This window comes from Neltuma alba, unplaced genomic scaffold (assembly GCF_004799145.2).
Source record: "Neltuma alba isolate B1F8T4 unplaced genomic scaffold, ASM479914v2 tig00013358_pilon, whole genome shotgun sequence".
Taxonomy (NCBI): Eukaryota; Viridiplantae; Streptophyta; class Magnoliopsida; order Fabales; family Fabaceae; genus Neltuma; species Neltuma alba.
The window spans coordinates 47-144,225 of record NW_021637623.1 but is presented as its reverse complement, the minus strand read 5'-3'; the positions used below and the strand labels follow the sequence as shown (position 1 = coordinate 144,225).

The window sequence follows — 144,179 nt, the reverse complement described above, 5'->3', positions numbered from 1 at the left end:
ATAACCAAATATTCTTTAAACAAGACCTCAAATGTTGGGTGGTGAGAACCTATTTAAATCCGTCGTCTCTAAATTTGATTTGTTGATATAAATACCAAGTAGCTAAGTGAAAAAGTAAAATTAATAATGATCCGTATGTTATAACCCAAATGACATTAAACATTTGTAAGACTTTGTTAGGCATAAAATTGTTGTAGTAGTAGTAACAGTAAATAATAAATATGTGAATTATTACCAAAAAAAAACATTGCTGAAAGAAAAGAAAGAGTTATGACAAAAAAGAATATCAAAATTATCGTCTACTACCCTGCTTGGTAGGATTTGCAGCACATAGGCCGCTTCGATTTAATTTAAACCTTTGGCATTATCAAAAAGATTAAATATAATGAGATGTGTTTTTTAAAATAATGTGATTTTCTTGGTTTTGTCGATAGGATACTAGGTAGGTGAATTGTTCAACAACCAATTAGATTGGGGGGGATAAAAAAAGGACAAGGAATAAAAAAAACAACCTGCACTATTCTGTTCAAGACAACGGGATTTACAATGAAAGTGGCTTTGTAATTTAAGGCGTCAATTGTTAATTATATGATTATGCATAATAAAAATATTAATTACGAATGATCCATCTAGTGAAGGTAGCTTACGATTATTAATCTTAATACGTTTTATGTGTCGTGAAAAATCTCAAAGGACAACGATGGAAAGAGATGGAAAGAGACCTATATTTAATATTATTACTACTGCCTTCGTCTCATTTACAAGACAAATAGAGGTTTTTTTTTATATTTAAAAATCAAATCATATATTTTTTTTACCTTCACTTATTATTTGTAGACTTTATACTCTTGAGATGAAGTGCATATTAAAACATATGTAAAGTTAAAGAGTTATTAAATCTGAAGATAGAATTATTAAAAGATTATTAAGGTTTTCTGATTCTGCTAAAACATGTTAAGGGCTTAAGGCTATATAAATATATATATATATATTATAATGGAACTATTAAAGCCATATTGGATAGAAAAAAAAGTGAGGAAAAAATAGGAATGATGTATTAGGAAGGAAAATTTCAAAATAATAAAAAAAATGAGTACTATTATACCACTCTATTTCTTATTATAGGTCACTTGTATCCCAAAAGTTTGTTTTAAAAATAAAGTCACTTGTAATATTTAATGATACTTTTCCAATTTTACCCCTATTAATTTAATAAAAAATTAATTAATCTCTCTCTCCATCTCTCTCACAACTTTTATTTCCTATGCAATCCATCCCTTTCTTCTCTCTATCTCTCTCACAACTTTTAATAAGGATAAATATGAAAAAAAACAGTTAATTTAATGTATTTTTTAGTTTGTGAGTTTGGAATACAAGTGATTTATAATAAAAAATGGAGTCGTATACTACTAGATTGTTTAGACTGTTTAGACGAGACCATAAATTTTAATTAAATGAAAACAAGGTTAATTAAGCGTTTGGCTAAGAAAATCACGCGCACACACACATATATTTATTATATAGAGATTGCGGGACCCTTAGCTAGTTGTAAGCAATTAATATGTTGACATTTATTACAGGTGTAGAATTCCAAATTCAATATCTGTTTCTTCATTCTAAAGGAATTCCATTGACTTGTTCAAATTCGAATTCAATTTCCGTTCGTCAGCTCCAAAAAACAAAATACAATTTCGTTTCCTTCCCATACTGCCCATGAATTTTCATTTCTGTATAATATATGACTACTATTGTTCACATATATTTGACCATGACATGGCTCAGCAGCTGGGGTCAATTATTCCAACATTCTTTTTTATATTTATCCATAAGATTTAAGTTTTTAGACTTATTTGAGAAATCAAACTTTTTCATTCCACCCAATTACCTATAACATATTCTTTTAGTTTGAACAAATTTAGATAAAATCATTTATTTTTATCAAAATCTTGTTGTTGAGTTATGTGAAAAGTTTTTTTTTCAATATAAAAAAATCCCGCTTCGATCTCTCTTTTTTCATTAGGATAATGTTAATTGAAAATTTTTCTTAAACAATACCACTCTCTGTCCCTATATATATAAAAGTTATTTACAGGAAAAAAACTTGTTTCTAAATATAAGTTACTTGTAAATAATTAATAACTTTTTTTTTTAACTTTACCCCTATTAAATACAACAAAAAAATGTACAACATAATTTTTTTCTCAATACATTTTCTTCCACAGCCGGCAAATATAAAAAATTCTATCAATTTAATGTTTTTTTGGCCAAAATTTAATGCATTTTTTATATATGGGATAATAGTGTACAAGTGATTTACATAAAAAACGTAGTGTATAAATTAATTTTCACATGTTGAAAAGGTCAGATTCTAGAAAGGCTCAATGCGATAATTCCGAAGAATACGACTTATCGTGTGCCAAAACACTGAATTTATTTGTTATTTTTTCGCATGCGTGGCGTACGAGAAGGGAAAAAACAATATGTGGTCTGTATTCGATTTTAAAAATACAAGTGTCAAAGATCATGCACATTCTTTACTATTAAAAAAAAGAAATCAGAACATAATATTTATTCTACAAAATAATAGATTAATTACTCAACAATCAATTTCTCTGTGTGTGTATATAAAAAATTTTCCATGTTATCTATTTTTTTGCTGAAGATGTTTATCCAATTAATCTACATCAATAATTTATTAACCCAGCGTCATGACATAATAAAATTGGACATAAAATTAATAGGATTACCTCTCCTCTTTAATATAAGAGCTTGTTTCACAGTTTCTAAATATAAGATCTCAATTTACTTTGTCTTTTATATTTATCTATTTTTTCCAGTACAATTCTTATAATACTTGAACATATTAAATGTTTCATAATTAATATATATGATTAGTAAGGGTATTTTAAGAAAAATAACACTTATTTTTTAATAAATAACTAAGTTAATTAATTTTCTTAATCAACTCAAATTATTCAATTAATGCTTATATTAAAGATCGAAAGTACTAATAAACAATGAATTTTATTTTAAGAAAATTATAAAAATAAAGTATAAGAGTAAATAACTAAGCAACTCCTTTAGTGATATTTATAAGTTATTCATAGCATGTTTTAAACTTAAGAAAAATATTAAATTTTATTTCAAATTTAACAATTTTCAACTGTACCCTTATATATAGATATTAAAAAAATCTGCACAATAGTAAATAAAGAATAAAATAATACATTTATGTAAAAAAAATTTAATGGTGCAACTTATAAATAAGATTTTAAAAAAATTCTTTCTTTATTTTATAAATAGTAATAGAGGAAAAATTTATAATAATTAATAAATTTAATTAAGTTAGTTATTTATAATAAATATGTGCTGATTTATTTAAAATATTGTGTTTTAATCATATTTATTAGAAGCCTTCAAACTTCTTTCACTGATCAAAACCCCATTTCAATATATGCAATCAAGGGAAACTAATTCTCAATTGATGAGATAAAGTGAATTGAATATTATGGTTAGAATTAAAACGAACTTCTTAACTAACTTGTTCAGTTGTACTTAGCATACGAAAGGGTATACATGTAATTGAGCCCAAAAAAAAAAGTTGGTTATAGATTTACAACAGGGCAACCAAACACGGCCTAAAGCTAACGGTCAAATATGCGTAGGTTTTGAGTTGCAGCTAGAAGCTTCGTAGACGCAGTCCAAAATTTGACATTGAAAACAACAACCGAGTCAATGAGTCGTTTGTTTTAGAGAGATATAATTTAATTAATTTAATTCAATTCAATCAGACCGTGAAATTAATTTTGGATTATATTGTTTCCCCACTCCCACTTTGTCGCCTTTCATTTTTTTCCTTTTAATCTCAATTAATCTTTGATTATATCATCAGTCACTGACTTATATAATATAATTATTGCTATCCAAAAAGTGATTTGACCTTAAAAAACACGATCATGACCATTTGGCTCATTCAATAATCATCAGCCATAAATTAACTAATCAGAATTACTCCTGTATATCGTCTCTGTGTCCAAGGTTAATTTGATTGGTTTAATTTTTTTTCTTTGAAATAAAAAGGTGAAATTTTGAGATTTATATTTGAACGATCATTGAAATGTTTTGAATATATGACTATTTACTGTGATATCTTTGGTAACGGTCAAAAGTGTTGATTTAAGAAGATAAAAATAAAGAAAATAATGCCCAAGATATGGGGGCATATCAGATAAACACCTTGATAATTCATATATAACATGGTAATCCAATTAGATTGATATTTTCATTTTAATTATTATAGTATTGCTGAAATCAATAATAATATTTTGAATATAACATATATATATTAATTATCAATTTATCATCACTCAGTAATCCAGAGGTAAACTCTTCCCCCACCTAAAAAAAAAAAAAAAAAGAAGAAAAAAGAAAAATAGGGGTAAACCAATATTTATTATCATTATTTTACTATCACTTATACCAACTTGTTAATAAAATAATATTCTTATTTCTCTCTTCAAGGGAATAACCTGGGCAGTTGTTTGCTTTAACTTCAACGTGAATACATTTAAAATATTAATGACCAAATCTTTAATTTGATTTGTGATTCTTAACAATTAAGTATTTGAATGAACAAAATTATATTAGGTTTTTGAGGTAATTATAACTTCACGGTCAAAATTAGTAGTACAAAATAAACAGGCCTGGATTATTTAAATGGATAATTTTGAAAATCCCAACTTCTTATAAATTTTTAATTCATTTTTCAACAAACCCTAATGTTTAATTGGGTATACGTAGAATTATTTCTTGTTTATTTCATTAAATTTATCATTAATTAGGTGATCTTCAAAAGATCACTTTGAAGATCTCATAAATAATTGAAATCTATTCCCAGATCGATAAGAAACACATGCAAGGAAACAAATTAAAAAAAAATTGTGTTTTTTTTCTCATTTGGTATTACTACAAATAAAAGAAAAAATTGTCATGTTTTATAGTGACGTTTTAAGAGGTAACAATTTGAAATCTAGAAATTAATTATAATTTTTAACGATCATTACTAGACACAAAAAACTTTTCAAACTTTGAATATCTCCTGCAATTTTCCCCATAAAATAACGGTTTATACAATAATTTTTTGGTGAAACAGAGTGACATCAGTAGACCAACGTTATACGAAAGTTTATAAGATAATTAAAGTATGATGCATAGGTTGATTTTTAATCATGTTTTATTGTATGATTAATTAATAATTGTAATTAGGTAACAAGGATTAAATTATACTTACATCTGTTTCGAGTCTTCTGGCAACCTTAATGGGTTAGTTAATTATAATATTTAGGTTAAGAATCTCAAGTTTTGTTTTTTAGGGTTTGCAGGTGAACGAACAAGCATCATTAACCTAACTTTTTATGTGCTAAAGTCCAAAGTAATTTTATTCATTAAACAAAGTAATTAAATCTGACGCGTAACTTTACACTTTGGCCACTTGCTCATTAATTAATTACATATATATACGCGAATAAAAAAACTATTGATGTATACCAACAAAGTTTGATAATAAAATATAATTATATTATCTTAATACGCAAATCAAACTTAATAATTAAGTTTGGTTATTTGGATTTTGGATTGAATATAATTATTGTAAAAAAAAAAACTAGCTAGAATACGTACGTACGCGTTTCTTGCTTATAAATTGTAATATACGAACAAAATAATAATTAATTTGTAGAAATGCATAGCCAAACTAATATAACATATAATTGTCATCGTAATATTTAGATTAATTGTACAATGTAAGGATGAGTTCATTCATTTGGATATATAATGAGCATCGATCCCAAAAAAAAATCCAAATTTTACCGAGCTTTTTTTTTCAAGAATATTATGTGAAAGTGTTTTTTTTAATCTTGTCAAAATTTGAGTTTGTTTTCAAGAAATACACTCAATTATTACAGACAAAAGTTTCCAACTATTACTCCTTCCGGTTCTAAATAAATGGCCTTAATTTGCTTTTTTATTGCTCTTATTAATTTCACAATTTTCTTCGCACTCTCTTTCTCCCATTATTCAATACTCTCATGAAAAAAGAGAAAATGTCAGGGAGAGTTACGCTAATGTTTATGTAATAATAACAACAAATAACTAATTTTTTTAATTTTCATGAAGCTGTTAATTAAATCTTATATCTAAGACAAGAGGAGTACTAATTTTCTCTTTAATTAGATCATCATCTGATTAATATATGGGCACAACATACCCAAAAAGGCATCTTAAATGAAATGAACCAATGGTATATGTTTTGATTATATATATATATATATATATATATAATATGAGACCCAGAAGGATTATTACATGCACTAGCTAGCTTCACACTTGAAAGAAAAAAGTGTATTAACTTATAATGAAGAGCATTAGGTGGAACAGCTTAAAAGGATTACATAAGCACGCACCCATAGAGCAAGATATGAGAGCTCCTTTTTTATTGGGTGATAATTTGCATGTGAGGTATGTGTATATATAGTATATATATATATAGCCTTCTTCAAACAAGTCATTATGGAGGGATTGAAGTATATAATTATATTACATCTGGTCCTCAATATAAGAGTTTGTTTTATTTTAATCATAAATATAAGATCTCAATCCACCCTGTCTCTCATATTTGTCTATTTTTTTAAAGTAGTCCTTATAATATACTTCCTCCGGTTCTTAATATAAGATCTCATTTGATTTTTATTTTGGTCCTAAATATAAGAACCCAATCTAATTTGTCTCTCATATTTATCTATTTTTTTAAAGTAGTCCTTATAACATACTACCTCCAGTTTTTATATAAAAACCTCGTTTGACTTTTATTTTGGTCCTAAATATAAGAACTCAATCTACTTTGTCTCTTATATTTATTCATTTGTTCCAAGAATCCTTCTAATAATGATAGTTTTAGCCAATACACTTAATTAGTAAAGATATTTTAGGAAATACAACACCTATTTATAACAAATAACTAACTTAACTTATTTTTTTAATCTACTCAAATTAGTCAACTGACTCTTATATTTAGGACCGGAGATAGTGTAATGATAGTTTTAGTCAATACTCTTGATTAGCAATGATATTTTAGAAAATACAACACCTATTTATTACAAATAACTAACTTAACTAATTTTTTTAATCTAATCAAATTAGTCAACTAGTTTTTATTTTAAGCACCAGTGGTTATATATATACATATGTGCACTCATATTATATGATATAATTAATCACAACTTGAGATATTGCTTAATGGGGGGGGGGGACATTGGGACAATGCTAATATCAATCAAAATGAGAAATTAACGTTAGTGTTTCAGATTTGTCGTCTTTTCTTTGACTATCATCTGTGGAATCTCATAAATACTCCATTCTATCCTCTTTTCATAAGGTTCTATCAATTACTTTATTATAATTAAGAAAATTAGTCCCAATTATTTTTTATATTACAGTATTTTTAACCTTTCAAATCATCACCTTTAATCAAACTAAAGCTGCTCTTTGTTAAAAAATACCATATTAAAGCTGTTATTTAAGTTAAAAGTGAAAGAGCCAGGGCAATTTTAATTAAATGTTAGATCTTATACTAAGAATCAATAGATAGGGTCTTATATATAAATAAAACCTGATGAAAGTAATAATTAATTGTATTGGTAATTATTCAAAATGTTATACCTGATTTAATCCACGCTTCATCACCCAACTGGTTATGGATTGGCCGATCAAGTCTTAACAAATACTCGTAGTTTATTTTTGGTATATCCTTAAATATTTCACCTTAATTTTTTTGGTTAATTAAACATTTTAACGCACTACATAACCACTGTTATATTGATTAGCATTGATGGCTGTGTGCGTGGGTGTGTCATGTATGGAATAAGGTCAGAGTAGTGATTTTTTGCTCATATGAGTTAATATTATTTTCAGTTTTTGAAATTTAAATTCATTTTAGTCTTGATTCCTAAAATTTAATCTCATTTTCATATGCATAGAGATATTAGGTTCTTGGAATAGGTTTTTGGTCTTTGAAACAGGGTTTTAAAAACCAAAATCACTGATTTCAAACTTTAAGGATCAAAATCAAAATCAAATTAAATTTTAAAAATTAAAAATGATATTAACCATATATTTTAATTATATATATATATATATATAACTTCCTTCAATTTATTATAAGCATATAATAATAAAACAACAATAACTTTATATAAATTAATGAAGTTAGTTAAGATTAGTTATCTTTTATAAAATATCAAAAATTCTTTCAATAAAAGTTATTGGTTAGAGGAGTTTGATTAATTAGTTAGGAAGTTCTATAATTAGTTAATAGATTATTAAGGAGGGGAGTGAGCAAAGCATTTGGCAAATTTGCAAAGATAGCTACGGACTTTTCCTTAAAAATGTTCGTGAGTATTAAAATATACCTCCCTTTATCATAACATGAGCAACTTTCAAAGCATTAAAAAAGACAAGATTCTTTTAAAAAAATCCCAATAAAATCTAAACTGCCTAACCATTTCCTTTGTTACTGGAGGAAGTGTGTGGGTATTAGTCAGCTAAAAAAAATAAAATAAAATAAAATTTTTGATGGTGGAACGCAGCTTAAAAGGAGAAAGAGATAGGGATGAAAGGCTCATTGACTTGGAAGATTAATGGAAATTTATGAGCTCTTTAAAGGTAGTGGTTATGGTGGTCACTACGAAAGAGACACAAACGCACAAAACACACACACCAGTATGAAACCAAACATTCTTAATTGGCTCTCTCATCATTCCTCGTAGGACTCACTTTAAGCCCTACATCAGGTCATCATCAAAACACAAAAATTTTAATATATTATTATTTTATTTTTATAAAAAGACTTAATACCATTTTTTAATTCATGACATTAAATCTAACTTCATTTTGATTTTAGCCTTTGAAATTTAAAATTAATAATTTTGATCCCTGAAACCTGGTTTCGATCACTAAAAATACTATTCAATTCAGAAATTAAAGATGATATTATTCTTTTGGAAATTATTTCAACTAAACCAATTGTGCTGAAGTTTTTTTTTTAAAAAAACTTGTTCAATGTGAAAACTTATGCATATAAATATATAAATATATATATATAAAAGAATAATGATGGAGAATTTGACCAACTGGTGGAGCGATTAATTGAATTCATACATGTATGGGTCCATCTTTTTGTCAATATGGGAGCTAACAGTCAATTATATATTCTCAAATAATGTTGACCTAACCCTCCAACCCTATCTTACCCTCAACTTTTGTTTCTCTTTTGCTACTTATTGTGATTTTTTCTCTCCTCAAATCATTATTCTATATTTCACCTCATTGCTTGGTCTTCTTACTCCCATCATCCACACAATACTTTAAAATATCTCCTCTTGAAAACCACATATATTTGAAATTAAATGTTTTTTTTAATTATTATACAATAATTAACATGCGTATACCCATTTACTAACTCTTACCCACTATGGGTCCATTATATTACATGCCAATATAATAAGTTTAGGCTATAATCCTCTAAGTTCACATCAAATTTAGTTTACGAGTTCCTTGAGTTTTATTTTTAGTCACTTAATCTTAATATTCTCAGTCTCATTTAATGTAAAATGCTGGCTTAATATATTCACATGATCGATGACTCTGCAGTTAATTGCTGATAATGCATACTTAGATTATATATATATATATATATATATATATATATATTAAAGAAGATAACATCATTCAATTGCAGAGTCATCCTATAAATTCATTGAACTAACATTGTACTCCCTCCGTCCCTTTTTATAAGTAACTACTACTAGTCCACTCTTATCTTTAAATATAAGCAAAATTTGCAAGTTGTCTTAAATTTTTATGACAAATTTTCTATTTTACCCCATTAATTACTTATTTTAATATTTAATATATTTATTGTCTTGTGTTCCAAATCATCATCTCTCTCCATCACACATTCTCTCTCTTTTATAATTCTCTTTATTATACTAATTTTCTTATACTGATCTCCCCTCATAAATAAGGGTATTTTGAAGAAAGAACTTCTAATTTTTACCTATTTATTGTCTTTAACTAACTTTTTTTCCGCGTAATGAAGTCCTATATTGCTTATAATAAGGTACGGACGGAGTAATAAAAAAATAGTACTCAAACTTATTCGAATCTCATAAGATTAATTCAAGAAAAATCAATAAAAAAATGCGAAATAAAATCACAAAATTTGTCAAGAATCATAAAGGTTCGATCTGGTTTAAGAAACATTGGTTGGTTGCAGATTTAATTAGAACAAAGTACAAAGCAGGCTTTAGTGAATAAAGTAATATATACTGTATAGGAGAGAGGAGGGAGCGTGGATTTAGATTTATGAAAGGTCGTGAAGAAGATGAAGTTGCATTTGCATCCATTTGGCACATCCTCCTCTTTACTCTTTAATTTAATTTAATTTAATTAATACTGACACTCACATGTGGTAAGATTCACCCTTTTCTTTTATATTATTTCATTAATTAATTTAATTAATTTGCTCTTATATGTATGAAGACCAGTAACGGCCAATATTAAGGAATATTAATCCTAGGGTTTCTCATATACACAGATATGGACGTAATTAATGCGTCGTTTCTGCAAATAATTAACTTTTGAATATGGCATTATGGTGTTGATTAGTGCGTGTGTCCTCCGCCTTTTATTATAATATCTAATTTTTGAATAGGTTTATCTTTTTTATAAGATCTTTTTAGAGTTTGTCTGTATATTTAATACATTATTATCTATTTTACCCATAGTTTAATGTATTTAATGCATTCTTTTTATTTATTTATCTCACTATTACTCTTTGACATCTATCCATTTACATATAAAGGTGTATTTGGAAAAAAAATTACATTTGCTACATATTAATTACTTTTAACTAATTTTAACTTTTTTCTTAAACCATATAATTTAGTTAAAATGATCTTGTAATAAAGGACGGAGTAGTATATTTTTTTTAATTAATAATTTAACTACGTAGGCTATTAAATTTGAATACTAATCCAGCACTCCAGTGACATATGGAGAGAGTGGATTTTGTTGAAAGCCTTAACCCTGGTTAATTAATTAATGAGAATATTGAAATCAAAACATTTGAGAGATACTTTTTTTTGTTTTGTTTTAAGTAAATTCTAATATGCCACCTCGTTTTTAAATATCTAATAACCATACTTAAAATAAAAGATGTGAAGAAGCAAAAAAATGATAATGTTGCTGGGAAAATTGACAAAACTAGAAATATTATAGATGAGAAAGATCTGATGTGTATTATATACCGATTCAGGTGCTTCTGACCAATAAAATTTTTAAATAAAGGTTTTTTTTACCAATATTTTCCATTTATATCTAAAGATGCAAAAAATTATTTTCTTTCTTTTTCCTATTTTTATTTGACTTCATTCTGCATTCTTCTAACGTATATTTGGACGGTAGATTTGATACTTTTCCAGAGCTGTTTTAGAATGAGAATCTTGAAATCTAACAAATTTCATCTAGATTCATGGAATTAACTTGACATGACATTTTCTCTCTGGTTTTTTTTGAACATGAATATTATTTATCCACATTCCAACTTGGATCTGCTTTTTTTTCTTCCTACGCAAAATTGTTTATAATTTTTTGTGGCTGGCACTTGGAAATATCCCTAGCTATTTGAATAGTTATTGGGCCAATGTTTTATTATTTTATTTTGGTGGCGGCTTGACAGATAAACACAAGTATATTTTATTATTTTATGAGCCTCAAAAGATGATATGCACTTGAATTCAAATCAGAATTGAAAACCCTAAAATCTATAAATAATAATAAAAAAGAAGAAATCAAAATCTGAATTTGGATCTGGGAACAATGAAGCGAAGGTGAGATGAGAAAAGTTGATAAGTCTGTCTTTATTCCAAAAGTTGGATTTGATAGAAAATAATACAGAAAATCAAATCAAAACACTGTATTTATATATAAAGGGTTTCAAAATCCTTGGTTGGCCCAATGATTCCTTTTCATTCTTTTATTAGGCTTTTGTGGTTTAATTTATTTAATCCCAATGTCAATCCCTCCCTCCCAATTATATCAGTTGGAATATTCAAAGCCGGCCCGTGGGATTATTATGGGATTGTTATTTTTCTTAGAAAGCTAATTTGATCATTCATTATATTTTTTTTGTAATTTAATCCATTGGATTCGGTTGTTTACTTGAAAGGTAAAAATTGTTCATGAACAAGATTTTGCTATCATTAGAAATTAATTTATAAATTTACGAAAGATTTATTAAATTATCATCAAGAAAAACTTAATTTCTACTTGAAAACTGAAAATTAAAAAGTTAATTAAATATTCTATAGAATTCTTAATGAATTTTTTTCCTAATCTTCTTTTTAATGCAGGTTTGATTGTCATAAATTTACTATTTAATCCTTGTTAGATGAAATGAGATATAGTAGTTTTTATTACTAGCTACTATTATTTTTGTTTATTAAGACAGAATTTAATTAGAATAATTAATAATGAATGACTTTTCTCCAATTTTCCTAGCATTAAATAAGAGAGAAAAAGGGATTTGAGATTGTTGGATAATTGGAACCATGCATAAATTAACGACAAGGACGTGGAAGAATAATTAGGTGAAAGTAGATAAGGAAGTAAAGTACCTTTTTGCCCTTTATGAGAGTGAACAACCTTCTCCTTGGATCTTTATCCACTTCAAATGCCCAAAAAAAAAAAACAGAATAAGTATTTATCTTCTATGGAATAATTTGGGTACATACGAATTTTAACTCTATCTGTTTTAATGTTTCTGAAATAAGAAGGAATAAATTAACGAATGAGTGAGCTATGGAATATATTTTACATATATTTTCCTCATTTTTAATTTATGTCAAATAACTTTTTAATTTGGAGAATTCAGGTTCAAGCATATATCCATTGATGATTATTTTTATTTATTGTTTGGTTGATATATTGATCTTTAAATGTGGGTGTTGATACTAGATCCCCCAACAAAGAAAATTCCTCTTGGGCTTAGAAAGGAATGGATCATAAGAAAGTAATTAAAAGTTGGAAAACCCATCATAAATTTGTGGTCTTTAAAATTGGTTCATTAAACATAAGGAAAAAAATATATTCCATCTATCCTACAAACTAGATTAATACTTTTAATTTTATTTATAAGAATCAATAAAAACCTTAAATCTCATTAACTATTTTATATCTTAAAATTTAATAATTTCTTAATTCTATCCTTAGTTATATACACTTTAAAAAGCACAATAATAATAAAAATTTTACATTAATGAAAAAATTGATGTGTGACTTATAAATTGAAAAAACTTATTTCTTTAATTTATAAATAAGATCTTAACTTTGTTTTTTTTTTTTCTTTAATTTATAAATTAAAAAATTGCTTTTGTTTGCTAGGCGTGAAGTAATGGGTCACCTAACATTAAATCCTGTGGGTTCCATGATCAGACTTTGGGTTAAGATTCATGGGCTTAGGTTAGATGTACAGTGTTAAGCTTAAGCGTGGTCATGACGCCTATTGTTTGGACAGGATTAGAATTTCCTCTTTGTTTTTTTTTTAACAAAAAAGGTTCAACGTATTTTGACTATAAAATTTAATATTTATAACTGAGAAAACTATTAAACTAATTGAAAAATTACAAAAAATTGATTAAAATTTAGATGAAAGAATTAACTGAAAAAACGATCCTCAATCTATTTAACTAAATTTGGTTTAATTGCTGTCAACTTAGTTCACAATTACCATTGCTGACTGTCTGTGGAACTCCAACTTCATTTAACACAGATTATATTTGACACATCAATTAGGGCCTATATCGCTGCAAGTTTAGATTTTTGGAACAAATCTGCATAAAAAAGACTTCCAGAGTACCTCACACTTTTAAGTAAAAATTTTCAGGACAAACTTATACCTTAACTCTTGAAAATATTTTTCATAATAAAATTTTAGATTGATCTATATTTCTCCCGTGAAAATAAATACCATAAATATAAATATTGTCAAAAAATATTTTTTTTAAATTACAGTTTCATAAAAGAGTTGTATTATAATTTTTTTTAATTATTATAACATTTTCTAGCTTCAGAGAAAATGTGTATATTTTTTATCATAAAAATATATGTAATTTAAGTATCTCATTAGATGAAAGTGTAGTTTATTCTAAATCACATCACTAATCATGATCATAAATACATGAATATAACCAGATATATTAGTGAGGGATCAACTTAAAATTGTCTAATGTGCTTCCATATTAAATTTTGGGGTAGTAATCTGTTCAGATGTCACCAGATGGACCTACACGGCTATACCTTTCTACTAAAACCACTCACTTTCCAGCTCAACGAAGATTCTACTGTTTGGAACACTTGCTTTGTCTGTTCAACTGATCCATTTACTATTTGATGGAGATGGGGCTAATATGTAGTAATAGGCATTTAGAAGCAGGAGCCCAGATTCTCTAAAGTTGTAGCAAAGAGGAAAAAGGAAAGGAGTGGGTCCCATTCCACCCCTACCTGCATGTTTGAGTCTTGTGCAAGTGGAGCTCAGCTAGCCTGTCTTGATTTCATATCCTGAGATACTTCAAGGGATTTGAAGTTGAAAATCTATGCATAAAAGGTGAAAGAAGCCACAGCCATGGTTGCAATAGGAACAGAGATGTTGTCATCAATAACCTCTGAAATAGGAAGGGATTCCACCACTGTTGCCACCAAAGAAACCAAAGCTACATTCTGCACTGTGCGTCCCCAATCCAACTGCATATATCCCAACACTGAATAGTAGTACAGCATCCTACACATACATAGATGCACCAGTATGTCAAAATCTACCTCAGAATTGAAATATTCTTGCATTCATTTTTAGCACCTATTGATTGTACAAAGAACCTGAGCCTATGTAAACTTACCAAAATGAGTATGTTAGTAAAACCCAGATGTGAAATCACCAAAATGCCATAACATTCTAGCGAGTTTTTATTAGCTCTTTGCAAAGCCAATTAGAATATTATCCATAAAAACATCTTAGGCAACAAAAGTAGAAGGATAAAGTCCATTATCAAAGGGCATGTCAAAAGTGATTATTACTAAAAATGTGTATGATAAAAGACAATCAGACAGAATCTAATCTGTCAACATATTTTTAAGGTGTTTTTTTTTCCCATGTATAGCTGAGATTTTTAAGGTATAACGTTTCTTGGTTAAAAATTTTAACTTCACAGACATTTTTTATCTTTTATATTCACTTTTGTATCCTCACAAAAAAGACCTATTTAGACTGACTGGATCCTCTTCAATCGTCTGCACCACCGGAGAGGATCTATATAGACATTTGACATGATTATATATACATACATGTATACATATCTTTATCCAGTCCACTGAAGAAGTTCGCCCATTATGTGCATCTAAAACGTCTACCAACAGAATATCTTCCATGTTGCACATGTTTGTCCATTTCATTAGTTGATACAGCTAGCTAGCTATACGAGGGAGAGAGAATTGAGTACAGGTCTTAAAAAGAGAATTGACTACAGGTCAGTGAAGAAGTGGTTAAAGATGGAAACTTGGACTTACCCAATTGAAATGAATGATCCAAAAGCAAGCATGGATATGCTACCAGCCAGACTCTTGTTCTTGTTGTAAGGAATCTTCACAGATCCAAATCTTCTGCCAATAATATCAGCTATACCTGAAAATCATCCAGTTATAACGCCCATTAGAAACAGAGAGAAAAGAAAAGCAAGAGCCAATTTAGGATTTAAGGGACAATTCTATAAATAGTTTGACCTCACAAAAAGACTTAAGCATTTGACGCTCAAGACTCATGCCTTAATTCATTGATCAAATTACAAAAAGGGTAATTACATCCAAGGACCATAACTTTGTGAAGCATGTACAATGAACAGGTCTTATAAAACTCAAATGAATTAGAAAGATCACAGGACCTGAATCTGTCATAAATGGAGAAAAATACTCCCAACTATTTTTTCCCCAAAAAATTACCACCTAGACTCTGGAATCACAGAGCATTTTTAAAATCATGACTACCATGATTTAAATTTCTTACTATCTTGCTTTCTAACTCTGGTATAGTTTGCATGCACAAGTTATAGCCTATGAAAGTTGCAACCTAGACTTTCATTTGCCACCTAGACTTATCAAAGCAAGAGAGGACTTCTAAAATTATTACAACATAAGCAAGTAAAGACCCACAATTTGGGTTCACCCAAGTGGCACTACAAAGTCATGGAGATGGGTTGATAAAAAATAGGTGTACGAACAATGATTAATAGTAAAGGCTTTTGGTCTAATATGTAAACACTCTCGAAAAGTTTGAAATTAGCACTTGAATACAGGTACGAATCCCACTTCTGCAGTTCATGTCCGATGACAAACTCAAGGGGAGGGAATGATGATTAAAGAGTTGCATATTGGCTAATAACCATACTTATGGGTTTTAGGTTTCTTATGACGAGCATTTTTGTCCACTTATGGTCAAAGAGGTCCTTCATATCTAATTTTCTGCCAAAGGTAAGGATGGAAATATAATGTGAGATGATCGTGCTTTATCAAAAAAATAATGCGAGATGTGCGTCTTCTGATGAAAAGGGTAAAACATGAGAGGTTGAGCTCCGAAAAAAATGAAAAAAGAGCAGGATTATCACCATCTCCTCCGCACATCATTGCCAAGGAGACAACCCCGACAGGGGAATTTCGCCAAAAGATAAGAGAACATAACATCAGCATCAAAACATAATACAGGGGACCCCTCAGCAATTCCCTGCAGGCATATAAATAATCAAGAGTTCAATTCCAGTTCAATACTTTAATCAACATTACATCACGGCTGAATAATACGCAATGACAAATAACGGTTCAGAAAATTACCGTGGCTGTCCTTCTCTGGTCACGGACTTAATCAATCCTTCATCAGACGTCAATGACAGACCATTCACCACAAGCCTGAAGCAATTCACCAGAGGAACAAAGGCAGCAAAGTAGCGAGCCCCTATAGAGTTGCTATCTTTGGATTTAGCCATTCAAACAAACCAGTCTTTGCAGAGTCAAAATCTCAAAACCACATTCCAGTGAAAATGAAAATGTATGAAGCACCAAGAAGCAGTTCGATCAGAAGCCATACATACATTATATCTGACACTTCAAATGGTACCCCCTACCCACATTTCAAAGTTGAGAAAGCATTGCGAGTGAAAAGTGCTTATAAATGAGGAATTTTCTAACAGAGAGATGTCGGATACCTGAAAATCGGCCAGGAAGCTACAAAGAGCAATCCAGAGAGCATATGAACCAGTTTTCTGCTCAGGTTCTGACATCAATTAGAATCAATACTAAAGGTCAATAAATAAGCCACCGACACCGAGTCAAGAGAACAGTGCAATAAAAATGCCCCATGCCCCAGCCAGTTATAAAATCCCTATAGCGTTTAGAACCGAAACCGGGGGGGGGGGGGGAATCGAGAAGTGATTTATCAAGATTCATCTCATGCATGCAAGTCAGGTTGAGAGCCAGACTGCCAGATACCTGTTGAAGAACCTCCCGCCGCGTCAAGTCATTAAAAGCGAACACGAGAGCGTATCCTCCGACGAGAACCGCCACCGTAGCTCCGGCATCATGAAGCAGATCCTCTGCGACGGCGCCGAGACCACGCGGAATAAATCTAACAACAGCTGGTTCCGTAGCAGAACCCAGAAAGCCGACACGCCCTGCCTGCGGCAAACTGAGGCAACGGTTCCATCGGAGGGGAGGAACCAGACAGGTGGTAGAAGTAGATTCACGGCGGCGGCCGCTGGAGAATGCGAGGAACCGAGGAAATGAGGAGATAGACAGGAGGGACATTACAACGTAAGGAAGAGGACAAGGAGGTGTTCTGTTTTGTTCTGTTACAATGACGATATGTGGGTATGAATTATGAAATGCACGAAAAGAAATCAAAGAATTAGAGGCTGTTAAGCCAAGAAAAAGCAATCATCATCAACCAATATTACAAAAGTAAAGTTTTATCGGATTAGCATGGCCCCTGCGCGTGGATGACAAAAGTGAAAAACCTAAACTTTGGAGCTTGTTATGTCTACACCATTGTAGTAGCTTTGGGATTCTAAAACTGGGAGCAGTAACGGAGGGGAGAGAGAAGGAGAAATGATCTGATAGCCGTCAGCCGAATTGGGGAGAATTTCAGGAAGTCGCAGTGCGTCAATGAGGGTTTTATGGGTTTTCCCTCTGAAATTTCACTGTGATAGCATTCGGGCGCCAACAAGTTTCGGTACTCTGACATTTAAAGGCCACACAACTATGCTTGGATACGGAAAGAGACAGTACCTGAATGGTAAGTACATAACTGCGGATATCAAATCATACAAGTACCTCTCCTGGGTTGATCCTAAAAGTAGAAGCTAAATTTGGTAAAAAATAAGAAAAATTACAGTCAAGTCTTACTTATAAAAAAAAATAATTACTAAAAAGTCTCAATAACAATGTCAACAGTTTATAATGACAAATCTTATAGTAAAAATGACAATCTCTAAAATTTATTTTTTAATTGTTTTTCTTGTTTAGAACTTCATTGTAATTCTCCCTAAAAAATAAGGTAAAAAAATTACAATAAAATCTCAAAAAAAATTTAATTACTTTAAATTATTTACTTAAGCAATGATAAGTTTTAATGTGAAAAATAATAACAGGTTTAGATTGATAGTTTATTATTAGAACTTTTTTATAATTAAATTTTTTATTTAGAATCTCTTGATAATTCTCCCAAAAAGATGTCACTCTCAGTAAAAATTTTATTAATAAAATAAAAAATTAAAATATTAATGATTAATGTTTTTAGCCAAAAAAAATAATATTGTTGTGATTTTTAATTTTTAAAGCAAAATTTTCTAGTTTTTTAGATGAAAATTTTCAGAACAAATTTATGCATCAACTTATTTTTATAACACAAATTCCTTTTATATTGAAAATTGTTTAGATGGTTTTTACATTAAAAAAAAAAGTTAAATCATATAGGGATAATGCTAGTAATAGCATTGAAAAGACTGTGGACTCTAGGCGTTCAGAACGTCGTTGGGCTAAGTTATGCTTTATTTGTTAATATTTTGGGATAAAGTGATAGCTGAGGCCCAGAAAAAAATAGACTCAGAAAAAAACAAAATTAAAAAGCCATTTCTTTTTTTGTTAAGATTTCAAGGATGAAACATAGTGCCAACACACACGTACAAAGTTCAAAACCATTTTTTGTACAAAAAAGGAAATATTTATAATGTAAACACTTCTTCTAAGATTCAAATATTAAATTTGGACGTATATATTCGAAAAGAAATAATCTGTTATCTTATTAATTGTGTCACACCCTATAAAATCTTGTTCCTCTCCTTTTCTTCAAAACCATCACAACTATTGCCAAAGATTGAATAAACTGCATTCAACATTTTGTTTAAAAAATTCCAAATAAACCAAAACTTTTAAAGAGAGTATTAATGCATGTTGCGCATAATGGTTGTCCAAAAAAAATTTCTTAATCATTTTTTTTAATTTTTATGATTGTATGAATTGAGTTATAACACGACTAGGTGATTAACGTTTGTCATAAGGTTTTTAATAAATATATATAGTATATAATTTTTAAAGGTAAATATTGGTATATCCTATGTATTGTTTGAAAAAGACAATGTTATACATTCCAATTGAATAATTTTATTTCGAACAGTTAAAAAACCGTACATAAAGTTTGTATTTTTTGTGTGTATATGTACATATATCTTAGGAAATAGTTTATATGTGTGTTTATTTGAGTATATACGCAAGTAACACACACACACACACACTGCACTCATCCAGCATAGATATAGATTTATGTTTTCCATACCACATATGTGCATATATCTAGTTAATTAATATTGGATTCAATAATCAATAGTCATATTTTAATTCCTAATTCTAGGCTATATATATATACTTAATTATATCCGACTACCTTCGATTCTTAATATAAGAACTTGTTTGACTTTTAATTTAAATTCTAAATATAAGACCTTAATCATTTTGCTTTTCATATTTATTCATTTTTTTTCAAAGTAGTCCTTGTAGTAGTTGCATATGTTAAATATTCTATCAAATGGTAGTTCTAGTCAATACACTTGATTAGCAAAAGTATTTTAAAAAAGACCACTTATTTGTTACAAATAACTAACTTAATAAATTTTTTTAATTTACTCAAATTAGTCAACTATTTCTTATATTAAAGACATAAAATAGTAATTAAATGCAATCTGGTTACTTTATATATATTGCTTTCACATGTACACTATGGTATGTAGTGGTTTAAAATTAATAAATAACGGTATTTGGATTAGCTCATTTTAAATGATTTTGCACTTCATAGAGTAAGCGTGTGCGCTCACACACATATATATTTGAAGAGCTTTTGTCGCCAGCTCCATAAAAGGAGATTTTCCAAACAAGCATCTCTCAAACTCTGATAAATAAGAAACCACTCTTATAACCTTTTAGCTATCATGGTGATATTTATAAGAATTCCAAATAGGCGTAATATATGACTTGGTGGGTCAAATTATAAGAGTTTATTAGTGTTAGAAATATTAAATATAAAGAAAAATAATGCCTATAGGGTCGGATTCATATTCATATCCGAGTTATTCTTCCAAAACTCTACAAGTTGATTTATTGATGCTTACATAGAGTTTAGACTACTAGAGTCTAAACCTGAATGGCACAGCAGAACACCACATGATAAAATATTATAGAGAAAGGAGAGAGTAGGAAAACTCAACTATTGTGGTGAGTTGAATTGATGGATGGAGGCATCTATTTATAGCTTTGGTCAAGGATATTTTGGGAAGACAAAATATCCACTTAGTCTACCAGTTCAAATTTGAATTCGAAAGTTCAAATATCTCTTAATTGATAAGATTGTGAATTTGAATTTAAATCCAGAATCAACTTTAATTAATTCTAAATATACACTCCTCCTATACTTAATATAGGACCTAATTGTTAAGTTAGTTTTGATCCTAAATATAAGACCTATTTTTTATATTTATTAATTTTTCTTAAAGTATTCCTGTGGTATGGGGATATTCTCTCAATCATAATCAAGTAAGTGAGGAGTGGGGGGATATTAAGAAAGATAATTATGGTGTTTTAGAAAAAACATGTCATATTTCTTATAACTAACTAACTTATTTAACTTTTTTAATCTAATCAAATTAGTCAAATAAGTTTTATATTAAGGATCAGAGGAGTACATCTCTAGTATATATTTAATCTGTACAATATAAATTAATTTAACTTATATCATAACTGATTGGATTTGACTCAAAATGTTTGACCAAGTCAAAATGTCATAATCTTGCTTGCATATTTGATTGGAATATTATCTTAATATCCAATCAAGTAATCTAGCCCGTCAAGAGCGGATCCAAGCCCAAAAATCCAATAATTGGAATCTCTATTACTCACTTTCTTGGTGCATTTGTTTGATGAATGGAAAGGCAATTCCTCTAGGACAAGAACCAATTTGTCTCCATGTATATCTCAACCAATATATTTAAAACCGAACCGGATCGGCCAGTTTAGGCTTGAAACTGGTGAATCAGCCACTTGTCTGGCCCGGTTCATCCCTAAAACCAAAAACACTTCAAACTAGTGTGACTCAACTTGACTCGGAATAACTCGCGATCAATCTGAGTAACTCGTTGGGTTAGGCGAGTCACCGGTTTATTTTTCAAACTTGACATAATCCTGACAAAAATGATCCAGACATCGACTCTACTCACCATTCACCTAAGTTTCTCTTCCACATTGAACTTCTCTTCCCTTCCCACTCATTAGATCATCACGATTGATGCTTCAATGAGAGCCGACGAGATCTATACCAGGAGAAGCCATGAACAGTGCTCTGAAACTTCATAACTCAACCCTTGCAACTTGTGTAATGGTAAAAGGCAAGGAGGAAGGGGGAGGTTTGGAATTGGAAATATAAACTAACACCTAAAGGACAACTCTGAGCCACGTTGAAGAAAGTGAAAAAAAAAACCAGTGACAACTAACAAGTCATAATGCATATCCCACCCGAGAGAGATAAAGAGGATCGAAAGGTGGCACTACTACAAAAAAAACATTTAACAACAGTTAAAATGAGCTTTTTACAGCGGCTTTGAGAGTGACGTCCATGCCAATGTAGAGGATTTCACGGCAGTTTAAAAACCGCCGTAGTAAATGACTTTTCACAGCAGTTATATAAATAACCGCTATGAATTTTTTTTTTTTGATTTTACGTTTCACCCTGTTGATTAGGGAACAGGAGAACAAAGCCTCAAAAAAAGGGGTTTGAAAATCAATTCATCAATAATCTCTTAACAGTAGAAAGTATTCTGATGGAGCAAGCGTAGATTTTTTCTCGCCATAATAGCACCATTTAGCTTCAGCTTCAACCACCAGATCGAAGCCACTGAGATTTAATAAAGATAAAATCAAAGACTCAGATCTAGTAAAATCAAATACTCATATTTAATAAAAATCAGATCTCTTCAGACTTAGATTAAACATCATATTTTTAACCAAAAAAATAATCATATCAAACCACAAAAACTATGAAATTCACAGAAAGAATGGAGGTGAAAAACTCACAAATAAGAATTAAGAGGATGAGGCGATGGCAACGGCAACAGCGACAGTGACAGCGGCGGTGATGGAAGAACATGGTGGAGATGATAGAAGCAAATGATAAACACCGACAAAGATAGGAGGAGGGAGAAAATCAAGTGAAGACAGTAATAGGGGACTATGAGTTCTAACTCTGAAAAGTGAAAACTATAGCGTGAAGGATTTTAAAATTCTGATAGACTTTTTACGGCGGTTATTTAAAAAACCGCTGTTAAAAGTATGCTTATAATTACAGAAATACCATCGTCATATTTGTTACAGTGTTTTTTTTCTGATAACCGCCATAAATTAGTATCGTAAAAGCTCTTTTTTGTAGTAGTGTGGGGAAAAAAATAAAATGACGAAGAATTTAGGGATCACGTGGTGAAGGAAAGTGAGTAGTGTTTGGGTAGGAACAAAAAAAAAATGATTTTATGGTATACGAAGTAAATATGTGGAAGAGTTTGTCTCGATTTGCAAAAAATGCTTATGAGAAGTGCTTTTGGAGTTACCCAAACACCTCTTAGGAAATAAGAAAAGAAATATAATGGGAGATGTATTTTTATTCATAAACACTTCATTTAAGAATTAAATATGATTTCTTATAAGTAAAATATAAATATTCTTAGACATTTTAATTAATTTATGTTATTTTATTTATTTCCGGTTTGACTTATTGACCCTTCACCCACTACTTCAACCGGTTCAATGACCGGTCCGACTTTTAGTACCTTGATCTCAACATAAAGCATTTGATAATGAACCCTTCTTTGCTTACCACTCGGTTTTGGGGCATCTCTTTCCTCACTGAGAGTTGCCCTTCCCTCCACACTCTCACTCTTCTCTTGGCCTCTGCTGCACCAATCTTTCAAGTCAGTCTCTCTCTCTCTCTAAACACACACACAATATTAGGTATATATGTGCATGAGTATGTATATGATCGTGTGTATGATGGATATATAGGATACGATGACGAAGGACCATTATTATCGAGTATAGATGCAAGAAGATTCTGGGTAGATCAAACGAATTATTACAAGTGTTTGATATGAGAATAAGCGTGGAGGTTGTGGAGATATCGATGAAGGGCTTTAAAGGGAGTCCCAGTGAATATGTGATGCTTCATTATGTGGTTAGATCTGGCAGAGTTTTGAAGAAGATGAACATCCATAATCTTTTCACACAATAGGACAATTCCACCAGAATCCAAACTCATGATTCCATGGTTCAATATTTGCTCACTATTCCCAAGGCTTCTCCAGACCTGGACATTGCCATAATTTATTAATTGCCTGCTACTCTATGATGGGTGGCTATCTTCTGTTTGTGATGACCGTATGCATATGTTCTGTTGTTGTTATGAATAATCTGTATGCAGAAACTTCTGCCGCCCTGCAACATTTTTCATTCTTTCCTCAGATCAATCTTGGCTCTGAGTTCAAATTGGTGATTAAATCCGCAAATAGATAAGTAATATTGGTTTTCTTGAGAAGAAACACACAGGCGGGCAGGCGCGCACCCAATCTCAGTATTAATTAATTAATTAATTATAATAAATGTGTTTTGGTTTTCCTAATTCAATTACTCTATTTAATCATGTGCAATTAATAGGAATAGTTTGGGTAAAAAATTATAAATTTTGAGAAACAGAATTGATTGATGTCTTATATTTAGAATTAAAAATAAATCCCTTGTCTAGCTCACATATACCAATATAGCTGTATAATTCTTTCCAAGCGATTGATGGGTTCTTTTTAATTTGCTGCAGGCAACAATGTGCAATCTAGTGACGCCATAAATGAAAGATGTCTTCCTAGAATATTTGAACTTGGTCCCATAATTAGGAGAGGAGGTTATATATGAGAGCCAAGTGAACTATCACAGGATGGAATCAAATAAACCATACACCAAGAGTTAGATAACTAATTTGGATATATTAATAAAATTAGTTAAGTTGGTTATTCATACCAAATACGTGGTGACTTCTCTAAATTACCCTCTTTAATCATGTCTATTAGAACTATCTTTTATGAGGATCTTTTACAACCAGTAGGAATATTTTGGAAAAAAAAACTATAAATTTGAAAGATATAGTAAATTGAGATCTTATATTTGAGATCAAATCCAATCCTCAACTAGCTCTGATCTTATATTAAGGCATGTAGGTAGTATACTAGTAAACTCCTCAGTAGGGGGTGTCCAATTTCATTAGACTTTGGGTACACGCAGATAATTCTAATTAACTCTTTAGCTAGCTTACGATTACGGATTGGCTCTGATATTTTGTGGTTCTTTGATCATATACCACCTTACTAATAATTGAGGTGGGTAAATGATGAGAGATCTAGTTTAGTTGCTTGTTCTAATTGTTACATATTTGTAACCTGTCTTTTTGAATGGAAGCATATATACAGCTTCCTTTTAAAAACTTAGAGGGTGACAAAAAGCAAGCAATATCTAATGCCCTCAACTATTCCTAGCTTCGTGTGGATCCTTTTCTATTTTTAATTTTTTTTGCCCCATGTACGAGAAGAATCATCCTAGCTAGTAATGTAAATTGATCATTCTAATTATATATTGTCTTTTGCAATGACGTTAACAAAAATTGAATGCAAAATCTTAGAAGTATTGGATTGTGCTTTGTTACGATCAATACTTATTCATAATGGGCAATTATTTGTTTGGATTAAGGAGAAACAATGCAACTCTGGAATATTTGCTCCAGATTCTATGAGGCTTGACGATATCTATGAAACTAATTATCTGTCTCCTAAAAATAAAATTTTTTAAGTACTTCATAATTTTTTGAATAAAAAAGTTGCAACTTGGAATCCATTCTGAATTATTTAGTTGGATTGATTGCCTTATTAAATTTTGTCAATTTATCAATGTGATCCCTCGGATACATATAATAGAGGTGGTAATGCAGGCTGGCGGTACGGATACGGGCCAGCCCGCGATGGTGCGGGCCCAAAACAGTGCGGGTTGAAGTAGCCTGCACTTTGAAATACTAGCCCAAGCCCGTCGGCCCGCCAGCCCGCCTCAATATTCCTTTTTTAAAAAATAAAAACTGTTATTATTAATATAGGTTGAACTTAATTTGAAATGTTAAAATTAGACTTCGAATCTTAAATTTGAGTAGTGAGTTATAATAAAATAAAATGAAGATTAATTTATAATTTAAGAAGATGTTTTTCAAAACTAATATATTTTTTATAAATAATTAATTTAACTAGTTTTCTTATTCAAAGTAATTTAGTTTTCTTATCCAAATTAATTAATTAGATATTTTATGTATAAATGTACAAGTATTGCATGTTTATTTAATTTTATAAAGCTTTTATAGTGACGCAACAAATAAATAAAAAATAAAAGATGGACGATGATCTTCGTATAACTACACACAGAATCACAAATATATAAAGTGTTTAATTACTTATGCAATGATATGAAAGAAGCAATGTCTAATTGTTCATGTGGAATTTGAGGGTCAAAATATTTTCACTATATTAAGAATTATATGAAATTTTTTTTTTAAAAAAAAGGGGGGCCAGCCCGGGGCGAAGCGGGTTCAAAACGATGCGGGCTGGCATATTGCCAACCCAAGCCAGCCTTCTTTGACGGACTGGCGGGCTGGGCCCTCTTACATATATACTTCTCCTGTTCTAAATATAAGACCTCTTTTGTAGTGTAAATTACACTATAAAAGATGTCTTATATATTTAAGACAAGAGGAATATTATCTTATATTAAGAAGTGGAAGTAGTATGATATATTGTTTGCTTCTTAGTCATCAACCCAACTTTCCGATTTGAAAGGGGCATCAAAAGAGTTTTCAAAAGAAATTAAGTAATATATTTAACCAAGTTACAGGCATCAACATCAGCATATTTGTTAAAAAAAAAAAAACAAGTCACCCAAATTTATAATTGAGACCACTTTAATTCCTAATATTTTATGTCCGGCCAAAAAGTCAACGAGCACCGATGCAAATAATATGTGGAAACTTATCTTGGACTGAGAGGGACAAAATAAAGGAAAAAAAGAAAGAAAACTAAAAATAAAATTAGAAGGGAAAAAATACAAGGGATGTTACAAGTTATTTATTCTAAAATTTTAAAAGCAAAAGAATGATAATTTCATAGCATTGGCGGCAAAGCCTCGCCTGCGCTGGGCGGAGAATCTGGAGCGAATATTCCAGAGTTGTACTGTTTCCCTCCTATGTAATTGTAACCCAATGATTGATTAATTAATAATGGAATAATAGCTGTTTTAATTTATCTAATATATAAAAAAAAAATCATGTTGGTTTATGGGTCCCATTAATAGTTATGTCAGGCTTTTCTTGTTAAGCACTGACCATTTCCGTAAGAGAATTGCTCTAGTTGGTCTGGTCCTGTATATCTGCAGGAAACAGCATCTTTGATCACTTATTAAATTTTTTTCACTCTTATTATTGAAAATATAATTTATGAATGAAATTAATTATCAAAAGCCACTGTTTGGTTGTCATTGTAGAAGGAAATTTATATTCATAATATAGAAGTATTTATTGATTTCAAATAATTTTAACTGTGATAAATTATTTATTTGTCTCTTATAAAAAGAATTGAAAAAGTAATCTTTTAAATATTTTCTCTATTTTATACCAGTACTGGTCATAAAAACTCTAATTCATAGTATATATGTGTCATTTTTGCAAAAATTAAGCAAGTATCAAATACTTAGTCTTTTGTTTTTGTCTCTTATTAATGCATCCATTAGTAATCAAATGATATTTATGTTAAAATATTTTTTTGATACAAGCATTTATTTAAAAATATTAGGAACCTTAAATTTTAGAAAAGTATATTTAATTTATTTGAAAAAATATAAATTATTTAATGAGTTCCTTAATTCCTTAATTTATACTCGTTCGGTTCGTTATTTAGGTACTAATTGTTGAGTTTGAATTTTGGTCTTAAATATAAGATATATTTATCATATTTATCAATTTTTTTTAAATTACTTCTATAGATACTCTATCAATTATAATCAAGCAGAACAGGGAGGGAGGATATTAAAAAAGATGATTATAGTATTTTAGAAAAAACATGTCATATTTTTTATAATTAACTAACTTACCTAACTTTTTAATCTAATCAAATTAGTTAAATAGCTCTTATATTAAGGATCAGAGGAATACTTTGTAAAACATGTTATGACACAGAGTTAATATCCTTTTTTGTCCATGAATAATTCTCTAGATTTATTTATTGAGAAAAAGAGAGAAAAATTGTTTTTTCTCCTAATTTTTAATCTTATGAAATTATTACATAAATATATAATTTTACTTATAATTTATTCTTCAGTAAACCTTTTTTTTTTTTGACTTCTTGTTAAAGCAGGCACAATTTCTTGCTTTAAAAATAGGATTATGAAAATACATTTTATTCCTATCATTCTCAATATAAGACCTAATTAACTAATTTGTATAGATTAAAGATATTAGTTAAATTAATTAATATTATTTTTAAAAAAACACAATAATTATTTTTCTTAATTTTCTCCCCTCATACTAAATTATTATTGAGAGAATGTTAATAGAATTAATTTGAGAAAAAATTGATAAACATATAAAATAGTTCTTTTCATCAATATTAACTTTCAAATTAGACTATACTTTTGACGTCAATTAAGATTCAAAATTTATTGCTAATACGAACCGAACTTCCTCTGAAATTGAAAAGATAGCCCCTGTTCAGCACGCGGGCATATTCCGTATTCTAAATTTCCAATAAACAGTTGGAGCCACATTTTGCGAAAAAAGAATTATACGTTTGACTTTTACAAATTTCTGGGATTTTCCGCTTCGGATATTTCTTTGATTCTTTCCGCCTAGTGCCTCCAAAAATCCGTCATTTTCAGCAAGTCTCGGGACTCTATTTCCCATAAACCATTCTGCAAGAGCTGCGATCTTCAGTTGCTTTCAAATCCCGATACCTCGCCCATGGAGAACGGTGGTGATGGGTCGCTGCAGGGTCCGGTTACTTGCGGGGCATGGATTCGGCGACCCGAAAAGCGTAATCTTGTTGTGTTGGGAAGGTCGAGGCGAGGAAATTCTTGCCCTTCTCTGCTCGAGATTTTCTCCTTCGATCCCAATACCACTTCGTTATCTTCCTCGCCCCTGGTAATTCTCACTGTATGCTTACGCTCTTGCTTTTGGTCACCTCTGTTTTTGGAGCTCCACTCACGGGAGTTAATGCTTGGAAAATAAGAACTCATGAGCAAACGGACTAATTCCTGTTTAGGATAATTTAATTTTTTTTACATAAGCCTTACATACGGTTCAGGGAACAGATAATCAATTTAGTCAAATAGAAAGACGTGGGAAAAAATTAATGACCCTTTTTGAAGCTTGGCTTTTTTTTTTTAAAGTGCATACCGTTTTGTTTTTTCCCGATACGTCGAAGGGATTTGGCGAAGTTACATGCCATGAAGAAAATATATCGATTGCAACTATTGTCAGCAACACGTGCCTTGGTCTCTGAATGGTTACGTGATTTGCCGATGCTTTGTTTTCAAGACTTGTCTGATTAATATTATATTTTCCAGACCACTTTTGTGTTAGAGGAAGAGGAAGGTGATCCTGTTGCTATAGCTGTGCACCCTAGTGGAGATGATATCGCGTGCTCTTTGAGCAAGGGTAGCTGCAAGTGAGCCTCTATCTATATGAACTTTGTATTTGATACTTCGATCAGCTATTTAAATTTCCCTTTGAAGAGTGCGCCTGTTGGTTATATAGTCATTTGTCTTATTGTCTCATTCTTTTATCTGAATTTGGTTTGGTGCTGGGTATTAACCAAGTATTTTCATTATGTCCATAGATTTTTCTTTCTGTGGGATTTGCGAATTGAAAGTTACTTTCACTCCTACTTTATTTCATTTGAAGGTTCAAAGGAATACTTTCTCTTCCTTTATCAATTGAAAAATCTCAAAGACAATTTGAGAAGCTTCTCGTGAGGGTGCCTTAGTGTGAGCCCTTTATTTAATGGGGACGGTGTCTAAGATCTTCATCAGAAACTACTGTAATGAAGCATTGGCTAACTTATTACAGTTGCGAGATTGGCTTTAAAAGTTTCTTTTTTGGCAGCTTCTTGTTAGTCTTTCCTGGGAGCTACTGGTTGACAGAATAGTTATTGAATTTTAAATTTGACTTTCTAATATTTTGCCCCAGATTGTTGATGCATCTTCCCTTTTGATATGAAACATATATATTGAAGTTCATTTTCGTGGGCTTGCAGAATTTTTGAGTTGTCTGGTCGTGAAACAAGCATTAAGCTATTGGCCAAAGAACTTCCCTCCCTTCATGATGTTGGTCCTCAGAGATGCATTGCTTTTAGTGTTGATGGATCTAGATTTGCTTCTGGTGGAGAGGTAAGCATCAAGTCAACATGCAACAATTGCTTTTATCAGCTGTGAATTTGTGGCACCTCCTTGCTTGCTTGCTTTCTTTCTCTCTGTTTTCGTTTTGAGCAGCATGGTACTGTGTGTTTGACTTGTATACTTAACAATACAGAATGGGCACCTCAGAATTTGGGAGTGGCCTACCATGCGAGTAATTTTGGACGAACCAAGGGCACACAAGTCTGTTCGAGATATGGATTTCAGGTAGGATGGAACCAAGTCTTTTTGGATCCAACTGCTTGGTTGAACAGGAATTGTAAAAGATTTGAAACTTCGCAGACATGGATACTAAATCTTTATACTTTGTTTTCTGTAATACTGCAGTCTAGACTCGGAATTTCTGGTCTCAACATCTACTGATGGTTCAGCTAGGATCTGGAAGGTTGAAGATGGTGTTCCTTTGACAACTTTATCTCGCAATGCGGTATAATGCATTTGAGTTTTTAATTTAAGAAAGCGGAGCAAAATTGGCGCATTTTTTTGTATAAATTATGTGGGCATGGGTTTTTCCCCTTTTGTAGGATGAAAAGATTGAATTGTGTCGATTTTCTAAAGATGGAACCAAACCGTTTCTGTTTTGCACTCTTCAAAAAGGTATATCAATATGAATATTCTGCAGTATAGTATTTTCACTATATGTTTAGAACATTGTTTGAGGAATAAATTATTACCTTTATAGACACCCATGTATCTTTTAACAGGTGATAAAGCTGTTGTTGGAGTTTGGGATATAAGTACATGGAACAAAATTGGGTATAAGAGGCTGCTCCGAAAGGTTGCTTCAATAATGTCAATGAGCCTTGATGGGAAATATCTTGCTTTGTAAGAATCTGCTCATGGCTTTTAGATTGTTAACCTGAGATCAATTCTATGGAGGACTGTCTGTATGATTTTGGCCTTGTTGCCATAAGTGTCATTGATAATGAGAAAGAAGACAGAAGTACTACTCTTCTGATCTAGAACATAGAAATTCGTTTAGGTTTATTATAAACTGATTCATTCTTTTTCAGTCTCTCTAGAAGTCTTTGTATGCACAAGTGACCTCAATCATGGCTAGAAATATGGAATCATTTTCTTTTTATTAATTGCTAAGTTCTTTAGTTTGTATTTTCTTTTCCTAGAACTTCTTTTTGATACCATGCCTTATCTCTTATGCCTCTCAAACTCAATTAGTTTTTCTATTGTGGTTCTACATTTGTATTCCCGACCTTCATGCTAAAATGCTACGTGTCCTTTACTTACAGTTGGGATATTTGTTAATTTCCTTTCAATTTGACCTGTATGAGTTTCAGCATTTTGGTTATAGTGAAACAGTAAAGATAATGAAGATTTGGATTGTCCTATGTCGTTAGAAATATTATGGTCTCAACAGACAATCAGCTCTAGGTTGATCAGCCCACGTTTGTCTACAGAAGTGGATGGCAGAACCCTGGTGGTCTAGAGGGAGTAGCAATTGCTATAATGGGTCTGTCAAGGAATTGCATAACAAGTTAAAATTTTCGAATTCTGGTTTCTTTTTGCCAACGAGTAACTTGCTTACAGCAGTGAATACAGTCTTTCTATCTCTTTTCTGGGTGGTATTGGTTGAGAAAATTGGTTGTAGAAGGATAAAAAAAATTTTGGCTTTGAAAACTCTTAAAGGAATTATAAGCATGCTAAATTGACTGGGTTTCTTCGTCTATTTCTGGCAGATTTATTCGTCTCTTTATGTACTTACCTTCTTACATGTATATTCTTCTTCTTCTTTAAATATTTTAATAAAAGATAATGAAGTAACCCCACCACTTTATCATTTATTGCAATTGCCCCTGATCTGGACTGCAATGTTTGAGTTTATAAAATGTTATTTAATTTGCAAGTCGTATGCATATCATGTTTCTCTTTGTCGTTGATATCTTCAACATTTTTTGAATTCATTGCTATTTATTTTCAGGGGAAGCAAAGACGGAGATTTAAGTGTAGTTGAAGTTAAAAAAATGGAGATTATGCATTATATTAAGAGAGTACATCTGGGGACAAACATTGCAACACTTGAGTTCTGTCCCACTGAGAGGTAATGTCTCCCTGGATTAGATTAGTTGCTTTAGCTTCAAACCTTACTTATTTGTCCTAATTAACACTAACACAATGTTCAGGGTTCTGGGTATTGTTCCGATATTGTAAAGTGTGTGAAAGGAATATATATAGATGCCTAGTAGATAGTGGAAACCTTATTTTATGAAAACAATCCATTAACAAAAAGGTCCTGTACGCAGGCGTTATGTGGGGGATTAATAGTTAATTGGGAATGGGTTAAGGATGTTAGCTAGTTAGAGGAATCTCCTATCGGTGATTTGGTTGGGAGTTTTGGTGATGTAATAGGAGTCTAATGAGTGAATCATACCCTTTTTACTTTTTACTATGTACCTACCTGCCAACAGGGAAACCTCAAAAAGAAACCAAAAAAAAAAAAAAAAAAGGACAAGAGAGGTTACATAAAGATGAATGTGATTTGTAACAGCAAATTCCTTAGCTTCATATCGACCACGATTTCTAACTTGTCAAGAGAGGTTGCAATTATATTATGCCCAAAAGTAAATTTGTAAGACTTGATAGAAGCCTAGTGTAAGGCTGTAAGCCTAGCCTATCACAACAAATTTAGATCTACACATTACCTTCTCTCTAGGTTCTTGACTACTCACCTGGCTCTGGTGGTATATCTGTAGGGTATTGCTTACAACCTCTGTAGAATGGGGAGCACTGGTCACTAAACCAAATGTTCCGGCAGACTGGAAAGGTTTTACTCTCCCTCCCTCTCTCCTGTGCGCGCGTGTATTTACGTAAATCCAACTACTGCATCTCTTTAAACTGCTTCATCCAACCACATCTTCATGAAATTTTCATGTTAAACATGCAGAGTGGCAGATCTACGTGCTGCTTCTAGGGTTGTTTTTAGCATCAGCCGTCTTGTTTTACATATTTTTTGAGAACTCTGATTCCTTCTGGAACTTTCCGCTCGGAAAAGATCAGCCAGCGAGACCGAGGTTTAAACCATTCCTGGGAGAGCACCAGTCTTCTGATGATCAAAATGGTTTTGGTCCTTTTGGACCAGTAGATATGTGAGGATGCTCTTTCATTTATTCATTCATCAATGCCTTTTAAAGGAGCATCCATTGCTGTATAATGGCCTCAGCATTCATCCTCATATAGGACCTGTAGATTTAGGCAGTTTAGCCAGTCACACGTCATTACTTGATAGTTTATAATTCAAGTGAACTTCATTCTTAATTATGTTTTCTTTTAGTATTGGCGTTTCTTAATTACTTTGTTCAGTCAGTACTACAGTCAGAGGTTATTCTGATTAGCTAGTTTCACTTTCATTGTATTTTGTACTCTTGTTGGCCTTTCTGGAAGTGGGTTTATCTGTTGGGAGACATTGATCTTCTGTGCTGTATATGCTAAATAGTTCCTGAAATAACTTCAATGTCTGGGTCCCCAGCAGAAGTATTTTCAACTTAAAATCTATTTGACGCTTTTATCGAAGATCAGATGGGTAATTGTTCTGTAGTATGCTGTTTTGCCTCATTTCCTCTTATTCCCTTTTTATTTTTGTCAACGCCTCGTTTAATATTTGCATATTTTGAGGCCCTAGTTGGAATCACACGTGGAATCATCTATAAATACATTTCACGCAAACCTAGCTAACCCTTGTATATTTATCTCATATTTTATAAATTATGATTAAAAAACTATTTATAAGTCACTTCAAATAAGTCCTAAACTTAATGGTTTTTTATTCAAGATTCCTGCTAAACCATATATATCGTGAATTATTAGTCTTTTTTGATTCAACATACGATCTGACTTCTGCGAGACGAGATCTAACAATGAGATTCACAAGCTTATTTTCCGAGGTACTTTTTTTTTTTTTTTTTTTTGGGAACCTGAACTAAGGTAATATTTTGGATGCTATAAAACAAAGATAGATGAATTAAAAAAAAAGAAGATGAAATATAAAATAGCCTAAACACCCTTGCTCGAAGTTATAGCAGGGAAAAGGAAAGCTTACTCCCTCCTTGAAAACCCAAGGGGTCTAACGTGACGCCTAGGGTCCATGCTCCATGCAATGCACATGAGCACATCTGATTTATTACGCTATTCGGTCATTTTATAATATTTGGCCCTGCAAATACATGGGTTTTCTGTTGTTTTTTGTTTTTGTTTTGGGGGGGGGGTTTGTACGTGTTTTTGTCCACGATCCCGCCGGCAAAACAACCCCCCTCCCCAAAAAAAATATTTTTTTATTAGCCATGTGAGATACTCACTTAACTGAAGTGGCTGCGCTGATATTGTGTTTTTTAATCACTGAACCTTGCTTTTTGACTATTTCCTTAGTCACTACTTAAATCTAGTTTGACCACTTGATCCCCACGCTCATCTTATTTACCATGATTTATTGGGTCTCGAGCTCAATCTCCTTTTATCAACTCCTTATTGGTCCACAGGCTTGTAGAGTCCCAATAATTATATATTTATTAAATTATTTTTCTTGAATCATTGTTGATTTACTCAAATTATTTTAATCAAGTATACATATGAAATTAGCAAAACACTAGAAAAAGAAATATAATATGCTATATTTTCTTTACCCTATTTATAACTTACTTTTACTATATTTATTAGAGTTAATAAAATTATTAAACTTTATTAATTCTTCTTTAGAATTTAACTTATTAATTTTTTTCCCGGTAACATATCAATTTTATGCATATTTAATATATGTACTTTTGTACTTCTTCCGTCCCTTATTATAATATCCTTTTAACTAAATTACGCGGTTTAAAAAAACAGTTAAAATTAATTTAAAGCAATTAATATGTGGCAAATGTAATTTTTTTTCCAAATGTACCCCTATATATAAATGGGTAAATGTAAAAGAGTAATAGTGAAATAAATAAAAAAAGAGAATGTACTAAATATATTAAATTAGGGGTAAAATAGGTAATATTGCATTAAATGCTTAGACAAACTCAAAGAGGATCTTTTAAAAAGGGATAAACCTATTCAAAAATTGGATTTTATAATAAAAAACAGAGTAATATAACCAGGAAAAAATGCATATACATGGAGGAACCACTTCAGTTTCTAATTATAAATGAGTTCTTACGATCAGAGTTACTCCTCCGGTCCTAATTATAAGACCCAATTGACTTATTTGAGGAGATTAAGGAAGTAAGTTAAGTTGGTTATTTATAATAAATAAGTGTTGTCATTCCTAAAATATCCTTGCTAATTAAGTATATTGGCTAAAACTATCATTATTAGAAGGATTATCTTGGAAAAAAATGCATAAATATAAGAGACAAAATGGATTGGGTTTTATAATTAGGACCAAATAAAAAGTCAAATTAGATCTTATACTCCTCCGGTCCTAATTATAAGACCCAATTGACTTATTTGAGGAGATTAAGGAAGTAAGTTAAGTTGGTTATTTATAATAAATAAGTATTGTTATTCCTAAAATATCCTTGCTAATTAAGTATATTGGCTAAAACTATCATTATTAGAAGGATTATCTTGGAAAAAAATGCATAAATATAAGAGAGAAAATGGATTGGGTCTTATAATTAGGACCAAATAAAAAGTCAAATTGGGTCTTATAATAAAGACCGGAGGAGTAATAAAGACCGGAGGAGTAATATATATGCATATGTGTGTGTGTACTTTTGTGAAAAGCATTTAAAAACCATATATAAACTCTTTCCCTTGATGAGCATACACACTTCACGGTACGTGGCATATTTGAAGAAGAATCTTTTGAAAGGCCCTCCCCTTTCCTCCTCCCCCGTCCCTGTCACAATCAGGCCAGAGCTTATTTCAGAAAAATATCTCCCCGAATAGAAGGTTTTACTTCAGAGACTCAGACCAAAAGAATAAAGAAACGCCTGAGGTGGAGGGCGCAAACACAAGCCTTGTCCACTTATCCTCTCCGCTGACATTTGTTCAGCGAATTTTCCATTTCTGGATCATGAACTGTCTTCGGCATCTTCCTTTGTGCGTCTTTCTCGATTTTGTCATGGAGATCATTTTTAGCATAGTATACAGCTATAAATATTGAATTTGACCCGTGATTTCCCGTTTGGTTCCGCTTTCCAATTTCAGATCCTCGGGTTTGCCTTTCCAGTGCTTTACAAGTCACCAAAGGAAGCCTCTTTGCTCTGTCAATTCACTGGTATGTAGTTAACTATGTGTCAGTGACTGTGTATTTCAGAATGCATCGTCTCTCCTTTTGGGTATGCAATATTCACCATTTTTGAGGGTTGGCTCAGGGAATGTCCAATACTCGTGATCCAAATCGAAGCATAGCAGTGAAGGTACGTCGGAATATTGTTTTTTTCGGTGTTAAATTTTCGTTTCATTTCCCTTTCTATTGGGTTCTTGTGTACCTTCTTGACAATTATATTTCAAACTTCATAGCATATTCATTCTTCCCCTTTTATTTTGAGATCATTATCTTATTGCTCTGCGTTAGCATCAATTTTCCTCGTATTCAATCACTGTATGCTCATGTGTGTAATTGATGTAAAGACTTTTTGAATAAGGTTCAGTGGTTCGGCAGCATTATGATAACGCAGTTTCGGCTTACTATGAACCAATAATAAGACGGCGTACAAATGGTCATGGTATATTTTGAAATCTGCCAACTAATAAATTGAAGGTGGTACTTAAAAGTTAATAGCTGTTGTACATTTTGTCATTTTGGTGCAAGCAATGGAAGTAGTATAGGTGTAAATAAAATAGTCAAATAGCTTAACAGAAGTAATCAAAACGTGCACGGAATAACAGCATTTCTAACTTCTGGGCCTTGTTATGCTCAATTTTACTGAGTTGAGTTTGATATTTTTGAGATGTTTTTGTAAATGAAATTATCTGTTATCTGCTAGTTGCTATCTGCTTCATATTTTTTTGTCTTTCCCGGAAAATGTGATTGAAGTTTCACTTTGCAGTCTGCTTCTGGTTCCACGTCCAGTGCAGGGACAAATAGTGCCAGTGTGAAGGAAGAGGAAAAATCTGAGACATATAGTCATAATATGACTGAAGCGATGGGTGCTGGTAGGCTTAATCCTTTGTGATTCTAGTTTGATCGGGAAAAATGTTGTGTGACAAGTTGGGGAAGAAGAGATTTCCTTTGCTTGCTCGAAACTTCATATTTGATTACAAATTTGTTGAGTATATTGTAGTGAAGGATTTCAAATAATTGGAACAAATCTTCGCCATGTTTGTTACAATTTATGATCAGTTCCAGCAGCCTATAAAATCTTCTTATTCATCTATTAGTTTGGGTTAATTGAAGGATGTTAAGACGATGCTCAAGGTCATCCTATTCTTGCATTCTTTGAATTTGTGTTTTTAGATCTTTGATAACTTGGTCCTTTGCAGTTTTGACTTATAGACACGAACTGGGAATGAACTACAACTTCATTCGTCCAGACTTAATTGTAGGATCATGCCTGCAGGTGATTTTTGTCTCAGTGATGGAAAATTGCTGCAATTACGTCCATCTAGTTTGGTCTTCTGACTTTTGGTTTGTCTATGAATTGCTAGACTCCTGAAGATGTTGACAAGCTTCGCGCAATAGGAGTGAAAACTATATTTTGCTTGCAACAGGACCCAGACCTAGAGTATCCTAAATGACTTGTTGAAAGTTCTTTGAGTTTAGGATTATTTGAATATACAATTTCAACCTTTGTGATAGCTACCACTCATCTGATCCAGCAAAATTGTTTCTCTAACGCTACTTCAGATACTTTGGAGTTGATATCAAGGCTATTCAAGAATATGCTGGGTCTTTCAGTGACATTCAACACGTACGGGCTGAGATAAGGTTTGTTATGGAAAAATAATGATATATTTTTATCAACCAGCAAGTCATGATGAATTTAAATAAGTTAGACTGAAAATAGTGGTATTGAGGTCATGTTGGCTGGTCCAAAAAAAAAAAAAAAAAGAGGTCATGTTGAATGTCATGATTTCCTTTTTACCAGAAAAGAAAACCGTTTTCAGAATGATTTCTGCGCAAAAAAATTGTCACTTCATTATTTTTGAAAAATGAAAACTACTGTTACTTGTTATGACAAATTGCAACTCATGAAGAAACTGAAATTTAAGGAATCAATTTGGAGCAAATTACCACTTCATTCCATGGTCTTTGTGCATTAGTGCTCCAGTTGCCAGTGAGCTAATCACTGTTATCTATGTTAAACTTGTCCACATTTGTTCTGTTTCTTAAGTTTTGGCTTCACTCATATCCTACCTTACCATTCTACTGCAAAATGAATTTACTTTATTTGGGAACTATTTTGGATGAAATTTATCTGTATCATATTATTTTATGTTTTCAAATGGTCATAGAAATGGTTGATGATCTTGTTTACAAAATTGAGGAATTTTGGTTATAAGATTCTGGTTTGCCATCTGCTATTTAGGATCACCATCCAACGGTGATCTAGTTCATTCAGGTAACTTCTGCATGCTTGTATGTGAGATATAGTAATTCAAACATGAAGATAACAAATGTTAATTGGTTTGTTATTTATAAACCTGTATATTGTGAATAAATTTTGAGATGCGATGCTTTCATTCATGGTTAATCTGAACGCCGCATTTATATTTGCCTTCAGATAGAGTAGTTTTATGGCTGTATATCTTACACCTAAATATTTCTTAAATTTCATAGACAAAACCAAAACAATGTCCATGGAATTGATTGTTTTATATGTGCGATTTGCTGTTTTGAATATGTAGGATATGAATGCACCAAAAAGATGGAGTTTGGATAATTTTAGGATTTTCATGGTAGACTAGTTGTCATGCACCTTGCGTCATGGGTTCCCTGATTTGCTATTGTCTATGAGTAAAACTTAGTGTTCCTTTCCATACATGTTTATTATGCATTTTGTGCGTTGATTTGCATTTCAGTTTGTTCTTGTATATGTTATCTAAATAGTGATATCTACTGCATTATTCATGTGCTTCTCTCAACATATCATGGATTTCTTTCCATCATATGATCGTCCAGCTTTATGCTGCAGGGACTTTGATGCATTTGACTTAAGGATGAGGCTTCCAACTGTAGTTAGCAAATTGTACAAGGCCATAAATCGCAATGGGGGCATGACATATATACATTGCACTGCTGGACTTGGAAGAGCTCCGGGTGCTGCGGTATGTCCCTGGGTTTAATTTCTGAATTTTAATTCACTCATGTATTTATCCGAACCCATGTTTTTGGAAATGCAGTTGTGAATTGTTAATTTGACTTGTGCTTCACATGTGAACTATTAGGTTTATTGTGGTTGGTTGGCGCCTATTTTGTCTTGAGTAGAAGAATTACATGACATTTGGCTTTGAAACTTATTTCCCTCTTCTCTAGTCATTGCCGATTATGTGCATCATGCTTCAATTAATTTTTTAACCCAGAGACACCCTGCACACTTTGTAGAGTGTTCAAATGTTGAGGCATTGAAGAGTAAGCAAGTTCTTTGCACTGGTGAGAGTTCTTTGTACAGTGAGTGTAGATGATTCTTGTACAGTTAGGAATATCTAGAGGGCACAGGCTTATATTTTTATTTCTTTCAGATACTTAGTCTGGAAAACTTGATTTTGTGGTATGTTTATTTGTCCTCTTGCTTTCAAATGATATATTGATAGTCCTCCCAACTGTCATTTACTAACAATTGTTCTTGTATTTTCAGTTGGCTTATATGTTTTGGATTCAGGGTTATAGACTCAATGAGGCTTATAGACTGCTTCTGGTAACTTTACTGAATCGTTTTTATTTTTTCATGCTTTAAGTAGGTGTATGAGGTTCTTGGTGTAGGATATCTTGCATGGGTCTGACCTTCCAGTATTTTTGATACTTTGGATCAAGCTAAAGTTTTTTTTTTTTATCTCTCTTTTTTCTTCTTTGGGCTTTTGTTCTAAGCTTATAAAGCATCAAGAAGTCTCTGGATATGATTGTTTCCATTTAGGGCATGTTAAGCCTATTTATCCTATTACATTCCTTAAATCAAGGTACATTTAGAAGTGAATTTATAGAAATCGTAATTTCCTAGCATGATGATCATGTAGTGATTCATGGGGTTAGATGAAACACAACTAGGTTGAAATACAACATATGTCTAACTTGTAGATGGCTGAGTTAGGGAGCTTGGCAGTTCAATCAGCTGTACATCAATTTTCTCTCATATGTTTGATTGCCATCTTAGATAATGATATATTTCCCGGCGTTTCTAATTTCTTAGCTCTAATAATGGTTAATTCTTTTGATTCAGTTTTAGTGAATTTGGTTAAAAGAGGAAAAACTGACAACAGCATATAAATTTATCTTTGAACGTTTTTTTTTCCTCGCAGAGCAAAAGATCATGCTTCCCAAAGTTGGATGCAATAAAAAGTGCAACAGCTGATATTGTGAGTCAATTTGCTCTGCGTTTCTGTTCTTATATGTTCTTCACAATTCTTGAACTGTGGTGTTTACTTCAGTTTATTTATTTTATTTAATTGTTAACATTCTGATGTCTTTTTCCTTGACCTGAAAGCTTTGTCATTGCTTAATGGTGAAAATTATCTGCTGATTTGAATGAGCACAAACTTCAAGTAAAAAGTATGACTTCAAAAGAGCTCTCTAGTCCATTGAAAGTCTTAGGGAGATTTTGCCTAGGAAATCATTGGCTGAAACCAATGAAGAAGCTAGCCTGCTGTGTTCTATAATAGATGTAGGAGGAAAAAGTGCCGGTGGTAAGCATGCTTAACAAAACCTTACACTCCCTTTCTCTTCCAATCATTGAAAAAATAATATAAAGAAAATTCTCTTTTGTTTTTGGGCAAACAATGCATAAAATATCCTGGAGTGCCTATCGCAAAACTGCCAAACAATCTCAGTTTGTAAGAATAGATTAACATGCTTCTTGAATTCCTGAAGCATATTATGCATATGTCAGGGGGCCTAGTTATACTTACTGATGTAAAGGAATGATAAAAAGAAATTTGTTGTATAGCTGGACGACTTCCTCGCTTCACTCAAATGAATTGCTTTATTAGAACCCAAGCTTTTGCCTTGCATGAGGACAAGTGATATGAGACGAGGCGATATTTTCTTGTTTATTTTATTATTGGTTAAAGTATACATTTGGTCCTTTAACTTTGTACAAGGTTACAATTTGGTCCCCTGACTTTTAAAAAGCATACTTTTGGTCCTTTAACTCTAAAATTGTTAAAAAAAAAATGATGACATTAAGATCTTAAATGTTGATAAAATATTCTCACATGTTAACATATTAAGCTTAATTTTTAAAACATTCATGACTGTTACAAAAAATCATTATTGAAGCCTAATGATTTTAGGGTTAAAAGACTAAATGTATGTTTTTTAAAGTTAAGGGACCAAATTAAAACCTTATATAAAGTTAAAAGACCAAATGTATACTTTAACCATTATTATTTGATGGTGTAATTTCCTTTGCTATTGATGAATTTGTAATTAATAATTAGTACTACCTCTGGTCCTTAATATGAGAGCTAGTTGACTAATTTGAATAGACTGAAGAAGTTTGTTAAGTTAGTTATTTATAATAAATAGGTGTTGTCATCCCTAGAATACCTTTTTTAATCATTTGTATTAGTTAGAACTATCATTTGATGGAATCTTTAGCATGTGCAACTAATACAAGGACTATTTTGGAAAAATGGATAAATATGAGAAACAAAGTGGATTGGGATTTTATATTTAGGACCAAATTGAAAAGTCAAATAGCTTTTATATTAAGAACCGGAAGTAGTATTATTTATGATTTAATTATTAATTATCTATAGAGGTGCTAGATCATAGGAATATGTTATTCCCTTATAATGTTTTTGTAAGTTGAAGATTTCTTATTCGGTTACCTATAAATATGTCTTGAGCCTGATGATACAATTGCTTCTTGATTATCAAGAAATCAAATTAACATTGAATTTTGAGAGTATATTGTTGTCTTAATTATTTCTTTTCCTCTCGTCCTACATCATCAGGTGACTGAGAGTGCAGCATGGAGCTTAAGTATATTGTATCACAATTGTTTTTCTTGACAATCCTGCTTATATAAACATGCATATAGTTTTTACATTCAGACCCAAAAAAAAGTTTTTATGGATTAGTTCATTAACCATCAGTTACTATATGGCAATCAAAGCTTACAGGCCTAAGAAAAAAGCTTGTCATGTTGACGTGGGAAGACAACAAGTGCTCTTCAGTTGAAGTTTCTGGACTTGATATTGGATGGGGCCAGGTGATGGTTGAGTCTTCTTGTTCAGCTTTTAGAGACATCTCAATTGCTTTATTAAAAAATGAATAGTGCTTCACGTTACCAACTTCTGAGTTGAGCCTGAGAGTTTTGCTTGATGGTGTGTGCAACTTTTCAAAATTAATGTCCTAATGTATAATGGTTAACTTTGGACCATTGAATTGATTTTGACCTGTTTGGATTGACTTCCTAGTTCGTTCTTCTGATTTGCAAAATTACTGCATTTATCTTTTCTCTGCACACCTGTCTGAAGGCACTTACGATGCAAACTATAAAGTGTCATTTCAAATTCTAAATATTTCACTTTCATATATATATATATATATATGATTTTAGAACCACTTGCTGTGATTGGCCCTGTGATATATCTTTGACCATGTAGACTCACTCAATGTATCCTGATTTTCGTTCAGAGAATGCCCCTGCATTATGATGACAAACAGGGTTTGTGGGTTCTCAAGAGGGAATTACCTGTAAGTCCACTTATCAATTGAACAAATTTGAATATCATGTTTGGTATTTATATTGGTGAAATTACTTGAGGCTTAAGCATTCTCTGAGGTTAAAATAGATAATAAATGTACAGAAAAAAGAAAGGCAGGGGAAAAAAGGGAAACTACCTTGTCAAACTGTCCGATTTTGTTTAGAGCTTCATATCATATTTCCTTGTTTCCATGATTGACATAGCAACCGAGATCTTAGAAGATTGATGAAGTGTTTGGAATTTGTAATTTTCAGTCGTGAATATCTTCTTAGAAAGCCTTAAAATCTTGACTCATCATTCTTTAGTATTGCTTTAAACCATGAAAGCGCCATATGGCTGAGGTTCTTACAATAGCTGTTTCATTTACTATTACTGTTGACTTTCTAAATTTAGATGTAATTTGATTGTTTGATAGCCAATTATGAAGCCTTAATGTCGAATGAAATAAGTGCCTGTTTTTGAACACTTCAGACGCTTGGGATACTTTATGAAGGTGTATAGGAAGGGTAGAAGTCAAATGTTGTATTTACTAGTTCTGGAAATTAGACAATTGTAGACTTGTGTTTTATTCATCGAATTGAAGATAAAGTTCCTTGTTGATCTATTTTCCAGGTAGGACATTATGAGTACAAGTACATTGTTGATGGGGAATGGACATGCAATCAGTATGAGCTTATGACCTCTCCCAACAAAGATGGCCATGTCAATAATTTTCTGCAAGTAAGGTTTTACGCTTTAATTATGAAGCTCGTAAATGAAAATTTAACTAATGGATCCAGAACTGAGATGCACACAATTTTTGACATATTTGAATCCGGAAAAGAGCAGGAAGTTACTGAACACCGCCCCCCCCCCCCACACCAAAAGAAGAATGCCTCATTAAATTTACTGTCGAGGGTTCTGTTAACCTTATAAGCCTCACCACATTGTGGGGGCTTTTGTTGAACATGGCAGTATTTTGCCGTGTTGGCTTCACCAGAGAAATTCTTTGGCAGATGAGATCATGGTAAAATTGACAGATCAAACCAACCTTAAACAAATCTATGGGATAGTATTATGTTTTTTAAGTGGGATTCACTTCTTACATGATTGGACATCATTGGTTTAATCTATTAAATTGAAAAATAGGGGTGATCTGCATTAGAATTTATCTCCACTGTACATTTCAAGTCATGACAAGTTTATGCATTGCTTCTGAATTATGAATTTGTTGCTCTTATCCTCTATGAAAAGGTCATTGATGATACCGACAGTGCTGATGCAGCCCTAAGGGAGAGGTTGATGGGTGATGATCCTGATCTCACAAAGGCCGAACGGCTGAGAATAAGACAGTTTCTTGAAGCTCTTCCTGATGAAGAACCATGAACCATGACCTCACTTATTTATATGTGAAGCATAGTGGATGTATATAGATAAATTGTCTCATGAAGGATGAATTTAAACCTTTTTTTTTTAAAATCCTTTTTTGAGGTTCAAGAAGTCATGAATTTAAACAGGAGACAAAAGCTTTCCGTTGCAAGTATGTTATTGTTTTACTGCATCTATTTCAATCTCAATTACGCCTCATGATAGGTCTGAAATATGTAAAGTAAGACAAGTACAATAGCTCCAGCTTTATTATTCCTTTTGAAATTGTAATAAATTTTCCAGGAAAGCAGCATGGATCTATGGCTATCTTGTGAAAATATGTTAGTGCTCTATAACAAAGACATATTGTTAGGTTTTTTTTTAGTTGGCTTGTTTGTCATCTGGTCTCTTTATAATTACAATATATCATAATTTTTTTGGGTACTATTTTAAGCAGAAAAGGTTCATCTGGCCACTGGCACTTGATCATGTTAGCAGTTAAAGATGAATTTTAATACTCAATTTAGACAAAATACAAAACTATGGGCTATGTTTTTTGGTAATTAGGGGGAGCTTTCGCTTTTAGTAGCGCAATAAGTATTTTTTGGATGAGTAGAGACAGGAAAGGATCCTAAGGCTTTTAATTTTTCTGTTGACAGGAAAGGATCCTAAGGCTTTTAATTTTTCTGTTGGGGAGGGGTGCTCTTATTTTTGTCAATGATAATCCCTTAGGTTTGATACAGGAGATAGGTAACCAATTTACCTATGTTAAAATTGTTTTAGTTTTAGTTTTTTTTTTCGGGTAAGATGTGTTTTAATTTTTTTTTTTAAGTATTACTAGGTTTTTTAAACATCTAGTCAGGGGTTTGATTCATGGTGATATGTATAAAGAAGGTTTTGTGATTAGTAACCCTTTTGAAAAGTTTACATGATGAGAGGATTGGTTCGGCTATTGTCAGTGGATATGTTAGGTTTAACCCCAAAAAAAAAAAAGTATCACTCTTAAATTACTTGTATTGGAAACTGTGTTTTTATTGAAATATTTTTAATATATGCAATCAATAAGAGAATTTAGAAAAAAAATATTAAATTTAAGAGATAAAATGAATTGAAATTTTATATTTAGAATAAAATAAATTTGTCTATTAGATTTTATATTTAGAATTGAGAGGATAGAAAATATTACTTTCAGTTTTTAATGTATGAGTTAGTTGACTAATTTAAATAGATTAGGAGAGTTTGTTAAGTTATTTATTTATAATAAATATGTGTTGTCTTCTATAAAATATTCTTGCTAATGACATGTATTAGTTATAACTACCATTTGATGAAACCTTTAACATATGTGATTATTACAAGAACTACTTTAAAAAATAAATAAATATACTACCTCCGGTCCTAATTATAAGGGCCAGTTGACTAATTTAAGGAGATTAAGAAAGTAAGTTGAGTTAGTTATTTATCCTAAACAGGTGTTGTCTTTCCTAAAATATCCTTGCTAATCAAGTGTATTGATTGGAACTATCATTATTAGAAGGGCTACTTTGGAAAAAAAAATGTATAAATATGAGAGACAGTGGATTGGAGTCTTATATTTAGGATCAAAATAAAAGTCAAACAGGGTCTTATATTAATGACCGGAGGTAGTAAGAGATAAAATGAACTGAAATTTTATATTTAGGATCAAATTAAATATCAAATTAGTTAGTAATTATAAAACTATTCTACATGTTTTTTTTTTTTAACCGGCAACTATGCTACATGTTTTAGTTGTTTGCAAGTGTTGATTACAAATACATATAGATGTGAAATGAATTAAAATTTATGTAATATGAAACATGGTTTACTCCAACTGCATTATTTGTTCTCTTTTGGACGACAATGAATTTGTGTCTTTATTGATGATGACAATGACATAGAGTTGTAATTATCCCAAAAAGTGGGGAAATGAAAAGGACAATAATGATATACTTGTTGGAGAAAAAGAACAAAGTACATAAATGATTCCCATATGAAATAATTAAAATATCTGACAAAATTTTGGGACCTCTTTGCCATAAATGATTTCGTTATCGCCAATGATGCAGCCCTCTGGTTTTATTAATGGACCTACGCCCCTCCCATACCATATGCATAAATATGTTCTATTTAATAATTTAATTAATTTTTATGGCCTAAATATTTTGATTAGTAATAAAATAAAATTTTCACGTACTAAATCAACCATGATAAAAAAAAATTCCTTTGATTTGTTTAAAATATAAAAGATTTCATGACATTTTATAAGCATGCAAAAATTTAATCTCGGTTTTTCCCCCTGCTTTTGGCCTAAATATTGAGCTTACAATCATTTGGCTCGCTAAATGATTTAATTAACTAAAAGGATGGGAAATTAAGACAATTAAATAAAATTATGTATATTTTCAATAATTATTTATATAAATTGAATCAGGGGAAGGAAAACAAGAGTCCTCACAAAAAAGGGTTGAAGTGCCATATATCTTCTACTGTGTGTAATATATTATCAATAATGTGCAACAATTATTAATACAGAAGTTATTTGCACACAACAGAAAATATGTTGCACACAGCGGAAGATATGTTATACTCAAAGATCATACTTACATATGTTCAAATTCATATTCTTTTAACCAATTAAATTTTCAAATAGAGATTTTTTACCAATTTTTTCAAAATTTTTTGATCCAAAATATAAGAGGTTGATGGAATAATTAATAATAGTTTTTTTTTTTGTTATAAAAGAGGAGTAAGAGTTAAATTTAGGAGAAAGAGGAGAAAATTCTCCAACCGCATTTTTAAATAAGAGCAAAATAAATAACTTTATCAATTTAAAACATATTTATTGACTTTACTGAGTTTTTTGGTTTGTGAGAAAACTTGATTAAGGTCTTATATTACAAATATATTTTAATTAATTCATCATAATTAAGAAATGATATTAAATAAAGTTATGACAGGGAGAAAAAAAAGAGAAAGAGTTAATCATTAATTATAAGGACAAAATTGACACATACTACCTCTACTTCTGATTTTTAATATAAGATTTAATTGACTAATTTAAAAAGATTAAAAAAGTTAATAAATTATGTTAAAGTAGTTATATGTATAATTTTTCTTCAAACTAATTTGCTTTACCTATAAATTTGATATAATTTAACTATACATATAAATATTTTTAGAGAAATTACGTAACATATGATATAGGAAAATTGGGGAAAACAACCTAATTGAAACTATAATTGGTACATGGGACTTCAAACTTTTTATTTGATATGCATACATCATTACACTATTAATTTACTAAAATGTCCTTAAAAAATTAAGAAGAAAAAAGGGCTTCCAATCCCAAGTTTCCTCATCCTTGAAACTTCCGGCCACTCGCACCAAAACCAACAACTCACACTCATTCCTCACTCAAAGCCATGAAACAAGCATCAGAAATGAAAACCATCGAACAGTAAAATCTAAACCATAGGAAATTGAAACCGCTGAGCAACATAAATCAAAAAAATCCAAAGACAGTGAATATCAAACACAGATCTGCGAATGATTTGAAGATGGCAGCTATAGAAGATTATTGTAGAAATTGTGAGCTTTATGAATATTGATGACCATAATAGATGCGAGATCCACTGGGGGACACTCGAATCCAAAGACCTACAAATTAGTTGTTCAAACGGGGTGATATATTATCTGTATGTGCAAATGAAAATCCCTCTAAGTATAATTGATCTTTCATTGTATTCTCCTAAAGCTAAGTGCAATCAAACTTCAATAGCGCGTAACATATCATCTATATGTGCAAATAAAATCCTTTTAAATGCAATTGATCTTCTATTATGTTTCCTAAAGTTAGGTGCAACCAAACTTCAATAGAGTGCAACATATCATCTGTATGCGTAAATGAAAATCTCTTTAAGTACAATTGATCTTCCATTATATTCACCTAAAATCAGGTGCAATCAAATTTCAATAAAGTGCAACACATCATCCATATATGCAAATGAAAATCTCTCTAAGTACAACTGATCTTCCATCGTGTTCGCCTAAGGTTAGATCCAACCAAACTTCAATAGAGTACAACACATCATTCATATGTGTAAATGAAAATCTCTTTAAGTGCAATTAATCTTCCATTGTGTTTACCTAAGACTAAGTGCAAACAAACTTCAATAGAATACAACACACCATCTATATGTACAAATAAAAATCCCTCTAAATGAATTGATTTTCCATTGTGTTTCCTAAGGCCAGGTGCAATCAGACTTCAATAGAGTGCAACATATTATTTGTATGTGCAAATGAAAATTTCTTTAAGTACAATTAATCTTCCATTATATCCACTTAAAGGTATTTTGGTCTTTTCTCTTATAATACCTATTTAGACTAAATGATCTCAGCCTCTCACAAATTTGTAGGGACCAATTCCCAAATAAATTTCTAAACTAGTATTTTTTTCCCAAATTTTCTTATGATATAATTAAGTAATTTAGTAATTTTTTTAAATTTTTTTAAATTAGTCAATAGAATCTTATGTTTAAGATCAAAAGATAGTAATCATTAATTATTTTTTAAGTCACTTATATTTTATACCAAACCATTCTTGTACTAACAACTTATATCAATGTATTAACCATATACTCCAGTATCATATATCGATATGCACACCCCCTCCTGTGATAATTATAGGACACTTTTTTAAAGCCCCACATGACCTTAAATATAGGGCAAATATTAGGTAGTTCAGTTTTTTTTCCATTCTTGTCTCTCCTTAATTACAACAAGTCGTTTGCATGCTTTAGATTCTTAGAGAGTATTATTAATTTAAATGACGAGTTAAATTGAAAAATCATATTTTATTACAAATTTAAGGATGTAAACCCCCATTCACTTAGAGCTGTGAAATTTTAAGATTATTGCTCTCATCCTATCATAGTTTGATAATAAATATCCTAGGTTCATACTGTCCATGTCTTATTTCAATTCAATGTAAATATATGAGACCCACCATAATCATATTAAATTAAATCTAAAATCAGAACATTTTTTAATATTTAAAATCAACTATGTCTCCTTTTTGAAATGCATCACATCACAAGAGAGTGTTCTAATCTTTGTTTTTCTTTTGAGGATTTTTTATAATTTATTAACTACTCAAATAATAATTTACTATAAAATAAATACGACGATAAGAATAGAAATATGTTTAATGTCGACTGTTCTTAAAACAATTCTGGCGGCTGGTTATTAACTAGAAGTTTTCTGGGGACCCTGGGCCATATTACACCACCATGAATAATTGGTGCATTAACATCTATGTAATAAATATGTCTCAATAAATATACTTACAAGGTTTAGCTAAGTCACGTCATTATTTTTAGCTAAGTCACGTTATTAAATGTCTTCTCAAGCAAACTAATTTATTTACCAATAATATTAGTGTTTCTTGTTGCGTAAATTTTTCTTGAATTATGCTAAAATACAGAAATCTAATGCTTTTTTTTTATTAAGTGATAAATATATTTCACTAGTTTGAGGTTAACTTTAGCGATGAGGGTAAGATGAGTAAATTAGAGATCAAGGGTTTTAATTCCCAAAAAAAAAATCCCTTAACTTAATAAATCTTTCATAGACAAAAAAAATATAATAGAAATGTTCAAATACATAATGTCGAGCAAGTAGCATATAAATAAAACATTTCAAATAAAAATTAAATTAATATGTTGAGTGATTCATAATTTTTGAAGGTTGGCAAGAAAAGTTGTTTTACAAGGAATATTTATTTATCAAATTTATACTATTTTGGAAATTGAAGATTTGAAGGGATACTACCTCCGATTCTTAATATAAGACCTCATTTAGTTTTTATTTTGGTTTTAAATATAAGACCCCAATCTACTTTGTCTATTATATTTATGCAATTTTTTCTAAGATAGTTCTTCTAATAATTGTAATTTTAGCTAGCACACTTGATTAGTAAGAATATTTTAGGAAATACAACACCTATTTATTATAAATAACTAACTTAACTTATTTTCTTAATTTTCTCAAATCAGTCAACTAGCTCTTATAATTAGAACGGATGTAGTACAATACTCTTTTCATCTCAAAATATTTAGATTTTCATTAAAGTATTAATTATTCTTTTTTGACAATTTCACTAAAAAGTAACATTATTTTAGTGATTACTGTTAATAAGTTAGAAGCACTTACTTTAGGTCTTATGATAAATAGAAATATTTTAGTATTAAGCTTCGGTAAAAATTAAGTCATAATCTGTATCAACAACTTCAAAATAATAATTATTTTGAAATAGATTAAGTATGTTTTATAAATAAATTCCATAAATGTGTTAAAATACAGCAACTGGCAAAAAAGGGGTTAAAATACAGTAAAGTTTCAAGACCACGAACGCAAGAAGTTGATGATTTGTAAATTTAGGAAATATAAAAAGTTAACTTGTAAATTCTTATGTAAAATTTGAATAAAGTACAATTTACTAATAGTCTTTTATTTAAGAATTATTCGTAATTTTGTTTTTTCCCGGGGTATTTTGGGGATGGTATGAGCGCGTTTATGTCAGAACCTAGGATTTATCGCTAATGAAGCACACTCATTCACAGCTCATTGCATTAATCAAAGAGGCCCCACACAGTTTCTCTTTCTCATTAACACGCGCTTTGACTAATTTATAATGTGGTGGGGAAAAAAATATTTTATCATACTTATGAAAAATATTAATTTTTATTAATTTTTATCTTAAAATATAATAATTTTTCAATTTTATTCCTAATAATATATCTTTTTTAAAAGAAAATAACAATTTACAGAACACCACGTTATTGTAATAAATTTAATAAAATGACTTATACTAAGGACATCAAACTCTCTCTTACAATTATAAGGGTATGTTTTAGAAAATAACAATTAATATTGTCTTGGAATTATAAAGTGACATATATAAATACAAAAAAAGTTTTTCCCTTAAAAATGAAATATAAAAAGAAGTGAATGAAATATTTTACTATTTTTGTCCCCACTATTTCTTATTTTCTAATTTCCTTTGTTTTTAAGTGTTCCTTTTTACCACCCATTGCAAGGCATGGGGTTATTTAAATTTAATGCAGTATTTAACCAAAATTTAGATGCCCTATAGTTATGTGTTTCATTTGATCAATCATGAGCTCGTTTCATTATTACTGTTGTATTTCTCCGGTCCTAAATATAAGACTCCTATGTAGGAGTCTTATATTTAGGACTGGAGGATTAATTTTAAAACCAAAATTTAGCAAAATAATCCATTTCCCATTTTTGAGTAAGGGTGTTCACGGGATGGGACGGGACCAGAACAGGCCCGTCCCGGTGAACAGGGACGGGACAAGGTTTTAGTCTCGTGTCCCGTCCCGTCCCGGTCCTGATCAGGACGGGACGGGACGGGATGTCTCGTTCCCCCTTTTTTTAAAAAAAATATATTATAATTTTTCATATGAATTTTTTTTATGTTATAATGCTTATTTTTTATTGGGCTTCTAAAGATAAAAATATTATAAAAAATATTATATAAAAAGCTCAATTATATAGTATAAAAAAAGTGTACAAACAATACTGTAAAAAAAATACAGTAAAAGAAACACTATATAATGACTTTATGAATTATTTTATTGAGAAAGGAGATATTGTTGAGATAATACTACAACTTAAGAGCTAAAAATCACTATAAAAATAATAATAATAATAATAATTATTATTATTATTAATAAGTAAATTAAATAATCTAATAATTATTATTAATAAATAATTTTAAAAAAAAAATACCCCGGGATGGGACGGGATGGGACAACCCCGTCCCGCGTCTCGTCCCGTCCCGAACTCACCGGAGCCGGGACGGGACGACCGAGACGGGACAAATTGAACACCCTTATTTTTTAGGGTTTATAATCACATGCTACTCATCAGGTCTCATATAAAACCCATTTTATAGTGTAAATTATATTACAAACTAAATTTTATATTTATGACTGAAGAGAAATAGTAAATGTTAATACTACAAAGTAGTAGGTTGAAGAGTTTGACGTAGCAAGTATAAGAAACTTAATTTAAGTATTATGCTCTCTTTCTCTTCTTTTTTTTTTGCCGGTTGATGCCAAGTTTTTAATTTTTCTTTTGGTGAATCAAATTTTAAATTTTTAAATAATAGGTGAGTGGATTTGCTTCTAACGGAGAAAACCATTAATTAATATAGTACTCCTCCGATCCTAATTATAAGACCCAATTGACTTATTTGAGGAGATTAAGGAAGTAAGTTAAGTTCGTTATTTATAATAAATAAGTGTTGTCATTCCTAAAATATCCTTGCTAATTAAGTATATTGGCTAAAACTATCATTATTAGAAGGATTATCTTGGAAAAAAATACATAAATATAAGAGACAAAATGGATTAGGATCTTATAATTAGGATCAAATAAAAAGTCAAATGGGGTCTTATAATAAGGACCGGAGGAGTATAAGCAGATTGTGCCAAATCTTCGGTAAAAAAAAAAGAAGCAGATTGTGCCAAATATTTGACCGGTATTTTAATAAAAAAGTTAATCCCTAAAAAAATACGGAAAACACAAAACAAAAACCAGAATCAGAAGAGGCAGAGAGGGCGGGGGAGAGAGAGGGAGTGGTTCAGTAACATATTCACGTTGACAAACTCGGCCAAAGGCGAGGCCAATGCCATAGCCAACTCTCACACCACTTCACATTCCTCCTTCACTTTCTTCTTTCAATTTCCGTTCTTTCTGAACTTTTCCGTCACTTTCTCGGGAAAAATTCTTCCCACATGGCTATTTCCCGCAGCTCATCTCTCCTTCCCGAGATCGATGATAATACTGGTGGGAATGGCGGTGCTGGTAATGACGTTGGCTTCCATTCGATCCGCGATCGCTTCCCCTTCAAGAGGAATCCTACTCACTTTCGTGACCGGCCCAGGGCCTGCCCCGATCGCCAATTGCCTCGAACCAGTCGATCCCATCTCAACACTCGCTTCAATCGCAAGGGGCTGCTTTGGTTATTCCCTTTTAAAGGGAAGTCGGGTTTCTACGCTATGATTATCTTCGTCTTGTTCTTGTTTGCTTTGGCGTCCATGGTGTTGCAGAGCTCGATCATGTCGGTGTTGAGACAGGCCAGCGAACGTGGAAGGCACTCACCGCCGAATATGAAGTTCTTGACTACGTTGAAGTTTGTGCCTGGGAGTTTTATGCTGGGAGATGGGCTTGATCGGGTGCGTTTGTTGCCGAGAATTGGTGTTCGAGCACCCAGAGTAGCTCTTGTAAGTCTCATTTGTCTTTAGCCGGGACACTTTTGATATTCCAGACGTGTTTGTTCTTTCTTTTCTTTCCTCTCATTCTTTCTTAGTGCAATGGCAATGTTTTCCCAGTATCTGTGGCAATGGCAAATGGTCGCTACATTTATTGAGGCTAAACAGAATCGAAGGTGTCTTGTGTAAATTAGATATCTATAGCTTAAATATATTCCTAATTGGATTTGTGCTAGAAACATGTGAATATAGGTACATTATTAAATACAATTAGTTAAAATGCTAACTTTCCATTCGTCCATGGGAAGGCCAATAACGAATAATTGAACTGAATTAAAAGTCAAAACATATAGAATGATCGCGTGTAAATTAATCAGAAAGAGAAACTTTGAAGGATTACTGTCCAAGTCGAATTTAGTTATTTGTCACAGTGAAGTATGGAAAGCAAACAAAGATGTCTTCTTTCCTTGAAATGGAACTGGCATCATTTGCAAGTCTATTGGCTGCATGTTCGAAGTTAGACTTGATATCATCTTGAGTATTGTTCAGATTTTGCGGAAAATGAAGAAAAGATTATTCTTTTTTGGACACTGATGAATATTTTGAAATCACTTTATATAACAGGGTTGGCCAGTTTAACAGAGTTTATCTAGTTATGTGATAAAAGTTCTCCCTTAGTCTTTACTTGACTTACTAAAGAACCCAAAAAATTTCATTTTATAGCTGCTGAGCTTAATGAATAGAAGCTTCCATCTAATTTTAACTCAAGATAAGTTGGGGTTTAATCATGCAGGTCCAAAGAATTAGTTGTGTGCAATTTTTTTAATGCTTATGTAATTTTATAGTTATTATCTTTTAGAGATTTCATTGGACCCTATGTTCTGTTATGTGATTTTATGGGAAATATGGCTGTGCCAGAGTCCTGTTGGATACTACGTGGGTTAGGACAGTAGACCAAAACCTTTGGTGTGCTCGGTTTTGTCTGATACTGTGTTCTGAATGTAAAGCTTTATTCTTCCCTACTAGTTATTTAACTAAAAAGAAAAAAAGACAGAAAAGAAGAAACCATACATCTTTTACTGCAGATGAGAAACCCATTGTACATTATGGGTTAGGACAATATTTAAATATTGGTTCTATTTTGGATTGTCAAAGCATAAAAAGAAATGGTTTCTAGTTTGTTATACGTATTATAACTATCTCATACAGTCTTATAAGACTGCTTGTGGTAGGTTCTTCATTTTCCAGCCTTGTTTTATTATCATTCTCTGGGGTAATGTCTTATTCTCTCTGGTGTATCTTTCTTTCTATGTAATGAAAGTTTCTTTGTGCATAAAAATAAAATCTTGATTTTGCACATATTTGTTGAATTTCTTGCACCTTGCATATTTATCAGTGCTTGTTTCATCTTTGTCAGATTTTAAGTCACATGAAGAAAGATCCCCAGTCATTGATGTTAGTTACTATAGTTCAAAATCTGCAGAAACTGGGTTATGTTTTTAAGGTGAGTCACTGTTATTTTCTTTATGATATATTAAGTTTTTCATTGAAGCCGATGGTGCTTTATTCAAAACATAGACATGATATCCCAGTTAGCAAACAATGATATACAAATCCTTGTCAGAGTGAGTTACTCCTGAAATGGATTGGCTAGCTTGTTCATTTTTCTACCCTTGAATTGTTACTAAGCAAATATTTTGAGTAGTCTATGCATTTCGTTTTCATGTGGGTTTACAGGTATTTGCAGTAGGGAATGGAGATGCACACTCAATATGGGAGAAAATAGATGGTCGTCTCTCATTTTTAAGTCCAGAGGACCAAGGCCAGATCAATTGGTCAATGTAGGTGTGAATTTTATGTTATTTACTTTTTGCCTTTTATTTTTAGGGTTTATCTTTATGACCTCATTTTAGTGCTTTGCTCATATTCATTTTAAGATTATTTATCTCGAAGACATTGTGGAGGGAGTGGAAAGCCTTTTTGTGTTGATGGTCTTTCTTCTTAAGTCTACTTTTATGTCAGTCTACTTCCCCCTTTGGATGTTAGGGTTCAGTTCAGGGTTACCTGTTTATACACATGCACCTTTTGTACCAGCATAATTTTTATGAAATTATTGTTTGTTGTAAGTTGACATAGATGATTAATTTTTTCTGTTCCTCACAGTTTTGAAGGTGTCATTGTTGACTCTCTAGAATCAAAGAAAGCCATTTCAAGGTGGGTTTTCAGCCTATCTAACACCTGATGATTGTTGTTAAAATATTAGATCTCTTGGCTTGTGTAGAGAAATCATGTGGTTATTGATTTAGATCTGTAGGAGTTGAAATAGTGTTGCAACCTTTTTATTGTATTTTAAGTGTCCATCTCATAATTTCAGCAGGAATTTGAAAATTCTACCATGTGCATGAGATGACCTTGGGAGAGGTTGTTCCCGTGGATGTGATTCCTAATTAGGTTTACTTAGCATATCGTGAACGAGATTTAATGTTTTGAGGTCAAACTTACTTCAAAACTAAATATAAGGGAGGGGAAATGAATAAATATTAGCCGCCTTTTGTTAAAAACATAAGCTTTTGATTTTTTCTATTTTATTTTTTTATTTGTTTTATGCCAACCCTTCCATTTAAAAATTTTCTTGAGAAAATTCTAGATGCATTCATCCTCAACTACATCTTGATATATGGTTGACCTCTCATGGAGGCCCTGACGTTGTTTAAAAGAAATTATCATCTAAACTTGATGGCTGGAATTCCTGTACTCTTACGTTTGCTTGCTTGTTGGTCTTTTGGTGTTTATAATTCCCAGCACAGACGTTCTGGGAATTTAATACGTGGAAATGGGTTGGCATGGTGGATGTTTTATATGGTGGTTAGGGTACAGACGCTTTTATTGCTATTCTACCCCTCATATTTTCAATATGAGAAATAATTAAGTGTCCCTAGAATTTATATGGTTCCAATATCACTAGGCAGAGTTTGGTAATCTGGATCTGTAGCTGTGAGCCTTCTGTCTCTCGTGTCACACATGTTGTGATGCATTCATGTGCTGTGTTTAGTGAGTTTTATGTTTTTGCAGCCTTATGCAGGCGCCTTTCTGTTCAGTACCAGTTATATGGATTATTCAACAGGATAATCTTTCAAGTCGCCTCAAGCTTTATGAGCAAATGGGCTGGGAGCATCTTGTTTCTCATTGGAGAAGTGCTTTTGGAAGAGCCAGAGTCGTTGTGTTCCCAGATTTCACTTTCCCTGTAATGTTGCCCTTTAATACACACAATTACACGAGCATTCACATTATTAGACTTGTCCTGATTGTTTCTAAGTCGGTTCTTAGAATTTATTTCTTCTGTTGTCAGATGTTATACAGTGTACTTGACACTGGAAACTTTTTTGTGATTCCGGGATCTCCAGTGGATGTGTGGGCTGCAGAAAGCTATAGTAGGATCCATTCCAAGGATCAATTAAGAGATCTTAGCGGGTTTCATAGAGATGATATATTGGTTGTCATTGTTGGGAGTTCTATCTTCTATGACGGTTTGTCTTGGGACTATGCCGTGGCAATGCATGCTGTAGGACCTCTGCTGTTAAAATATGCAAGAAGAAAGGATTCATCTGAATCATATAAGTTTATTTTCTTATGTGGCAATTCCACTGATGGTTATGCTGATGCGTTACAGGTAGAATTTCTTCCAAGTTGTGCATCATATTAGGGAGTTTTAAGTTGGAACCACTAAATTCATGACGGAGCATGCTCTTACCTTTCGAACTAATATTTTGCCAGTATCATTTTGAAACTAGAAACGTTGAATATGGGCTTTCTTGATTGCATGACTGAAAATGTGTAATCTTAATTATAAGTCGCCTTTAGTGTCATAAGTTTGACTTTAGACATATTGTCCTGGAAATTGTTTACTAAACCCTTTAGCATTTGGTGCAGAAAGTTGCTTCAAGCTTGGGACTTCCTGATGATTCTTTAAGGCATTATGGCCTGAATGGTGATGTTAACAGCGTGTTACTCATGGCTGATATTGTTCTTTATGGTTCTGCTCAAAATATACAGGGTTTTCCTCCATTACTAATTAGAGCAATGACTTTTGGAGTCCCTGTCATTGCACCTGATTTTCCAGTCTTGAGAAAATATGTGAGTTCGGTCAAGTTCTTCCTTCTTCCTTTCCCCCCCCCCTTTTTGTTGATTTCTGTGATCATGTTTGCTTCTTTCTTTTAACTCATAAAGAGCTTCTATCAACTCACAGATAGTTGATGGTGTCCATGGGATATTTTTCTCTAAACACAGTCCAGATTCTTTGATGAGTGCCTTTTCACTTTTGCTTTCCAATGGAAGACTCTCAAAATTTGCTCAAGCCATTGCTTCATCTGGAAGACAGCTAGCTAAAAATGTGCTAGCTTTGGAATGCATAACTGGATATGCAAGGCTTCTGGAGAATGTACTCAGTTTTCCATCTGATACTTTGTTACCTAAACCTGTTTCTCAGCTTGAACAGGGGTTGTGGGAGTGGAATTTGTTTGAGAATGAAATTGATCTTGGTGCTCATATGCAAGGGGCTGATGATGAGTCCGCTGGAAAAGTTAGCATTGTCTATACCCTTGAGCAGGACTTGGCTGGTGTAAGTAATGCAACGAACGTCCCTGAGCATGAAACTGAAGTTCCATTTCATGATATCCCAACCAAATTAGATTGGGATATTCTACAAGAAATCGAAAGATCAGAAGAGGTTGAGATGCTTGAAATGGAAGAGGTATGTCGTCTTGCAACTTCAGGTTTTACTTTGGACTTCCTTTCTGCCTGCTTTTTTTCCATTGTCTGTGTATTTCATTGGAGACTGAGGGATCAAGAATATCATTTGTTCCTTTTGTAGCTTGAAGAGAGGATGGAAAGACATGGGGGCATATGGGATGTGATCTATCGTAATGCTAGAAAATCTGAGAAATTGAAATTTGAAGCAAATGAAAGGGATGAAGGGGAGCTGGAGAGAATGGGACAACCAGTGTGCATTTATGAGATATACAGTGGGTCTGGAGCATGGCCGTTCTTGCACCATGGTTCTCTGTACCGTGGGTTAAGTCTTGTGAGTATTATAGTCCACATTTAAAATTTTTACCATGTGAAAATTTTAATCTCTTCCATGCTCTGTTAGAGCCTTATTTTTCACTTTATAAATGACCTCAGGGTTGTTCACAAAATATCTTTTCTTTGACCCATGTAATTATTCTGCCCTCTTGAATACCATGTCTAAGACATGTAAACCAAACTTTGGGTGCTCTTATTTTATTTCTTTGCCTCAATAACTCGGAGGGAAGAGGACCCCTCGTCTACCCTCCTTTTCTCTTCATCACCATTGGTTCACAATTCCAATGGTCCAGATTTACCATTTTATGAAAATAAATATTATTGTTATTTTACTTAAAAAAATACTTCAATAAATTTGAGCTACTAAAATTTGATCTGAACAGTTCACAATTGTAATGAAAGAAAATTGAAAATAATTTTTTTTTCCAATTTTCTTTCACTAGAATTGCAAACTGTTCATATCAGATTTTAACAGTTTAAATTTATTTATTTATTTTTTTATCTAAAATTATAATAATATTTAGTTTCGTAAAATGTTAAATAGAACTATCAAAATTTTAATCCGGTGGCGGTGAAATAAAGGGTAGGGGAGGGGAACCTGGGCCAACTCAGTCAAGGCATGAAAGTTTTGCACTAGTTACAAGGTGATGGCTTCCTTGTTTCTAGATGACTGAATTTTCGTTTTGTTACTCTTGTATAACTATGTGGATGATATAAGTACTCCTGTAAATTCTTTGACATATTCTGTGATCAATAATGATGTGCTTGTTATGGCAGTCTAGAAGGGCACTAAGACAATGGTCAGATGATGTGGATGCAACTAATCGTCTGCCTATTTTGAATGACACTTACCTTCGCGACATCCTCTGTGAAATGGGGGGCATGTTTGCAATTGCAAATAAGGTAGATAGCATTCACAGGAGGCCTTGGATTGGGTTTCAGTCATGGCGTGCTGCTGGTAGCAAGGTATTCCTTATTTTCGTTTAACTCATTGCACCATTTTTACTCTACAGTTGCTTTTGCAATCATTGCTTAGTACATCTTTTGCAAAGCAGGTAGCATTGTCAGCGGAAGCTGAAAGGGCTTTGACAGAGGCATTAGTAAATAATTCAAAAGGAGATGTCATATATTTTTGGGCACACTTGGACATTGGTCGGGGTCTCATAGGAAGCAGTAATGCACCTACCTTTTGGTCGATGTGTGACATCTTAAATGGAGGCAACTGCAGGTATGTAAAATATGGCTGTACTGTTATACATACATCGTGCTCATTGCACTGTTTTAGCTACTAAATATTTTGAATGATCACCCCACTTGCTCCTATACGTTATATCCTAGAGTTATCCAGTTTTAGTCTCAGTATCTGCATATAACACTTGTGTTTAGGAATTATGACACTGCAGAGCCTATGCTTAAAAAATGAGACTAGTTTTATCATAATGATTGTAGCATGATAACGAGATTCTGGACATGAAGTGACCCTATTGTGATCACCAACCCAGAAGACCTCAGCTATGTACTTCCAATATATATTCTTAAACTTTAGATCTTGGAGTAACTTCTTCAAACATTTCTAACATTTATGCTTCAAAAATACATTCAGAACTGCTTTTCAAGATGGCTTCCGCCAGATGTACGCATTGCCACTACAGGCGGAGGCGCTTCCTCCTATGCCAGAAGATGGTCATTATTGGTCAGCCTTACACAGCTGGGTGATGCCAACTCCGTCTTTCCTGGAGTTCATAATGTTCTCACGGTGATTAACAGATCAATTTAGTTTTTACAACAGTAGGTTAGTTGAAGGAATGCACCTTTCTCTGAATTAAACTAATGTGATTAGTCAATGCAGGATGTTTGTCGATTCCATTGATGCTCTGCATACAAACTCCACCGATTCTAATATGTGCTCATTAGGGTCTTCAGAGATTGAAGTAAGTTGTTAGCTTTTGCTCTTGAGGATTCATTATTTGTTTTCATTCTCATGTTTGTGTTTCCTACACAGCGGAAGCACTGCTACTGTCGAGTTTTGGAACTTCTCATCAACATATGGGCCTATCATAGTGCACGGAAGATGGTATACATAGATCCCAACACTGGTACCATGGTAGAGCAGCACCCGGTCAAACAGCGCAGGCCTTATATGTGGGCTAAATACTTCAACTTCACTACATTGAAAAGCATGGATGAAGATTTAGCTGAGGCAGCTGATGATGGTGACCATCCAAGGGATATTTGGTTGTGGCCGTTAACAGGAGAAGTGCACTGGCAAGGGGTCTATGAAAGGGAGAGGGAAGAAAGGTACAGGCTGAAAATGGATAAGAAGAGAAAACTGAAAGAGAAACTGATTGAAAGAATGAAACATGGTTACAAGCAGAAATCACTTGGACGATAGGAAAGGCTATACCTGGACTTCACATATCAAATACTAAAAATCCTCTATCCGTTAGTGAATTGCTAAACTTGCTAATAAATCTGGTCAAATGACCTTTTTTTATGATTCAATAGCAAAGTTGGCAATTCACTAACAAAAAAGTTAATAGATTTAATGGATTTTGATACACGAGGGATCAGAGGAAGGATAAAAATCAATTAGGGACTCGCTTGAAAATAAATCCATTTGTGAAGGATCAAAATACAGTTTTAGTCCCAAGAGCTAAACTCTTTTTTGACCTGACAGATCAACTGAACCCAGTTTTGCTTGACTTGGAGAAGTTTTGATTCTAACCATATTGGCAGAAACAGGATTCCATTTCTTTCTTTCTTTGACTGAATAGATATAACTTTATGAAGGGAGTATGAGAAAAGGGCGAGATAGACAGAGCAAAGGACTTTCTCAGTTAGCTGCTGCTATTGAATAGTTTCATGGCCTTTTTTACATTGGTCATTTTGTAGCTACTGCACACAAGATAGGTATAAGACTGCCCAAAGTCTTATAGAAATTCTTTATCCAGTTAAGGGACATTGAAATTTAGCATAAAGTTGTATTCTTTCATTTCTGTATATTATTCATCATTATTAGTGGCGATTTTGTCTAGAATAATGGCTGGATTTTCTTGTGGACAGTTTGTTACTTTACTCCCAATTATAATTTATGCTCAGTTTCATATATAGTACTCCTCCGGTCCTTAATAACACCCATTTAACTAATTTGATTAGATTAAGGAAGTTAGATAAATTAGTTAATTATAAAAAATGTGACACGTTTTTCCTAAAATACCATAATCATCTTTTTTAATACCTCATTTTCCTCTTCTACTTGATTATGGTTGAAGGAGTATCTATAGGGGTAATTTAGAGAAAATTGATAAATATGATAAATGGGTCTTCTATTTAAGACCAAAATCAACTCACCAATTGGGTCCTATATTAAGGATCAGAGGAGTACTTACTACCAAACAAGGAGATCTCCTGATATTTGAAATTTTTGGCGGAGCTCTAACTCCTATACATGTTTTTGGCGGAGAATAAGGAGGTTGACTACGTGAACCGTACAATGCTAGTGTGCTTTATCAATAACCAATTCTCTAGATGGATTATTAATAAAAAAAATCTCATTTGATGGCCTTATGGAATGTTCTTTTTGGTTTTTTTCTTCGGAGACGCCGTACTGTCTAATTTTTTCTTCTCACCGGCACCGCCAAGGTGCCTGGAAAAAAACATTCAAAGCAGAGAAGTAAATGTTTACTTTGCATGTAAATCTAATTATTACCTTCATTCCATTCTCTTTAATCAAAACACGGCATATAAAATAATTCAATGCCTTTGATAAAGAAGCTGGATCCTCCAGCGTAAAGGGTAGGGACAAAACGTGCAAGTTCCATACAATCAACATAGATCGTCAGAATATCACAGCTGCATGGGATACGAAATATGGGAATAGTTTACAAAAAGCTCACATTGGCAGGCTTAATTCAGAGACAAAAGGGTTTGTTGTTTCCCTAAATAAACAAAATAAATAAATAAAAAGGGTTTGTTCCGACAGTTCAGAGAGGCATAAATCAGATCAGAATGATATGAAGGACAACACCGTTGGAATATATCTGTGAACTGTTCAAAAGGAAGATTCCAAGTCTATGGCATGTGGAAAAAGCAGAGTTATATAAGCTGAATTGAATCTCAATATTACTATCTTCCTTGTTTCCCCATTTTCTTTGAATAAAGAAAAATCGAAGTCTTCTCTCTGGGACATCTTTCTTATTTCTCCGTAGTGGCTAAATAATTAACCATTCTCTCTTTAATGAAAGTAAGTTATATGTACAGAATTATAGTAATATTCCGAGAAAGTAATATATTCAGTAAACACAAGTGCAAGATAATAGTTATCGATCGTTGAGTTAGAAAAAAATACTTTATATATATAGTATATACTCATAGTATTTAAAATTTCATGCCCAAAGTGCTAGTTAATTAGAATCGTCGAATATAAACCGCCAACAGTTGTTGGTCTTAGTGGAAGGCTTTTAACTTTTTTTTTTTTGGTTAAAGTATAGGTTTCTTTCTATTGAAGGTAATCCTCTTCGAGGTACAATTGGATACTAAATGTGAGCACCTCTCCTAGCAAAGACTCGAACCTTGGTTCACCATGTTGTGAGAACTTGCCCTTTCTATTAGATCCAATCCCTATTGGTGAAAGGCTTTAACTATTGAAACATGAAATTTTACGTTCACGTAAATGTAGAAAACATTTTTGGGAGGACTACATCCAATTTGACCTAACAATACTCAAATATGACTGCATATGAAAAAAAAAATTGTAAAATGTAAACTGATGATTCTCTTTTCAATTAGGATAGCCCTTTAGTTCTTTTGTTAATTAGGTTCTAGAAAAGAATTTTAGATTCCTCCAAAATCTGCTCTTGCCATAAATTATGTAGATAGTACTCCTGTGATCCTTAATATAAGACCTATTTAATTAATTTGATTAGATTAAGAAAATTAGATAAGTTAGTTAATTATAAAAAATGTGAAATGTTTTTCATAAAATACTATAATTATCTTTCTTAATATCCTTCCTCCCTCACTTACTTGATTATGGTTGATGGAGTATTCATAAGGGTAATTTAGGAAAAATTAATAAATATGAGAAATAAGTCTTCTATTTAGAATCAAAATTAACTTAACAATTAGGTCATATATTAAGGACTAAAAGAGTAATTGTTATTGAAATTTGACCTATCAAACTATATAATTGTCTTCACCAAAAAAAAAAAACTATATAATTGTAGCCATTAGTCTACCAAACCCACCACCCACGAAGTTATTATCCGCACTGATTTACCACATCAATTAAAGATCATATTAACAATTTCAACCTGTTGTATTCAATGTTTTTAAACCAACTAGGTAGAACATTAATTGTTAAAATAAATAAATAAAAAGTAAATCCCATTTTTCATGCCCTATGAATAATATAAATTTATTATAAATTTTACATTTTACATTATATAGCATGCACTTGTAAGTAGATGTAACTCTCAATTAAATTATATGTGCCTTTTTTTTTTTTTTTTTGCTTTTACAACCAACAAACAACGATGGACATCAATGACAATAACTAGTGCAGAAGATCATTTCCAAAGTGGATGGAAAATCACTAGGAACAACTGATATAGAACAACTGTGTCTATACTAGTTGGAGAAGTAGTGATGTTATGGTTATTCTTTTAATTTCTTTGATAATGCCATAAAAAAATTTTTAAAAAGTACATCATAATTGGTGTAGATCTACCTAACTAGATGGCTAACACTAATCTTAGTTTCCCTAAATTCAGTAATATAGGTGGGCATACGTTTGTAGGTCAACCACTCTAATTAGATCTCCTATATATATATATATATATTCACACTGATTTAATGCATTCAGAAAATGACACAAGAGTACTTGATTATATATATATATATATTTATATATATAGGAAACAGATGAAAACATGGTAGAAAAGGGTTATTAATTACTTCTACAATAATAATCCCTATTTCTATTGAGTTCTCAGTATCCATATTATTTCATATTTACACCAATTTTATCTTTAATAATTTTCCCTCCCTATATCTCTCTAATTAAATGCAGTATATGCATTCATTTTTATGAATATTAAATAAAAATCAAATTAAAGTCTAGATCCAAATAATGCATATTATTATTTTTCACTTCTAATAAAGTGCACGGTTGCAACTAGAACACTAAGCATTGATAAAGAGGTTTCAATACCATAAATGTACGTAATGGGTGATTCCAACTAAAATCTACCCACTCTCTATATCTTTATTCATATGTATACAACTTAATTTTTTTTTTCCCCCTCAACAACTTGCACATGGAGGAGTAGGTTTCTTAGAATTAAAATAACAATGAGCTTAGTTTGTTTTGGTGCTGATTTGTATGTTCCCATAGATCAATTATTTGCACTAAAATTAATTAAAGTATTAGATATCTCCTCTTTTGTCCATCATTGATTTGCATTTTGGCCATATACTCTCATGCATGCAACGTCTCAACATAACACATGCCCATGAACAAAGTGTTGTTATTATTATTATTATTTTCAGAGGCATCTGATCTTTGTTTTCTTATGAAGACTAAGAGCTTGTTTACTATTATTATAGTACACACAAGATTGGATATCTATGACGAATAAAAAGAAGGAAAAAATTTTAAATGAAAAGGACGGAATTATTGATCTCTTGGTGTAACTTGACTTGTTGTGGTAAAAAAATTGTTTGAATGTTATGAGAAAATTCCATTCAAAAGAAATTTATTAGAACCCATAGATGTGATGTGATGCTAAAATTGTTGTTCACTGTATGAATTTACAGATGATTTATACACTTTTTTTTGGGTCAAAAGTACAGATGATTTATACATGAATATGGTAAATTTTATCTATATAAAAAAAAGTCACTTAGTTTCATGCATGAACCAGAATCTTAATTACCCGAAAGTCAAAAGTTCAAGGGACATAATATTATATTGTCTAATGAGCAGCTTATAGATTGACAGATGAAAGTCATATGCTTAAGCTTTTTTCTTTTTCTTTTTTTTTTGTCGAAAGATTTTGAATTTGGATTTTAGTGCTATATATATATATCAAGGAAAAATTAAGTCATCAGAGATCCATTTTGTGACTTATTCGGAAAAAATCAAATTAAAAGCGCCGACTTTGTCCAAAAGTTTAATAAAAATATAAATGTAAGATATACATATGTCAGAGAGCCTGTGATAATAATAATAATAATAATAATAATAATAATAATAATAATAATAATAATAATAATCCAGTAAAAGCCAAAAACATTTTGCTGGCAAGTCCTGCCAAACTGCTCCCACCTTCTTCATTCATCGAACTCAAAAGAATTCTCCTTTCTTTGTATTTTAGTGATATATAAGAACTGAAACGATAGATCTGAATGTCAATTACCCAGCTTCGAGTATATGTTGGCAATCAAAATCTTATTGTTAATGGTAATATGTTTTTGCAATAATTAATATTTTCTGAAACTATAAGGAAAGACAAAATTAAGACAGATCAATAACAACCAAAATATCCCAATGTATATGTTTTTAAGAGTATACCTGGCTTTAATAAAAATTCTAATTAACAACAACATCCATACAATAAGCTTATTGACCAAAGTCATTCTCAGTAATTATTATTTACTATTCTAAATGAGTAATAAAGCAAAACAACTCGATCACACAGCAAAATTTCTAACTCGTTTTATAGTGCTAGTAAGAAGCAGGCACTAATAGTTTGAGGTTATCAGTGAGATTGAACATCATCTTCCACTTACAAAGAAACTTTTGTATCATTTTAATGTAATTTTTATTCAGGAGATCAGATTTTAAACATGCTTAATTAGGAGTTACTTAGGAGTAATGAGTTGGCAATAATTGCATTTTCAACTAGAGATGCACACACACACACACACACACACACACACATTTCATAGGATACCTTAGGGAGACAAAAGAGGGAATGGCATGGGCGAGTGATCCCACAAGAAGCAAACAAAAATGGTGATGCATCCTCCAGCTGGGACATCTGCCCCATCTTTATCTCATTCATACAACTTTATATTTTATTGATTATCCATATATATATATACAATTTATCAACTGTCTCCTAATTTATATATTTGCGTCTGTATATTCTTACCCTTCCTGTATTTTAATTGAAAAATCAGATTTTGTGTTTGGGCGGTGCGGAGATCGATATAAATAGATACATAGCAAACCAGCATCCTCCATATGAATGCGTGTGTGTGTGTGTACCTATTAAAGTCAATTAATTGCCTAGGGTTTTATTTATAAATTAATCCTGCTGGCAACAATTATAGAAACATTTGAAGATTGTACATTTGATCTTGACCGAATATATATACACACACTCTACCTCCAATCCTAAAGATATAAGAGTTAGCTGGAAATTCAGTTTTGTCCTAAATACAAGATTTGAATTCATTTTGTCTCTCACGTTTATTTATTTTTTTCAAAATAATCTGTATGGTGATTGAACATATAAAAAGATTTTCATCCTAATGCATAGAATTAATAAGAGTATTTTAAGAAAGACAACACATATTTATTACAAATAATTAACTTAATTGATTTTCTTAATATTCGCACAAATTAGTTATCTGACTTTTATATTAAGAAGGGGCAGTATGTGTATATAAAGCAAGGTTGGCTTGTGATGTACGTAGCCATAATCCCTGGATCGGGAGATTCTCTGCTAATGTCTGTGCTTTATAATATAATTAAAGAGAAGATCAAGACTAATGGAACAGATGAAGCTAATTAAAAAAAACAATATAATAGAAAAGTGAAACATACAATACGATTAAGGAAAGGTCAACATCGAGCGTTAGTTAATCAGCTTTGAGATCGAGATGAGTGGTAAAGTGGTGAAATGTATATCTATTTGCAGGCAACACGCGGAATGTTGGTGGAAGCTTGTTTTTTCTTTCTTCATTCATTCATTCTTTCCATATATGTTTGTTGCTCTAAACTACCGCCATATATAACTTCATTTTATGTGTACTGCCTCTGATCTTTAATATAAAACCTAACTAATTAATTTGAAGAGATTAATATTTATCATTTGTCTCCTAACTAATTTGTCTTATTTATAAATTGATATTTAATCTAATAATATACAGAAATGTTTTTAAAAGATCATATAATATATATTATAATTAAATAATTTAGTAAATTTTTTAATCTTTTTTAAATTAATTAACTAAATCTTATATTAAATATTGGAAGTAGTACCATTAATGCCCACACAAACACACATGATAGTAAAAGAGATCAGATATAAACTGATCGAATTTTAAAGATGTTTGTAAATAATACTCCCTCTCTAGTTCTTCATTATAAGCTTCAAATAAATAATTTGTAGATAATAAAAAATCAGTTAAAATTAGAAAAAAGCAATAAATAGATAAAAAATGCTTTTATTTTTAAATATGCCCTTATAATAAATTAGAAAATTTAAAAGATGAAAGAGAGTATGTAACAAAATATAATTAGAGTGTGCGCCAAATGAGAAAGAAATATATAAGAGAAAATTAAAATTATAGAAAAAGCATTAAATATTGAGATAAACCTAAATTGAAACTTATAAAATGACCACACTTCTTTCTAAATTTGGTGCTTGTAAATATGATAGGAAGGAGTAATATTTTGATCTTTATATGGTGGACTTTTTGAGAAAATGGGAGTGGGAGACGAGTGGAATGGTTGAAAGAGCCGTGCAATAAAATGCTAATATATGTATGTAAAATTTAATAGTCAAAGTTTAGATGAAATAGATGGCAGGTTTGATCGAATTGCATATATATATCATTGCTAATTAATTATGGGATTGTAAGTAGTAGTAATTAGATAATACACACACACACACATGTACACATACATGTGATGATAAATCTGAAATGTATGGGTATATAGTAGGAGTAGGGTTGGAGGCATGTGAGTGTAGGTTGGAGAGGGAATAAAGAAGAGCTGGTTGGACGATGATTAATTGGTGGTGAAAATTGTTGATATTATATGACTCAATTAGTTTTAATTATTGAGATTATTCGTATTTATTATTATTCTTAATTAAGAAGCTAAAATAGCTTTATGATCATATTTATAATCGATATTTTAGAAAATATTATTTACCAACCAATTCAATATTCTAGCATAGTCTCTTCATTCTCATAAATATACGAGACGATCATTGTAAATTTTACTCTTCATAGTGGAACTGCTTCCTTATTGTTTGAGGTTTCACCTAGAACCTGTGCAAAAATGACATTGTTGGAAACTAGTGTTCTTGGAATTTCACTGCCCATTCCTTAATTACAAAAAGCAAGCATAGCATTATACTATAGAGTAGTTGTGAGAGGAAATTAAAAAGAGAGAGAGCACGTGGAAAGATTCATTCATGCAAATTCATGTCATAAACAAAATCCAAACGTATTTGTTTGATTTAGTATATATATATATGAAGATTTAGTATATATATATGAAGATGCCCCAAACATGAGACTCGCAAGAGGAATGGAAGATGAGGTAGTAGATGAGCGTATTCATGACTCATAGGTGGTATCCTATGCTTCCTTTCCTTCCTTCTCAATCCTCTCTCTTTTTTAATATAATATTCATATATATATATATATATATATATTCATGGCCATGTGCTAATGCTTGGAGGGAAAGCGATGGAAGTGTAGAGGGAGAGAGAGGGGGAGAGAATATTGAGGGAGGCAAAAACATATATAGGATGGATGATTACACATGGTAATGTTATGTTTTGAGGGGGACAACAAAAGCATTATATATATATATATATAATGTTTTTCCTATATATATATATCTATTTTTTGGATTTTGGTTACATTATTATGCATTAACTTCGGTCCTCCTTTTGATAACTTCAATCAATTCAGATAATCACGTTTATTATGTCTCTATCTTCCTCTTAATTAGCATGATTCATGCATAATTTTTCTATGATCATCCTTATTAATCTCAATCACAAATATCACCTCTGTTACTTAATACAAGAGCCAGTTGAGAATTACATGTGTATCAAAAAGAAAAGTTGAGAATTATATTTGATTTTAAATATAAGATTCTAATCTATTTTATCTCTCAAATTTATAATTGATTCTCTAAAATATTCTTATTGATTACATTTATCAATGGGGTTTCTATCCAAAAGTAGTCATGATTAAACAGATATTTTAGAAAAATCAACTTATATTTATTATAAATAACTAACCTTCTTAATCTGTCTAAAACTTAGTTAAGTAATTATTATATTAAAAACCAGATATAGTAATATAACATAATCTAAATGTTTGGTTATCATATATGTTATTATGTTTGTTTATTAATTTTTAGTGTTTCAAAAGTTAAAAAACCCGATGATGATCTCCAGTTGAATTTTTATATTGATTGGAAAAATGTTCATGTGCAATAGTTTTTTTTTTGTTATTTTAAATTAAAATTCACTTCTGCAGTCACTAACTAAGCTAGCGTAATATTTCAGACGCCAAATTATTTATTTACTCGTCTGAAAATCAAGATTTTATAATTCTTTGTAAAATTTGACATTCTATTGATTAATTAGATGATAATGCGATAATTGAATTGAATATATTATGAAGGAAAATATTACAAGTATTTTGTGTATATTTTTAACCTCGATGGTTCTTGCTAAATGTGTCATATATAGACAAATTATAATATATGTTATTTCTATTAATTTTTCCCGAAAGTTCAAAACATTATCTAGCTCTGCCATTTTTAATTACTACTAATTCTGGAACAGGTAAAAATTTTAAAACTAGACCTGGAAATTATATGATTTACTTTCTTTCTGTAAGAGACATTATTGAAGAGCAATGAGTTGATGCCGGGGTTGATCAAAATTCAATTTTCCCACCGAAGCTAAATATTTTTTATGTTCAATGTTTTAATAAAACCTAGTCTTGGACTAATATCTCTTAAAGGAAAATTATCCCCTTAAAATTTGATATTAATTATTTCAATTTTTAATAATATTTACCTTAAGATGGCTTGTACGAATAGACTTGACTTTATGTGGAAAAAGATTAAAAAAAAAATCATATATCAAACAGAGTTTGGATCAAACAAAAAGATATACAAATAAAAGAAATAAAAAAATACATTATTTTAAGTTTTTGAGTTAAGATATGGTATTCAAATCGTAAATAAAAGGAATCAAAAGTACTCTAGATCTAAGTGAATTCTCTCCCCTTTTAAAAATTATAGCATATGACACATGATTTTTAATATATGAAAAATTTTATCATAAATTTATATTATCTTATCTTTTGAAAAATTTGATAGTAAAAATCAGTACTTATCGCATCTAATCTCACAATTAGTTAAATTAACAGTAGTCTACAATAATTGAATTATTGAAAGATACAAAAGTGCCAAATCACGCACAGGTGTTAATTGAGCCCTTTTTATATGTGGATGTCAGCTATATGATAATATAGACATCAATGATGATTTAATTTTAAAGACAGTATATATTTGGAATTTCTTCAGAGAATTGTTAGAGATATAATTAGACTGAAAAAGAAAAAGAAAAAGAATGGTTGATCTCTTGATTTGAATTTTTTTTAGGTAAATTGGGTTTTAAGAGCTCACCTTGGCCAACACGTATCTCGGGACTCAAACAATACTTACAAAAGTACTTGCAAATTATCCACAAATAAAACCTTCATATTAATAGTAGAATTTGAATTTACAATCTTGTGAGTTATAAGTCAATTCCTTACCAACTAAATTAACTTTTGTTGGCTCTTAAAAATTTTATAATGATAAAATATTCAATAAAATTTAAATTGAAATACTCACTTGGTCCTTAATATAGGATATAATTGGGGAGTTGCTATTAGTCTTATATATAAGGCCTACTTCACAAGTTTATTAATTTTTTCTTAAATTAATCTTATTGATATTTTTTCAACAATAATTAAGGAGAAGAGAGTGGGAGGTAATTAAAAAATATATTTATGGTATTTTAGCAAAAATATGTAATATTAACTAATTTAACTAACATTCTTAATCTACTCAAAAATATGAGCTCGTTAAAGTGACTAATAATTAACCAAACAAAAGTAAGCTTTGAGCATACATATAATCTTAGGAGCGGCAACCCATACATTTATAATCATAAGAAAATCACACCCTGTTTCTTTTATAATTCATTAAAGGTTCTCAAAAGAAATGAGCTCTTTATTGTAATATATAAAGAGTATAATTTTAAAAATACTTTATGATAAGTCCTCTTCACGTCCCTTTCCCGCTTGAATTATTAATTGGATGAAAGCGATCTCACATGAAATATGATTTGTTTATATATATAAATGTTACATCAATAGGAAAAAATGTACATTAATCTCACTGAATTTTATGAAGACATCATAACAATGAAAAAAACAGTATTGTGTTTTCATTTTTTACCTGATCAAATTAATTGGTTAATTTATTATAAAATTACCATATTTACAATGATTTATTTGTACTTGTACCTTTCAACATCTGTAGGGCTAGAGCAAAATTTATTATTAAAAAAATCACTTGATGATGCATCTTCTGGCTATTTGTCAATCTCATATGGCAAGTAAGACTTAAGTATATATTCATCCGAGCCTAAATGTGAGACTATTTCCTACCCTTTGTTTTAAATGTCGAACACTTAATAAAGTATGGTGCAATATTTATTAATTAATTATAAATATATTCCTATCCAATTTTATGCATGTGTAGCTGAATATAGAGTATGCTATTATCTCACTTTTTCCAATAAAATTGAATATGGGCATATTTGTTTAAGGAGCATTTTTTTAAAAAAAAATTAAGGTTGTTAATTATCTTTTTTAATTTATGATATTCACTTTTAAAAAGGTCCTTAAAATCAGAGACTATGTTTCCTATAGACCATATTTGATAACGAAAAGCTCGCATGTATAGGTACTAGATATTTAATTAGGTGTAACATACGATATTAGGATGGAAAATAATTTAATTAATCTACCACAAATGATTTGACTTTTGAGAGATGTCAAACCATAGAAAGGTTCTCTTTCCATGATATCCTTTTCCTCACACAAATTCGGCCGTCTATAATCAGCAAAGATTAATTATCAATATACTATCCCTGATATTTAATATAAGAGGTAGTTGACTAATTGAATAAATTAAAAAAACTTGTTAAGTTAGTTATTTATAATAAATAGGTGTAGTCTTTCCTAAAATATCATTACTAATCAAATTTAATTATTGGCTAGAATTACCATTATTACACGGACTACCTTGAGAAAAAATAGATAATTATGAGAGATAAAATAGATTGAGATCTTATATTTATGACCAAAATAAAGGTTAAAGAAGCTCTTATATTACCTCTGGTCATAATTATAAAACCTCATTTGTAATTTACAAACAAAATCTTGTAATTAGGATCGGAAGAAGTATTATTTTTTATACAATTATTTAATTAATATTTACTATTACTAAGTCATATTCATAAGATTTCAGACTTTTGATCTTACAATTAAGAGAGGTATCGAGTTTATTATTCTACCCCTTTATTTGTTAATACATTATTTAATGATAAATTTTGAAATAACACTGTAAAATTATTAATAAAAATAATCATCTTTTAGAGTTGTATATGTAAGGATTATTTTATTTCTTTCACGTATATTGATCAACAGGTTTATGAATAATTTTATTAATTTAGATATATTTTAATTTAAAGAAAAAAATAAAAATAAAATTATAAAGAAAACCCTCCCAGATTTCCTAAGATTATTATACAACAGCGTTATACAAATAAAAAATCATTGATCTGTGAGTTATGGCGGGCCAACCCGGTCAATGATAGCATTAGGAAAAATAGTACTCTGCCTCATAATTATGAATTAGGAAAATATTTGGTATAAGTAATTTAAAATTTTAAAAATATTTTTAATACAGAAAAACTTAATGAATAGTAATAAGAGCTGATAAATTTCAGAAATAATTACACGCAGTTGCTAAATAAAAAAGAAAAACGATCCACAGATTCTATCTACCTATAAATATCAGGCCACAAAAAAAATCTACTTATAAATATAAAATTTTTCACATTAAATAAGCTTATAGAATAATTAATTCTTAAATTTGGTACTTGTTTGTATTAACATGAGGTGCTGTCAATTTTAACATTAAAAAATTTGTCTTTACATTGGCAAATTGTTATCTTTTAAAATTTCAAAACAATTTTAAAATTTAAATTTTTAACTCATGATGACTATGACTTGTGAGTAATTTTGCTATCCTTTAGCGCGAAAAAAAAAAGTAATATTAAATTTTAATAGCCTGTAGCAGCGGAGAGTTGGTGGCACTCGCCTGAAGCTGCGCGTGGATATATATTCGGGTGTTCACTGATAGCCATCATCAACCTCTAACGTGACAATTACGTTCCACTTGTCTCTCCACAAAAGCAAGAGGCGGTGACAAAGCCATCCTCAATTATCCAGTGTGGTAGACCCTACCAGTTCAACCAATTGTCTCCTCCCACGTCATACATAAAGGGTATTTATGTCCAAGCATGACCACCATTTTCTCACGTGGAAGATTCTATCAACAAAAAGAATCCCAAAGCTGTTCACTTTGCTCACAAGGACAACTTTGTCTTTTTTTTTGTGTGGTGTTTTTGGGCCCAGATTTCTCATAAGGGCCAACTATAATTAGTAAGATTGGTGTTGCAAATTGGTAATTAAGCATCAACCACTAATCCCCACACTAATGTAAGCTGTCCATATTTTTACATTTAACATATATTCCTGATTTCATAGAATATTTAAATAATTACAATTTATTGTGATTAATGGTAATTCCTCCCATGCTCATATTGCCAAAAGCCTCTCCCCAAAATGGATGAGTGTCCATGTATAATCAGAGAAGTTTCTTATTTTATTAACTTCTATTTTAAAATATCAAATTTTTAAAAATTAAATTATCATCACAAAAAATATAAATATAAATATCAAAATAAAAATTGATTTCTGTTATCTAAATTAAATTTAAACGATTTAAAAATAAAAAATATTATTTCCATGCATTGTTCAAAATTTATAAATACCGTGATTCTCAGTAAAAAAAATATAATTTATTTTATCCTTAGCTTCTTATAACTTAATGGATGGTAATAAAAAAAAGCAGATTTAAATTAGAAAAATTACCCATAAATACTTATTTATTTCGAGAATTGATTATCCAATATAATCTCATATATTTTCATACACACAAAAGTATTAGCAGGTAAGTAACCCTCACACAAAATTATTGGATAAAAATTTTATAATTTATTTTCACCTTAGCTTCTTATATAGCTTAATAGATGATAATTAAAAAGTAGAATTTAAATTTAAAAAAAAATGCTCAAGTACCTGTTTGGAGAATTAATACAATTAATTATCTAAACAGATATATTTTAAAAAAATCTGTTTAAATTACTGGATAAAAATATTGCCCCATAGAGTTCAGTTCACCTCCGGCTATCTTTCTTACTCGCAGCCTTTAGTTCATTACCTTCAAACGCACGCTTTCAAAGCTTCGGCTGGACTAAAGTCTACCTTCTTCACCCACCTATATATACGCATACACAACACCTACCTCACCCCCCTCCCCACCGTTTTTATTTTTTATTTTCATTTTCTCACCATCCCAAACACGTTTTCTCTCCTCCAATTTCCCCAACCGCCATGTCCACCGATCTCCAGCTCCTCCACGATCTCCCCGAGCCGCGAGTCTCCTCCACCGCCTCCGCCGTCAAAATTGAGCTTCCCGATCTCGATCACACCGATCGTGTGGACTCATCGGCGGAGGCCGCGGCCGCGCACAGCGGCAGGGAGGAGGATGAGAGCTGCCGGACTCCGACGTCGAAGGAGAACAGAATTCCCGAGGCGCTGACTTGTCCGCCGGCGCCGAAGAAGGCGAAACGCGCTGTTTCCTGCAAGAGGAAGCTTCTGGAGGAGTTTCAGTTGTTCGAGAAGGTGAATAAGGACGAGATCGATGGATTCTTCCGATCGAATTTTCCAAAGAGGAGCTGCCGGTGTACATGATGATAAGCACGACGAACCTGCTTCTCGATCGTCCTGGATCGAAAAGAGCCTTATTCACCCGGCTGTTAAAAGAGTTTAACGAACAAGCCAGTGAATACGACATTTCATCATCTTCATCATCATCCTCTTCTTCTTCTTCTCTCTCCTCTCAAGTTCACCTGTGCGATTCATTTCCTTTCTTCTTTATTTCTTTAATTTTTTAGCCTCACACCTTAATGTTTATATATCCAATTCGCATAATATATATTACTATGTGAAAATATATTAGATCCTGAATCCATTATGTTCATTAATCACATATATCGATCAACGAAGTGTTGATTCAACCCCGCAATTTCATGATCTCCACATGATCTTCCCTTCTCCTTCAATTTACCGATTCTCAGTGCTAATTAAACCGCAGTTTAATTTCTTTCCGGATTTCATTGTGTAATTGTTATTATAGTGGGATGCGTCATATCTCATATACGTGTTCATCAGACGAATGATGGCCTGTGTTTTGACTACGAGAGGGAAAAAGAATTTTGAGTTTTCTGAATTTTATTTTTTCTGTTTGCATATAGAATAATTAAATTCCTTTGTGTGTGTATCCTTCCTGGTTTTTTTTTTCAATATAAATAATGCTGTATATAATGCCCTCCCAGACTATGAACACAAAAATTGATCTGATAAAATATGTGTTGATTGTTAATTAAATGACGAACAAATTAAGAGCACACAAATATCAATTTTAATTTTCATACAAATTATTCACATATTTACATGTATATTTTTTGTTAACCTATTACAGTTGATTACTTACCTTGAGTAAAATATTATATATATGTAGAAGAGATCTCTCGCAAATTAATTATTCAAAATAATTATCATGAGTAAAGTGTAAGAAATTTTGCTTCTTGGGAAAGCGGAAAAGGTTAATTTTTGTTGATAAGTTTGGGGTAGATGCGTTTGGTGGCTTGCATTACGTATTCAAATTAAACACCATTATCGCAGTGAAGAATAATGGAGCTCATGCGGTTGATTATTCTTCATATACAATAATGATATTGTTGGCCAGGAAAAATATGAATATAGAAAATAAAAAAAATAAAAAAATAATTAATAATTAAAGATTGATGTGTCAAAGGCTGGACCCAAAAAAAAAGAAAAAAGAATGATGTGTCAAAGGGGTTGACAATTATGAATGAATGTGTGGGAAGGTTGAGTAATAGACACGGCTTTGGGATTGATGCAGGAAGCTTGAATTTCTGTGTAAGAAATATAACAAAAAGGATATGGCAGAATATATAATTATTAATCAATAAATTTTGAAGAAATCAACATAGAGATCCCATATGGATGAGAATTCTATGCAAATGTGATGTGCCTTGTTATTATCAAATTCTATCGCCAGCTCTTTTGTCTTTTTACCACAAAAAATTTAATAAAATTTAATCAAATATACCCACCCACATGACTCCCTCCTACCCTGCTTGCTAGCTATATACACCAATTTTTATTTTTCTGGAACGCCAATTTTGAATCTTTTTTATGTGTACTTGGAATTGGAATAATATGTAGGCATGTGATGACCCAGCCAGCTAGCTATTTGTTTGATTGAGATGAGACTATATATAAATAGATCTTGAGATGATCATCTCTCATATATATTTTCCATTTATTTCTTTATTGATGCATTATTATTATTATTATTTGAATGAATTATATAATTACTTTTGGTACCAAACTTTTGTGATATGTAAAAGTAGAATTTGTTTAGAGAGACATGAAGCGTGAAGGACAGGATTTGAGACAAAGAAAAGGAATATGATTGAATAAAGATAAGCAGCTATTTAGGTTTGACAAGAAGTTGAGGCAGAGGGACCATTTTTATCTTTCCACCATTAATAATTGCATTCATTTCCATCTACATGTCCATGTTTATATATATCTATATAACAGCCAAAGAAGATCAATTCTATCCTCTTAAGCTCTTGACTTTCAATTAAAAAGGCTATTAATTTGTTAGATATATATATATATATATATGTATATATGGATTTAGAAATAGATGGTTACAATATATGTTTTTCTTGATATTGTGAAGAGATCGATCTGCACCCAAAAAAAAAAAGTGTTTGATGATGAGCTGAACACGGTAATGATAAGTCCACCTTTTAAATTATTTTAATTAGGGTTTTAAATTCCTGGTCATAATTAAGCTTTACTTCATCAACATGAATTACTTAAGTGAGTAATAATAACGGGTGCTATACCATATGTAATAAATTACTCAACTGTATGTGATTGAGCTGTGGGTTATGTTAATCAGAAGAGGATATATGGTTGTAATTAGTAGAGAGGGGGGAGATGAAGAAAGGTAATTATATAATTAAGTGATAGTAATTAAATAAATTAAAGTCAGCATGATAAAAGAAAAGAAAATAAAAAAGAGAGGGGGAAGCATGATTAGCGTGGGTGAGAGGAGAAGGGAAATAATTAATAATAATTAGAATAGAGAGTGCAAATCTAAGCAGGCTTTAATGGAATATTTATGATTATGAACAGTTTGGGCATGGGATCATAGATACTAACTGGCTTCAACTCTACGTTTCTTTATCTTCACTCTTTACAATGTTCCCAAAGCTGCCAACCCCAATGATCCCTCTATATATATATATATATATATATATATGAGCCTCTCTCTCTCTCTCTCTCTATTATACATATTAATCATAATTGAGAATTAGCTAGAGAGGGGTGTGATGATCCCATGAAGATGCAAGTAAAGCAGCAAAGAAAAGGGTTGTAGAGAACACAAGTCTTCTACTATAAGACTCACTTTTATGATTCTCTTCAACAATTCAATAATGGAAACAAAGTGGGATATAAATATAAACAACAATAGTTATATACTACCTCCGATTGTTAATATAATAGCTAGTTGACTAATTTAAATAGATTAAGAAAATTAGTTAAGTTAATTATTTGTAATAAATAGGTATTGTTTTTTCTAAAATATCCTTAGTAATCATGTTTATTAGCTAGAACTACCATTTAATGAAACATATTTAATATATGCAACTACTATAAAAACTACATTGAGAAAAATAAATAAATATGAGAGATAAAATTGATTAGATCTTATATTTAGAAACTTAGATTGATCTGTCCTTTTACCGGCGATCCATAGTAACCTGAACTAGAGGAAGCATCTCCTAATGTTCCTAGCAAACTAACCTTTCCTTGTTCTATCTACCACTCTCTGGGAGCCAAGCTTCACTAACTCGATTAAAATGTCAAACTAACCCTTATATTAAGAATTATACGTAATATATATTAATATTTGTTGCCCTTATGTATATGCGTATAATATTGGAATAATACAAGGAATTAATTAATCAATTAATAGAAATAAGAGGGATATGTATACTTTTTCTTATATTTTTTATAATGCATTAGTCCCTCCGATACAAAATATAAGCTAAACTTTATCCATTAAGTTTATCAGAAAACTAATTAAAATCAATTTAAAACAATAAATGTTTAATGCATATATTTATTTTTCCTAATATACCCTTATTAATGAAGAGAATAAGTAAAAGATGTAATAAATAAACTAAAGAGGAAAGAAAATATATGAGGGCAAAATTAGAAAAACATAATTAAATGGTTGAACAAAAGTGAATGTTATCTTATAAAAAAAACCCCTTTAAGAAAGTTTAGTTTATATTTTGAACCAGAAGGAATATTATAAAAGATTAGGAAAAATTAGTGAGTTTCCAAGAAAATGATATAATCACCACAAAAATTGAATTGATAAGCTAGAAACATAGATCTTATTATTTTATACTGAAACTTGTCATTTACTTGTTGTAAAAATTTTCAGTAACTACATTCTATTCTTAGAGTCACATATATATGTGTGTGTGTGTAGGAAGAGAGTGTACTTAACTAGTAGATAATAAAATTATTGAGGGAAAGAGAAGCAGATAAGATGCAGTGAACTGATGAAGAGAATAATGAAGAGCAAGAGAGAGGGCACAAGTTTCAAAGAGGATCGGTGACTTTTTTTTTTTTTGGGAGCTTTACAAGCAAAGAAGGGAAGAGGGTAAGGAGATGTGTGGCTTTAAAAAGGCTATAAATTAAAGGCATTGGGATGCGTCGTTTTCAAGAAAATCAAAAGTAAATCAATCACTCACTATCACATGCTCACTAGTTATTACTATTCATAACCCCTCCCCACCACCTCTGCCCTCCCTCTCCTCTCTCTCACACACTCTATGTCACATTATCCTTTTTCCCTATATAACTCAATTTTATTTGTTTCTGATATTTTTTTAATTACATTCAGCGTCTTAATTTCTAGAGTACTAGACACATTATAAATAAGATTATGATACTTGACGTATAAAAAAAATAAAATCAAAGCATTAAATATACCATACAAAAGATTAAAGTGGTGGATGTGCTTTTATTCTGAATTTTATATAGATAGTTATTTATGGATATAGATGTTAATTAAAAAGATATTTTAATAAATAAAACGTACTTTGATTGTATCTTATTTGTTTATAATTGAAGCTAATATTAGTAAGGCTAAATGTCGTTCTAATCAATTCTATATGTTCTTTGCTCAAAAGAATTACTATTTAATTAGTAGTGTATCCTGTTTTAACCAACAAATTAAAGGTCCCCTCTTTGTTTATACTTCTCCCAGTAGTCCTTTTTATTGGTCGTTAATTAAAATAATATTGCTCCCACAAGTATTGAAGTTATAATCATGCATATTTAAAATAAAACATGAAAATAGAACAATATCTCCACCAAGACAAAAATAACATTCACCCAGGAGGAAAATCTTGTTCTGATTAAAATTAAAACAATTCAAATGCTTCGTTGAATATATATATTAGAATGACTAAAAGTATTTATATTTTTCAAAATTATAATAATTACGTCCCACCATTCCAGCTAACTCAGTGGGAGGGGGTCGGTTAGGTAGTTAGTGTGTGCGCGCGCGCGTGTCTAGAGTTTCTTTTTCTTTTCTTTTTTTAAATCAGCTTATATATTGATATATAGCATAATTAAAAGCTTCTTATGTCAGAAAAAAATGGAAAGTACAGTTATACTCCTCCAGTCCTTAATATAGGACTCAATTATTGAGTTAGTTTTCGTTCTAAATATAAGACCCATTTATCATATTTTTTAATTTTCTCTAAATTACCTTTATAGATACTCCCTCAACCATAATCAAGTAGAAGAGGAAGATGGGGTATTAAGAAAGATGATTATGGTATTTTAGGAAAAACGTGTCACATTTCTTATAATTAACTAACTTACCTAGTTTCCTTAATCTAATCAAATTAGTTAAATGGGTCTTATATTAAGGACCGGAGGAGTACATAATTATTAAATAGATCACTCGATATATTCTTTCGAAAATTGATAGTATTATTATATACTAATTCCAGTTCTTAATGTAAAATCTTGTTTGATTTTTATTTTGGTCCTAAATATAAAACCTCAATTCACTTTGTCTCTCATATTTATTTAATTTTTTAAGATAGTCCTTCTAATAATGGTAATTCTAACCAATAAACTTGATTAGCAAGGATATTTTAGAAAGGACAACACTTATTTATTATAAATAACTAACTTAACTTATTTCCTTAATCTAATCAAATTGGTCAACTAGTTCTTATATTTAGGACTGGAAGTAGTATTATGATCCAAAAATAATTGATTAACTTCTCAAATGATGTCATTTTTCTTTAACTGACTGATTAATATTTATTTTTCTTTTTATCGTTAATTAACCTAATTATGTCTCTCTAAGTTATTTTGCTATAAAACAGTCTCCATAAGTTCTAAAGTAATTACACATAAAACAATTAATACAAAGATTTTAAGACAAAAGAAAAAAAAAAGATTGAGTTTTCCTTCATTTAGCAAATATTTGCATAAGTGAATTAATGACGATGGAAAGCATTTGAAGTTTTCAAAATAATAATAATCACTTCCATCATTCTAACTCAGGTTAGTGGGGGGACTTAATTAGTGGGCGTGACTAATATTCACTATTTAGGGTCTAAAATTTAAACCTTTCTTACACACACACACAGAGATCATTATTAGGGTATATTCTTTCAAAAATTGATAATTTTTTCCGAGTGAAAAATTGATATTCATTTTCTTTGCCAACATCGTTCAAAAAATTGATATGACTACAAGACATACGCATCAGACATCCTCGAATGATGATTAAGAAAATGAATAGAATTTTACCATACGCCAGAAATAATTAATTTTTAAATAAATTCTGATGTTAATATATGACAGGATAAATAATACTACCTCCGGTTATTAATATAAGACCTTGTTTGGCTTTTATTTTAATCCTAAATATAAGATCCCAATCCACTTTGTTTCTAATATTTATGCATTTTTTCCCAAGATAATCCTTCGAACAATGATAGTTCTAGCCAATACATTTGATTAGCAAGGTTATTTTAGGAAAGATAACACATATTTATAACAAATAACTAACTTAACTTTTTTTTCTTAATCTCCTCAAATTAGTCAACTAACTTTTATAATTAGGATCGGAGGGAGGTAGTAAAATGGAACTACTAAACTTATCGGTATAAAATATACTATCTAACATACAAGACATACAAGGTTAATTAACGTTGTTTAATTTAGCATTTTTTAAAAAAATAATATAATTAACTTCATATTATTAATTGATCCAAGATAGATATAAAAAATCTTTAGGGATTGAAAAGAGCATCAAAGAAATATTGAAAAGGTACAAAAAGCAACCAGCAGCCATAATTAAGGCTTGAGGAAGCTTGATGCTAAAGCTGATACGAGTAATTAATGAAGTAATTAAGAAAATCGTATGAATCACACATTAATTTGCTCTGGTCACACTCTCATATGCTCCCTCCTGTGCATAATATAAAAAGTTATAAAATGGTAGGGTTTTCCCATCTTACCCTACAAAAATAATAAAGTTATTTTTAATACTCTTCCGGTCCTAAATATAAAACCCATTTTGTAGTGTAAATATAAGACCCATTTTATAGTGTAATTTACACTATAAAATGGGTCTTATATTTAGAATTAGAAGGAGTATTGCACTTTTATTATCTTTTATCTCTCTCTCTCCTATATTTAATGGGGTGAAAATGAGAAAAACCTCATCAGTCATTTTAATAACGTCTTATATTTTGGATCACAATTTTCTTTTAACCAATATCTTATATCATGGACAAAAAAGAGTGTGTATATAGACACTCTCTCTGTGTGTATTCCAGTTGTCCTTGTGCTGAGTGAATGATCCTAACATGTTCTTCGTCTCTCTTTACTGCCGAAAGAAAAGAAGGAATACATTATGAGGCAAGTAATCAGACCAAATAGGAAAAGAAAGGAAAAAGTCGAAAAGAACTAATTAGGATAAAGTGAGAGAGAGAGAGAGAGAGAGAGAGAGAGAGAGAGAGAGAGAGATCAAATGTTGGGAAAGTGAGAGAAAAAGGTTATCTCAAAACTTACCAGTTGGATTCCTCCTACATATGTTTGTGTCATAAGAGGCAACTTTGTCTGTAAAATCTGAGGGGGAGAGAGATTGTAAATTCTAACAACTCACGGTACTATGAATGAATGAATATTGAGGATGTCTGACTTCTCGCAAATCGAAACAGATTTTTAAAAACTGGATAGATATATTGTACGTACGTGCATGATCTGGATAATGCAAACTTTTGAAAGAGAGATTTAAGAAACTAACGGTCCAAATCTTCTAAATTATCTCATTATTATTATTGGGATTGTTGATCGGCTCTCTTACGTTCTTGATACCATACAACACCTAGTTAATTACATCATTATTTGGTATTTGTTTAAGCATTTCGAAGAAAAATGGGTGATTAATTATATTTATTCTTGATAGCTTCAAATTATAATATGCAAACGACGAATATGATAATGCATGTTCATAATAAATAATTAAATGGTTTTCGGCGCCCCTTGGGAAGTTAAATTAAAAAAATAATAATTGAGTAGGTTTAACTATAATTATTTAGGTACCTAACGTGTTCCTAGTTCTAGTCTCCTTAGTTAGCACTTGTGACATAGCATAGTATAAAAATATAAATCAAGCTTGTCAACTCACATATATTCTCATTGTCGTTTATGCCGTTTGATCTGGATCTAATTTTGTTTTCATCTGTATTATACATTATTATCACTTAGTACTTTCTTTGTATTATATTGTTTCTGCAGTTATTTTTTTTCAACTAAGAAAAAACTCATCCACTTATCATACTCATCTGAAGTCAAATTAAACTGGTAACCTTGCATTTAAGAAAGACTTAAGAAGGTGTTCTTTTTTCCCCTATTATCCTACTTTTTCTTCTTTCTCATCCTTTTTTTGTTAAAATTTTTTTTGATGGCAACCGTACCTACTAGATAGAGATTGAACCCCAGATCTAGTGTCATAGAGAGCACATTTTGTGTCACTAAATCCAATAGTCTTTAGCTTTTTCTTTCTTATCTCTCCAATACTCCCTCTTTTTCTATGTACTCCTTTGGAACTTGAATTTTATTTAATTGGTGAAATAAAAAGGTGTAAGTAAGGGTATATTAGTCATTGTGTGTTATTATTAATTAAAGTTCCCTAACATGTGCCACAGCCTTGTTAAAAAACAATAGATCTATATTGAAATTGGTAATAAATTAGTAATAAATTGGGATTGGGCCAGGCATGGGGTTGAAACATTTTCATGGGGTTCAGATTAACATTTTCATAATTGAATCAAGTTTAACCAAATGGCCCAATAATCCCATAATATCAGAAAATAAAATATTAACATTCGGCCGTCCCTCATAATATTTAATTGTATAATCATCATCAAATTTGTTAAACTAAAAATAAATTAAATACTTATCATAGAATACCAGAATGAAGCTCTCCAATTAATTTCTTCTAAAGAAAATGAAGCAGTAAATTTGTTTTGCTTTTTGGGGCCAATACACTTTGAGGGACGTCTAAACTTAACAGTAAAGCAATGGTTATAAAATAACACAGTCATATATATATATATATATATATATATATATGACTGTTATTTTATAAAACTAAAATGATAGTGTTTGGTTTTGAATTGACTTGAGTGAGTCGGAAGAATGAAATGAAAAGGGAGGATTATGATTAAGAAGTAATTGGACCGACTAAAACTGTGACCATATCAGCCAATGAGCTTCAAATTAAGGTTATGCGGTCTAATTAGGAAGCAGCACAAGAATGTAAATACATATTGTAAGCGTATATATCTCACTGTGTGTTAAGTTGTTGGCAAGTTCTATATATTACATCTTTGCTTAATTCATTTCCTTCTTCTTCTTCTTGAAGTGGAATTATAATTATGGCCTTCTCAAGGTATGTACAAATGCTAGCCTCCTCTTAACCTCAAGCCTTAATTTTTGTTATTATTATTATTATTATTATATGTTAGACATTGGTATTGAAATTAGGTAATTAAAAGTTGAGGTGTTATTTTGCAGTGGAGTAAAGAAGAGAAGCGGGAGAATATGAATGAGAATGAGAATGAGAAGCAATGTGAGAATAATAACAGAAAAGGGAAGAACAAAATATGCATCAACCACCAAACCACACACCACTCACTCGATTTCAAGCTCTCCAACTTCAATGCTATTCAGGTCTCTCTCTCTCTCTCTCCCCTCTCTCTATTTATTTAGTGTAAAGTAATAAAAAAAAAAGTTCAGCATTAACCTTATACTCCGTCCATTCCCTAATACAAGATAAAATTCTAAATAGGAATAGAAGTAGGTTAAGCCCTTATCAGTGGCCTATAGCCTGGCCTAATTAGGGACTAGTATGGCCTGACCTGTTTAGTAAATAAGTCAGGCTTAAAGCCTATTTAGAGGCCTTTTAAGATAAACATGTTAGGTTTTTAAATTTAAAACTGGGTCTGAAACCTGCATGTTTGGCCTAATTAATTTTTTAAAATTTATTTTATTAATATATATTAAAATATGTAGGCTTTTCAGTATACCAAAAGCTTATATTTGCATAGGTTTAGTATGTTTAAAAGTTTATTTATGGTCTCTCAAGTTTAAAATAAGCTTGCAGTAAGTCTTTTAAAAAGGCTTTAAGCCTTCAAGCCCTCAAGCCTGAGCTTGAGTACAAGCTCAGGCCTTATATTCCTGTTTCCTCAAATTAATTTGACCTGTTTTCATCCTTAGTTCTAAATATAATATCTCAATTTTTACTATCGTATTTTCTCGTTTTTTTCCTCAAATTAATTTACCAAATTTATAAATTGATATATAATACTACCTCTATTCTTTAATATAAGAGCTAGTTAGACATTCAATTTGGTTCTAAATACAAGAACCCAATCCACTCTGTCTCTCATATTTATCTATTTTTTCCTAAAATAATCTTTGTAGTAGTTGTACATGTTAAATGTTCCATCAAATAGTAATTTTAGCTAATACACATTATTAGCAAGGGTATTTTAGAAAAGATAACACATATTTATTACAAATAATTAACTTAATAATCTTACTTAATGTATTCAAATTAGTCAATTTGTTCTTATATTAAGGACCCCGGAACTAGTATAATGTTAAATGATTTAGGGAGATCATGTCATAATTACTTCATTAATCTAATCCAAATTAGTCAAGCATTTTTTTATATTAAGAATCCGGAGTGAGCACTATATACTACACTTGCTTGATCATTCGTTAGGCGTTAGGCCTATAAGGATTATTTTGACTCTTCCTCCGAAAGAAAAATCATCCAACACCTTGGGACAAAGGTATGAAGGGTGATGCCACCTTAAGATTCCAAAATTTTATAACGTCATTTATGGAAACAACCAATTGACCAAAATGTCCATTTCAAACACAAGTTGCAAGGCCTAGAAAGCTAAGTTGTAATCTTTTTCAATTAAATATTGTTTCCGTAGTACTAGTACATTCTTCAATTTTCAACCTAACCCTTACGCTTTTGACTTTCCAAGATTTCCAGCTTGTATGTGAATAAGGATATTTTCTAAATTTACATGTAAATCTTGTACTATATATATTTTTCAATTAGTGCCCCTATAACTAAATCCTGGCTTTGGCCTCTGTGCATGCAGGTTCCACAAGGATGGAACAAGCTATTCATTTACATAACAAGCGTGGAAAGTGGGAAAACCATAAGCAAAATGGGGAAAGCATCAGTACAAAATGGAGAGTGTCATTGGGATGACTCTGTTTCTCACTCCATTTGCATTTCTCAAGGCACTCATCATTTCAAAGGCTCCCTCATTAAGCTTGTTGTCGCCATGGTCTCTGCTTCTCTACCTATGCCTTTTATATATTCTTGATCTTCAATATAACACACATGTTCTTTCTTTATAATCAAAAAAAGAAAAAAACTGACATTTGTATTATAGGGATCAGTGAGGTTTGGGGCACTTGGAGAGGCCACCATTGATTTGGCAAATTGCATCAAATCAGAAACCTCCAGTCTATCACTGCCTTTGAAACAATGCTACCATGACACAATCTTACAAGTAAGACTTCCATTATCATATTGCTTCATTTGTGTTCAAGTATCATTTGTCAGTAGTCTAAATAATGCCACTCTTATCGTGAAGAAGTTGCTTAAAAATAGTTACTAGTGTGCAAATTTAATTCGAGTCTCATGATTCAGTTTGTACCAACTATGTTAATTTCTTCACCATTGTGAAAAAAATAAACACCGTCCTCTCTATTTTTCAGGTTCAAGTTCAGTGTTTGTCACCAACAACAACAACCAGGTTTGCAGCTAATATGAATACTTTTGACAATTCAAGTCCTTGAGAAACAGAAATTGGCTTTTAGTCAAAACCTTCAACAATTTCAACCTTCTGCATGCGTATGATAATGACAATGACATGTTACAGTAATTTTTCAGAGATGAGCATGTGGATGAAGAAAACTCATTTGTGGAGGAAATGAACGTTGACTATGATGATCTAGACAATAAATCAGATGCATCTGAAAGTACCACATTCAACAACAATGTTGAACCCTCATATTGCAACCAATTGCAGAACGCATGCCAACCTGCTGAGCTTAGCAGCAATGTATGAAAATCTTTCTTCTCCACTGAACTTTGTATATTTTGCTACTTGCCTCTTCTCTTTAAATTTACTTCTATTCTGAAATAAGTGTGGTTGTTATTTAGTCAAATCCAGATAGGAAAAGTATCACGAGAGAAATTTATAGATTATTGCATGTAAGAAAATATGTTACTTTGGAATCAGTTTTACTTTCTGTACTATTTGTTTTCTGTCCTCTTGCCTCTTGGGACAAGTTTTGGTTCAAAATGACTAGTTTTCAAATTTAGATCCTCTAAAGTTGAGGATATGTGAAGTTGGTAATGTTTAACAAAGATTCTTATTTTCATACTTTCACTTTACATTCAACACCCTCAATTTTAACTTGCAGAGGATCCGCTCTCAATTTTTTTCAGGAGGCTAAAATCCATTTTGTTGTTACAGGAAACAAATCTGTTTGCATCAGGTTCTTCTTCATCTGGAAATCAACAAGCAGATCACTCTAATAATGGCAGCTACTCAGCTTCAGCAGCCATCAATTCAGGCATGAAGCGTCAAGATCAAATGGAAGACTTTGGGCAGCGAGATTCACGACGCCAGCGTGCGACACTGGCGAAAAGTTTAGGGTCATCTAAAGATCTTTTGGATGCCGCAGAGGTCACAATCAAGTTACTTAATGCAGAAGCCAAAATGTGGGAGAATAATGCTAGGAGATTTTTGATTGATGTGGAAAGATTGCAGAAAGATTTGTGTAGCAAGTCAGACAAGGAGAAAGAGGTTGAAATGGAGTTATCTGCATTGCAGAAAGAATGTTATGGGTTGAAGGATGAAATCGAACAGCTAAAAACTATGCTAGAGGAATCATCATTGGCGAAACAGAATGACAGTCAAAACTCAAAGCTTCAGGCTGAAGAGATGGGGAAAATGATAAAGGAGCTGAAAGATGAGATAGAGTATCATAAAGGACTAAATAATGACCTAGAATTCCAGCTCAAGAAAGCACAGAAGTCCAACATCAATCTTGTTTCTGTTCTTGAGGAGCTAGAAAAGACAATAGAAAAGCAAAAAATGGAGATTATTGATCTATCAATGAATAAGTTTCAATTTCAAGATGGAACAGATTATAGCCAGGGACTTGATGACAGTGAGGAATATGACTTTCATTTGAAGAAGCCGGTTTTACCAGTGAAAATAACGATGGATTCTTCTGATTCAGATCTTGATATCTCTAGCTCTAAATTTCCAATAAAGTGTCTCTATGAAGGTATTGAACTAAAGGAATTCTGGAGCATAGAGCTGCAAGAGAAACTAAAGAACATGGAAGGTACCATCACATTTCTGGAGAAAAGTCTAGCAGAAAAAGATGAAAAAATGCTTAAGGAAAGAGGTTTGATGGCTAAAATTGTAGAAGAAAATGAAGCAAAATGGAAGCATAAGCTATTTGAGAAAGAACAAGAGATCATCACCATTGAAAAGAAGCTATATGAGGGTATTGATGCTTTTGACCAAGAAATCAGAGCTTTAAAACAGATTATGCAAGAGCTTGAAGCAAGAACTTGTAAGAATCCTAATGAAATATGCAAAGTTGAAGATGAACTGAGCATGAATATCCTCATAAAAGAAGTTTCTGATGTTTACCTTCTCACACAATCAACAGATGTTGGAAGCATGCATTTTTTGGAGTTAGACTTTCAGCTTCAATGCTGGAAGGAATTTGGTTTATATCTTGAAGATGAACTCAACAAAACAAGAGCCCATTTGAAAATGCAGGAACTTGCCAATGCTGCATTAGAGGACAAGTTACAACGGTGTACAAATTTCTTGAGAGCTGAAGTACCTGGTGAAAGTAACATGCATAATGCCCCAGTTCCAGATGTGGGTAAAATTTTCTTACCTGATTGATTTCCAAGGATATTCTTTTGCCTCCATGTTAGTTAATGTTATTGTCTCACTCTTCTACTGTAATTTACATCCTTTGAAATTAAGAATCTGTAAAGTTGATAAAGATAAACCTAAGTTACTAATATAATGATCTTCACTTTTCAGTTTTGTCTTGCTGCATGCATAAAGAAAAATGAACACTGTTTTGCGTTCAACTTTACGGGTTACTTCTTATATATGTCATTTCATCACAACACGTTTCTGTATATGACATGGATGTGAATGAACATTGGTTTTTGGTTATATATGTGTATATGTATATCCTAGATAAATAGTTTTAATACTTAATGCTGCTTGTGCTCAGATTATTGTTGGAGAGGAAAACTTAGTGTGGTTCTCCTTAGAAGCTTAAAGGAAAAGAGGGACTGATGAACAAAGAAGATTACAAGTTGTGGTTAAAGCTCAAGGCAATCAGTCATAGAAAGAGCTAGTTATTCAGTAGTGAACAAGGAGAACCAAATCAATATCCCATGCATAGATTAATACTTCCTCCAGTCCTATATAAAAATTACAATTTTTGGGACTGGTCATTTTTATAAGTTACACTTTGTACTTGTCTGAAATTTAATTCACTTTTTCCATTTTTGCTCATGGTAAATTATATGTAAGTCTAATTTCATTTTCCCACTCACTCTCTCTCTCTCTCTCACCTTCTCCATAAATAAGGATATATCTGAAGAAAAAATTTTCTACACATTTATTGTTTTTAATAAAATTTAACCAACTTTTTATCTACTTAATTTGATTATTCAAAACTTATATATAATATTGAAGGGAGCATGTAGCATGTGTTACTGAATTCATGGTCCATATTACTACTTCCAATCCTAATTATAAGATCTCGTTTATAGACTATAAATAAAATCTTATAATTAGAACCAAAGGTATTATATTCATGTTTTTATTGAGTGCCTTTGTAGGTAATGATGCTCGGTTTGGTATTTCACATCTTATTTTTATTTTCTACTAAACAATTTTTCAGGTGATAGCAATGAAGAAACAAAAGGACAGAAGACAATTTCAAAGTTGTTTTGATGTGAAAAAGTGTTTTAACATTTCTTAGTTTATGTATTTCTTTGATGTAAGATAATTGATGAAGGATCAAATATGTAAGTAATTATGAATATTTTATATTTATGAAGGTCAATGTATTATGATACATTTGAAAGATGATAAAGTAAAAAAAGGAGAATGATGTGAAAAAAAACGTGGATACCACACAGAGCCACATCCTAATATATGTTAATCTCTTTTCCTGTGCATAGATAAATATATACTCATAGAGAACTCAATTTAAGTTTGAAATAGGCCAACTTGTATTAAATTTACTATAGAATCAAACCATGAGGTGTTTAAGTGGGAATTAAACTATGATTTTAAAAGTAATTTTATGATATACGGAGTAAAAAGGTATTCAGGTAAAAACAAAATCATGGTTTTAAAAATACTTTTGCGGTATATGAAGTAAATATGTGAAGGAATTTGTCTCGATTTATAAAAAAGTACTTTTAGAAAGTGTTTTTAGGGTTACCCAAACACTTTCCAAAAATATATGAAAGAAATTTTATCTCGACTTGCATAAAAGTACTTTTAAAAAACACTTTCACTGGAAACCAAACACCCTAATATTCTGATAGTAAACTCAATAACTGGGTACATTGCCGTGCAGGATCTAAAAATTCCACTGTACGAAGTACTACCTCCGGTCCTTAATATAAGACCCTGTTTGACTTTTATTTTGATCCTAAATATAAGACTCCAATCCATTTTGTCTCTCATATTTATATATTTTTTTCTAAAGTAACCCTTCTAACAATGATAGTTCTAGTCAATATATTTAATTAGCAAGGATATTTTAAGAAAGACAACGTCTATTTAGGACAAATAACTAACTTAACTTACTTCTTTAATCTCTTCAAATTAGTCAACTGGCTCTTATAATTAAAACTGGAGGTAGTATTTAAAACTAGAAAATGAAAACATGCACTCTCTGCTCTCTACTATAAGTTACTTTCAATCACTTCGTTGGAACTAAGGAAGAATAGTTACCTCGTTAAATATGTCTTAAAATTAATAATTTTCCAATTTTGCCCCTGTCAGAGAATATGGATCGAAGGAAGAAAGAGAGAAAAACATGGCATTTGAATAGCCATATAGAAACACTGAATTAGAATTAAAGTCTCCTTTTAATAACTTGCAACAGGGATAAAATCGAAACATGTTAATTAATCACCCTCTAGATGACTTGTATTAGGAACCATGGATTAATTCTAGAAAGCCACCAGAGGGATTAGTAGTCATAAAATTGGTATGCATGGACTGCCAACATGAAGTATCTGCTGGTACTTTTCTTTTGAGCCGCTGAGCACATTTGCATCATTCATTTTCCTTTATAATTCTATCAGTGATGTATCATAACCATCCATAACTTTTCTGGATCCCCTCCCAAAGAAACAAAGAAAAAAGAAAAAGAAGAAAAGAAAAGAACCCCTTTTATCCTTAATTTACAAACCAAAAGGGATTTTCTTTTTTTCTTTTTTTCCCTTGGACTCAACAAAGGGAATTTACTATGTACACAAAATGAGGGAGCGTTTCCACAAACTCAAAACAGGAATATCACCATTTTTGGCAATCACTGCCATGATCCTTGACTTCAAATCTCGCCTGTCCCTAGGGGCTGCCTTGAGGTATCTCCTGAAGCCCAGGCTTGGTAATCTTTCACAAGCTGATGATGCAAACGAGATTCAGTAAATATACCAAATTATACATCAGCTATCATCTCGACTCAGAACTAAATTATGTGTTTATTAAACCATGACACTCATCAAATGATCCTTCCCTCAAGTCAATCCCCAAGTTTATAAGGTCTTCAATACAGGAATTACATGGAAAAGAATAAATTTGAAGTTTCATGGGATTTTATATACAATATGTTATATAATTACCACCTAAACACCCAATAACATTTCATAACATTTAGATGCAACAGTTAGAAAACAATATATCGAGAACAGATAATTATTAACAGGTCAAGATGTAAGAGGCAATTATTTTGTTTATTATAACTAGTTTAGGCTTTTTTAGAAACAAAACCAAATTACTAATACCTCAACGCCTCATCCATTTTTCCCTATTCCAGAATACAGAATTAAAGTTCTGAAAAAAAAAAATCAATCAATTGAAAATTTCATCGAAGTTTGTTATATATCAGTTCATCAAGCAGCTGAGACAAGGAGGATGCAATGCATTGAACAGAAGACAAAGGTCAGAAACATCAGCTATCATATATCAGTCCACTAAGCTGGCTCAGGCAATGAAGAGGTAATACACTGAACAAGAGAAAAGTCAGAAACATTAAGCTGCATATAACTTCTGAACTAATGAACCGACCAAATTTCAACAGCATTAAGAAATAAATAACAAAGTACGATTTGATAGATAATCTCAGAAGAATTCATCTTCGTTATTCCTTGAATGTAACAGCCATATATAAGCGAAGAACATAAGTGATGGATATTTGAGCATACAGACAGCCAATGAAAAATTATCACTACCATTGGCAATACCTACATAAAATTCATCTTGTTCAGACGGTAAACATAAAGGACCATTCTAAAAGTTCCAATGAGTTTTTCCAGGGTTTAATTGTCATTGGATCATCATCATATGATATGACCAATAAATTAAAATGAAGCAAAGTTGTGCTTCAAATAAACTTTGTTAATATTATGTCAGTCGTCCACAGACCTGTGCCATAAAGCGGGGAAGCATAACTCTCAATATTTGTTCAAGAACTTGAGTCCCAGCTGATTCAATTGCTTCCTTCGGTATTAATTGGAACGCAAAAGGAATTTCAACACTCACCTGGAATACACATATTGATCGACAGATAAAGTTTATATAAAGTTCAGAGTTGCACAATCATGTAAAATTGATATAAAACCAAATTTACTACCTCAATTATAGTATCTGAAGAGAGCTGCTGCACCAACGAATTCTTGCTATTGCTACCACACGATATCCGGTTCACCATCAAAGCTGTGTTACCATATTAAAGTATTGTTAAAGCGTTCCTGAAAGTGGCATAAGCAAAATGATAATTGCTAGCGAACCTTAATGACTCCACACAATTAAACCCACTGTAACCTTGCGTCACCTGACCTACACTAAAAAGTTATTGCACAATACCAGTGGAATTCGAGAGTTTTAGAAGCTCACAATACAAAATTATAGGAGCAGTAACTTTCACAACGAAGACAAGAGTGCCTTGCATCATTAATGTTTTAATTCTTGTCACTGATTTGCTTAGAGCAGAATGCAGGCCAAACTCATTTGGCTTAACTTTCATCCACAGTAGTTCCTTATCTAACTCTGCACATGTAGTGTAACATCCCAAATTCTTGTTTGTGGCAAAGCATTTGCAGTCCAAGTCACAGGTTTGCATCGGGAAGAATGAAGGGCAAAGTCCCATAAGGCTTAATTTTCATACCGAATAGCCCCTCGTCTAACCTTTCAAATGTTCTGCAGACTGACTTTCAAAATTCTTTATTGATAAGAAATAGTATGTACTATATGCTGACAGTTCAGCAACTGTAATTACTCTACTCTCAAGGCGATCCAAGCTACCAAGTAGAGGTAGATTAATCTTATCATAATTGGCTTGGTCTACTTATTTTGTGCAAGCGCTGGTCTAGCAAATAATTTTTCATTGAGAAATACCACAGGTGCACTTATGCTATAACAAAGCTACAATTTGCAGATGACAGGATCAATCCATTTTTGTATCTATGTAGAACTGTGACAGAGTTTATAAAGCAAATTGAGTTGACATTTCTTTAATAAAATATTTAGCTATTGCTCCTTACCATCAAACTTATCATTCTGAGCAGCAACCATTGGCGAACCTTCCAGCTGTCACCGATCACCAAACAATCAAGAAGAAATCAGAAATAAATACACTAGAAACTAGAAGGTCACTCAACACACACACACACACACACACAGAGAGAGAGAGAGAGAGAGGAAAGAAACACTAGAAAGTGAACAGAAAAGTCGGGGAAAAGAGGAAGAGCTGAAAACACCCGTTATTATACCTTGCAGGACAGGAGTTTAATGCAACACCCGTCGGGTTGCTCTTCCACCCTAACCAGCAAAACTGGACAAATCTCAAAGGAGAAGAACTTAAATTTATAAACATAACACCTGAAAGTGTTGTCATTTACTCTCTCAATCCTCTCAGCATCCAGAACAGAATATTGACTGGCGGGTAATCGCATATATTCAACTGAAACCAACAAAAACAATTTCAAATTCCGAAATTCAACACATATCCAAATCCAAATGGGGGGGGGGGGTCGCTATTAAATCTCTCTTAAAATTACCTAGGGGACGTTCGAGTTGCTGAACAGTAGTCGACTCCCTCCGCCGCGCAACGAAACGCGCTTTTGGGTTTGGATTCGCAGAAGCTCGGAGTGAAAGCCCAGAGGATTGATAAGCAAATCTTGTACAGAATGATTTGCCATGATGTGAAATGGGATTAATTCTTACCAATGAAGAAGCGCTCAGTGCCATCTAAACTCAGCCTCTCTTTAAGCTTAACATTCAAACAAAATAGAGAAAGAGAAAAAGATTGGCTTTGGTCCTATGGATAGTGGTGGGGTGAGGTGAGCCCCAAACACGAAGAGAAGTTGTGGTCACAAAAGAGAACCTAAGATATGCGCACGTGTGTCACGTGACACCGCCATTTACCGTTACCGATGCTTTCATTATAAACAGTAACACCGAAGTTCATAACCCTGGCTCTGGCGGATCCAGAATATATACCAGAACTTGATCCGAAATGAAAAGCGACGAGAATTCGAGTGGTCTAATAGAGTGAATGATGCAACAACAAAGTTCAATGGGCCAGAGCGAAGCAATTAGCAGGAGGAGATAAATCCAGAAGCTCAAATACTTCAAGTTCAAAAATTGTAATCCACCGACACGTTAAGTTCGAACGATTGTAAGGACTAATTAGTATCACTGAAATCCTACACTTGGAGGTGGTGACAATTTGCAAGGCTTTGTTACTTCAAAATGGTGACAGTTGTAAGGACCGCTTAGGAAAAAGCCCGCGAAGATCAGTTTTTGTTCTTCCATTCCATCTATCCGAAGAAGGGGCTTCATTGGCCATCATCGAGTCGCCAGACATGATTGAGGAGTCGGCTGCTATTGCTAAGTTCGATAACATCGATAGATACAAGGTTAAGGTGATAAAGGACACCTTGATGTAATGATTGTTTGGTCCATGCCAATCATGCAACTGGAAAAAACTTTTTGTTATAATTATATTTCTTGGTGTAACTATATTATATTATCTCCGGTCTTAAATGTAAGAGTTAGTTAACTAATTTGAATAGATTAAGAAAATAAGTTGAATTAGTTATTTATAATAAATAAGTATTGTCTTTCCTAAAATATCATTACTAATCAAGTTTGTTGGCTAGAATTACCATACTTAGAAGGATTATCTTAGAAAAAAATAGATAAATATGACAGATAAAGTTGATTGAGATCTTATATTTAAAACTAAAATAAAAATTAAACAAGATTTTATATTTAGGTCTGGAGGAGTATTAGTCAAGCGGGTTGACATTTATGTTTTTCCCCGTGAACACTAGCTAAATGATGTACTAACTTTTGCACTTAATATAACAATTATATAACTAATTTATGAATATTAAAAAAATTAATTAGAGTTGGTTATTTATAATAAATAGATGTCTTTTTTAAAATATCTTAGTTAATAATGTGCATTAAATCGAAAATCTTTTAACATGTGTAATCACTGTAGAGATTACTTTGAAAAAAATAAATAAATATGAGAGACAAGTATATTAAAATATTATATTTAAGACCAAATTAAATCTCTAACTAACTTTTATATTTAGGACCGAAAATAGTATAGTATAGTTTTGATTAGAGCTGAGAAAACGGGTTGAGCCCGTCTGGCCTTGGCCCATTTATGCCTAAAAATTATGAAGGTCAGCCTTGTAATTTTTTCCCTTCAAATGAGAAACAGGCTCAAAAGGGTTGACACTGTAGGACCGAGGGTTTAAACGAGTTGGCCCTCAACCCTTTTATGTGTAATTATAATACTATTAATTTGTTAATGATATTTTGAATATTTAGTTATTTTTATCATCTTGAAATTAAATTTCACAGAATAGTTTGATTTATTTGGTTTTAGACAATAATTTGTCTAATTAAATTTTAAAAAATAGATTAATTTAGACTTTAATAATGATTTGATTTATATTATATGTGTTGATATTTTTAAATTATATATATTTGATAATAGAGTATTTTTATACTTATGTAACTTATGATTCTATAATTTAAATTAGAAATTTATGATTTTCAACAACAATGCTTCTTAAACTAAAGTAAAATAATAACTAGAATGCAAAATTTAAAAGTGAAATTCCTATAAAGAAGAAAAACTTAATATTTTTGCTATGAAATAAGAGCAACTGATTATACTGATGATGAAGTTTTAAAAAATTAACAATAATGTTTGTCTATTGTATATTTGCATCCTTGATCAAACTTTTGGATGTTGTTGTCTTGTTGATGAATGTTTTCGATGTTCTTGAATGTTGATAGATATTTAGATATAATGATATTTTGTATTTGTGACTTAATTTAATTTATAATTATGTCTTTTATTAATAATTTCATTGGTTTGTTTTTTTAATTAAAAAATATGAGAAATATGAAAAATAATTGTTTTAAATTGGTTGAAAGCCCCGAGCCGGTCCTGAGCCCAACATCTTAAGGGTTAGGTCTAATAATTTGGGGTATTTTTAAAATTTCGGCCATGTAAGACTAGCTCTTTAAAGCCTATCCGTCCTACAGGATTGGTCCGACCTGTATTCGCACCTCTAGTTTTGGTTGAGTTAACAACATTTTTTAATGCACTAAATTTATGCCAAATTTGTGGTAAGATTGTAACTTGCTAACAGCTCATTGTTACTTTAGTTATTGAATATGTATTTTATGAGTAATCTAACTAAAACTATTATTTGAATCAATAGTTTACTCATAAGACATTCAAATTTTGTATGATTTATAAATTAATATTTCATTGGGTTGACGGTTAACGTCTTTTTTAATTTAAATATTACTTTACGTGAATTTTTTTATATATTTTAATTAGATAATATTACTTCTGATCTTTAATAAGAGTTAGTTTGATATTTAATTTGATTCTAAGTATAAAACTCTAATCTACTTTATATCATATTTATCTATTTTTTTCAAAATAATTTTGATAGTAGTTGCACAAGTTAAATATTCAATCAAGTAGTAGTTCTAACCAATACATATGATTAGTAAGAATACTCTGGAAAAGATAACATCTATTTCTTACAAAGAGCTAACTTAAAAAACTTTCTAAATTTATTCAAATTAGTCAATTAGTTCTTATATTAAGGAGCAGAGGTAGTATTATTTTTATAATGACTACTCAAAATTTCCTTGGATCATTAACACTTAAATCAATATCTTAACTAGTGAAATGACCAATACAACTTTTTGTTGACCAGCTACAACCGAATTAGTTAGGATTTAGAAAAAAAGCCTAAGATACCAGGTGGCTTAAAAGGTCATTAAAAAAAACACTAATTTTTTCATTCACAACATTTAAATTATCAACTTTGCTTAATTAAGCATCGTTGAATCTCCTACTCCCCAACCCAGCTGTCATTAATTGCTGTGACCATTATTTTTTGAGTGATTATACACAAACTTCTCCCAAATTAGGTTTGTTCTATTAATATTGCCCAGCTCTTAATTTCCAAACATTATAGAAGAAGTCAAACTTTTCTGTGAAGTGCATTGAGATCTATGAAACAAAATTTATAAGCCGTTGAAAAATAATCTGCTGGTTCTATGCTGGCTGGCATCTATTGTTTAAAAAAGATAGTACTAGTTTGAAAATTTCAAACTGATGACTTCAATATAAAAAATTTAAAATGTTAATCCCGGTAAATGCAAATTGGTAGTACATACAACTCCAGCTAAATGTTGAAAACTACATTTAGTTATGGAGATCCATTGACCATTGCATGTGGGAAACAAAATGCAGATCATCGTAATATATAAATTGGTATTAATATTAATATATAAAACAAATAATTGAGCATCAAATTTGACAGAGTAAAATAATCAAAATAACTAAGATTGACTTAAGTTGATGATTTGACTAAGTATAAATGGTAATGGTAATTGCAGGAAAAACTGATGCTGTTACAGCTTGAGACAACAGACTATAAAATAAATTACAATTAGCATATAATATAAAACTTCAATAAAAATAATATGTAAAATAAAAGAACAAAAGAAATTAATTAAAATTTTTTACTTATCCTTCCAGATAGTTACACAAGGGAAAATCACAGAAAAATAATTGATGAATTTCAAAATTTTCAAATGGTCACTTAAATAAGCAAAATTTTAGTTTAAACATAAGTGACCAAATTGTGATTTGCAAATTTGCTAAAATAATTATATTTCCATTTATTTTTTTAAAAAAATACAAAACACCCTCACTGGCTGGTCAGGCAGTGGTAGTTGCCAGAGTTGAAGTAGGCCATAGTCATTGGAGTTCTGGCAATCGGCTAACGGGGTCACCAAAGTTCCAGCGGCTGGCAACTATTTTTTTTGAGAATTTTTATAATTTCAGTAATCTGATTAACAAGTTTTTTAACGTTATCAACAAGTTCGGTGCAGTAATTAACAACAAGTTTTTTCAGAAAATTCAAAAAGTAGCATTTTATAACTTCAATAATGTAATTAACAAGTTCGATATGACAGTTAATAACAGGTTTTTTGGGAATTCAAAAAGTAAAATTTTTGATACCTCAATAACGTGGTTAACAAATATATAAAGATATTAACAACTCTAATAACAAATTCATCCAGACGTTTTCATTCTAGTAAGCTAATCTTGTCAGTTGTGACCTGGGCTTACACTCACCTTCTGAGTTGCTTCATCTTTCAATCTCATTTTGGTTTAACATTCTATGGGTGCAAATGTCATGAGACGTTGGGTTATCTCAATGACTTGCACTGGCATTACTCTTTTGAAACACATCTGCAAGTCTATTTGCAGGATAACCTCCCAAATGCGTTGAAGCTTGCGAAGAAGTTGTGCATGGCGGTAGAATGGCTGGCGCAAGGCAGGATGTATGCTTTGAGTTGTCTTGCAATTATTGGCCAGAGTTTGGGCCCGTTGTTTTTCTTGCTGACCGGCCTTCTTTTTTAGTTTATTTAGATTTCGCTCATTTTTTGTAATTTTTTTATTTAGTTTGAATAAAATTGTCTTTTATTGAAAAAAAATGCATATAATTTGAGTGATATGAAGAATTCAAATATAAGATATGCAATTCAGGCTATTTAACTTTAATTGAAACTAATTTTACCATGTGTATTGAATACTAATCATAATTTTTTCGCCAACGAATAATAATCACAGTTAATATATTATAAATAGCATTTTATAGAGCAGGCTGCTCCCGGGGAAAAAAAAGAGAGCACGTTTTATCATTTTCTGATTTTTCTGAGATAAATTAATTCAGAATGATTAATTAAAGGGAGAATTGCAATTAGGTCCCACTCAAGGGAATTAAATGCAAAAAGGTCCCTTGAAATCATGAAATTATTCTGAAGTCCCAAGGGACCTTTTTGCAATAAATTTTATTTGTTTAATTACCAAATTACCTTCTTTTTTTTAACTTTGTATTGACAACTAAAAGAGTAGTGGTTGACAACTTAGGGTGTAAGGATTGACAACTATCGCGGCTGGTTTGAAGACATTTTCTGCATATCATATCATAATGTGTAAACCAGCCGCGATAGTTGTCAATCCTTGCACCCTGAGTTGTCAACCACTACTCTTCAGTTGTCAATGCAAACTTAAAAAAAAAAAATAATTTGGTAAGTAAACAAATAAAATTTAATGCAAAAAAATTTTGAGACTTTAAAATAATTTCATGATTTTAAAGGACTTTTTTGCATTTAATTTCCTTTGGGATCTAATTGCCATTTTCCCTTAATTAAAAAATAACGGAGGCGGTAATCACGCCCGAGCCACGACGACTGGCTCATTCACTGACGCACGCACGCACGCACGCACATGTAGGAAAGAGAGGATTGCTGGATATGTAGTCGCGGCTCAGCCTCTCTGATTTCATTCTTCACTTCCCTCTCTCACACCCTAATCCGCTTCTTCTTCTTCTTCCCCATTCTCGCTCTTTGGATTCTGTAACCAAATGGAATTTGCGGCAATGGTTTGAACTTCTTCTGTTGCTGGTTTTTTTCACGCTGTTTCTGTAAATTGTTGCCCTTTCTTTCTCTTCACAAGAAGGCACGAAAGAGAAGAGGTTGAAGAATAGTTATGGAGTCAATTGAATCTCCCTATGTGTCGTCTCCTGAGGGACCCGGGAAATCCCCTTTGGCTCAGCCCAATTCCCATGCTTCAGGTATCTGATCCGATCTGCTTTCTCTGTTTCGTTTTTTTTTTTTTTTTGCTTGGGGTTTCGGCAGTTGCAAATGGCGGTCTAGTTAGATAGTAATGTGAGGTTACATCAATGGCAATGATTCGCTTTCTGGTTAATTATAAATGTCGGTGATGTTAACGTACGGTCACATCGGTGGCCAACTTTCATGACCCACATAATTCTGATTTTCGGAGCTAGCAGTTGAAGATTTTATCTTTAGTTCGTTTCAGGAGTGTGAGAATGGGAAGAGGAAAACTTGCTATGACAAATACTATTTCGTGGGATGCTTGAGTTTTACTTGCCGTCGCAGCTGGTTTTTGTTGCTGGAAAAATCACAATGCAATTTCTCACCCTTATTTATTATATCAACTCCCGCAGAAGGATTAGGGTTACTGCTTAAAATGAGGATGAATTAAGCTATGACCGCCATAAAATAATAGGGGTCAATGCTTGATTCAGGGTTTTCTTTTTGAAGGAGCATTCACTTATCGATGTATAATTCTAACGCTGGAACCTGGTAGTAGTTTGTGTCACCCTTGAAAATAAGCTTTTCTCTGGCCTCAAAACAGAAGAAAATGGAAAGGAAACTTGATTTGCCGTGGATTCAACACTTTTGTCGTATTAAGAATCCTTGTAAACTTCTCCAAAACAAGGACTCATGCCATAGCCACTAACATCTACTTGTTAGCCCAAATCTCTTTAGTAATTGAATGATGAGCATTCTGATTTTAGTGAGAATGAATTTGTGATCTGGATCTGGTTGAATTTTTATTTTTCTTCTGTTCCTGAAAGTAACAGTGTTAAAGGGAAACATGCTCACGGAGTTTTTAAATGTGAAGATATTGGAGATGACTGTTCCATTGTACAAATTTATTGTTTTGCTTTTCTTTTTTAAATTTTATTGGTGAGGACTAAAAAGAACAACGACTCTTGGAAAATAAAACCCATCTTATGAAAATCAGGAATTATTTTAGGTTTTACTCCATTTTTTCCTATTTATAGGTCAACTTAAAGAAGCTTTTTATGTTTCTATTTATGAGTTATTTTGCAAAATTTATGAAGCAATTAATATATATTTTTTCTAGTAGTGCCTTTGGTATGGATATTGTTAAGTAATTATGGTGGAAAGAGGGATTGAGAGAAATGAGTATGATCGTAGATTCGTAGTACAATTTATTGCATTTAATTAAGGGTATTTTTGGAAATATGTGGTAATTTTAAGAATATCAACTAATTTTACCTAACTTGATTTGTGTGAATCAGTTAAAGGTGAGTTATCAATAGAGATAGAGGGATTAACAAATTTGAGCTACTTCAATTCCAAATCCCAGCACACATGCCCTATTGAGTGCATTTTTTAAGAACTGCTGCACAATCCCTTTTCGTACGGGACTAATCTTATTTGGGAATTGAGGGTATTGAGGTTATCCCTTCCTACAAAAGTTTTTTCATGCGCTTAAACCTTTATACTGGAAAGGCCCTTCAACTAATTAGCTCAGGCTTAATTAGCACTTGAGCCGTTCCTCATGGATGTAAACTACTGCACATAGATACAACTAAACCTTCACCTTGGCTGTTGCTTTGACGGGGTGGAATTTGGATTTTGTTTTGACGTAAAATGAAATAATTCTATTTTATTGTCAATTTAAGCTGGCATGATGAAGGAGGTCAGAATAATTGATACTTATGTCAGCCATGTAACACTAGTACAGTCAAATTATTCTTTTCACAAAATTTGATTTTTATTGATTTGACTCTCTGATCATGATGCTCTCTTTTATGTCAATCATGCATGCCTAATTTCATATAAATTAGATATCAAGAATGAGAGAAAAAAATCAATTAGTCAATAATTTCTTACCTTCTTATGCATCATATGGCACGTTAATCTTATGGAATATTACTAGAGCACAAAGCAACAGTTTCTGGATTACTGCTTCTAGCTTAATCTAATATAGTGCTTGCTTCTGCTAGATTCTACAGAGAAACCAACATATGTACGGTTTCTTGTTTCAAATGCCGCAGCTGGTTCTGTTATTGGAAAGGGTGGTTCAACTATCACTGATTTCCAGTCACAATCTGGAGCACGAATTCAGTTATCTCGCAATCATGAATTTTTTCCTGGAACCACAGATAGGATTATTATGGTATCTGGTGCAATAAATGAAATTCTAAAAGCTGTAGAGCTTATTCTTTCTAAGTTGATGAGTGAGGTAACCACTGTTTTAACCACCATTTTGTAGATTTAATTACTAATGGGGTGAAAGATGCCTTATGTGCTTCTGAAATTTACTTGGCTTCTGTGATTAGCTTCATAGTGAGGATGACAATGATGCTGAACCAAGAACAAAGGTGAGACTCATTGTTCCAAATAGCTCTTGTGGAGGAATAATTGGCAAGGGAGGTTCTACGATTAGGTATGATCATTTTTCTTAGTCAATATCAGATATAAATTTTTTTAGTTTGCCTTGTTTATGAATTAATTGCTGATGGAAAAAGCAATTTCTGGTGCTTATGGATCTTGATCTGTGTTCTGTGAATATTTCTTAACGAATGGTAACAGCAGGCCCTCCTGGTGGTATCAGTATTCCTTTGGCACCTAAGAAAATGGTTATCCATCACTTTTTCCTTTCCATGCTAACCCACCCTCTTTGTCGCTAGGAGACCAATTATTACTTTCAATTTAATGATTCTTTCTATATGTATTAATGAGAATGGGATAAAAAGTTACCAGTGTCTATCTTTTTCTTTGAGCAGGTCATTTATTGAAGATTCTCATGCTAGCATCAAGATATCTCCTCAGGATCATAATTATTATGGACTGAATGATAGGCTAGTGACATTGGCTGGAACTCTGGATGAACAGATGCATGCGATTGATCTAATTGTTTCTAAGCTTGCTGAAGATCCACAGTATTCGCAGTCCATGAGCACTCCATTTTCATATCCAGGTTTGTCAGCTTCATTCATGCTTGTGATTCTAAAGAGCTAATAATAAGTTAAGTTTTACTCGATATATTTAAGTGCAGAGGTGGATGGAGGGGGAAAAAAGAAAATTTGAGGGGCCCATAAGTAATTTTATGGGGACTTAAGTATAAAATGCTGTTTTTAAAAGGCAATGCTTTATTTGCACTTGTAAACAATTTTCTCCAATTGCCAGCTCCCTCCTCCAAAAAAAAAAAAAGGCACTGGGCCTGCACCTGTGTTAACAGAATTTTTCCTCTGGTTTTTTGTCAATCCAATTCTGTTTGCTTGACTAATTCTTTTGCTTTCAAGTTGAACTGTTGCTAATTTCCTATTGCCCTCTATGTCATTTTCAAGAAGGTTACCAGTGATTACCTAAGAAGGGGCATCCCTTGTAACATTAAAAATAAGGAAACACAACTTGGCCTATGTGTTATAAATACAGAGCCTGATTCACTCACTGTTATTTTTAGCTATTATAAGCTGATTTCATGCACTTTTGCTCTAAAGACAAATGAAGGTTAAAAAAAATTTAATATTTAAATCAAAATTCAATGAGGAAATTGAGAGTCGTGTTTGCAGTAGGAAGATTATGGTTTGCATATTCAATCATAAAGAGTTTAAAATTTAATCTCAACCACCACATGCATCTTGAGTTTTATAAACTATTACTCTTTGCTGTATAATTGCCTCTTTTGCAGGCTGCAAGATATCCACAAGTAAATCAGTTTTAAGATTCATAAGTATGATGTATTATTATAATTATTTTTAAATGTTAAGGTAGGTAACGGCCTCTAGCCGTTGATAATTTAATTGCCGGTACTTTTTGTTAGCTAGGCCTATAAATAGACACGGAGGGTACCCAATTGTACAGATTTTGATTACTTAAGTAATAACATTGCACTATTCAGATAATTCTCTCTCGTGTCCTCTCTTGTTCATCTTTTTCTCTCTAAATCCCCGATGTCTTCTCTCCTTTCTGGTTTCCTTCTCTCTGATTCCTACTTCTAATTTTCTCTACAACATTTCTATCTTTCTCTTTTTCTTACTCTATCCTGTCAAAATCTTAATAACTTGCTCTAGATTTAATCTTGACTGTTGTTGTTATATGTCTGTATGGGGTGATGAGACATTTTATTTAGGTCTAGGGTGGTGTTTTGGCAATTGTCTTTTATAATCTTCCAGTTTGTGCCGGCTATCACATAATTTTCAAGTTATCTGGGCTTTTATTTATGCACTTCAGGCGGCTGTACAATTTGAGTCAGGTCTTAAATTGTGGTGTTCTTATTCCTCAAGTTTTGACAAGCCCTTCATAGTTTGCTTATTCATTGCTGATTAACGATGAAAAGAAGGACTTCTAAAAAAACTACGTCACCATATATGATTATGAAATGATGGAATCAAGAACTGAGTAGCAATTTGATGTCTTCTTGATATGATTTCTGAGGAATTATTATCATAAATTTGTTGCTTAATATATTTTTCTTAACTTGAATTTTAGGTGTTGTCTTCTCTGGTTATCAAGGTGCACCCTACACATACATGGTTCCTCCTGTTGCAACAGCACCCTACAATGGAATTAACTATAGGCAAAATGGTGCTGGAGGAAAAGTCCAGAATAGCAAGGTTAGTAATGTTTCCTGATGTTGTTAGTTGCCTAGTCAGACAGAACAAAGAATGACATCATATTTTGAGGCTGAGCATGATGCATCTTGAGAGAGTTGAGACTTGAACGAAGACCTTCTTGCTATCCTGAAATTAGTTTTCTTTCTTCCACTTCTCAATCCTTTGAACTGTGCGATCCTGCATAGTGCCATTTTGTCATGTTCAAACGAAAGAAAGGGCATATTTCAAAGCTTGTGACATCTGATGCCATTTGTCATTTGATGAGTACCTGATTATAAATCACAAGTCACTAGTAGGATGGTAGACTATTTTTGGTCACTGCGGTTTTCCTGTGTTTCCATAAAGTAAGCTCTCTTTGGTTTTTATACAACTCTGACATCACATTGAATTGCAATAGCAGTTAGTGAATTGGACTTCCCATTTGCATTTTGGGCAAAAATGCATGTCAATCCTTGATAATTGTGAGTACAAGTGGCTGCTAATTTTGTGGAATATACTTGAGCTGAAGCTAATAAGCTTAGATATGAGAAGTCGGAGTTTCTAGCGGCCATTAAACCTGTGAAAACTTTGCATAATACATAAGGGGAAAAGGAAAGATGAAGGTTATTGACAGAACGTTGTTTATAAATGGAACTTGAAAAATAAAAATTTCTTGCCCATAGAGCTTATTTGGACTTGGACCAAAAGACGAATAGCCGAATTGAGAACCGACTTCAGGTAGGTCAAATTATGGTGTAAGTCGTAACTGAAAACACTGTATTGCACGGGTTGATCCCACTGATACCCCTGCATTTCGCTGCGGATGAACTTGGACCAAAGCCAGAAGAAAGGCTATCCTGGTCCATTTAGTATGGATTGACTGCTCAATAAGTTGAACTGTTCAATGCAATCACATCATAGAACTTTGATAAGGATGTTGCTCCTTTGTTTGAATATGCACCTGTCTAAAGTTATACTAGGTACAAATATAACGCAAGTGTTATTCCACTTGCAGTTAGTGTTGTAAAAGAACACGGAATTCTATTTACAAAATAAAAAGGGAAAAACATTTGAACCTTCATGTCTAAGGGGTTGTTAACCATATTCACACATGCTTTCTATATGTATATGATTCTTCTACCGTTTTTGTTTATCTTTTTTTTTTTTTTTTTCCTTTTAATTCTTATGCTGAGAGATCAAGCATACTCGTGTGAAAATATAACACGTTTAACCTTTTATTTCTATAAATATCGTCATGGCGGATTACTTTGTTTCTTTGAACTGATAGATGGTCATGCATTGTTTGGCAGGAGGAGCGGAATAACTCAATGACAATTGGTGTTGCAGATGGGCACGTAGGGTTGGTTGTTGGCCGCGGGGGAAGGAACATAATTGAAATTAGTCAGGTTTTCCAATGGCTGATATTCTCACTGTGTTCAATATGATTACTTCTACAACGCACTAAATTAGACTAATATGGCTTTTCAGATTAGTGGGGCAAGGATAAAGATATCAGATAGAGGTGATTTTATGACTGGGACAACCGATAGGTATGAAAATGGACTTGCTTTCTCACAATTTTCTATCCTCATACCCTCAGTATGGGGATTTTTTTTTTTTAAAACCCCTGGTGTTATTTATTTTACCTTGAGACTTTTTGACGTGATTTTTCTTCATGCTTATCATGCAGGAAAGTTACCATAACAGGGTCCCAGAGAGCAATACGCACAGCTGAAGCTATGATAATGCAGAAAGTTGCTTATGCTGCTGAGAGGTCCATGGAGTAGTGGGCAAATACACTTTTAGTGAACCTGCTTGCAATTGCTTATACATTTGCTGTTTTATTAGGTTTATTCACATAAACCATTTAGATGATAAGTTGAGGTCTGAATATTGTAGCTTGACAGGGAGCAAGATTTTGTTGTTAATTTTAAGGTAGTCCAGTAGGGAGAAACACTGCCAGATAATCAATTGGGAGGGTCACTACTGCTTTTGACCAATGTGTAGTAACTAGAAGCATATTCTTTTTTGTTACATGCTGTAAGTCAACAATTACTTTAATTCCCTGGCCTTGAGATAGGATTGGAGGATTCCTGCTGCTTGTTAATGATTTAGGAATTTGAGTATCCACTTGTGAGAATATGCCACCTGAATCTTGTTTGACCTTAATCGTTGTTTGCTTTTGCCGGTCGGTCCTACTGTTCTCATTCTTAATATAAGAGCCGCATAATTAATTTAGATGTATTAGGAAAGCCAAATAAATCAATTAATTATAAAAAAATTTGACATGATCTTCTTAATATAATCATGTAATATTAGATTACATGTCAGTTAATTGATTGGTTAGGTAAATTAATTTGAAAAAAAATGATAGATATGAGAAAAAATTAATTAGGATTTTATATTAAAAAATCAAATTTAACCTCTCAGTTAGTTTTAATTATATGGAAGACCAAAGGAGCATTATGCAAAGGATTGTCATTATTTTGTAAAGGACAATAATCATGCTAATACCCATGCATACATGTGTTGAGGAGGGGCCACACACACACACACGTGTATCGCCTCCCAGCAACTTTTTTTTTCTTTTTTTGACCAGAGCCTCCCAGCAACTTACCATATATATCACACGTAGAACATTATATAACATCCATTATTAGCTTATGTAACACTATCATACGTATAAAAGTGCCACTTTTCAAGTATGTTCAAAACAAACAGGGACAGCCACAACACTTGTTTCAACCTTGCTTCTAATCTTCACATGTCCTTCCTCATCAGTAACTCCACTCGCCTTGTTCTTGTTCCCACACCACAGATTTGCCTTCGCATTCGTTATTCCGGCACCCGCCGCTGCCGCAGAGGAGTCAGTTTCCGCCGCCGGTGACATTGAAGAAACCAGCACAGAAGCGAGGAGGAGGAAGAGGAAAGAAGACCTCTTTATTCTCTTGCCATACTTCACACTGTGACAAGAGGCAGTAGCTAAAGATAACCCTTAATTTATTACATATTACATCATAATTAATTAAAAGATATCCATCATTTCTCTATCCTTAATTTATTATTTCATGCGGTTAAGCAATCACATCATACTATAAATACAAGTGTGCATAATATATCAAACCTAAGCTACCGCCTGCTGTTTAAAACGTACCACTGATATGAACATTGCTTAATTTTAATTAAGGACAAAAAGGATACGTCTAGTTTTGAAACTATGACAAATCATATTCATCTTTTAATTAATTATATCTACCTCCCAAAAAAAAAAACAGATTACTAATAACTAATAATAAGGCATGCAAGTAGAACCAAACGATCCATCATTAGTCTATAACAGGGAAAATTGCTACATGTGTGTGTGTGTGTAAAGTGATCTTTTCTATTTTCATACGTAAATAATTAAATTGAAAGAGACAAAAGAGAAAATGATCGATAATTAATACTTACGTATGATTACTACCTCCTAAAATTTATGCAAATTTTATATTATATGTGCACTTTTCAAAATTAAACCACAAACACTCAGTAACACCAATATTGCATTGAAAAAAAAACTGTAGAAGTTAAATAATTTATTGTAATTAATTATTAAAATTATTGTTCATATTTCTGGTCGAAAAAATTGACAACGGTTACTTTTACACCATTTCATTTTCAAGATAATATATTTGCTTAAATTTTCATCCACAGTGAGCAGTAGGTTGCCCATCAAATTGAAGCTGCCATAACATCACTCTATCCAACTTTTCTTACTCACCCAATATTAAGCTTTACAATGCCTATTTATAGAGCCACCTATTTATTGTCATCACTATATTCATTAATACGATAAAGAGATATACTTTTCAATTAATTTAAGTTAATTAAGAAACTCAAATAAATTAATTAGTTATAATTATAACAAATGTGACGTGATCTTCTTAAAATTACCTTATAACACTTGATTATATAATAGTTTATAAGTTAGGTGGCTTATTTTAGGAAAAAAATGATAAATATAAAAGATAAATAGATTCATATCTTGTAATTAAAACTGAATCCAACTCCCAAATAGATCTTATATTAGCCAGAGTAATTGAAAAGAAAGGATATGTATGTATGTGTACATAGGTATGTACATACATACTATGTTTCTTCATTGATTCTTCGAAGATTTTTTACTTGGGATAATTTATGTTGAAGAAGCTCATGAAAGATAATTTGAAACTGCACATATATTTTTAAGGCAAAACGACTGTAAATGAAGTGTCCTATATATATGGTACTCGTTTTCATTGTTCTTCTTGTCCCACACACTTTAACTTTTTGGATGTTTATTTCAGATATGGCCATCAGATCCAAGCTCTTAGGGTTTGTGCTCACTGTTCTGCTCATTCTCGACTTGGCCGTCGTTGCTATGTCGATGACGCGCGAATCATCCTGTCACCGTGAGGCCGGTTGTGAAAAAGGATTTGGTGGAGAAGAAGGAGGGGGAGGGGGAGGGGGTGGAGGCGGAGGTGGTGGAAGCAGCAAAGGTGGTGGAGGCGGCGGGGGAGGTGGAGGAGGAGGAGGAGGATGGGGAGCAGTAGGTGGTGGCGGTGGCGGCGGAGGTGGAGGAGGAGGAGGAGAAAGAATCAGCGAGTCTGGATTCAGAGTTTACAATGCAGAAGGAAGAGGTGATGACGGTGGTAATAAGAAAGTGAAGGGCGAAAAAGATACGAAAACAATGGAGGTTATGAGTAAGAAGTGAAGCTCAAAGAACCACGCCTGGTCTAATATTATATTTTATGAGTATATTGAAAAAAATTTATATATGTAATAAGATAAAATGATATTGTATGTTATATATATATGTTTGTGTATATGTGGTCATCAAAATAAGTTACAGTGAAATGCTAATATATACATATATATATATGCATGGTTCGTACGTAAGTGGTAACTTTGATTTGCATGTTATGTTATATTGTACCTTAATGAAATGCTAATGATGAATTGAGTATTCTCTTATCAATCTTTCTGCTGTTGAAGATAATGTTAAATATATGTGTATATAATCTTGTTATTCCAATTGATATCAAGCATGTTTTTTCAGACGTGAAATTAAAAATTGTGAGTTCCAACCCTCAATTTAATAGTAGGTGAATAGATAGATAATGGTAGATTAAAATTTAAATGCCTTTTTCTCATATGGATCTAGATGATAATTTAATTCAAAAGCCTTCAAAAATGATTGTTCTTAATTTTCTACTATCTAATATTTAAAACTTTGTAAATGTGTAAGAAAAAAATTGAAAGGATAATAAAAATGACTATACTTAGATCAAGTTTTTTATATCTATCATGTCAAATTCTCCAATTACACATAGTTATGTGTTTCATTTTTAAAATATTAGCATTTAATAGCATTCAATAATAAACTCATATGAAAAAAAGTAAAACACATGTGTATATATAATTAAAGAACTTATAATAAATATAAATAACTTGACCTAATTATTTTTCTAAGGGTGTGTTTGGCTCAATAAAAGGGATGGGATGGAAGGGGAGAGATTTTAACAAAGGAAAAGGAGATGAAAGGAAGGGACAAATTTTAATATTATCTTGTTTGGATTAATATGAGAGAAGGGAGGGGAGGAATTTTAATGTTACCTTATTTGGTTTAGAAAGAGAGGGAAGGCAAAATATTTTTATGTGGACAACTTTGTCCTTATATTATTTAAGTTGATTTTTACAACTTTTATAGATTAATTAATAAAATATAATTATAAATAACATTTAATATATGAGATCAACTTTTTATAATTAGCAAAATTAAATAAATATAACAATAATACATAATTAATAGCTACTATATATCTAATAACTATAATTGTATTTATATCCAAAATTTGATCTAATGAAGTAAACATGTTTAATTTGAGTTTTTTTTTTTTTTCAGTTTTCATTTTTCTCACTGTTGTTGGTACGAGTAGCCAAATAACTTTTTCAAAGAAGACATAGATGACTTATTTGTATATTTTTATTTTGAGTTCTTGATTTGCATTAGAAAATTAAAACATATTTGATAGCAACTATTTTTTTTATATTTGATAGCATATAAATGAGAGAAGAGGCATGATTAAATCTACAAATATACCAAATCACATACAATCCAGCGATGAAGGGTAACATAGGATTATTAAAAAATAATATGGATATATTAGTTAATACAAACTAAAATATTACCCTTTCTTTCGAAATTCTCCCAATTTTAGAGGAGAGGCTTATGAGTGGATGGGAGGGAAAATGTTAAAAAAAAATTTTCCCCTCCTAAAATTTTTATCTTGCCAAACAAAAAAAAATTATCAAAATCCCTCCTCCTCCCTCTCTTCCCTTCAAATCCTTCGTACCAAACGCACCATAAGAAAAAGAGTCGCAAAGAAATCTAATAGAATACATAAAGAAAAATTAATTGAAGGAATAAAAAGTTTAAAGAAATTTGCGTGGACCACGAATAGTATGGTTCTATGATCCTTGTGCACCCGATTTCAAACCGGGTTGGGATCCGCCCATGTCCACCTTTAAGGCAGAAGATCGAGTCTTCAGCAATGGGCTCAGTAACATTTTCTTGGGCTCACAACTGGGCCTAACATGAAGATGATGGGCTTTTTCCATGGGCTTCAATAATTTTTCTAGACCTGAAGAAGGTCTAAAACATTTGATATCAAAACAAGCAGTAACCCATGCTTTAGCAAAAAAAAAAAAACCAGTAACCCACGAGAGTTAGTGTAGTTAATAAGAAGTCGACTCATAATTCATAAGATTATAAGTTTGAATCTTGCTCCTGTCTTATTGGTGGGACAGTTATAAGTATCTCTGTAAGTATTTTCTGAGTTTAAAGATATACCCTAATCCTGATAAACCCTAATACCCAACTCACTTAAATTTGTTTTCTACCAAGAAAAACAAGCTGTAATTTTCCCGGGCAATCGTCTTATTCATGACTTCTTAAAAGATTTTAGTGTCGCGGACTTAGTATGGTTAATTTAAAATGATTAATGAAGTGTGTATGTGTAGAGAGAGAGGAAGGAGAAATTGTGCGGATTTAAAATTTTAAAACATAATAAAAAAGGCATAATATCAAAATTCATACTATGGTTGTGCAAATCATCAATATTCAACATGAAACGCAAAATATAAAGCCAAGTATGATATTCATAAATTATGAACTTCATTTCTCGATTCGTCATCATAATACTATCTTTTTTTCTTAATATAAAAGCTAATTGACTAATTTGAATAGATTAAAAAACTAATTAAGTTAGTTATTTGTAATAAATAAATATTATCTTTTCTAAAATATTCTTACTAATCAAGTGTATTGACTAAAACTACTATTGTTGCAAGGATAATCTTAAAAAAAGAATAAATATAAGAAACAAAATATATTAGGATCTTATATTTAAGAGTAAAATAAAAGATAAATGAGCTCTTATATTAACGACAAGAGGTAATAATAAAGAATATTAGACATATGTCGTACCCAAGTACCCCTATGTTGAGACCTTGCTTCTCTTATATTAAGGCTGCCACATTTGTGATGAGGCCATAATGAAAATTTCACTTCTTTCAAAATTTATACTCTTTTATCATTAATAAAAGATTTATTTAACTAATTTGAGTAGATTAAGTAAGTTAGATATATTAGTTAATTATAACAAATATAGCATGATTGTCATAAAATACTTCTAATAGTACTACTTGTTGTCCTTAATATAAGAGCTAGTTGACTAATTTGAGTAGATTGAGAAATTAGTTAAGTTAGTTATTTCTAATAAATGAGCGTTATCTTTACTAATCAAATGTATTAGTTAAAACTATTATTATTACAAGATCTATCGTGAAAAAAAAGGACAAATATAATAGACAAAATAGATTGGGGTTTTATATTTAAGACCAAAATAATAGTCAAATGAGCTCTTATATTAAGGATCGGTGGAAGTACTATATTTCAATTCATAGGGTGCTTAAATTAGTTTGAGGAAAAATAATTAATGGTAAATGTACATAATAGACAAATTAAATTGAAGTATTATATTTAAGATCAAATTCAACTCCCAACTAGTTCTTATATATATCTTTATTAATTTGAAAGGAAGACACATATAAAGTATATTACTTCCGAGATGGTATATATGTAAGGTCTTTAAATCTGAATCACCTCAATTTGGAATTGCCTAATGAATTTGTATTAATTTTAATTTGTGATTGTTATATCAATTTAGATAGAGTATTGTATATGTTGGATTTTGCATGCGTGTTGAGAGGCCAAAATATTTAATATAATGAGGCATGTTCGCTGAGTCATACAATATTAAGCTAATATGAGTTTTACACGTGGCATAGCACGTACGTAGGGTTCACAACTTCACATCCCTTGCCTAATGGACATTAAGCACCAGTTTTGAGTGTTTCTTTTTATTTAAGCACATGTATCTTTTTATTGGAAGTAATCCTAATGTTCAAAACACTATCGAACACTAAGTGTGGATATATCTCTCGATGGGGATTCGAATCTTGATTTACCACATTGTAGGGGACTAGTCTCTTCCATTAGACCTAACCTCTATTGGTTAGTTTTGAGAGTTTATGGGTAATATTACACCACACTAGACTTTAGTACCTCCCGTTCTTGATATAAGAACTAATTAACTAATTTGAGTAGATTAAAAAGAATTAGTTAAATAAGTTATTTGTAATAAATAAGTATTGTTTTTCCTAAAATACCTTTGCTAATAATGTGCATTAGTTAGAGCTACCATTTGATGAAATATTTAATATGTGCAATTAATATTAGAACTATCTTAAAAAAATAGATAAATATGAGAGGCAAGATGATTTTATATCTTATATTTAAGACCAAATTAAATATCAAGCTAGTTCTTATATTAAGGACCGGAGGTAGTAGGATGGCATCATTCGTTACAGGATATTATCTTGTAGATATTTTTGTACTTTTACCCTTAATTTAATTAATTACTTTTATGTATTCATATTTAAGCCTTACTCATCTCCTATATGCTTCTTTCTCTAGAATTAATGATGACCATCTCATATTTTAAAAGAAACATGCAAGCAGCTAAGTTAGTTTAAGATGCACTCTTATATGTGAACATATCATTTGGTCTTTTCATTTCCTATATATAATATAAAGACAAAATTTATTTAATTCTTCAGATGACTAATTACCTGCTCCAAGTAAAAAATTCCGTGTCTAACTATCTATCAATAATTTTCTTTCCTAATATAAATTAACGCGTCCATATATTGCAAATTATGGCAATCTATTCACCTATTAATTAAAATATTACCAATCTCTACAAAGTAATTACTGATAAGTAATAATAGAAGCATCAGTTTAAACTATGGGAATTGCATACACAAAGAAATAAATAGAGATAAAGAAGAAATGAACGTCCCATATCAGTATCATCACCAAACCGCAAAACAGAGATCAGATATGAAACTTAATTTCTTTTCATATATATTATGACGTTGAACAGTGAATATATAATTAATAAAATAAACCAGTAGGTGATAAATCAAAGGGAAGATACTTTAATATTATATCATCTAATTAATGACACTGACTTAATATTTAGCTTTACGATGCCTATTTATAAAGGCCCTTACCCTTGCTCCTTGTGTTATCACAAATACGACAAAAACAGAATTTATCCAAAGATAAAATTGTCAATTTAGTCACTCCTTTAATTATTCAAACTTATTATGGGTGGTTGAATTAAAAAATAATTAACTTGTGATGTATGTATGGTCGATGAATTCTCTTAAAAAATTAAATGAAAAAAATGGAACTAAAGTTTCCTGCATATATATATGGGATGGACTTGAGCTTCATGCATTTCATCGTATTATTTTGAGTGAGGTTTTGGCTTTGTGCTTCGAGATGGCCAGCTCGAAAGTCCTAGGGTTTGTGTTCGTTGCTCTGCTGTTTTTGGACTTGGCATTTGCTGTGAGGTCATCGCCAAAATTACAGTCATCCGACCGTAATGCCGATGAGTCCGCCGGCGAAAAGTCATCAAACAAAGGCAATAAGTCCGACTGCAAGAATTCATCCGACAAAGACAATGAGAATGGGTCCCATGACAAGGATTCAAACAACAAAGGCAACCAGTCCGACAACAATACGTTGTCGGACTATAATAAGTCCGATGACAAGGGGTCAAAAGATGATAATAAGCCCTGTGATAAGACGCAGGGCTGTAATTGTGATGGAAATGATAAAGGTGACTGTGGACTTCCTAAAGGAGGAGCAGGAGGTGGCGGTGGAGGAGGAGGGGGAGGAGGAGCACGTGGTGGTGGAGGAGGAGGAGGAGGCGGTGGCGGATCTAGCTCATTGGGCGGCAACGGCCAGGGGTTTGGATCAGGTTTTGGTGACAACAATAACGGGGGCAATAAAGACGAAGGACAAGGTGGCGACATTCCACAACCGAACGTGTAAGGAACTAGCTAGGGTTCCAACTTTGATCCAGGATATACAAATGGGTCAAGGGATATTAGATAAATAAATTGATGATTGATGATGCATATGTAATATATTATTATATGATACAATATATGTGTGTGTATATGTATTAAAAGAATAAATTGCAGTGAGTTTCAGCTCCTGCTTCATGCACTTAAGTAAGCATGGTAAGTTGTGATGATGTCGATTTGTATTATTATTATAATATTCATAAGATATCAATGTATATTTTATTATTAAAAAAGTGTTTATGTTAATAATGATTGTATATTAAACTGTTTCAAAACTTTTGTTAAATGTCTAAAAGTAAATACAAATGAGCGATGAAATAAGTTTTTCCATAGAATAATTCTCATATATCAATCTTTCATCTTGCCACCAATATAATGCCTACCTAAGACAGCATCAGTATTATTTTTTAATTTGTGTTCAGCTATTTCATTTGTGTGTTAAAGATCAATTTATATAAATAACCGACTTTTAATCAGAAAAATGTTAGTTCTTGGAGTCTTTTGTTACAATGTTCTATCCAGTTACAAATGTATATTAAAATATCCAGCCCAAATTAAATACTACTTTCGATCCTTAATATAAGAGTTAGTTGATTAATTTAAGTAGATTAAGAAAATTAGCTAAGTTAGTTATTTATAATAAATAGGTGTTGTATATCTTAAAACAACCTCGTTAATCAAGTATACTTGCTAGAACTGTTATTATTATAATAATTATTTTAAGAAAAAATAAATAAATATGAGACAAAATGGATTGGGGTCTTATATTTAGGATTAAAATAAAAGTCAAATGAGGTTTTATATTAAAAACATGAGTATCCATATCAAAAGACCTAGAATTGACGAGCTCTAAAAGGCAAGGAAGGAGAAACCAAATTTACCCTTGATATCTTTTACAGCAGAAGCAGGAGTCCAAACTCGTCCTTCATGAACAATGAAATTACGTATATACTGAACAAAGTTCGAAAGGATGATGATTTTCTTAACAATGTCCTCTCTGTTATCTTTATAAAGCCTTTGAAGGATCATTTTATAGAAGAGTATGAGTTAAATTCTAGCCTGTTAAAAGATGTAAATTTAGTTTTGAATAGTTTTGATCAAGTTTGTTTCCAACATGTATACAGGGAAGGCAATGTTTGTGCAGATTGCCTTGCAAACCTAAGCTTTGATATGGGAGAGATTTTTAATTATTTTTGAGAGTCCTCCTCAAAAAGTGAGGAATTTGTTGTATAGGGATATGTTGGGAGTTGCTTTCCCGCACATGATTTTAAAGTAATAATATGATGGGCTTTTACCCGTACTATTCACCCAAAAAAAAACTCCTCCGGTCTTAAATATAATACCCTTATAGTATAAGAGTATTATATTTAGAACTGAAGGAGTATAAATTGGAGTATGTGTGTGGAAATTCAGGGTTTAGGACAAAAACAGAACTTAAAGAGAATAAGGAACGAAACAATAAAATAATACTTCCTCTTATTCGTATTATGACTTTTAAATAATTAATTCATGAATAATAAACAAGTTGTTAAAATTGGTTAAAAGTAATAAATAAATTAGAAATATAGTTTGATTTCCAAATATGCTCTTATAATAAATAAGAAAAAGATGAAGGAGAATTTATAAGAAAATGTAACAAGAGTGTATGACAAAAGAGAGAGAATAAATAATTAAGGACAAAACTAAAAAAAGAGGCATACAGACCCTATATATTTTTTTTGAGCAAAACAGAGTCCATTTTATTACCAAAACAAAGGAAATACAAGCACCAATACCCTGTAAAGAAAAATTAAAGCCTACCAGTACAACCTAAACAAGAAAAAAATACGCCTAGAATACAACCTAAAGAAAGATAAAGAAGAACAAAAAATGGAAAATCAACCTATACCTTCTTTCTTCACGGAAGAAGTACCAGAGCTGTCCAGGTCGTGCAACAGAACCAACTTTAGAGAGGGTGGTGGATTGTCAATCCATCCTTGCGGAACCACACCTCTCATTACCAAAGCTGCAATTTTGTCAGCAGCATTATTGCCTTCACATGACACCAAAGACAAATCCCAGTTGCCCTCAAACCTTCCCGGCTCCAAGCACTTCAACAACAAATCTGTACATCTCCAATCACAACCCTTCACATCACAATTTTTTATGCGCCTGTATAAATCCAAACAGTCAGTTTCCAGAATCAATTTACCCCCTCCGAACAAATCCTTGATTCTTAAAGCTTCTAATAAAGCTTTGCATTCAGCCATAAAAGAGGAATGAGCTTCAATCTTTAAGCCCACACCCCCTAAAAATCTTCCTTCGCTATCTCTACCAATCACCCCAATACCAGCAGATCCATCTTTTACATTAAAGGCACCATCAACATTAATGTTCACCATACATTGGTCTGGTTTCTGCCAAAACAAGCCTCTTTCTAAATTCTGCACATCAGTAAGTCTTCCATTTTTTTTCCTTAAGCAGCCCCAGAATTCATTACTAAGTCTGATTGCTACTTCGAGACACCTTACTGCATCTACTTCCTTCTCTTCAAACACAGCGCTACACCTCATCTTCCAGATCTACCAACAGATGCAAGCAAACAAGGTTACATTAAATTCATCATTTACAAAATTACTAGTAGCCCAACCTTCAAACCAGCAATCGAATCTGATCATAATTTTTTCATCAAACATCAAAGCTAGTGGCGAACCAAACCAGCACATTCTTGACCATGGACAAAGAAAGAGAGCATGTTCTACTGATTCCTCATGTGATTTACAAACACCACATGCAGGGTTTGGAGCACATTTTCTTTTGTACAAGGCTGATTTCGTGGCTAAGGCACCATAGATCGCTCTCCACAGAAAGTGAATAACTTTTGGAGGAGACTTTACCTTCCAGAGAGCCTTCCACATTCCATCACCTACTTTATAAGAGCAAGCCGGGGCTTCCTTAATAGTAGCCGACATCACCTCTCGGGCTACCTTATAACCCATCTTCATAGAGTAAATGCCATCCCTACACCCTATCCATACATACCTATCTTCATCTTCAACTATAGGGATTCGTACTCTGCCTATAAGCTCCTTATCTTCATTTGACAGCCACTGTTCCACCTTGTCAAAGCACCATTTCCTCTCCATAATAATATCAGCAACCTTTATCTCTTTCATCTCATTAGTCAGAACCCTTGCCTCAGCTTATAACCATTGGCATCAGGTAACCATTTGTCCTCAAACAGGCTCACTTTATCACCTTTATTTATCCTCCAAACCAACTTCTCTCCCAATAGTTGCCTACCATCCAGGATGCTTAACCAACACCAAGAGGCTTTATTTCCTTTCTCAGCATGCATAAAGTCTTTATCATGGAAATAAAGGCCCTTCATAATCTTGCTCCACAAATCATCTTGATTCTGACAAAGCCTCCAAGCGGTTTTGGCTAGTAAAGCATCATTAAACTTCATGAAGTCTCGGAACCCCATTCCTCCCTTCCCCTTTTCTTTACACATATAATTCCAGGATTTCCAATGTATCCTTCCCTCTTCCTCCTTCTATCCCCACCAAAAACCAGCCACCAACTTATCAAATTCCATACACACCTTCTTAGGAAATTTAAAGCAGGACATAGGAAATACAGGAATTGAATTTGACACTGCCTTCACCATAATCTCCCTTCCTGCGAAGGTTAGTAACCTTTGCTTCCACCCCTGCATCTTCAAACACATCCTGTTCTTCACAAACTTCAAGGCTTCTGACTTTGATTTGCCCCACACCACTGGTAAGCCCAGATATCTTCCAGGATCAACTGAAGCTTTTATTCCTAGTAACTCGAAGGCCTCTTGCTTCACACGATCAACCGTGTTTTTAGAAAAGAAAATGCAAGACTTATCTAGATTGATAGTTTGTCCAGAAGCTTGAGAGTATACCTTCAAAATCTCCATGAGCCTTTTGCACTTACTTCCTCTGGCATTAATAAAGAAGAGTGAGTCGTCAGTGAAAAAACAAATGAGATAGAACGGGACAGTGTTTCGCGAGTTTTATCCCTTCTAGCAATCTATTCTCCACATGCCATTGTATCATCAAGGAGAGTGCATCCGTTGCAATTATAAACAAGAAAGGGGATAAGGGATCTCCTTGACGGATTCCTCTCTTCATCTCAACTTCTGCAATTTTCTTCCCTGCTATTACAAGATTCAGTTGCATAGATTGCACACATTCCATAATCCAGTTAAGCCACTTCTCACTGAACCCCATCTTTCTCATAACCTCTTCAATGAATCTCCACTCCAATCTGTCGTAGGCCTTATTCATATCTACTTTCACAGCCATTTCATACTTCCTAACTTTCTTCTTGTTTTTCAGGTAGTGGTATGCCTCATGAGCTATAATAATATTGTCCTGAATCAACCTTCCTTCTATAAAGGCTCTTTGATTTTGCGATATGATCCTAGCCAACACAGGTTTCATTCTATTGGCTAAGATTTTAGAAATGATTTTGTAAGCAAAATTGCAAAGGCCTATCGGCCTAAACTGTCCCACGCACTCAACATTATCAATTTTTGGTATAAGCACCACATTTGTTTTATTCAAAGTTTCCAAACTCACATTATTGTTGAAAAAATCAAGGACCATTTCAATTACCTCCTTCTCTATAACTGACTAAGCAGAATGATAGAACATTCCAGAGAAGCCATCAGGGCCTGGTGCTTTTGCTCCACCCAATTGGAAGGCTGCTCGCTTGATTTCATCTTTCGTAACTATCTTTTCAAGTCCCGCATTATCTTCCACCGTAACCAACTTCTGTACAAAGCTTAACACCACTTCCAGATTCCTGCAACCATTTGAGGAAAACAGCTTCTTATAAAAGCTAATAAAGGACTCATTAATCTCCTCTTTGCATTCCATCCATCTCCCACCTTCGCCTCTCAACTTTACAACTTTGTTTCTCACTCTTCTTTGAACAACACTAGAGTGGAAAAACCTAGTGTTTCTGTCTCCAGCATTCAGCCATTGCACCCTTGATCTTTGCCACCAGTATAATTCTTCCCTATCCCATGCTTCTTCGATTTGACTAATTAATTCCTCCATTTCTTCTCTCTTGGCTACAGTATATTCCCCTCTTCTACACTCTTCCAGTCTTGAAGTCAATCTTTCTACAGTTCTTCGAGCATTCGGGCAGACTCTCTTCCCCCAAGCAGAAAGAATTCTTTTACAATTCTCAAGTCTACAAACTAGCTCCTCTACCTTGTTTCTTCCCCCTATAGTATTTTGCATCCATCCCTCCTTCACTGTATTCAGAAAACCCTCATGTTCTAACCATATGGCTTCAAACCTGAACATTTTTTGTCCCCTTTCATGCTTATATTCACAGTCAATAGCAAGCATATGATGATCTGAACCCAAAGGCTCTATATGCAACACCGGAGCTAACTGAAAAACCTCTCTAAATTCCACATTCCCCATAGCTCTATCAATCCTCTCCTTCACATGAGCTTCACCCAGTCTTTGATTGCACCAAGTAAAGCGAGCACCAGAGTAGTTCAAATCCATTAGAGCACAATCTGACATCATACTCTGGAAATTTATTATTCTTCTCATATCAACCGGTCTGCTCCCCATCTTCTCATATACTGAGGCCATATCATTAAAGTCTCCCATACATAACCACGTACCCCGGATTCCACTCGCTATACTCCTCATCTTCCTCCAAACCTCTAATTTTTCTTCAACTCTAGGCGCACCATAAACAAAAGTAACATAATTTGGCACCTTATGCACAGTAGAATGCATACTCGTGTGGATAATATTTTTTGAACAATGCCAAATATTTATTGTTATATCCTTCTTCCACCAAAGAGCTAGTCCACCACTCCTTCCTATCGGTTCAACATACACATCTTCGTCCATCCTACATCTTTTCTTAATCCTTTTCATACCTGCTTCCATCATTCTGGTTGCCATTAGGAAGATGACTGAGGGATTTTTCTTCAAATTTTCTTCCCTAAGTTTTTTCACTGTCAAGGCCCTTCCCAAACCTTGACAGTTCCACACTAAGAAAATCATGGCCCCGTGGTGGCTGTTTGAGGCCAGCCACCATCACCTTCAGCTTTACTTTCAGAAGTATCCCTCACATCTGCCCCAACTAAACCAGTTCCCACAAAGTTCATATCAGCCAATTCCACTCCTTTATTACTTCTGCCCTTATGCTTCATCCCCCCTTCCTTTCTTAATCTTCTTTTCAGAACCCTCACACTCCTCCTTTCTCCAGGCATATTTTTCCTTTCACTGTCCTGATCTTTCTTTTCATCATACTCAGCAAAGATCAGTTTCCTCCTTTTAGAACTCGCATATTCCATCTCCTCCCTCCTATTTCTCTTCAGATTAATCCTTTCGACCCTGAGAGCCACTTCTGAAATAGGAGATGCATTGTTATAGACAACAATTGCCTTGGAAAGATCATCTTTCCTTTTAGGGGACTCCGTATCTTCCTTCTGCACTTCCTTCCCTTTCTCACATTCCAGAGTTACATTGTTATTCAACTTTTTGGCCTTGTCATGTTCTGAATCATCATTTGGCTTTTCCTTCTTATCCCCAGCTTCCCCATTATCAATATCTTCCTAATCAATTATGCTTCTAGATCCCTTTTTTATTGTTTTCACCGAGATCAATTTTTTTAAAGACGTTGCCTCATTACTCCTCATTTCAGTCCGCTCCTCTACATCCACCACCTCTTATTAAAGTTTATAAATAAGATCGCAGGGAGCATATAGAATAATAAAACAAAACTTTGTAGTAATAACATATATATACACATACTCTTCTGGTCTTATTTATAGGACAGATAGATAAGAAAGTTTTTTGTTCTATTTATAAAGGAGAGAAAAAAAATTTTCATATAAATGTGTAACTTTACCCTACATTTATTATTCTGTTGACTTTAGTTTCGTTAGGGATAATTTATAGTAAATAGGGATCAAAATGAAAAGTTGTTAAATGTTAAATGAGAGTTAATAAAATTTAAATTTTTTTTAATCTGTACTTATAAATTGAACAAGATGAATATACACATTTGACAATTGACATATGTCTACAATGTTTCCCACAACATCAACTTTTTCCAATAATTAACACAATGAGAAGAACAAGATGACGTATGGCGGAGAGCTATATTTTATGAACCATATGTGTGGAGTTACGTATAATTTGATCCTCTCTTCCTCCCTTTTTCTTATCCTATGATTATCTCTAAATTAACATATCAATGGTTGAGATTCAATAGTATTTTATAAAATCATTACGAGTAAAATGGCGCTTGACCATGTAGAACACGGTGAATAGCTTATCATGCGCGACTAAATCGTCATTATTATTATTTTACACAATTAAACACACATCCATATAAATATGTTAACGTGAGTCAGAAACCTCACTTAAATACGATGAATGGCACTGTCATTAGGAGCTGGAATCTTCTGCTTTATGATCTGACCTGATCCTAATTTTTATTGCATGGTTTTGACTTCAGCGTGTTGTTTTCTTAAGGGGGGCAAAAAAAAAAAAGATTTTTGAGTGTTATATATGTTGGTAGGCATGGTTTCTCTTGAATTCTCTTCAAGTAACTTACTCCAAAACAAATACTTTTCGGATGTTAAACATATGATTTAGTAGTTGAGTAATTATTTTTGTTGCAAATGTACATTGTATTTTAAATTCATAATTTTTTAAATTATTCCTATTATTGCATATATTAAAAAAAGGGAATATTTTTATTAATGGGATGGTTTTAAATACAGACGATTAAAAGAATATTGTAGAAAACTAACATTTCTTTATAATTAATTAATTAAACTAATTTTATTAATTTTTATAAATTAGTTATCTAATTTTTATATTTAGAGATTATTTTGTCATAAACAATGAATGGGCCTTTGAAGCACCTTCGACTTCTTAATTCTTTTTTTTAATCACACTCACTATAAAGATGGGCCTAATCCTCCGTCTTTATAAATTACTTTGTCTATGCGTTTTGTTAGAGGAAAAATTGGAGAAATTTTCATATTGAAAATTTTATTGATGGTTAATCTCCACCTTCCTGTCTTGATCTAATCTTTGCACTGTTTTGAGTGATAAGTTTTCAGTTTTTATTCAGAAAAAAATTTATTGATAATAAACTTGATAAATTTTTATGCACAAAAAAATACTTCGTCCATATCTATATGAAAATATTATTGATACTTCTTTAGTCCTCAACATACAAGACCTACGTAATTTATTTAAAGAGATTAGAAAAATTAAATAAATTATTTAATTTAAACAAAATTGACGTGATCTCCCTAAAATACCCCATACAATAATTATATATTAGTTTATAAGTGAAACAACTTAGTTTGGGAAAACTAATTAATATGAAAGATAAAATGGAAGATCAAAACCAATGTAACTAAAAAAGTAACTTACAAAAAGATGTTTCAAGTGCATTATGGGGAGCAGATCCTCTCATCATCGGTTTTCTCCTCATCCCTCATCATCTCTAAATCTCACCCATCCAATAAATCTGACAGCTGAAAAAGAGACACATCATGAGACCTTTAAAATCACATCTAAACCGTCCGTTTTCTTATTATGCAAAACACATAATAAAAACTTCTGATAAAATTTGAAACTATATAAATTTAAAAATATCTTAACAAATTAAACATACAAAGCTACGGTAAAAAAAACACTTATGCAAAAAAAATTTATAATAGGTGCAACAAAAAGAAAAAAATTTCTAAGTGGAGATAAGTTTGGGGTTAAAAAAAATACTTTTTCAATCTTTAATATGAGACATATTTAACTAATTTGATTAGATTAAGAAAGTTACGTAAATTAGTTAATTATAAAAAATATGATATATTTTTCTTAAAATACCAAATCATCTACCTTATATATCTTCTCTCCTTCTTTACTTAATTATGGTTGAAGGAGTATTTATAGATGTAATTTAGAAAACATTAATAAATATGAGAAATATGTCTTATATTTAGGATCAAAATCAACTCAACAATTAGATGTTATATTAAGGACCAGATGAGTACTATCTATTGTTCGAGAGAGAGAGAGAGAGAGAGTTATTTTTGTCTTACTCCTCTTGGAATGAAAACGAAGCCACCGAAATGGATATCTATTTCATATAATTAAGTCAGCAAAATGAGAATGAATGTTGAAGACTTGAAGCTTTCCGCCAAAGTCGATGATGGAACAATGAGAATGTTTCCTGCCAAGCTGAAATCAAGAAGGAGTAGAGGTGAAAATTTGCAGTTAGGATCACAACATTTGGATGGTGAAGATTCATTTTTCATAGTGTGGTGTTGTGGTGCACTGTGAGCTCTTCGATCACTTGAATGGACAAGATTTAGAGATGATGAGGGATGAGGAGAAAACCGATGATAAGAGGATCTGCTCCCTACATTATCATAGTTTATGGAAATGTGTCGCTTTGTAAGGCCTTGATCTTTAAGTTTATGAGAAAGAAAAAATAGGTTTACAGTCCTTATTTAGAGCCCAACATTAACCAAATATGACCTAATATTATTATTGGATATTAAATATTGTATAGAAAAAAGTATTATCACAATATTGCTAATCTTGTAAAAATTATACTGATAAAAATTAATTGGTTTAATTTTACTTGCGATAAACAGAATTTGAAAAAAATCATAAGAGCATTTTTCAGAACTCTAATAACCCAAATGCTTCCAAAACGCAACGTATCTAAATTTTTGCTTAAAAAGGAGAAATGAGAAAGAATTAAACCAATTCATTAAGTAAATTTCTATGTCTACCAGAAAAGATTTGCTAATAATTAAGTAATAAGAGAAGTATATATCAGTCTAAAATTTTGGTAATTGCATATCATATGAAGAAATAAATAGTGATTAATTAAAGATGATCGTCACGTATCACCAACCAGAAATAAATGATAATAAGAAGCACCGTCATTAACATTGCATCTTAATTAACTAATTAATTTCTTTCACATATATTATGATTACAACACTTAATTGAGGAACACTTTGATGAACACTAATAGAATTAGTTAAAGTCGATATATCAAAGGGAAGATAATACTACTTTAATATTATATTATCCAATTTCTCACACTCACACAAAAGTTAGCTTCTCGATGCCTATTATAGAGGCCCCTTGCCTTACTCTTTTGTTTTCGCAAATACGACAAAAAAGCAATTTATCCAAAGATAAAATTGTTAATTTAGTCACTCTTTTAATTAACCATCTTACCATGGCCGTTGGATTCTTTTTTTAAAAAAAAATAATAATAATTTACTTGTGATTATTATCTTGAACTTGAAGAAGCCCATGTATATGACGAATTATATTCCTCCTCACATACACACATGTATATATATATATGGGACTCAAGCTTCATTCGTTTCATCGTATAACTCCTCTCATCCCAAATTGAGTTTGAGGTTTTGGTCGTGTGCTTCGAGATGGCCAGCTCCAAAGTCATAGGGTTTGTGCTCATTGGCCTGCTGTTTTTGGACTTGGCTTTTGCTGTTAGGTCATCGCCAAAATTACGGTCATCCGACGGCGAAGAGTCATCCAACGATGGCGATATGTCCACCGACGGCGACAAGCCATCCAGTGGTGAGTCCTGTGAGGATCGGTTGAACTGTGAATGTGGTGGAAATGATAAAGATGATTGTGGAAATAGCGAAGGAAGCATGGAAGGAGGAGGAGGAGGAGGAGGCGGAGGCGGAGGAGGAGGAAACGGGATGAAGGGTAATAGTGGAGCCGGCTATGGTGGTGGCAGCGGATCCGGGGTTGGGCGAGAAGGAGGAGGGGGAGGTGGCGGAGGTGGAGGCGGTGGAGGGGGTAGCATGAGCGGATCCAAAGGCTCCGGCAGTGGGTTTGGAGATGGTAACGATACCTGTGGTGACTCCTCCGCCTGTGGTGCTGTCGGAAAAGGTAACGACGACGACCCACCATCACGCGACTAATTAAGAAAGGAGGGTTTCAACTTTGGTCCAATATGTATACATGGATCAAGTGGGATTACATAAATAAATCCACGATGATGGATATGTAATATACGTATTATATGCTATAAATAATTATATATATATATATATGAACAATAAATTGCAGAGAGTTTAGCTCCTGCTTCATGCACGTCTGCATGTGCATGCCGGTACTTGGTGATGTGGATTTGTAATATTGTAATTCATATATAATATATCAATAAAATTATTATTAGAAGTAATGTTTGTGGCTGAGATTGCGACGATATATTATATACTACTATATCGTTGATTATGTTAACTTGTTTTTAATTTGTGTTAAATGGTAATAATATCATAAACCATATGATATGTATATAGCCATGCATGAAATAGATATAATATAATGAATAATATATATATATATATATGCATTCTATCTTTTAAGCTGTCACCAATAATATACTACCTCTGGTCCTTAATATAAGACCTTGTTTGACTTTTATTTTAATCCTAAATATAAGACCCTAATTCACTTTGTCTCTCATATTTATATATATTTTTTCCAAAGTAGCTCTTCAAACAATGATAGTTCTAGTCAATACACTTGATTAGTAAGGATATTTTAAGAAAGACAACACTTATTTAAGACAAATAACTAACTCAATTTACTTCCTTAATCTCCTCAAATTAGTCAACTAGCTCTTATAATTAAGATCAGAGGTAGTATTAAATAACTAATTAATGCGGATTTTTATTTTTTTTAATTTTTGGTTCTTGATAAATTACTCTGCTCATATATGTCTTTTTGTGTGGAAAAATTGATGGAGTTCTTTCTATATATTTATCTTTGTCAGCAGATAATCTTGATTACTGCTGCAGTTGGGACTTTAAGTTGTTTGGTTCAATTAGAGACCCATTTGAAAATATACAGAAAACAAAAAAAAAAAGGAAAAGGAACTCATATATCATTGACAATTAAAAATAGGATTAAGCTGCAAAATTGTCTTATAAGTTTAAAATTATAATAATATTGTCCCTTACCCTTAAAATACGTACTAACTTTAACCATGAAAACATTGACATTGACCATTATTATACTCCTCAAGTCTTAAAATGCATGAGCTATTAATTAGGAAATTAGTTTTAGTCATAAATGTAATATCTTAGTTCATTTTATTTCTTATATTTATTATTTTTAGCAAATTAATTTATCCAGTTTATAAATTGGTATATGATCTAATGTCATATGAGAGTATTTCAGGATCATTATGCCACATTTGTTAGAATTAATTAAATAATTTATTTAGCTTTCTTATTCTATCAAAATTAATTAAAGTAATTTTTTCATTAAATGACGAAGGAATATTATAGCCTTATCATTATATGCTGCCTCCGGTCCTAAATACTTCTCTAGCTAGTTATTAATGTAAGACTTAATTAACTAATTTTAATATATTAAGGATGTTGGTTAAATTAATTAATATGATTTTTTTTTAAAAAAAATACCCTAATCACTTTTCATAATTCCCTCCCTTCCTCCCTCACCTACTTGATAAACATGTGGTATAGGTCTTACATATGTAATCGATATCAACTCTCAAATTAGGTTCTATGTTAAGAACTAGAAAGATATAAGAGTAAGTCAGAGATTTAATTTGGTCCTAAATATAAGACCTCAATTCATATTGTCTTTGATATTTATTTATTTTCTTCAAAATAGTTCCTATATATATAGTAATGGTTGCATATATTAAAAGGTTTTAATAGGGATATTTTAGATAATATAACACTTATTTATAACAAATAGTTAACTTCACTATTTTTTTTAATATTCACAAATTAATTATTTAACTTTTATATTAAGGACTTGAGACGTATAACTTTGGACAGAACTCGCAACATGTCACTTATAACACAATAGATGTATTACATGCACTTTTAAAGAGTACATACAAATAGATCTAATTAAAAAAAAAAAAGGGATACAACTGCTAAAGGCAGAAAAATCTCAAGGACGGTTCTATTCTAAGAGAAGAGAACTAAAACCAACTTCTAATATGGATTATTAACTTAATTATAGACTCTATTCATATCTCAGGCCAGTATTAGAGCCCCATTTCCTTAATTACACTAAACCATCTTTCTTACCGTCTTTACCATCATTCCCATACCTAGTGCCTGAACCTCTGGTTAAAGTCAGAACCTCCGCACAACAGATCAGAATTGCATAATCGATTTACTACAAACACTTTTATAAAGTACGTAATCATGCACATAAACTTGCATTGAGCAGGAGCTATATATATATATATATATATATATAAACTTCCTGCAACTTATTTAGTTTATGTCACACATTTATAATAACATATAATTAACATGGATTATTAACTTATTTGCCGAGATCCGACCCGATTCATTTAAGGTTGGAGCGCCACACTTCCTTAATTACTCCAAACCACCTTTGTTAGCTTCTTGACGATGAATAGTACTGCCACCTTTTCCACCACCCGCATCGCCACCCCCTACACGCCCAGTCCAACCTCTGGTTGCAACCTTAAAGTGATTGGAATCTCCACCGCCTCTGCCGCTGCCTCCACTGTATGATTGGCCGCCATACCGATATCTGACACACCGTCGGGCGCCGTACTCAAATCTCCGATCATCAACTCCTCCTTGATATCCGGACCCACCAGCGCCAGCCGATGCCGACCCATCGCCACCGAAGGACTTCGACGACGACCAACTGTAGCCGGTGCCGAATGACGATGACCCATTGGCATTCCATGATCGTAATCGTCGGTGGGATGACGTCGCTGCAAATGCCAAGTCCGTGATCAGCACAGCCATGAACAAAAACCCTATGAGCTTCGAGCTGGCCATCTCAAAAATCCAAAAGCTCAAACAAATTAACAAACAACTTAAACGCGTGAGAGATGAGATGACCCATGTTCATATATAGGAGACTCTAGATCAGGTTTTTTCCTCTTTACGGTAAAAACTTTTGCAGTTTTAAGAATTGGCCATTAGCCTCTTCAACACAACCATACCAACAAAATTTTCTTTTGGAAGGAAAGATATTAATTAAGAGACATGATGACTCAATTAACAATTTCGTCTATAAATCATTTCTTTGTCATACTTGTTTGTGACAACACATGACTAAGGCAAGAGCCTTTAATGACGAGTCAATTGAAAAGATAAAATAAGGTAGTACGTACCACTTTGTTACCATATATATATATATATATATATATATATATAAGTCACTTTCATATGGTAATTAATAACCTTTTTTTTTTAAAATTTTACCCCCTTTGAATGTAATTAAAAAAATAAGTGAGAGAAAATGCATGACATTTTTTTTTTCCGACACCCTTTCTTTAATAGGGGTAAGTGTGATTTTTTTTTTTTCAATTTGATTCTTCTTTGATATGCGAGAATAAGATACAAGTGACCTAAATATAAAAATAGTACTTATATATATATATATATATATATGTATATTACCTACTGCCTTACGCGCTACTCTGTTCATTAATTATCTTAATATGAAAGAAATTAAGGGTAGACGTTAATGATGGTACTTTTGATGTGGTTGGTCATGCGTGTTCGTTATCTTCTTCATCTCTATATATATATTTCTATTTATAAAACTAAACGAATACTTCTATGATTAGTTATTATTTGCTGGCAGACGTAGAAATTTAATTAATGCATGATGAGTATCATAATTCTAAACCTATAGTTATGTGGATATAAAAGCTTAACATTAATTTGACATGGATCAAACATTGCAAATTTAGAATTAGGGTGGATATCTAGTTGTCTTTAACTTGTTTAATTTAATTTTATACCAGAAATGTTTATTTTTAATAACATAAAGAAGCACTTTAGTATTTGTTGTCCTTAATAAATTATTTTAAAAATATATTAAGCCAAAAATCACAAAAAGGACACGGCACCTATAAATTTGACCTTGCAGCTAATATATTTTTGTGTGAGTGCGCATTAGACTATATAGATAGAGTGAAATGATGTTTAATATATTTATGTTTAATATATAAACCAATTATTAATGCCTGGTTAAATTAAAAAAACCAATTATTAATAGTATTATCTGTGGTAACCAATCATTAATAGTATCATCTGTGGTCTTTAATATAAAATATAGTTGAGTTGATTAATTTAAAGAAATTAAAGAAGTGAAATAAATTTAAAAAAATTGTATTCACCAATTTTCTTCAAACTAATTAATCCAGCTTATAGACTGATATATAATCTAATAATACATAAAAATATTTCAGAGATATCATATAATAAAAGCTATAATTAAGTAATTTTTTAGCTTTTTTAATTTCTTCAAATTAGTCAACCACATATTATATTAAAAATTGAAGGTAGTATATGTTTTGAACAATGTTATCCACTTTTTAAATATATATATATATACACACACACTCTTTCAAAACCTGTAGCTACAATAATACATGAACGAATACATGTCAAATTATATATGCATGAAAAATTTCGGAGAACAATTAAACGACCCAGAATATGGCACTTAATTAATACAATAAACATCTCACTTTTGTACATCCTCGATTCCCAGCAAACACATGCGCACCTCTTACAGCCAACGACAAGATAACAATTTCCTCTTCATCATCATCTTCAAGAAACAGAAGAAAATCCAAAAGAGAAGCCCAACTAATAAAAATTAGAAAAAATCGATTAAATCTGTGAAAAAGTTTTTTTTAAAAAAAAGGTTCGTCGTGTCGAATCTGACGATTAAGAGTTAACCATGGCTTCTCTGTCTCTATATCGTTGGAACCATGTTGTTGAATTGATCACACCTTTGCCTTACTTCACCGCCCTTCCCTGTCTTCACTCCAAGCACCTCCAGTTTCTCCATGGCCTTTGCGAAATCCTGGAAGAACGCATTCTGATCTTTCGCGTATTGTTCAACAATCGGCTTCGTCCTCGGATCTCTTCCCAGAAGCGAATCTGAGCTCAGAAGCCCTAATCCATGCAGCACGTTCTGGTAATACGCGTTATCGAACTTGCCCGGCGATCTCATGTCGTTGAACGCCGACATTGATGGGTCTTTCGTGTAGTTCGCGCATAGTTTCTTCAATCCTTCCACCAGTTTCGGATTCATCGTCGGATCTACCTGGGATGTTTTGCTGAAACCGAAGATCCTGTGAGCGAACTCCTTGCAGTGGGTGAATCCGATGGTATGGCCGCCGGTGAGAGCCACCATTTCTCGGACCGTGAAGTTCTTCGACGTGAACTTCTCGATTATCTTGTCCATGGTGAAATCTGGCTTCGGTAAGGCCGCATCGACCTTCGAAGCGTTTGATGAGAGACTGTCTTTTCGTCCCAATGGCACAGTGTAATATGGCCCTCCGACCATCTTGATCAGATCGCGGGTCGATTGGGCCATGATGTCGGCGCAGGAGACGACCCCGGGACACGTGAGCTCGAGGGCGTTTTTGATCTTGAGGATGAGGTCGAAGGCTTCGGCGGAGAGGGAGAGGTTGAGATCGGCGTCACGCTCGGCTTTCATGTAGCCATTGGAGCTTATGAGGATGGAGGCGTCACAGCCGTCGGTGATGCAGTCGTGGAAGAAGAGGCGGAGAACGCCGGGGGCGGTGGACGGGGTGGTGGATTGCTTGCTGTACACGAGTTCTGCGACGGTTTGCTGGAATTTAGGGCATGTTTTCTTGTAGTAGTCGAGAGAAAGCTGGTTTTTGTGTGAAGCTGAGGAGGAGAATGGAATGGTCACGAGGAAGAAGTAGCAAAGGAAGAGAAGCGGGAAAGCCATGGAAGATATAGATATATATATGTATATATTAATGTTTCTGTGAAAGGAAGACACAGAAAACAGAGAATGAGGAGAAAGGGAGCGATATCATAAGAGGAAGAAGAAGGTGGTGGTGGTGAAAGATGAGAATGGAACACTTCTTGCTTCCTCTTTGGGCGTTGGTTTCAGAAGCCAGCGATGAGAAGAAAGAGAAAGGAGAGAGAGGGGAAGGGGAATTAGATCATCAGAAAATGCGTTTGTTTCGGAGGAAGAGGGGTTTGAGGATGATTTGTGAGTCTTTGCTAATTTTGGATGGTCAAATTAAACTCTCTTCACAAAATCTTTCGAAATGTAAAAGGTGCATGTTGTTCATTTTGGAATTTGGGATTTAAAGATAGTGGCACCCCCCAAGTCCAACATCCAACGTTAATTTAATAACTTTTCCATAAATTGCATGTTTGATGGATTTCTCTCTCTCCCCCCACCTGCATGGTCTAAACTCAAACAATACCTTACTCCAATTATATTCTTAATATTGTTGTGTATGATACACGCGTAGTATTGAAAACGGGACTGAATCGGCTGGGTTGGATCCGAAACAGACCAATCAAGCACCTAGCCGTTTCAGTTGGCAGCAAAAACTAGTGATGGGGTTGACATGGGGGCGACTCAATGTAACCCGGTCAACTTAACCGGCTTTGATAGGTTAACTCGATTATGTGTTTTTTTTCTTTTTTCTTTTTTTAAAAGTTGTTTTAATGCTAAAAATTATTATTTAGTGACTAAGGATTGTAGATATAAATATTTTGTTACCATAAATCTATTTTGATATTTTGCAAGAATGAATATTTAGTGATTTTAATAGTACAATACTATGATGTCAATTTGTCAAAAAAATTGTAGAGAAAATTAAAAAGAAAATGTAAGTATATGATTATTTTGTTAGAAATTCAATTGAAATTTAGTCTTTTGGATCATATCATATGATAGGAATCTAAATTAATTTTCAATTTCAATTTTTTAATTCCTCACCTGTTTAACCTCTAATTGACTACAGTATAACCCATTAACCCTTCATCCACTGTTTTGATTGGTTCAGAGACCAGCACCTTGGATACATGATTGTTATATATCCTAGATGTATAATTTTATCTAAAAAAATATATCTATTAATTATAAGAAACTTTACCAAAAAGTAATTTCAGTGCTCATGATTATAGTTAGTTTAACTAATTTTTTAAATATCTTTAAATTAATTTTATTTCTTATATTAAATGTCAGAGTACTTATCCTGTAATTATATTTACATCTTACATGCAGGATTTTTGCTTGAATACTTTTATGATGAAACAACCTATACATACATATATGATATATCTACACATCTAAATGATTAAATTCAGTCTAACAGTCTATGCTTGCAGTTGTTTCTCGTTAATTTTTCATACTCTCAGCTTAATAAAGCATAGCATAATAGAGGCCTTTATAACTTCATTATGTTATTTTTGATAGGAAATTAAAAAAAAAAAAACCTTTTAGTTACTTTGTCTCTCTCCCTCTCTTTTTTTTCTCAATAATAGGAAGCCGGAAGCCCCTTCAAATAGTTCTCAGCAGCAAGACAACGACCATGCTATGCATTTGTTATAAATAGATAATAAATTAAATTAAATTTTTATATTTATAAATTATTTATTATTTTTTATATTAAGGATAAGAGGTAGTTTAATCTAATTGAATAAATAAATGAAAAAAAAAAAATTCTTCTTGCAATAAAAATACCTGTGTTGCTTGATTTCGTTGATTTCTGTGTTGAGTTTCAGATTCAAACGGACAGTTTAGATACCACATCGGTACACCATCGGCGTCTATAGCGGCTCGCCTCGCCCTGTCCGAACCGACCCCACTACTGACGCTTGGCGGAAAAGCTTCATCACAGTCTATTCTCTTGCTTTCGGCGAGAGATCTTGACGGTGGCTTTGATTCTTTGCTTGAATTGCGGATTTGCCACCGGTCAATCTCATCCCATTTCCGGTGCAGATCCAAATCTGGCCCTGACTTAGCAAGATCTTGCGTTTCTTCTACTGCTCCATTAATCAGGTTCCTCTGCTTTTCTTTTTTTTTTTGGTTTCCCCGTTTAACTATGAATTACTTCTCCATATGCTGTCTTTGTTGGTGGGAAAAATTCTGCTCTTTTGCTGGAGTGAGATGGGGAACTGTGTAATAGTTTGTTAATGTCAATTGACTTTTATCATAAGAGAGTTGGAACATTTCCGTGGGGCGTTGGATTTGGAAACAGATTTGCAATCGCTGCAACTTCGGGTTGCCATTACTTGTGTTAATGCATTGTCAGGTATTTGACTTAGCTGGTGAAATTCAGATCAGTGATTTGTATTACTTAGGTTAGAGAATTGTAAGCTGGGAGAATTTACTAGGATTCCTGATTTTCTGAAATCTTGTTATATTTGAAATTCTTCATCGTCTACATTGTATCAGAGCTCACTATTTAAAACTGATGCAACTTGAAAGACATAGGGATCCAAAATGGAGTTCATATACTGAGAAATCAAAAGAAGCAAAGTTTGCGCTGTGTATCGCAATTAAACTATTGAAAAGCTTAATTTGTCAAATGACAAGCGCAGGAGTATATATGGATGTCTAATTTTCGCGGAAACGCTCGTTGTGTCTGTACACATATTCCTTCTCTACGCATTTTGAGTTCTGAATAACTGTTCAATTTCTTAACAACAACAACAATAAAGTCTTGTCGCACTAGGTGGGTTGGCTATATAGATCGCACGATGCCATGGAGCTTAACAATTTCTATCAAGAAACATCAGCTGTTTGATTTCTTAAATGCTTAACAATTTCTATCTTCAGCCCGTTGTAAGCCTTGTTATCATTATGCTGATTTGGCAAAATTCAGCAGACTCAATCCTATACCTTGTGTCTTGTAATGGGATTTCTACTGTCATTTGGACATTGCCTTGCCGTTACATAAACTAAATAGATGTGTGACGTTTCTGAGTCAAGCTTTAATATATTTCTTTTGTATTTATTCCTTTCCTGCCTTGCGTCCCTAAATATGCCATGTCTACATCCGCCTTTGGCCATTGTGATTTTTGTCTCCGTATAGCAGTGTTGTTTCTTGAAACCTTTCAATTATTGATTTTGTTCTAAGGTTCGTTTCCAGTCTAGAATCAGTCCACCATCTGTTTATATTATAAATATTAATCAGTCCACCATCTGTTTATATTATAAATATTTGTTGTGTTCAGTGTGCTTATTTCTTTCTTCTTTTTTTCCCCCCCTTTTCCTTAATGTCTGCAAAGACAAGATACTTGTGACCATTGTCCTGTCTACTCATGTTGATTCAAAAGTTATCATATAATCTGAAGCGATAATTGAAGTAACTTGCTGCAGCTGTTACTGGGGCAATTGTATAGGAGAACAAGGAATATATGGATACCAACAACTGGCTTAAGGATCTGACATATGAGGAGTGGGTAGCAGTCCCCATATCTGGTGCCCGTCCATCTGCACGCTACAAGGTCTGTGTGTGTGTATGAGGAATAAGTAACTTACAATGTGAGGGAGAAACTACAGTTTAACCCTGTTTTTTTTTTTTTCCCCCCCACCTTATTCAGTCTTTTTCCTTTCTTTTTTTGGGCAATTTGATAGTCAAAGAATTTTCATTCACAGAACAGGGATTGAAAATAATGATGAGTGACAAGTTACCCTCCTTGAAAAAGGCATATAAATTTAATCTCACTGAATCTTGAACCATCCTGATTTTGCATATTACCTTTAACTATTAAGGCTCCGCATTCATTCTTATCTATGTAGCTGAAGTCCTTGCTTACTTTTTTCCCAGCTATTTAATTTAGTCTATGGTTTGTCTTCTAATTCCAGCAAGCTGCAGCAGTGGTTGATGAAAAACTATACGTTTCTGGTGGAAGTCGCAATGGTCGGAATTTATCAGATGTTCAGGTATAGTGCATGCTCAGACGCTTTTCTGAACCTTAGACTCTTTATATTGCTTCAGCGTACATGTGGCTGTTTGCAGGTTTTTGACCTCAGAAATTTGACATGGTCCAATCTGAAATTAAATCTAATTGCTGATAAAGATAATGACAGTAACTCACGGGAGGTTCTTCCAGCTACATCGGGTCACAATATGGTAATTTATATGCACAACTGTTCTATCTCTATGTATATGCTTTGTAGTGTTAGTGTTTTCCATTGCCAATAGAAACGTCAGTTTCAGTAACCACCTGTACATTTGATTTATTCTGATAGAGGATTGGAATTTATTTGTACTTTTGCAGATTAGGTGGGGGAAGAAACTTCTTCTTCTTGGTGGCAATTTAAGGGATTCTTCTGGCAAACTAATGGGTTAGTGTCTTTGGAATGTTTTTATTTATTTCTGTGGAGAATGTTTGTATAGAAACTCAATTGTCGTGGACTTTTTGCAGTTCATTACATTGATCTTGAAACATCCCTGTATGGAGTTATTGAGACTTCAGGAAATGTTCCAGTAAGTATTTCTGCCGATAGAAAAGTGTGAAGTTCTGTCTTTGGATGTTGTTAATTTATTAGCACACTATGTTTTTTTCTTCTGCTTTTTGCTGCTGAATTTTGTGTGTATGGTATGAAATTTTCCTTCTACTACATAAAAAATATTTATATATACAAGTTTCTCATTTTGACGTTTAAATTTTCTTGATGAATTCCTAGTTAGCTCGAGTGGGGCAGTCAGCAACATTGGTTGGTTCGAGAGTGATTTTGTTTGGTGGTGAAGACATGAGCAGGAAGTTGTTGAATGATGTCCATGTTCTTGATCTGGAGAGCATGACTTGGGATGTTATAAACACAGCGTAAGTATTTTTGTAATTCACTTTATGAAAGCTGCTTTTTATGTGTTGTGAAATTCCTGCATCACTTTTTTGCATTTTCATAGGCAGACACCTCCAGCTCCTAGATATGATCATGCAGCTGCTATTCATGGAGGTCGATATCTTCTAGTTTTTGGTGGTTGTTCTCATTCTGTCTTCTTCAATGATCTTCACATATTAGACTTGGAAACAGTAAGTGATTTGTCTCTGGAGACTGTGCTGTAATCACGAAAGTAGGATAGGAATGAGTTTGATCTTCCCCTCCTGGGTGATTAATTTTATTTATATATGGTTTTTTTTGAAGCCAGTCTATATTACATATGTTTCGGAGTGAATTACCCATTCCCTTTTTTTGTTGTCTCTCCCTGCTGCACATCAAGCGTTTACTTGCTAAATGCTGAAGATCCTGACACATGGCGTTTGTGCATGCGTATGCAACTTTTGCTTCTTGCCACTGAGTTGATGTATGCTTCTTGTGTTTTATCTTACGCTAGACAGCTTCTGCTATGTAAAGAGATTTCTTTGCTCAGTTAGCCTTCTAAATTGTTTCAGGGATAACATTATGGTCAGGGTTTTGTTTCAATTATATTGTCCCCGTAACCCATGGAAAGAAGTGGAAGCTTGTTCAATATTCTTAAATCTTAAATTCTTAATTTGACTTTAATTAGTTGTTGAGTTCTATTTCACTATTCATTGTAATATGTTAGAAATAATTTATTTCCTTCAGATGGAGTGGTCCCTGCCTCAAATTCAAGGTGATTTAGCATCTCCAAGGGCTGGCCATGCTGGTGTCACCATTAATGATCGTTGGTTCATAGTTGGTGGTGGTGATAATAAAAGTGGTGGAGTAAATGGAATTGACATGATCTGTGCATGCTATTGTACTTCTTATATTTGTGATAATTACCTTTGTAGTATCTGATTAAATATGTCTCAAAACAGGTTGCTTGGAGACTCTAGAGTTAAACATGTCTAAGCTAGTGTGGTCAGTCTTGACTGCTGTGAAGCCTAGAAATCCGCTAGCTAGTGAGGTCATTACTTTGAAATCCTCTCTCTCTTCCTGGTTATAATTTCTGGTAACATTGTAGAGAAGACTAATCAGAATAGCGTACTTTTCAATGTTGATTACTAGGTTTTTTGGGACTAGTTTGTTGGGGTTGGAGTATGGTTATAAAGGATCTGTGATTTAGGAATGATGTTAATGCCACTTTGGGTGGCCAGGTAATGCATGACAGTGTTAGCAGAAAATATATGGTCTAGGACATTTACATGTAATCCAGCTATGATGTATCTAAAAATGAGAGACAGAGCTGGTGTAGTTGTGCACTATTGAAATTAATATGGCCATAATGAGATCATCTGAAGTAGTGCTTTGAGAGACCTATTTAATGCTCTATTGACCAGTAATTCAATGTTCATAAACGATACACAGACCACATGAATTTCAGCTTGGATTCGTTATATAAGTGACATCTCATCAAGTGATAGTTGTAAGCTTTTCCATAACAAATCTTCCCCACAGAGATCTCTTGTTGGAGGAAAAAAAGAGATTGCGATGACTGTTTGAATTTCTTATATAAGCTTAATTGTTGCTAAGTTAAATTTTATTGTTTCCATATATTTAGAATGTTAATATGAAAAGAAGTTTCTTATTTTGATAATCTTGGTACGATCGAAGTTTGAAATTAAAAAATGTGGTTAGCTTTTATATATCACTACATATGTTAAAAATTCATGCCCAATGAAGTTGATGCATGGCTTTGTCAATCAGTTTGTATGTGATGCAAATGTTTGTTTTTTTTGGAGAACAGGGTCTTACTGTCTGCTCAGCAATGATTGATGGAGAGATGTATTGGTAGCTTTTGGTGGCTATAATGGAAAGTATAGTAATGAGGTGCGTTAACTTTTATTATTTTTTAGTTACATTTTTCTACCATCTATTGAAAATTGGCTGTCTTCATGTGTTTATGAAATTGTTCATTGTTTGCAGCAATTGATCATTAACATTATTTTTCTTGACCGTTCGTTTCAACCTGTCATTACACTGTAGTAATCCTTTGACATTATATTGAGCATAACTGATGGACCTGGAAATGAAAACTAAATCAGAACATATCCACTTTTGAAGGATCTAATGCAACTTCAATTGTTGAGAAAAACAGGATACAGATGTGAATGTGATGATTCATCATCTCAAAAGAAATAAAAAGTATAAAATCATGCTAATTCTAGAACCAGTGTTTGGTAAAGCTAAACCATAGTTCATTTATGTTGTGTTTAAGTCTATGTTCGAATCTATGACCAGTACTGGATAGTGTATACTCTATCCTAATAATTGTGTTCAAATCTGTTAATTAGGCTGTTCGAAACTGAAGAAAACTGCGTCAGTTAGGTGATCAATTATTTATCAATGGCTAGTGTTTGGGTGCTGCTAATAAAATAGATCAGAATTTTCTAAATTGTGTTTTATTAGGAACTCTTGGTATTCGAGGTAAAAAAAAGCTGTTTCACTGTTGAAAATTTGAAGAGCATGGATACTGTAAAGAGTACAGATACTATAAGGAGGATGAAAAAGAGAAAAGAAAATGAAGTGTACCTAAAGGGGATGATGGTATAATGACTTTTTATTAACGTTTGTCTTAATATATTACTCCTGCCTCTCACTTATATACCGCATCTAAGCTTCAACAGATGATGAGAGCATATTACATATTTGGCAAATGTTGTTGCAAAGTGAATAAACTAGATTCAATCGTTCCCGAATTATCTTTTGCTAATGAGTTATTGTTTATCTTTTGAACTGATAGTTTTACTTTTAAGCATGATGTATCTTATTAAGGCCTTCTATATTGATACATTACTATATTGCATTCTATGGATAATGGTCCTCTTATTAATATAGGTATTCATCCTGAGACCCAAGCCAAAGGATTCCTCGTTTCCCAAGATTTTCCAATCACCAGCTGCTGCTGCTGCTGCAGCTTCTGTTACTGCTGCTTATGCATTGACTAAGGCTGAGAACTTGGATTTCAAGCAACTGGATGATATAAATGTTAAGCCAAGTGAAAATGATCATCCCATAGAAGATGTCACGGTCAAAATTGAGTCCTTTGAAAAAGAAAAACAGGTGTTGGAATTGTCACTTGCAGAAGCCAGGGCTGAAAATTCTAAGCTCAGGGGCGAGATTGATGAAGTTAATAATACTCATGCCGAGTTGTCCAAGGCATGTGATACAACTTTCATACTGAGTTGCCATATAATTTACCTGGTGGTAATAGCAGTATTTATCGTTGAATTTTTTATTTTTTATTTTCAGGAACTCCAGTCAGTCCAGGGACAACTTGTGGCTGAGAGATCAAGATGTTTTACACTTGAGGTATAAAACCTATTCCTATATCTGAAATAAATTAAATTTTGCTGATTCTGGTGTTTCGTTTTCTTTTTGGTAATATTTAATTACAGGCAAAAATTGCTGAGCTACAAAAGGTGCTGGCATCAACACAGTCTGTGGAAGATGAGGTCCAGGCTCTTCGTAGACAGAAGTCTGCCCTGGACCAAGAGATGGAGCTTGCTTCTGCGAGGCGGCAAAGTTCTGGGGGCGTTTGGCAATGGCTTGGTGGCGGTGAGAAATAGAAACACTACTGAGGATTTTTTTAAAATAACTGGAATGATGAAGCCTAGCTCGAGGAACCCGTCAAGTTTCTTAGAGAAACAGATTACATGCGGATCATAGTATTTTTTTAATACTTAGAGATATCTCTGGTGTTACCTTTTTAGTATTGAAATGTATGGGTAAACTTTATGAGTACTCCAGTTTGAAGGACTGAAACTTTCAGGAGTAGATGGAAGACATAGCAGCATTTGTTTTCATTCTCTGGACATGATATTCTTTTAGTTTGGGAAAATCACTGTGGTTTTAAAAGAAGGAATGTAATTATCAAACATGTCGTATTGATTAGTCTAATATAGGAAATGACAACAATATTTATGTTACTTATTTGTCATTAGAATTTTCGGTGATTTTTTTTTTGGTTGGGATCTTACCATGATTTTTCAACTATTGATAGTTCTATTAAATTCTTCAGGTTTTACCTTGACTGCAATGAAGATTTATTAGCATATTATTTTGGTTTTTATTGTAGTAACAACTAGATTATTGTGTTTCTTTTATAATATTTTGGCTCTACAGGACTTATGGACCGTCATATTGAATTGAACAGCTTCTAAGTGCTTGACTCCGTTGCATACATTTTTCACTTAATTGGATATCTTTACTGGTTTTGTACCGTTAAGGCTTATTTATTTTTAGCTTCCCGTTGGACAACACCTGTTTGGGTTTTAAGATTAGTAAGTATTCTGTTGTGATAATAGCAAAATTAATATTAACGTATGCTGTAAATACTCCGCCTAAGATTAATTAATAAATAACAAAATACAGAGCAGTAAGCAGTTTATTGATACAAGTCCAATATCTGTATTTGAAGAACTGAAAGATTATCTTCTCATTTCCTGAGTACCGGAAGAGTTACACGCTTCTCTCTCATTATGCCCTGAGAAGTCAGTGAAACACTGTATAGAAGTTGCTCATAACTTGGAAACGCGTTTCATTTTGCTGTGTGAAACAAGATCCTTGCGCAAGATTTTACCTGCAGCTGACCTTGGAATAGCATCAATGAAGCTCACCTTTCTTATTTTCTTATATGGAGCCACCTGGAATTTTGTTCATATGTATTATAAGCAGGAAAACATCATTAAGATGACCAAAGAGGAATAAATGAAGCAGGACCTATGTGACTAAGCTTGCTTGGCCAACATATACAAGTAACTATAACTGACTACGAGCAAGATACTCTTCCCTGTTGTAAATGTAGGAGCTAAATAACTAATTTGTAGGGACTACAAAAAAGTAGTAAGTCGTCTTTTTAATCATTTGTACTGAAAACCACGCCACTGATAAAAAATTTGCTTAATATGTGCAATCAATTAGAAGAGTTTAGGAAAAAAAATATATAAATTTGAGAAACAAAATGAATAAAGTCTTACATTTAGTACCAAAGCTAATTTCTTTATTATCTTTTATGTTTAGGATTGAATGGGGCATATTATTCTATTGGAGAATGACTTGAAATATATATTTTCAGAACTAAAACCAGTTGCAATCTTTGTGAGGCAATTTGACCTAACACTCAACTGCAAAGCTAAATGAGGACTAACCTGGCTGGCGGCAAATTGAATGACTTGGTCTTCTGTGATCTCAGAACCAGCTGCTTTCACCACATACGCCATTGGTATCTGTCCAGTTTCTACATCTTCAACCCTGCAAGTTCAATAATAAATATATTTCTTCTATCGCTATATATATATATATATTCTGTATGTAAAAAACATCAGAGGAGATATTAGAAAAAGAAGAGATGATGTGATATTGATAAGGCAAACGCACGGTATAACAGCTGCATCAACAATATTGGGATGGCTAAGCAGCAGAGCTTCCAGTTCTGCAGGAGCAACCTACCAAACCAGAACATTACAAATGTAAGCAATAAAATCATGGATGGCATTCTTAAAGTTCTGTTTCTTCAGAGCAATTTACATGCAACCTGCTTTCTCCAGTCAATTTATGTGGCTGGTGGACAGCCGAAAGATAGCTTAAGAACAATTAAAAGAGTAATCACAAAACATTGATTAAGAGTGGTTTAATGCAATTTAAACGGTTTAAAGCTATTAAAACCGATTAATAATGAAATGAAACCGATTAATTAAATAAAAATACATAGATGCTCCCACAGTTAGTTTCGAAGGCTCCTCTATTCCACCCTTTCACTAGCTCAAAGCCACATTATAATTTAGTATACACTAGAACTCCAACACTTTCCCCAAGTTTCAATTC

At 32.2% G+C, this 144,179-nt stretch overlaps 14 protein-coding genes and 2 long non-coding RNA genes across 20 annotated transcripts; 11 read left to right on the top strand and 5 right to left on the bottom strand.

Moving 5' to 3' along the window:
- Positions 1-14,235: 14,235 nt before the first annotated feature.
- Positions 14,236-18,173, bottom strand: LOC114736686 (probable phytol kinase 1, chloroplastic). Of its 3 annotated transcripts, XM_028924553.1 has the most exons (7): positions 17,644-18,173; positions 17,361-17,428; positions 16,990-17,121; positions 16,767-16,882; positions 15,676-15,790; positions 15,009-15,054; positions 14,236-14,893 (listed from the first exon to the last, which is right to left on the bottom strand). In XM_028924553.1, exons 1-7 carry the CDS (start codon positions 17,956-17,958, stop codon positions 14,768-14,770), a joined length of 918 nt encoding a protein of 305 aa, XP_028780386.1. In that variant the 5' UTR covers positions 17,959-18,173; the 3' UTR covers positions 14,236-14,767. The 3 variants fall into 3 exon arrangements, with proteins under 3 accessions (XP_028780386.1, XP_028780385.1, XP_028780387.1); XM_028924552.1 differs by lacking the exon at positions 15,009-15,054; XM_028924554.1 differs by lacking the exons at positions 14,236-14,893; positions 15,009-15,054 and adding an exon at positions 15,463-15,581.
- A 10,504-nt stretch (positions 18,174-28,677) lies between these two features.
- LOC114736683 (SEC12-like protein 1) lies at positions 28,678-33,777 on the top strand. The gene is made up of 10 exons (XM_028924550.1): positions 28,678-28,951; positions 29,377-29,477; positions 30,066-30,198; positions 30,341-30,432; positions 30,553-30,652; positions 30,750-30,822; positions 30,930-31,050; positions 32,162-32,281; positions 32,934-33,004; positions 33,125-33,777. Exons 1-10 carry the CDS (start codon positions 28,772-28,774, stop codon positions 33,328-33,330), a joined length of 1,197 nt encoding a protein of 398 aa, XP_028780383.1. The 5' UTR covers positions 28,678-28,771; the 3' UTR covers positions 33,331-33,777.
- A 2,338-nt stretch (positions 33,778-36,115) lies between these two features.
- Positions 36,116-44,761, top strand: LOC114736682 (phosphoglucan phosphatase DSP4, amyloplastic-like). The gene is made up of 14 exons (XM_028924549.1): positions 36,116-36,261; positions 36,370-36,439; positions 36,537-36,581; positions 37,215-37,320; positions 37,648-37,724; positions 37,813-37,889; positions 38,012-38,092; positions 39,300-39,432; positions 39,963-40,022; positions 40,621-40,677; positions 42,438-42,533; positions 42,962-43,021; positions 43,645-43,752; positions 44,266-44,761. Exons 1-14 carry the CDS (start codon positions 36,236-36,238, stop codon positions 44,395-44,397), a joined length of 1,128 nt encoding a protein of 375 aa, XP_028780382.1. The 5' UTR covers positions 36,116-36,235; the 3' UTR covers positions 44,398-44,761.
- Positions 44,762-53,031: 8,270 nt separating this feature from the next.
- On the top strand, positions 53,032-61,807 carry LOC114736681 (uncharacterized). 2 transcript variants are annotated; one of them, XM_028924547.1, is made up of 14 exons: positions 53,033-53,714; positions 55,120-55,206; positions 55,440-55,543; positions 55,866-55,916; positions 56,775-56,946; positions 57,052-57,372; positions 57,633-57,836; positions 57,949-58,452; positions 58,573-58,782; positions 59,562-59,750; positions 59,840-60,012; positions 60,388-60,540; positions 60,634-60,715; positions 60,787-61,807. In XM_028924547.1, the coding sequence occupies exons 1-14, from the start codon at positions 53,226-53,228 to the stop codon at positions 61,174-61,176; spliced, it is 3,129 nt and encodes a 1,042-aa protein (XP_028780380.1). In that variant the 5' UTR covers positions 53,033-53,225; the 3' UTR covers positions 61,177-61,807. The 2 variants fall into 2 exon arrangements, with proteins under 2 accessions (XP_028780381.1, XP_028780380.1); XM_028924548.1 differs by lacking the exons at positions 60,388-60,540; positions 60,634-60,715; positions 60,787-61,807 and adding an exon at positions 60,234-60,376 and having other exon boundaries at positions 53,032-53,714.
- A 13,679-nt stretch (positions 61,808-75,486) lies between these two features.
- On the top strand, positions 75,487-76,436 carry LOC114736698 (cyclin-dependent protein kinase inhibitor SMR2-like). The gene has a single exon (XM_028924567.1). It carries the CDS (start codon positions 75,570-75,572, stop codon positions 75,927-75,929), a length of 360 nt encoding a protein of 119 aa, XP_028780400.1. The 5' UTR covers positions 75,487-75,569; the 3' UTR covers positions 75,930-76,436.
- A 9,066-nt stretch (positions 76,437-85,502) lies between these two features.
- Positions 85,503-89,932, top strand: LOC114736693 (interaptin-like). The gene is made up of 5 exons (XM_028924561.1): positions 85,503-85,631; positions 87,083-87,274; positions 87,711-87,748; positions 87,886-88,057; positions 88,475-89,932. Exons 1-5 carry the CDS (start codon positions 85,503-85,505, stop codon positions 89,930-89,932), a joined length of 1,989 nt encoding a protein of 662 aa, XP_028780394.1.
- A 2,258-nt stretch (positions 89,933-92,190) lies between these two features.
- On the bottom strand, positions 92,191-114,425 carry LOC114736696 (uncharacterized protein SYNPCC7002_A1590-like). Of its 2 annotated transcripts, XM_028924565.1 has the most exons (8): positions 114,415-114,425; positions 105,299-105,308; positions 95,353-95,557; positions 95,065-95,255; positions 94,837-94,882; positions 93,927-94,009; positions 93,719-93,835; positions 92,191-92,696 (listed from the first exon to the last, which is right to left on the bottom strand). In XM_028924565.1, exons 3-8 carry the CDS (start codon positions 95,540-95,542, stop codon positions 92,625-92,627), a joined length of 699 nt encoding a protein of 232 aa, XP_028780398.1. In that variant the 5' UTR covers positions 95,543-95,557; positions 105,299-105,308; positions 114,415-114,425; the 3' UTR covers positions 92,191-92,624. The 2 variants fall into 2 exon arrangements, with proteins under 2 accessions (XP_028780398.1, XP_028780397.1); XM_028924564.1 differs by lacking the exons at positions 105,299-105,308; positions 114,415-114,425 and adding an exon at positions 99,666-99,677 and having other exon boundaries at positions 95,353-95,564.
- On the top strand, positions 93,934-97,773 carry LOC114736697 (uncharacterized). The gene is made up of 3 exons (XR_003739368.1): positions 93,934-94,027; positions 94,883-94,884; positions 97,764-97,773. It is a non-coding gene; the product is annotated as an uncharacterized LOC114736697 (long non-coding RNA).
- On the top strand, positions 101,179-108,249 carry LOC114736695 (protein BTR1). The gene is made up of 8 exons (XM_028924563.1): positions 101,179-101,493; positions 103,486-103,724; positions 103,822-103,928; positions 104,269-104,462; positions 105,977-106,101; positions 107,391-107,486; positions 107,569-107,630; positions 107,771-108,249. Exons 1-8 carry the CDS (start codon positions 101,409-101,411, stop codon positions 107,865-107,867), a joined length of 1,005 nt encoding a protein of 334 aa, XP_028780396.1. The 5' UTR covers positions 101,179-101,408; the 3' UTR covers positions 107,868-108,249.
- Positions 110,408-110,812, top strand: LOC114736692 (putative glycine-rich cell wall structural protein 1). The gene has a single exon (XM_028924560.1). The coding sequence runs from the start codon at positions 110,408-110,410 to the stop codon at positions 110,810-110,812; it is 405 nt and encodes a 134-aa protein (XP_028780393.1).
- Positions 114,426-116,011: 1,586 nt separating the features above from the next.
- LOC114736691 (putative glycine-rich cell wall structural protein 1) lies at positions 116,012-116,566 on the top strand. Its single transcript, XM_028924559.1, has one exon. The coding sequence runs from the start codon at positions 116,012-116,014 to the stop codon at positions 116,564-116,566; it is 555 nt and encodes a 184-aa protein (XP_028780392.1).
- Positions 116,567-127,078: 10,512 nt separating this feature from the next.
- Positions 127,079-127,588, top strand: LOC114736690 (glycine-rich cell wall structural protein 1-like). The gene has a single exon (XM_028924558.1). It carries the CDS (start codon positions 127,079-127,081, stop codon positions 127,586-127,588), a length of 510 nt encoding a protein of 169 aa, XP_028780391.1.
- Positions 127,589-130,039: 2,451 nt separating this feature from the next.
- LOC114736689 (rRNA 2'-O-methyltransferase fibrillarin-like) lies at positions 130,040-130,474 on the bottom strand. The gene has a single exon (XM_028924557.1). The coding sequence runs from the start codon at positions 130,472-130,474 to the stop codon at positions 130,040-130,042; it is 435 nt and encodes a 144-aa protein (XP_028780390.1).
- Positions 130,475-132,410: 1,936 nt separating this feature from the next.
- LOC114736688 (peroxidase 6-like) lies at positions 132,411-133,418 on the bottom strand. The gene has a single exon (XM_028924556.1). It carries the CDS (start codon positions 133,416-133,418, stop codon positions 132,411-132,413), a length of 1,008 nt encoding a protein of 335 aa, XP_028780389.1.
- A 1,965-nt stretch (positions 133,419-135,383) lies between these two features.
- LOC114736684 (acyl-CoA-binding domain-containing protein 4-like) lies at positions 135,384-142,100 on the top strand. The gene is given in 15 exon segments (XM_028924551.1): positions 135,384-135,494; positions 136,793-136,945; positions 137,307-137,384; positions 137,461-137,574; positions 137,723-137,789; positions 137,870-137,931; positions 138,132-138,271; positions 138,355-138,481; positions 139,017-139,131; positions 139,232-139,320; positions 140,101-140,134; positions 140,137-140,183; positions 141,192-141,512; positions 141,606-141,665; positions 141,752-142,100. Coding segments are annotated over 14 exon segments (1,515 nt in total). The 5' UTR covers positions 135,384-135,494; positions 136,793-136,855; the 3' UTR covers positions 141,923-142,100.
- Positions 142,101-142,880: 780 nt separating this feature from the next.
- LOC114736687 (uncharacterized) lies at positions 142,881-143,802 on the bottom strand. Its single transcript, XR_003739367.1, has 3 exons — positions 143,733-143,802; positions 143,504-143,606; positions 142,881-142,999 (listed from the first exon to the last, which is right to left on the bottom strand). It is a non-coding gene; the product is annotated as an uncharacterized LOC114736687 (long non-coding RNA).
- Positions 143,803-144,179: the final 377 nt, after the last annotated feature.

Coding starts and splice junctions, on each gene's coding strand:
- LOC114736686 (XM_028924552.1), bottom strand. CDS start 17,958: ATGTCCCTCCTGTCTATCTCCTCATTTCCTCGGTTCCTCGCATTCTCC. Junction 17,122..17,360: donor GCTTCCTGGCCGATTTTCAG/GTATCCGACATC, acceptor ATCCAAAGATAG/CAACTCTATAGGGGCTCGCT. Junction 14,894..15,675: donor GGATCATTCATTTCAATTGG/GTAAGTCCAAGT, acceptor ATGTATGTGTAG/GATGCTGTACTACTATTCAG.
- LOC114736683 (XM_028924550.1), top strand. CDS start 28,772: ATGGAGAACGGTGGTGATGGGTCGCTGCAGGGTCCGGTTACTTGCGGG. Junction 28,952..29,376: donor CGTTATCTTCCTCGCCCCTG/GTAATTCTCACT, acceptor TATATTTTCCAG/ACCACTTTTGTGTTAGAGGA. Junction 30,653..30,749: donor CAACTTTATCTCGCAATGCG/GTATAATGCATT, acceptor CCCCTTTTGTAG/GATGAAAAGATTGAATTGTG.
- LOC114736682 (XM_028924549.1), top strand. CDS start 36,236: ATGAACTGTCTTCGGCATCTTCCTTT. Junction 37,890..38,011: donor CAACAGGACCCAGACCTAGA/GTATCCTAAATG, acceptor ACGCTACTTCAG/ATACTTTGGAGTTGATATCA. Junction 40,023..40,620: donor AGGCTTATAGACTGCTTCTG/GTAACTTTACTG, acceptor TTTTCCTCGCAG/AGCAAAAGATCATGCTTCCC.
- LOC114736681 (XM_028924547.1), top strand. CDS start 53,226: ATGGCTATTTCCCGCAGCTCATCTCTCCTTCCCGAGATCGATGATAAT. Junction 55,917..56,774: donor TCAAAGAAAGCCATTTCAAG/GTGGGTTTTCAG, acceptor ATGTTTTTGCAG/CCTTATGCAGGCGCCTTTCT. Junction 58,783..59,561: donor TGTACCGTGGGTTAAGTCTT/GTGAGTATTATA, acceptor TTGTTATGGCAG/TCTAGAAGGGCACTAAGACA.
- LOC114736698 (XM_028924567.1), top strand. CDS start 75,570: ATGTCCACCGATCTCCAGCTCCTCCACGATCTCCCCGAGCCGCGAGTC.
- LOC114736693 (XM_028924561.1), top strand. CDS start 85,503: ATGAATGAGAATGAGAATGAGAAGCAATGTGAGAATAATAACAGAAAA. Junction 85,632..87,082: donor CCAACTTCAATGCTATTCAG/GTCTCTCTCTCT, acceptor CTGTGCATGCAG/GTTCCACAAGGATGGAACAA. Junction 87,275..87,710: donor TTAAGCTTGTTGTCGCCATG/GTCTCTGCTTCT, acceptor TCTATTTTTCAG/GTTCAAGTTCAGTGTTTGTC.
- LOC114736696 (XM_028924565.1), bottom strand. CDS start 95,542: ATGGCACTGAGCGCTTCTTCATTGGTAAGAATTAATCCCATTTCACAT. Junction 95,256..95,352: donor GCAACTCGAACGTCCCCTAG/GTAATTTTAAGA, acceptor TGTTGGTTTCAG/TTGAATATATGCGATTACCC. Junction 94,883..95,064: donor TTAAACTCCTGTCCTGCAAG/GTATAATAACGG, acceptor GATCGGTGACAG/CTGGAAGGTTCGCCAATGGT.
- LOC114736695 (XM_028924563.1), top strand. CDS start 101,409: ATGGAGTCAATTGAATCTCCCTATGTGTCGTCTCCTGAGGGACCCGGG. Junction 101,494..103,485: donor GCCCAATTCCCATGCTTCAG/GTATCTGATCCG, acceptor TGCTTCTGCTAG/ATTCTACAGAGAAACCAACA. Junction 107,631..107,770: donor ATGACTGGGACAACCGATAG/GTATGAAAATGG, acceptor CTTATCATGCAG/GAAAGTTACCATAACAGGGT.
- LOC114736692 (XM_028924560.1), top strand. CDS start 110,408: ATGGCCATCAGATCCAAGCTCTTAGGGTTTGTGCTCACTGTTCTGCTC.
- LOC114736691 (XM_028924559.1), top strand. CDS start 116,012: ATGGCCAGCTCGAAAGTCCTAGGGTTTGTGTTCGTTGCTCTGCTGTTT.
- LOC114736690 (XM_028924558.1), top strand. CDS start 127,079: ATGGCCAGCTCCAAAGTCATAGGGTTTGTGCTCATTGGCCTGCTGTTT.
- LOC114736689 (XM_028924557.1), bottom strand. CDS start 130,474: ATGGCCAGCTCGAAGCTCATAGGGTTTTTGTTCATGGCTGTGCTGATC.
- LOC114736688 (XM_028924556.1), bottom strand. CDS start 133,418: ATGGCTTTCCCGCTTCTCTTCCTTTGCTACTTCTTCCTCGTGACCATT.